This window comes from Moschus berezovskii, chromosome 25 (assembly GCF_049115385.1).
Source record: "Moschus berezovskii isolate FMDL1 chromosome 25, NW_MosBer_1.0, whole genome shotgun sequence".
NCBI classification, from domain to species: Eukaryota; Metazoa; Chordata; class Mammalia; order Artiodactyla; family Moschidae; genus Moschus; species Moschus berezovskii.
The window spans coordinates 1,068,270-1,190,165 of record NC_142484.1 but is presented as its reverse complement, the minus strand read 5'-3'; the positions used below and the strand labels follow the sequence as shown (position 1 = coordinate 1,190,165).

Genomic DNA, 121,896 nt, shown 5'->3' with positions numbered 1-121,896 from the left:
ACCTGCTGCCCGCGCCTAGGACGGGGCGGCGGGTCCGCGCGGGCCGGCCCCCGAGGGCCCTGCAGGCTGGGAGGAAGTGTGGCAGGGGAGTCCGGGTCTTCAGCGGTCTCCAGCCTCCCGGCACCCTCCCCCATCCTCCTCCAGACCCTCCCCTTGGCCCACCTGCAGCCCAGACTGCCCACAGCATCCCCCTGCTGCGGGCCTCTGGGCCACTGCCGCACCCCAGGGCTCAGGGTCACATCTGCTGTCAACGGCCACAGCTGTGTCTCCAGCCAGATTTCATCCTCGGCCTTCAGACCCAGAAAGGACAAGCGGCCGGGTGCCACCTACAGTCTAGCTGGCATCTCAGCTCCCTTCCTTTCCCCTTGCCCACCCCCTCACCCCTCCCTCCCTCCCCTCACTCCACTGCCCTCCAGTAAGCAGCATTGACTGTGGCTCCCACCCCCTGCACCTCTCATCTGGATGGGGTCACCACATCCAGGCCTCCTCCGTGGGCCCCCCCACCTTCCCACCTCCACTGAGCTGCCTGTAAGCACCCTCCTCTGCCAGCCACTGCTTCTCTCTTCCTGGAAGGTGCCCCTGCTCTGGTGCCAATGTGCTCCGTGTTCGTCCAGGGCTCCCCCAACCTCAGGTGCAGTCATGGGCTGAGTCAGTTCAGTGGTGTCTGGCTCTGTGTGACCCATGGACTGTATGCCGGCCAGCCTCCTCCATCCAAGGAATTCTCCAGGCCTCACTCAAATCCCTCCACTGCTGAGCAACCATTCACACTTGTCCTCCTTCATCGGGAGTCTGCCTCTGCCCCCACTGCCCAGCAGGGCCTGGCGCTGAGAGTCCTGATCTCTGCCTTCACTTTCACGTGGCTTTCTCCTGTGTGCCTGAGTGTGTCCAAATATCCCTTGCTTATAAGGACACTAGTCACACTGGATTAGGGCCCACACTCGCAACCTAATCTTAACTAATTTCATTTGCAAAGATCCCATCTGCCAGGGTTAGGGGTGCACCTCCACCACCTCAGTGCAGGGTCACACCAGCTCTGCTGCCCCCCCACCATGGTTTAGTCCATGCAGAGTCTGATTATCGCAGGAAGCCTCACCGTGCCATCACACAGATGATGTCCCTTGATAGACTGCAGAGCCCAGGACTGAGGTACATTCTAGATGCTAAAATAACATACACACATGCCGAAGGGATAGATCTCATGAAAATTTAGGAACTTGCCACAGCTAGGTGACTGCACGTTTGGAGGGGTTCAGTTATCTGGAAATGCCAAGAGTCCCCTCCAACGTGAAGGACAAGATTTTACACCTGAGCACCTCAACACGAGAAGAGCACACATATTTTGATGGGAATATCGATCAGGCAATTGTCTAAACTGGGAGGAACAGCAACAGAAGATCTTCTCAATTAAAATAACTTCAGGGAATTCCCTGCTGGACCAGTGGTTAGGATTCCATGCTTTCATTGCCAAGGGCCTGGATTCAGTTCCTGGAGGGGAGCTAAAATCCTGCAAACCACACAGTGTCGGGGGGGAAAAAAAGTCCAGAAGTAAGAAGAGCAAGACTGTTGTGGAGGCCTCACAGTGTCAGCAGTGAACGCAAATCCTGTCCATCTTTTTCTCTGCCATTATTAGCATGCCTCACGGTCCAAGATGGCTGCAGAAATTCTAGCCATTGTCTTCCTATTACTGGCAGGAACCAGGAGATTGGGCCAGGGTTGGGTGGGATGGAAGGATAAAAAGGATACCCCGCAAGCCACCTAACAACTTCCACTTACATCTCATTGGCCACTCTGTCTACATGGGAAGCTGGGGTAAAGGAGTAGGAGGAAAATGAAGGAACAGATAAAAGGGAAAAAGGAAAGGATATGACATTGGGCAGGTAGCATCATCTCTGATCAGAGTTCACTGAGTGTGCTGAGCTCATTGTGTGCCTGCTCAGTCGTGTCTGACACTCTGCGACCTCATGAACTGTAGCCCACCAGGCTCCTCTAACCACGGGATTTTCCAGGCAAGAGTACTGGAGTGGGTTGCCATTTCCTCCTCCGGGGGATCTTCCTGACCCCGGGATCAAACCTGCTTTCTCCTGTGTCTCCTGCATTGGCAGGCAGATTCTTTACCAGTGAACCGCCTGGGAAGCCTTGAGTGCGCTCAGTTCAGTTCAGCTCAGTTCAGTCGCTCAGTCGTGTCCGACTCTCTGCGACCCCATGAATCACAGCACGCCAGGCCTCCCTGTCCATCACCAACTCCCGGAGTACACTCAAACTCATGTCCACAGAGTCGGTGATGCCATCCAGCCATCTCATTCTCCGTCGTCCCCTTCTCCTCCCGCCCCCAACCTTTCCCAGCATCAGAGTCTTTTCCAGTGAGTCAACTCGTCGCATGAGGTGGCCAAAGTATTGCAGTTTCAGCTTTAGCATCAGTCCCTCCAATGAACATCCAGGATTGATCTCCTTTAGAATGGACTGGTTGGATCTCCTTGCAGTATAAGGGACTCTCAAGAGTCTTCTCCAACACCACAGTTCAAAAGCATCGATTCTTCGGCGATCAGCCTTCTTCACAGTCCAACTCTCACATCCATACATGACCACGGGAAAAACCATTGCCTTGACTAGACGGACCTTGGTTGGCAAAGTAATGTCTCTGCTTTTTAATATACTATCAAGGTTGGTCATAACTTTCCTTCCAAGGAGCAAGCGTCTTTTAATTTCATGGCTGCAATCAGCATCTGCAGTGATTTTGGAGCCCAAAAAAAACAAAGTCTGACACTGTTTCCACTGTTTTTCCATCTATTTCCCATGAAGTGATGGGACCAGATGCCATGATCTTTGTTTTCTGAATGTTGAGCTTCAAACCAACCTTTTCACTCTCCCCTTTCACTTTCATCAAGAGGCTTTTGAGTTCCTCTTCACTTTCTGCCATAAAGGTAGTGTCATCTGCATATCTGAGGTTATTGATATTTCTCCCAACAATCTTGATTCCAGCCTGTGCTTCTTCCAGCCCAGTGTTCCTCATGATGTACTCTGCACATAAGTTAAATAAGCAAGGTGACAATATACAACCTTGACGTACACCTTTTCCTATTTGGAACCAGTCTGTTGTTCCATGTCCAGTTCTAACTGTTGCTTCCTGACCTGCATACAGGTTTCTCAAGAGGCAGGTCAGGTGGTCTGGTATTCCCATCTCTTTCAGAATGTTCCACAGTTTATTGTGATCCACACAGTCAAAGGCTTTGGCATAGTCAATGAAGCAGAAATAGATGTTTTTCTGGAACTCTCTTGCTTTCTCCATGATCCAGCGGATGTTGGCAATTTGATCTCTGGTGCGCTATTCTTATCTAATTAGTAAGAGACCTAAGGGTTTGCCCACTTTGAATGTGCCCCAAACTGAGAAGATTTAGCTGAGGCTGCAGTAAAGCAGTTCTACCACTTGGCACTCATGCCTCGCTAAATCCAGTGGTGCTTGGTGGAGACTGTGGAGCTGTCATGGGTGAACGAAATAGGAGGGCCCCAGGTTTTTGGAGCAAAGCCACATCCTCTTACGAAATAAGTCATGATTCTTTGAGATGCGAGTTTTGACTTGCCACTGGGCTGCACTTCGGACCATACATAAGACCACGGGACACTTCATGACTATGTGATCTGAACGGCCCGTTCAGATTGGGTGACCCAAAGCCATACAGTGGGGTGCACCGAACAGTAAGCCACGATCGGGGGGAAGGCGGTGGGCCTCGAGCACAGGCAAGCTGCCTGAGTAGGAGGGTCACACTCTCGATATGCCGAGTCACAGCTCCCTGCTTTCCCGTCTTCAGCCTCCACCTGTGACCTCAAGATTCTTAGGGCACTGTCATCCACATTCCACAAACAAACCACCTGAGTCACAAGAACGGTAAACAACTTCCCCAGGTCATCCAGCCAGGAAGCGGAAGAGCAGGGTCCCGAAGCCCAGAACACCACAGGGCCATGGGATGGCAGGTCGTGAGGCAGGAAGATGGACAGACCCTTGGGGGGCAGACATCGGGGGTGTGAGGGGACATCAGGGGTGTGAGGGGACATCGGGGGTGTGAGGGGACATCGGGGGTGTGAGGGGACATCTGGGGTGTGAGGGGACATAGGGGGTGTGAGGGGACATCCGGGGTGTGAGGGGACATCTGGGGTGTGAGGGGACATCCGGGGTCAGGGGATTTCGGGTGTGTGAGGGGACATCGGGGTGTGAGGGTACATCTGAGGTGTGAGGGGACATCGGGCGCGTGAGGGGACAGCCGGTGTGAGGGGACAGCCGGGGGTGTGAGGAGACATCGGGGTGTGAGGGGACAGCCGGGGTGTGAGGGGACATAGGGGGTGTGAGGGGACATCCGGGGTATGAGGGGACATCTGGGGTGTGAGGCGACATCCGGGGTCAGGGGATTTCGGGTGTGTGAGGGGACATCGGGGTGTGAGGGTACATCTGAGGTGTGAGGGGACATCGGGCGTGTGAGGGGACAGCCGGGGTGTGAGGGGACATAGGGGGTGTGAGGGGACATCCGGGGTGAGGGGACATTAGGGGTGTGAGGGGACATCCGGGATGAGGGGACATTAGGGGTGTGAGGGGACATCGGGGGTGTGACGGGACATCCGGGGTGTGAGGGGACATGGGGGGGTGAGGGGACATCCGGGGTCAGGGGATTTCGGGTGTGTGAGGGGACATCGGGGTGTGAGGGCACATCCGTGGTGTGAGGGGACATCGGGGTGTGAAAGGACAGCCGGTGTGAGGGGACATCGGGGTGTGAAAGGACAGCCGGTGTGAGGGGACATCGGGGTGTGAAAGGACAGCCGGTGTGAGGGGACATCGGGGTGTGAAAGGACAGCCGGTGTGAGGGGACAGCGGGGAGTGACGCGCATCCCAGGGCTGAAGGCAAAGTCCCTGCGCCTGCTCCTGAGGACCCTGCGGGCGGGGCCGCGGTGGCAGCCGGGACTACCGTTCCCAGCAGGCGGCGCGCGCTGCGCCACTTCCGGCGGCGCCCGCGGCGCGCGTGTGGGAGTGAGCGAGAGAGTGTTTACTTCCGGCCGCCGCCGCCGCGGGCTGAGGGCCGAGCGAGTCGGGCGGCGGGCGCGGCGGGCCCCGCGCAGCCATGGACTGGCTCATGGGGTGAGTCCGGCGGCGGGGCGGGCGGGCCGGGCCGCGGGCGGCACCGGTCGAGGACATCCTACCGGGCGGGCGAGGGGCGTCCGGGGTCGGGCCCGGGGCCGGGGCTCCCCGGAGCGGGTTCGGGAGCGGGCCCGCGTCCGGCCTGCAGTCGCGCTCGCGCGGAGCGCCGCGTCCCGGGAGCCGGACCGGGGCCGGCGACCACCCCTCGCCGCTGGTGGTCGGGCGGCGGGGGAGGCCGGGCCGGGGCTGCTCGCCGGTCGGCGCGGGGAGCTTGCTTCTGCAAGAAGTAGCAGTGATGCCGGCGGGGGGCAGTCCCTTTAAAAGGACGGACCGGAGCGAAACAACCCAAGCCTGCCGGCGTCCGCCGGGCGAGGTCGGCGGGCAGGGTGCTCTCGGCGCTTCCGCGGGCGCCGCCGCAGGGCGGGGTGGGAAGGAAGCATCCGCGCCGGCCCGGGCCGCGCTCTCCCTGCCTCTGCGTGTGTTGCGCTTGCCGGGGGTTAGGTCAACGTGCGGATCGGCACGTCTTCCTCCACAAGTTACTCTGCCTGCCGCGGTCCTTTTTTCTTCCTTTCTTTCCGTTTTTTTTTAACGTTTTGAGGATGGAGAAGGGCAGGCACTTCTCACCCAGTTGGGCGGTCCTTCGTCAGCCTGGCTGTAACGTGCACAGCGCTCCTCTGGAGTCAGGGTAGTTACTCTAGGGCTTCGGGGTGGGAGTGAGGGAGCGCATGCCGAGTTGTTGGCCGGAGTGGGTGGAAGGCTTGTCTGGACACCGAAGTCCTGAAAGGGAGGTGAAAGGTCCCATGTACGTTGCATGTCAGGGTCTATCAGGCCGTTGCTGGCTTGGCGGAATGGAGGGTGCTGGCAGGATAGTCAGCATGGGATGAATGAGACCCTTCCCTGCTGGCAGGTCGGCTGCAGTCTAGTGAGGGAGGAATTGGAAGGCCAAAGACGGGTGTGAGTGTGTCGGGGGGGACCTGGAGCCAGGGCGCAGGGGCCGGGACGGCAGGCGCTGTGGGGCAAGGCAGCTCATCTGGTTTATTGCAGAGGCGGGACTCCCATCCCAGCCTTGCTGCTCAATAGCTGTGTGACTCTGGGTGGTCGCTTCTTCTCCAGACCTGCTTCTTAAAAGTCATCTGTAAAGTGGGAGCCATGGTCCTTGTCACCTGGCACTGTGGAAGGGTTCGCTGAGGTGCCAGAGCAAAGCGTGTAGCACACCACCTGGCATTGGAGGGTGTAAGCAGAGGTTTTCATAGGAGGCCTTTGTGAGCCACAGGCACCGAACTGGAGGGCAGACAGCTACGTTTATTTTGAATGGTGGGCGCTTGCTTTCTGCCTTTATCAGGAGAGATGGTGTTGGAGGCCACGTGGCCTCCTGCAAGTCTGTTTCAGAGGAGTAGAGTACTGATTGGCTGAGTTGAATTCTTAGGCCTTCGTATCAGAGGGACCAGCCTGATGAGCGGGGTTGCCGAGGAGGCAGCTGATCGTGTTCTGTCTGTGTGATTATTCTGTGCTCGTGTCTGTAGGAAACAGGTACTCTGTCCCTGGAAACTGACCAGCAGTCCATTTTGTCTACCTGCCTAAGGTCTGTGCTTTACGGACTTTATCGTTATCATTGTAAATAACCGGAAATTTACCGCAGCTGTTCCTGAGGCCCTTGTCACGGCTGTGCAACCAGGTGGTCATCTGGGCAGGGTCAGCAGAGCACTTACTTCCTCAGGCTCAGTGGCCAGTGCCCGTGTTGGAGGAAGACAGCTTTGAAAGGGACTGTCTTGGAGCTGCTGCCTCTGTGGTCTCTGCGGAGGGAAGGAGCCCTCACTGCCGCCTGGCTATACAGTAGGCAGTTCTAAAGTGACTTAAGCTCTCAAGAGAGAGATTAGGATGGAGTTTGCTTATCTGTGTATGTGTGTCTTTTTAAACTTGGTGGACTGTGTGTCGGATTTGGGGAATCATGAATTTTTTCACACCTCCTTAACTATGAACCCCCTGCTCCTTAAAAAGAAAGTGGAATAGTCTGTCATCAGGTTCTGATCTTGAGAACATGCTTCTAGGTTGGGTGTCCTGGGACACTAGGGCTGGGAGGGCCGAGGTGTCCCCTTGTCCCTCCCACAAGTTTATTGAGCATCTGCTGTGATGTAGGAGGCTGCCGAGGCCCGGACCTCACAGCCACGGGGGACGTGGGCGGTGCAGACCCTGGGCCTCCTGCCCTGGTCCGCCTGCCGCCCCACCGGCCACCTCTCTGAGGGGAGCTGACCAGAGGCGGGTGAGGGCCCGTACCTCACAGCCATGGGGACGTGGGAAGTGCAGACCCTGGGCCTCCCGCCCTGGCCTGCCTGCCGCCCCGCCAGCCGCCTCTCTGAGGGGAGCTGGCCAGAGGCGGGCGAGGGGCCAAGGCCTTTTACATGCTTAGTGGTGGGGCTGCAGCGGGCCGGGTCGCCGCCTGGAAGAACCGAGGAAGTGTTTGTGTGTGTGTGTTACTGTTTGTTGATATTTTTGTTAATTCACACCAGTCACTGTCAACCAGGTTGTTTGGGATAGAGTTTTCATGTTTTTTGTTCTTTTTCTTTGCCTTCATTCATCTTGAGTGACAGAGTGTGGCCGCAAGTGGAGTGGCAGACGGGACGGCCCCTCCTCTTCTGCTCGCTGTCCTGACCACAGGAGCGGCTGACGGACGGCTCTGTGAGCTTGCATCTTCCCCATCACTGCAGGGCCTTGCTGAGTAACACTGGCAGCCTTATCTTCAGCTCTGCCTGCCGTGGGTGAGGAAAGGGAGGCCTGCAGGAAACCTGCTCGGGGAGCTAGAAATGAAGCCAGCATGTTACGACTTGCTGCTGGGCTTTGCTGGGCTCACTTGCAGGAGAGCTTTGTGCCAGGCGGCTCACATCCGCCGTCTTCCTGTGCGTTTCCTCTGCTTGGCGTTGAGCCGGCCATTGAAGTCGCTGCGTGGTAGCTTTGTCCCTCTCCTTTTACGAAAGTAATTTCTAACTTAAAAGGGGCCGTGACTTCTTGTGGGGGTCACCTCTGTGGTCCTTGGCTCTCTCCTTTCTGGACAGCGCCTGACAGGCTGGCACCCTCCTCGCCCAGAGCAGAAGCTGCGTGAGCTGGGCCAGCGAGGAACCCACCCCACACAGCATGGTGGTTAGGGCGCCTTTTCATCCATCCTTCACTGGCAGTGGCGGGCATCTGGGAGTGGTCGATAGCAGCACGGTTTATGTTTTACCCAACAAAGCCACTCCAGAAGCTTCCCGGCAGAGTCTGGGAACACAGGAGAGGAAACACACTCCCTTCACTTCTGCCTGGTGGGGCCCACAGGGTGAAGTTTGCAGGGACCTGCCTGCCAGGGTGGAGCCCGTGCACCCCGCTAGCCCCTGACTGGGGTGGCTCCCAGCCTTGACGTCGGTGCCTCCTGTTCCTCCCTAGAGGCAGAGGAGGCGGGTGAGGTGCAGGGTAGGGCTTCCTGGCTCTCCTGGCCTAAGAAGACCGGCTCCTGGACGGGTCACTTACTCCAGAGGGCGATGGGATTGGCGCTCTCGGGCTGTGCCTAGGGTTTGCTGTGCAGACAGGGCCTTTGGGGCACAGGGGCTCTGCCCACAGGCCTCATGTGCTCGAGTGAAGGGGACCCAGCCCTGTGGTTGCCACCCCGTGGGTGTCTGAACTGGGTGTTGATGACTGTCCCTTGGCAGTTTGCCTCTGGGGAAGATGTTGTGGTGGCTGGCTGTCAAATCCGATCATGAGAACGCCCAGGCTGAACTTCAACAGCCTCATGGAGGTGTAATTTACATACTATAAAGTTTACTTGCATTTGGTGTACAATTAAGTAATTTTTAGTAAAATTACAGAGTAGCGTGACCATCACCACAGTTTGGTTTGGGAACATTGTGGTCACCCCGGAAGACGCCTGGTGATCGGTGGCTCCCTGTCCCCACCCCAGCTGTGGGCGATGACTGCTTTAGGGTCCATGTCTGCACATCTGCCTGCTGGGCTGTTTTGGCAGAGATGGGATGGAGGCACAGCACGTGGTCTTCTGTGGCCCGCTCGCTCAGCTCTGCCGTAGAAGTCCTTCGTGCTGTCACTGGTCTCAGCTGTCCTTTTGTTGCCAAGTGATAATCCGTGGTGTGGAGATTTGTGTGTATAGCCTCTTCATGGAAACCTGGACTCTTCTTGCTTTTTGCTAGTCCTGAGAGATGTTGCTGTGACCTAACCTCTTTCAGCCAGCCGTGAGCCGGACACTTCCCGCCGGGAGACCTCCAGGCCCTGCTGCATTCGTTGTCTGGTGTGGGCCGGGCCCTGAGCCCAGGGTGAGATGGAGAAGGTAGTCTGTGCTGTGTCAGGCTGGCCCGGGGGGCGCCGAGGGCCAGGCAGGTGGCTTGGGAGGGTGCATAGGAGCTTTCCAAGTAGGAGAGAGGGAAGGTCATGTCCCTGGGAGGAGGAATGGCACTTGCGAAGGCACCGAGGCAGGAGCAGCGTGACGCCCGCCTGCCCACCCAGAGCCGCGGAAGGGCGTACGGCGGGTAGGCCTGGGCAGGGTGTACTGACCCTTTCAAGGAGAGCCGCGGTCATGTGGAGTGCTCTCTCTCTCTTTTAAAAAAAGAATATTTATTTTTGACTGCACGGGGTCTCTATTGCTGCATACAGGCTTTCTCTCATTGCACACGGGGTTTTAGTTGCCCTGCGGCCTGTGGGAACTTCCCTGACCAGGGATTGAACCCATGTCCCCTGCATTGGCAGGCGGAGTCTCAACCACTGCACCACCAGGGAGGTTCATGCGGGGCCCTCTTGGAACGAGCCCCATGTGTCTGCACACTTGGTGGTGACACGTCATTTCTCACTTGTCCTGCTTGGAGGGTCTGCAGGGAACCCTTTCATGAAGTGTCCCCAGGGCTGTGCTGCTATGAGAGACTGGCAGACGGGAACCCAGCAGAGCCGTCGGGAGCCCGGTGGGGGCTGGGCAGGACACCCTTCTGCCTGGCAGATGTTCCTGGGGCAGCCGCGGCGCCCTGTCCCAGCCGTTGGCCTTGCTTCTCACCCCTGCCTGCTGGGCTCACCAAGGCCTTGTCTCAGGATGCTGGAAAGCTGGGCGGCACCAGGATGCTGGCTGCTGGACTTGTCTAGCGCTCGTGCTGGCCTGGGAGGTGCCTGCTCAGGTAGGTGCTGGCGGCCGCCTCTGTTGACGTTCTGCCTGTACCAGCTTTTCCCACGCCACCCTTGCTGTGTCCTGGAAACTCGGCTGTACCCAGGCCCACGTGGTTTTGTTGGGGACGGGTTTGCGGGGTCTAAGAGGGAGGCCGGGCCTGGGTGCAGTGCATTGGGTGGAGCACCCTCTGCGCCTGTGTCGAGCACGTCGGCCCCGCGAGCTAGTCTCAGTGACTTCTGTGCGCATCCCCCCAGCAGTGGCCGTGTCCGGAAGAGGCAGCAGTGCGTGCTGTTCCCAGCTGACTTGGCTGGAGGGCCTGCCCTTCTTTGTCTTCCTCCGGTTTGTTTTTCTTTCTGCCCAGCATTTCTCCTGGCCCGGGGCACCCTGGGCCATGTGCAGGGCTCTGCCATGGAGTGGAGCCTGGGGACGGGACTAGAAACAGTCGGAACCACAGGGTAGACTGTGGACACTTAAGACGCGGGGCTGGGCCGTGCGTCTTTCCTTGAGTGGAGCCACGTGCCTTTGGGCCACAGCCACGTTCTCCGCATCGCCTGGTTTTCTTCTCTTTGAAGAAGGCTCCTCGCTGGTGGGAAGAGCGGCTGTGCATGCTTACCTGCAGTGGCCGAGGTTGGTGCCCCCCTGCCGCTGTTGGCAGGGCTCCCCCAGAGGGTGGTGCCACACTGGGAGGTGGAGCGGGGTCCTGTGGGGACTGCGCTGAGCCACTTAGTGGGGGCTCTGGGGGTTCTTTGAAAAGCTGCTGTTTGAGCTAAGAGCTGGGGGATGTGAGTGGGGCTCAGGGCCCAGATGGTTTGGGGTTTGAATCCCGACTGCAGTGTCACAAGATGTCCTGTCTCACTTTCGAGCGCCTCGGTTTTGTTCTCTGAAATGGGTGGAGGATGAACAGTAACCTTCCCAGCGGGTGGTGGGAGGCTGTGCTGCATACCTGTGGAGAAGGCCCTCCGTGCCCTCAGCGGTACCTGTTTCAGCGGGCGGGTGAGGGTTCTGCACGCCAGCCCTCTAGGCCCCCTTGCCACTGTCGCCGCTGCCCCACCCTGCCGTGCTGCTGTGGCGAGCAGCCACCCTGGTCCCAGTGCACATGGCCCCCTTCTGCAGCAGGCCCGGCTCTCAAGGTGACTCAGGCGGGGAGCGAGGGTCCAGGGGCTCTGTGCTCTGCAGGTGCCTGATCCCAGCCCTTGCCGTCCACGCCCTCCATCTGTGACCCTCCCGCCCGGCTGCCCCTGCCAGTGCCCGGTGCTGCTCTGACGCTGACCCTGGGCTGGTGCACCCGGTCCGCTCTCCTCTCCCCCCAGGTGGCAGTGCCGGGTATGGAAGGTGGAGCAGCTGTGGCAGCGTGTCCTTGGGTCCGCGCCCTCCACACTGAGTGTCGCTCTGGGTCGCTCCAGGGGCGCGTGCTGGGGCTGCGGGGCCGCCTGCAGCAGGGCTTTCTGCTGCCTCTGTCCTCACGCCAGCCTACTCGGGTCCCAGGCTTAGCTCCCCTGTCGGTGTGGTCCAGCTCATGGTCATGACTGGCCCCGTGGGTCTGTCCCCCAAGTTCCTGGGGGCGTCTCAGAGGAAGGGCAGAGGAAGTGGTTATCACCTGTCCTACCTGTCTGTTAGTGAAAGAGTTAGTTGCTCAGTTGTGGCCAGCTCTTTGCAACCCCATGGTCTGTCCATCGAATTCTGCAGGCAGGAGTTCGGGAGTGGATAACCATTCCCTTCTCCCAGAGATCTTCCTGAAGGAAATGGCAAACCACTCCAGTATTCATGCCTGGAGAATCTCATGGACAGAGGAGCCTGGCAGGCTGCCATCCATGGGGTTGCAAAGAGTAGTCGGACATGACGGAAGCAGCTTAGCACAGCCATTCCCTTCTCCCAGGGATCTTCCTGACTCAGGGATCGAATCCAGGTCTCTAGGGAAGCCCTCAAGAATACTGGAATGGGTTGCCGTCTCCTCCTCCAGGGCATCTTCCCCACCCAGGGATCCCATCTGAGTCTCTTGCATCTCCTGCACTGCAGGCGGGTTACCACCGAGCCACCCGGGAAGCCGTTTAGTGATGTGCTTCCAAAACAAACAGGCCTCTGGGCAGTGGCAGTTTTCATTACCGGCGGGGGGAGGGGTGCCTCCCCCTTCCTGCCTACCTGTGGGCTGACAGATGTGACCCCAGCTCAGGGCATCTTCCTGTAGGGGCGCCTCTGTTGGACCCTGTGTCCCAGCTGGGGCGTCTCCAGGTGCATGTGGCCTCGTCTGCCCCCACTTCTGGGCTGACTCGGTGGTGTCACCCGGAGGTCCTCCGTGTGGCCATGGGACGGACCTCCTCTGGGAGGAAGGTGTCTGAAGGCATGGGGCACACACCACTCCCGGCCCCCGCTGCCTTGGTTGGTGGGTGTGCACGCTGGGCTCGGCAGCTACGGCTTCCGAGTGGAAGGAAAATGTGGAAACTGGAAAGGGGCTTCCGAGTGGCCGGCCTTCTCCCTCTGGACAGGGCTTGCCGGGTCTCCAGAGCCCTGATCTACGCCTGCTCAGGGACCTTCATGCTTTTCAGTGGTTTGGGTGAGCTCTCCTCGTCAGGCCCTAACAGCTGCCAGGGCCTGGGAGTGGAGGGTGGGGAGCTGGGTGGGGGGACCTGGTCTGTGGCCTTTGTTGTTGTTCCATTGCTGTCGTGTCTGAGTTTGGTGACCCCGTGACCCCAGTATACCAGGCTTTCATCTCCTTGGCTGTCTTCCGGAGTTTGCTCAGACTCCTGTGCTCTGAGTCTGTGATGCCATCCAACTGTCTCATTCTCTGTGTCCAGTCTCTCCTACCCGCAGTCTTTCCAGCATCAGGATCTTTTGCATTGTGTTGGCTCGTCATATCAGGTGGCCAAAGAACTGGAGCTTCAGCTTCAGCATCAGTCCTTCCAGTAAATATTGATGGTTGAGTTCCTTTAGGATTGACTGGTTTGATCTTACAGCCCAAGGGACTCTCAAGAGTCTTTTCCAATACCACAGTTCAAAACCATCAGTTCTTCGGCTCTCAGCCTTCCCTGTGATCCAGCTCTCAAATCCCTATGTGACGACTGGAAAAACCATAGCTTTGACTATACAGATGTTTGTTAGCAACGTGATGTCTTTGCTCTTTAATACACTGTCTAGTTTTCAATGGCAAGCCACTCCAGTACTCTTGCCTAGAAAATCCCATGGATGGAGGAGCCTGGTAGGCTGCAGTCCGTGGGGTCGCTAAGGTTCGGACACGACTGAGCGACTTCACTTTCACTTTTCACTTTCACACATTGGAGAAGGAAATGGCAACCCACTCCAGTGTTCTTGCCTGGAGAATCCCAGGGATGGGGAAGCCTGGTGGGCTTCCGTCTATGGGGTCACACAGAGTCGGACACGACTGAAGTGACTTAGCAGCAGCAGTTTTGTCTGCACAGCATGGCCCTCATAAAATCTTTCATTCCTCATCCCACCTGTAGAAATGGGAGGGAGCCAGTTTCCTTGCCATGCTGGGTGGAGTGTGTGGTTCCACACAGCCCAGAGGCCCCTGGTACAGGGTGGCCCAGGAGGACTGCAGAGGTTGGCATCCTTCTTGTGTCCTCATGTGCCAGGTGCTGGTCAGGACCGGAGGGCTCTCTTGGGGGCGTTGTTGCCCTCTGGAATTTGAGCCTCTGAGCCTCTCAGGAGGGGCTTGAGCTGCTGAGATTCAGGCTCTTTCCTGTGGCCCCGCGTTGATGCCGTGACGGGGCCAGAGACGCTGAGCGGGGCGGCGCCAGCTTGCTCTTCTCCTCTGTGAGCCTGCGCCCGTGTGGGGCCAGGGCTGACTTGCACCCGTTTGTGCCTCTGCAGGGCCTGGGCCCTGGGTCAGGTGAGGGATCCTCCCGATGGCCTTGCCGCAGCCCTGGGAGTGGGCTGCCTGCCAGCGGGGCTCAGCCTGGAGCCATTTCACCATCCAGCTAGGCAGGGCCTGGAGCTGTACCCCGTGAGGGATGCCGCTGGCTCCCGGTGGGCAGGAGTACCGCTGGGCGCAGGCGGGGAAGGTGCTGGTTGGTCTACGTCGGCGGTGGAGGTGGCAGTGGGACGGTTCCCTGGCTGGACTGGGCACGTGGGCCTCTGTTGTCATTCGCGGGCCTGCTCTTTACAGAGCCATCTGGCTTCTTATGACTGAGGTGAGTCCTTGCTATGATGTTGGCCAAAAAGTTCCTTCAGTTTTAAAATACTTGAAACGCAGTTTTAATTTTCACCCAGAACTGTATTGAACCATTTTGTTTCTCTGCCTTCTGCCATTTTTCAGGTAGTGGAACAAAATAACTTCATAATTTCATCTTTCTAAAACTTTTTGTTTTTGAGCAAAGAACTGGTCCAGGAGCCTTTTCACAGTCTACCAGGGAATTGAATTTTTTTCCATTTGCAGGATTTTTAACAACCAGATAAAGGGAAATCTGAAGGTGCAGTGTCTGATGGATACAGAGATGAATCGGAACTTCCCAGCCGAGCTATAACAGGTTTTACCTGGTCAACACAGAAACGTGCGGTCCTTCTGGCCAGCCCAGTATTGTAAGGGGATCTGATCCCAAGTGTTAGAATGAATAGGGTGTTCTTAAAGAGACAGGGAAGAGCAGAGACAGGAACTGGGAGGTGCTAGCTCCCAGCTAAGGGCGCTGTCTCCCCGGCCTGCCCGACTCTTGTGTCTCCCTTGGGCGTGGGCTCTGCTGCCAAGAGGAGAGGGGTGGGGCCATGCGGGAGCTGAGCAGGGAGCCCGAGGGGCAGCTGTGCGTGTGTGTGTCCAGGCCGAGTGGCCGGGGGCAGAGTGTGCATCTGTGGACTGAAGCCCCGGCAGGGCCTAGGGATGGACCAGAGCTGTGTGCCCTGCCCTCTCCTTCCTGCTGTGTGTACACGTCCGTGTGCACACACACACACGTGCGCACACACATACACTCTGTGTTGGGACTGTGCGTGCCACTTAGTTGATTCTGTCGGGAAAGGAATTCCATTCTCGCTGCCCTCACAGAGTGTGGCTCCCAGTCTGGGCCGTATCTGGTCCCTGGGGCCATGGGGAAGACAGCAGGCGCGGGGCACACGGAGAGCCCGGGGCAGTGTGGTCCTCCAGGTGAGCTCGCGCAGTCCCCAGCCCGTCCTGGGTGTTGGGAGCTGCAGCGGGAGGCAGGGCTGAGCTGTCCCGAGGGAGAGACCGTGGACACCTCACTGCCTGCTTCCTGGTCCTCTGTCCTTTGGTCTCTTAGCTTTTGAAGGTGGTGCGTGAACAAAGAAGGACTCAACAGAAGAAAACACAGGCCGTGGCTGCCCTGCCTCTCCCTCATCTCGGTTGCTGCCTGGGCGTGGGATGACTCTCTTGGAGAACCTTCTTGCTGGAAGTGTGGGGCAGTTACCATTGTGAACGTCCTTCCTTCTCCAGCCGGCAGCATGGCGTCCAGGGGCGCACAGGGACAGGGCTGCCCATCTTCCTGAGCATCCCGGCACGGGGTGTGCGCTGGGGGCCGCTGGGGCCACGGCTTTTTCCCAGGACAGGGCTCTGTCCCTCCCCCGAGAGGAGGCGTGCCTCTGGCGGCCGGGGGAGCGTGTGGCCTCCCTTCCGGATGCTCTTCTCTCCCAGAGCACAGGAGCCTTGTTCCCGCGGCCCAGCAGCAGGCGGGCAACTGGCCTCGAGCGTTGGCCTCACAGGCTCTGGTCCCAGGAGGGGGGCTTGCTCCCACCGCCCACCCGTGCTGTCCTCAGGTCAGGTCAGCTCAGGGTCACTCACGGCTGCTCCCTGAGCCCTGGCACCCGATGGGGAGGCTCCAGCCCCAGCCCTGCAGACTGGTTCTGGCTGGGAGGAGCTTTCTGCAAGGCGCTTGCTGTGTGGCAGGTGTTCTCGTGGCCGCGGTCATGGTCACTGGCTTCAGGGACGTGGACGTGCTAATGCCCACCAAATGCTGAAAGTGCCAGGGCATGCGGTGGAGGTCCTGTGGGTCCTGCCTGTCATCACAGGCTGTCCCCGCCCTCCCTGTCCGGCTGCTGCCGCCTTCTGGAAGCAGGACATCAGGCTGGGTCCATGTGGCCCATGCAGAGGCCCGGTCTGGGAGTGCTGTCTGCAGAGTGCCCCCATGTAGCCCTGCGCTCCTGTGACGGAGACCCAGGCCTTTCTCCAGATGTGGGCCTGCAGCAGGGGTTGAAAATGCTTTGTGATGGAAACCCTTGTTTTCAAGTCCATTCTCTTGTTCCTGCTGGAAGGCCTCCTACCTTTTTGGCTGAGGAAGTGCTGGGCTCAGCTGAGTTCTGTTGAGAGCTCTGGCGTCTATAGTTTGTACAGAAATAAATTCGTCCCTTGTTGTGACCTTGCTGGCTTTCGTGCACTTCCTCCCAGGCCAACCAAGCACAGCCAGGTTTAATGATGTGCGATTGTCAGCCCCACCAGGCAGGAAGGACCCGTGAACCCCAGCTCACGCGAGGCCGTGGAGATGTTGGGGCACTGTGTGCTCTGCATTGTTTCTGCTCGTATGCTGCCTTCTCATTGGGCATGTGGGGTAGGTGGGAGCATTGGTGGTTTGCGGGCCCTGAGTCTGAACTGTCGCCAGGAGGACAGCGGGCCCTGGTTCCCAGCAAATGGCCACTCTCTTGTGAGGGGCGCCATGTAAGGGCGCAGCCCGCCACCTGCTGTGGAGCCTGTGGAGCTCACATCCACTCATGTGCCACCCCGGGCCCTGCCCAGCCATCGAACTGGGGTCCGCTGGGCCCACGTGGCCGTCCACACGGTATGGGGGCAGGGGCGTGACAGTACCAGCCCAGGGCCCCCCGCCCCCTGCTCGGCTCCTGACTGGGGACTGAGGCAGGTCCAGCTCCCCTCCCAGATGGAGCCCCCCTGGAGTGCAGGCGTGCTCATGGGACCCGCGTGGACCCTTTCAGGACGGAGCAGCAGGGACCCAACGGGGTCTGCCGTCTGCCTGCTCCTGTGCGCAGGTCTGCCCTGCTCCTGTCAGCACAGCCAGGACCCGGAGGCACAGGGCTGACCCTGCATGTGGTGGTCAGAGGCCCTCTCTCTGCTGCCTCACCACCGGGCTCCAGGCCTCAGTCTGGCCCTGCCGCCTCCCCCTGGGGGCTGTGGCCGCTCGCTGGTCGGAGGACATGTCCCGGCGTCTGTTCTGTCGTGCCTGCAGTGGTGGGTGCGCTGTAGGAACAGGCTCTGCTGCGAGGGCCATGGTGAGCACGTCTCCACAGTGCCCTTGCCCCGCGCCTGCCCAGCAGAGAGGGGAGAGCAGGGCTGGGTGCGTAGCTGTGTTTTCCCAGCATCAGGACACTGGGCCTGCGGGCGTCCCCAGCTTTCTGCTAATTGGCTTAATAGGGGCCACAGGTTCCTCCGGGAGCACAGCAGATGAGAGAGCAGCGGTGATCGCGGGTCCCTCCCGTCCGCCAGGAGCCATTGACAGGAAGCACTATCGTTTTCCACCTCTCGTATTTTTCTCAGAAGTCTGGGTCACTTGGTTTCTAAGGAAAACAATAAAATGTCCCCTCAAATGAGGTTTGGAGGGGTCTGGGCTAGAGACTGCACCCTGGCCTTTGTGAGCCTGTGCTGAAGCAGGCAGGGTCCTGACTGCTTGCACGGCCCACAACCCTGCCCGAGGGACCCGACCCAGGAGTCACTTGTGGGCAGTGTGACCACACCAGGGTCATGACTTCCCTGGGCTCCCTCCAGGCGGGCCCACAGTTCCCTGGGCTGACCCAGCTCCAGGGCTTCAGGCTCTCCTAGACCCCGGCACCCATGGGTGGGTTTAGGGAGCTTATGTCTTTATCCTTGGTTCGCATCTTCCACAAACTAGCAGAGAACTGACCGTGTCGTACTCCTGCCCAGAAGACCTTCTGGACCCCCTTGTCTGAAGGATGGAGTCTTCGTCACCTCCATCCCCACCCACACCCACGGGTGCCCGTTGCACTGAGCCTCTGACGCTGAAAGCCCTGCCTGTGCTTGCGCATCTCCTTGGCTTGGAGAACCTCCTGTCTGCCTGCCTGACTCCTGTGTGACCTCCAGCTTCAGGGCCAGACACAAATGAGGACGAGGGTTGAGCTCCCCAGCCATCTTCTTAAAGGTGCTTGCCCTGTCTGTTAGAGAAATGAAGGGGACTTGCCTGGCAGCCCAGTGGTTGGACTCTGGGCTTCCGCTGAAGGAGCGTGGGACCAGTCCCTGGTTGAGGAACCGAGATCCTGCACACCACGTGGCATGGCCAGAAAAAAAATGAGAAAATGATCCCGTTTCCAATAGCATCGAAAATAATAAAATATTTATGAATAAAGTAAGGAGATGAAAAATCTGTGTGTTGAAAACTATAAGACATCAGTTAAATAAACTGAAGGCATAAAGAATATTCTGTGTTCATGGATTGGAAGAACTAATACGGTTAAATGTGCACACTCTCCAAAGCAACCTAGAGATGCAGTGTAATCACTGTCAAAATTCCAATGGCATTTTTCACAAAAATATAAAAAATGATTGTAGAATTTGTATAGAAACACAGAAGACCCCAAAGCAGTTGTGAAAAAGAACAGAGTTGGAGGTGTCACATGCAGTGATTTGAAACCATGTTACAAAGCCACAGTAATCAACACAGTGTGTACTGGCCTAAAAACAGATGTAGATCAATTGAACTGAACTCACAGCCCGGGGTGGGTGGGGCCGCCATGTGCATGTGGTCAGTCAGTTGACAACAAAGGAGCCAAGAATATACAATGGGCAGAGGACGGTCTCTTTAATAAACGTTACTGAGAAAACTGCATGCACACGCAAAAGAAACTGGACCACTGTCTTGCCACACAAAAATGAACTTAAAGTGGATTAAATATTTGAACCTAACATGTGAAATCAAAAAACTTACAGGAGAAAGCATAGGTATTATGTTGACATCGGTTTTGGTGATGATTTATTTTTTTGCGTTTGACTCCAAAAGGAAAGGCGACAAAAGCAAAACTGAGTGGGGCGACGTTAAATCGGAACCTTGTGCGCAGCCAAGGGGACCTTCAACAGGTGAGAAGACAGCCCAGGGGGTGGGAGAGGGTGTTGGCAAACCGCCCGTCTGACGCAGGGTCACACCCAAAGGAGACCACGGACTGAGCCAAGGGGACCTTCAACAGGTGAGAAGACAGCCCAGGGGTGGGAGAGAGTATTGGCCAACCGCCCGTCTGATGCGGGGTCACATCCAAAAGAGACCTCGGACTGAGGCGCACAAAAGACCAAATAGGCATTTCCCAAAGGAGATACACAGATGGCCAGCAGGCACATGAAGAGATGCTCACCATTGCTAATCATCAGGAAGACGCACGTCAAAACCACACTGAGATATCACTGCCCATCCCCGTCAGAATGGTCATCGTAAAAAAGACGAGAGGTCTCAAGAGTCGGTGCAGGTGTGGAGGAAGGCTTTGTGCAGGTTGGTTTGTTCAGCCACCGTGGAAACCAGTGTGGAGGGTCCTCAGGGACTGAAGATGGAACCAGTGCCTGGTGCCGCAGCCCGCTTTTAGGAGTATGTCTGCGAGAAGTGTTTTCTTGGAGAGAGTTCTGTTTGTCCGTGTAGACGTCTCTACATCCACTGCAGCGCTAGTCGCAGTTGCCAAGTTACGGAAGTGTTTTCAGTGTTGATCGGTGGGCGAACGGATAGGGGAAACGCGGGCCGCGTGTGTGCATACAGAGACCCCTAAGGAGGGGAGAGGCCAGCCGCCTGGGGAGGCGCGGTGCATGTGGCCCCGGCAGAAGGCACGTCCAGACCCCATCAGAGAACAGAGGGACAGGCAGAGCCTGGTTGCGCTGCTCATGGCTGTAGTCGAGGGGCCGTCCACAACGCAAGACCACCCGTTTCTGCTGGCCTCCCGTGAGTGGACACGCACATGCATGGAAATACCCTGAGGGTGATGGCAGACACCCTCGACTCTCAGTGCGCACGCGTGTCGGCTCCAGCCTTCCCGAGATGGGGGCCGAAGCCCTACTCAGGTCGAGGCACAGGGCAGTGTGGACGAAGCAGGGAGGAGAGGTTGCCGCTCCAGGGCCAGAGGCAGAGAGGCTGGGAAACAGGTGACAGGTATGTGAAGGGTGCTCAGTCGCGTCCGACTCTTTGTGACCCCATGGACTGTACAGTCCATGGAATGCTCCAGGCCAGAATACTGGAGTGGGTAGCCTTTCCCTTCTCCAGGGGATCTTCACAACCCCGGGATAGAACGCAGGTCTCCCGCATTGCAGGCAGATTCTTTACCAGCTGAGCCACCAGGGAAGCCCAGGAATACCGGAGTGGGTAGCCTATCCCTTCTTCAACAAGATGGATCTCCATGTAGATGTTGGCTGCGTGAGCGACTCAGCCTGTTTCTTACTGAAGGATTTTGAAAGCAGCCTCTGTTGATGAAAATCAGTAAGATCCTTCCTTTTTGGCTCTGCTGATTCTGGAGCGTTTAGGTTGAAGCTGTGGATAAGAGAAGGCTGCTCCCGCGCTCCTGTCTGCAGGCCCTGCCTCTGCTTTAGGTCACTAGCTGGTGGCATTAGAGCCCCTTGATCTGATTGTGAGGTCAGGGGGCCAGTGTCCACTGGGGTTTCTGGGCAGGCTTTGCTCCAGCACACTTCCTGTCCCAGCAGACCTCACATGACCCCCTGGTGACCCTCCCAGTAGAGACCTGCCACGTGTCCTGGAGGGGCCCGGGCTGTCCCCGCGGCGCCCCCCCGCCCCCCGTCTCCAGAACCTGCTGGACCCAGTGGCAGTTTCTCCCTCCCTCGCGTTCAGCATCTCGTTCTGCGCTGCTTCTCCGCCTGGTGGCCCGCCGCCCAGAAAGGCCCTGCCCGCGTCCCCTGCTCCTGCAGGATCGGCCCCTCCACCCGTCCCTCTGTCAGCACCCCTTGCTGGCGGTCCCGCTGGAGGCAGGCAGGGAGGGCTCGCGTCTGTGAGTCGGTCTCAGGGGCCGGCCTGGGGAGGTGCCCACTGCAGCGTGCACCCCGTCCCCCTGGTGCCACCCCCGGCCTCACGCTGGCACCCAGGAGAGGCCACATGGCCCTCCCCACACAGCAGCCTGCCCTCGACCAGGGCCTGTGCTGAGACAGGTCTGCCTGGCCCTCTGCCTTGGAGAGGAGCTGAGGCTGCCTCTTTGGTGGGTCCCTGTGGTGTGAGCAAGGATCGCGCCTGCAGAGCTTCCTGTGAGCCGCTGGGGTCTGAGGTGTGACAGCAGCTCCTCTGTGAAGGGAACGGGGCAAGTGCTGGGCTCCATGGCAGCTCAGGACGGGGCAGCTTGCTGCCTCCCCTGGCTCAGCCACCCTGGGTGACTGGGGACCTGGGGAGAGGGAACACACCCTCGGCCTCCTGAGAGCTGACAGGCGAGTGAGGCCGGGCCGCTGCGCACCGCCTCTCATTCCAGGTGGCCTCTGGCCCGCGGAGGAGTCTCCTCCTGGGCCGTCCTGGCCCAGGACCTGTTCTCCACGCTCAGAGGAGACGGCGGGAGGCAGTGCCAGTCTCCTGCAGCGGCCACACGCAGGACGAGAGCGCGATCTGCACAGCCTACGTGGCTTCTCTGAGTGCCGGCCAGAGAACCTCCCTTCTCAGAGCTCACAGTCTCGCCTCCCAGGTTGGACTTGGGCTCACACTTCTGTTCACTGTGTGTCTTGTTTTCTCCTCACGGGGTGAGGAGGAGAGAGCAGGTGTGAGCCTTCACCTTTCTGGGGTGTGGACACAGTGACGAAGGCCGCAGGCTGGCCTCAGGGCAGCCTGGAGCCCAGGGGGCTCTGGCCGTGACGCCTATGAAGAGACACTGTCCTGTCAGCCCTTTGGTTACCCCACATTAATATATACAAATCTGGATAAATGCTTGATTCCTTGCCTCTACTTACCAGCTCTCAGAATTAAGTGTTGATTCTGTAATGCCTTCTCCAAGTAACCAAGAAGGTTTAAAGTATATATTTCACTAAGAATTGATGGATTAAAACAGTCTTGGTCTTAGAATCTACTACAGCTCTGATCCTCCTTGATGGTCACTTTGCCCCCATCCATGGCCTCTGGGCGCTTATTCAAGCTGGCTCCAAGCCTTGTGACAATGACTCTGGGGTTTCGGAGAGTGTCCCTGCTCTGCTGTGACAGCAGAGCCCCGGCCGGAGCCCGCCTTTCCTCCGAGGAGCCCTGGTTTCTTGTGGTGGGAATGGCTTGTATGTTGGGTGGCCTGCACTAGCCTTTTAGTTTTGTGCTCTAGAGGTCCCACTTCTGTTATCAGAAGTGACAAAATTGGGCTGTGTTGGCCTCCCCATCCAGGCTCCCCCTCGAAAAGGAGCTGTGTGGGTTGGCCCGGGCTGGCCTGTTCACACTGTCAGACCTCACCGCGTCGGGGTCCACCTGAGCCCAGGTGCCTCCATGCTGGGTGCCTTCCTTGCTTTCCGGGCACCCGTTTTCGGTGGCGGGCTCCCTGGCCTTCAGAAAGCCCCGCGCCTTCCTTGCTGTCTCCACTCTCCGTGCTGCCGCATCGTATACTGGCTGCACCAAGACGTCTCCTGTGATCCCTGTTTGAGGACATCAGCAGGGGGCACTGAGCACCTTCTCTGCCCATGTAGGGAGTCGCGTTGGGGGGACTGGCCTCAGAGCCAGCACAGGTGTCCCCCTGTTGTCCCCTCATCTCTCAGCTTCCTCTTTCTCCACATGAGTATCAGTCTCATTTCCCACCTGCCTGCTCTGCCTGGGGTCGCCGTGGTCACAAAGCTTCCTGACCCGCTGTAGGCCCTGGGTTTGGGGCAGCAGGAGTTTGATCGTCTGTGTGGGACAGGCAGGGTCTCCCTGGGTGAGAGGCTGGGGTCAGGCCTCTGAAGGGCTCCAGGGAGACCCGGGGTGGGGAGCCTGACCCGGAGCAGGGAGCCGGTGCCCCAGCACCATGTCCAGGTGCCAGGGTGCAGAGCAGCCAGCGCCAGGCTTGAAGCTGAGCCGAGGCTCCTGGAGGGAAAGACGGGAGGAAACCAGGTGCAGCAGGAAGGCTCCAGGCGGGCCCGCTCCCTAATTCAAGGTTTTTCTCATCGACCTGTCTTGACTCTTAAACCGCCAAACCCACTGGATCTGGAGAATTGCAGGCCTGGGAAATGCAGGCCCAGTGTCACACTAGAGCCTGAGACGGACACAGAAAGGGAGCCACGGAACCACCAGGTACCCGGGCAGCAAGCTGATAGCGGTACAGGGTGTTGGTGTGTCAGTTCTGTAAGACGTGTTTGGGAAGGGTATTTATTCATTAAGTGGACACTTTGAATAACTGTCTGGAGTAGAACTTGAAAAGCAGCTCTAAAAATAGCAGCCTTCATTTGAAGTTCACGGCCAGCCTGTGGAAACACGGATTCATTGAACACTTGAGGGCAGTACGCTTGGAGAGCGTTTCCCGTTGGCTCTGTTTTTAGGCACAGCTCGGCTTTTCTTAAGACGGCCTCCTCAGCACTGTCGCAGGCCCCGGTGCCTGCCGCACTGTCTGCACCAGGCTCTCGTGTGCCCCCTGCGTGTACAGGAAGGCCCCCCAGCGGACCCCCTCGGCCGGTGGGGCCCAGGCCCTGTGCGGACAGCCGCAGACGGAGGGCCAGAGGCAGCAGCCGCCTGCTCCGGAGGCCTCTGTCCGTGTGCGATCATGACCCCTAGTAAATGCATTCTGTCACGTGACCTGGTGTGCGCGCTCCCTGTGCGCGTGCGCGGTCTGTGCGTCCACCGCGTGCAGTGTCGAGGCGGGGCTGAGAGGCAGCCAGACCCGGCCTTGGAGCCGCTGTTGTTGGGACTGGCCTGGGCCAAGCACAGCCCCGCGTGGGGGTCTCTGGGTGCTGGGCCCTCGAGGCGCCGGGACCCGGGAGGTCCTCCGCAGTCCCTGGCAGCCGCTGTCCGCAGTGAAGGGGGCGGCACGCGTCCCCTGCTTCTCTGGGGCAGTCCCTCCCGCCCCAACCCCGGCCTCTCCTCGCGGGGGCCCCGCACCCCTTCCTCTCTCTGAGCCCCTCCCCGGCCTGGCTGCGCCTTCCCAGACCCCCTCAGAGCTCAGCGCGGAAAAGCCCTTGCTTTTCACATCCTCCACTCTCGGAACCCAGAGCAGTGAGGCTGTGGTGACGAGTAGAAGCAAGACCCCCGGAGAAAGCGAGGTGCTCAGGTGTCTGTGCCCCCGATTGTCTGTCAAGAGCGTCACGTGTCAGTGCGCGAGGGGAGGCTTTTCCCAGATGGAAGTTCCGTCTCACGTCCCTCCTCGGGCCGAGCCTTCCCCGCGCCTGCCAAGAGCTGCAGGGTCTCGGGGGGGCTGCCGTGTGGGATGTCCGGCCCGCGGGGCCGGGCCCTGTCTCCTCAGCCCCTCTCCCGGCCCCGCCCGGGATGCGGTGGCGTGGAGACCGTGGAGGAGAGGGGTGAGCAGCAGCAGGGCGGTCTGTTCTGGCTCCGCACCCCCACGGCCGTGTCACTCGTGTGAGTGTGACCCGGTCTGGGGCGGTCGCTTCCTGGGTGCTGTCGCGAACAGCCCTTCTTGCCGCTTGTTTTCAGGAAACCGCGGCTGGGACACGGGTCCCGTGCCTTCTCTCCCTGGCTGGCTGGGCCCTGCCTTGGCTGCCGCTCTCCATCTTCTCGGTCCTCTGTTTGCTGAGCCGAGCGTCACTCCCCTCACGGTGTTTATTGTCAGTGGGGCAGAGCCTGCTTCGACGTCTTTATTACCTTTTTTCATGAGTCTTCCTCTGTGAACTGCTCCGCAGGGTCTCGGGGTGCCCTTGGGGTTCGCTTGCCCCTTCCTTCAGCCGCGCTCACCATGTCGAGGGACTTCGGGTGGCAGAAGCCGGGCGTCACAGTCAGCTGGCGCGAGACCTTGGAAGCAGCTGGTGCTTGGCGCCTTGTTTGTGCAGCGGGAAGATTTCCTTTTCTTCCCGCAGCCACGCTTGCCAGAGGACCGTCCTTGCCTTCGCCACCTGCGTTCCGCTCCTGTGGAAAATGCTCCCCCGCGTCGTGTATCCCGGGGGAGGGGGGCGGCTGGCCCAGGCCGTGCAGAAGCTCTGCGAGCCGGGAGCTCGCTGGGCCGCCCGGCAGCTGTCCCATGGGGAGGAGGCGCGCTGGGAAGTGCTGGCCGCTCTCCGCTGCAGTCCACCCAGCCCGCTCTGCAGGCCTCTGGGCTGGTCTCGGGGCACCCAGGAGGCGGTTCTCCGGGCAGGGGCTGGGTGGGGAGGCTGGGGAAGCTCTTTCCCGAACTTGCTGGAGGAGGCGGGGAGCTCTGCAGGCTGAAAGCACCGCCTGTGGCTCCTGCATCCATCAGAGGGCGCGCCGGGCACGCCTGACGCCGGAGCCCCGGGGCGGGGCTTCAGATCGCAGCGCGCGCGGGCGGAGCGGTCTCCCTCTGCGGTGGGCCCCGCGTCCACGCAGGCTGATGGGCGCTGCCGCTCCACTGGGTGGACGTGGCACGGGGTGGGCTTGGTGGGAAGGTGGGAGCCTCGGGTTGCGGGGCCTGCACGGGATTCCCGTTCCCACCTGCGTGGGGCGGGGGCAGGGCCTGGGGAGGGGGGGCCTCCCGGCAGCATCAGTGTTTCAGTGTCTGAGTGTCTGAAAGGCGAAGCAGGTGTTTGGTCTCCGACGGCCCCACTGCTGGCCTCCTTCACTGTATCTTGCCGCCCCCCGCCCCCACTGGGATCCTGTTTGAGGGATTCTTGGCAGTTTGTGAGTACCCCTTGCCTGGAAGCACCCCTCAGGTGACGGCCCTCAGGGGCACGTGTCCATCCTGTGCCCCGTGCTCTGGGGAGCCCTGGCCACCACCAGGGGCTGGCTGCAGTGACTGCCTGTGTTTGAGCAGCTAAGGGCCACCAAGGCCAGGGTCTGCGTTTTGCCACTCACTGACCTTCAGTGAAGTTTTTGCCAGCACTTCTTAGAATCCTCATGAAAACAGCAACCCCAGGCAGAGCGCACTGTCCACTGTACCCACTCTGCCATGACGGCCTGAGACCTGGGGCAGGTCATCCAGCATCAGAGACTCTGCCTGTGGCCTCAGCAGAGGGGGCGGGGACCTCTGAGCCACAGAGCCTTCCTCCACGTGGTGTCAGAATTTCGAGGTGGGGCGGTGGCTGGTGGCGGTGTGGTCCTGTGAAGGCACGGTGCCCACGGGGCCATGAGCACAAGGCTCACCAGGGCCCCTTTCTGGGTGGATGTGGGCGCGCCTGCTCCCAGCATGGGCTGCCCTTCCTGTGCAGGCTGCAGCTTGGGTTCCCAGCCGCAGCCTGGCTCCTGCTGGAGAGTCCAGGGGATGGCGGACCTGTGCTCTGTCCTGGCCTCTGGGCACGTCTCCGTGAAGAAACAGGTGTCCATTTGGAGGCCTTGGGCGGGGCCTTGGGTTTAGCCTGCGGCCTTGGAAGGGATGCGGGCAGCCCAGTGACCCTCAGGGTTGGGTCCCAGGGTTCTCTGACAGGTATTTGAGGATGAGGGATGGAGGGAGGGAAGTCGGGCGAGCCTGAGCTGTGCAGGGACACTGATAAGATGCGTTTTCTCTGAGGCCCACCAGCCCCATAGGCAGGGTAGGCCCGCCTTGGTGAATCTGCCTGAACTGGGTGGGAAGCCTTGCCCACAGGCAGGCAGATGAGGGTGTGGGCAGCTTGTGAACACCCCCTGTCTGGAAGCACCTCTCAGGTGAGTGGTAGCTGAGTGGGTGGGGGCTGTCAGGGGAGAGCCCAGGGGCCTCATTGGAAGGGGAGCAGGGGCCCACCCGCCAATGTCCCATCGCATTTGGCCCCTTTGCCTAAAGAGAGCGGACTTTGCACTTGTATGTTGAATCTGCTCCCTCCCCAGCCCCGCTGGAATGAGAGCTGAGGACTCTGGAAAGGCAGAGACAGATGGAAACAAAGGTGGGAGACAGCAGTCAGAAGTTGGAAGGCTGGCTATCAGGGGGAGCGCCCGCACGAGGAGGCGGAAGCCTGCGGAACCTAGTGTGGCTCCCGGGGCTGCGGGGCCTCGAGACCTCGGAGGGGCCGGCTGGAGGTGTGGAGGGGCGCGGGGGCAGCTGGACAGCCGGCCCCCTGCTGCTTGTCTCAAACCCGAGCATCGCTGTCCTGAGAGTGCGAGTCCCTGGGCCGCACCAGGGCCTTCCCCATGCAGATAGAGCCACGAGGACAGGTTCCCCAACCGTCTGTGTCCAGGATCCTGGCACCTGCTGTCCACTCTCCAGGCGGAAGAACGGAGTCTGACCTGCCCGAGAGAAGAGCCCTCCAGACACGACAGTGGGGGTGGTGGACGTGCCCCCTGCTTGGGAGCCAGCTGGTCCCCCAGCTACCTGCCTGAACCAGCCCCCATCCCCCCTCGCCCCCCGCCACGGAGCTGTCAGTGAGCTCTTCAGTGCCCGTCTTCAGTAGGAGTGGGTGGCCAGGGAGCGCCACGTTTCAGGGACTGTGTGAACAAGGAAGGCAGAGACCAAAACCAATAGAAAAAGAGGGAGCAGACTGAACAGACAGATAAGCTGGCACTGTCCTTAGTGTCTTAGAGGCCTGCAGAGCATGGAGGACCCCCCTGGCAAGTGAGGACCAACTGGTAGAGAAAAGGAATGTCCAGAGGATTAACAGGAGTGCTTGGAGGCTGGAGCTGTGATGACAAAGTGAAATCCTGGTAAAGGAAGAGGCGATAAGTTGGGTGTATTTCCCAGCAAGAGAGCAGAACGTCAGGACGGCAGGAGTGAAGACGGCGCATCGGTGCGGGGGGCTCTGAGCCATGGTGGGGTTCCAGAAGAGGTGCTTTTAAGCAACTCAGAAAATTTCTAGAATCACAGGAAGTGAGCTGAGATTGAGTAGGCTCACCCCGTGCCCCACAGAGTGAAAGCTTCTCTGTTCCCAGCAGGAAGCACGAGTGGGACCTTCAGAGCATGGGATAAGGGAAGGATTTCAGAACCCTTCAGAGGGGAGCAGAGCAAAAGTAACCAGGAAGCTGAACAAAATCCAACCCGGAAACTAAACAACAAGGAATTCCGAAGTGGAAGTCACTTCCCAGCACCCCCCCCACCTTGTGCTCCCCCAGCCGTCTTCCTGTGCACTGAGCCTGCGCTAGATGTTGCCCCCGACGCTTTTATTCCAGCGGGGAGGGCGGGCTGGCTTGGCAGGACCCACCTCAGCCTTTTCTTAGGCCGCCTGGGCTCTGTGCCTTCTGGGCTTGGGAAGGCTTGTGGGGGGAAGTGACAGTCCCTGTGCCCGGGGCCAGCACTTCGGGGGGTCAGGAGTGACCTGGGGGCCCCCCCGTAAGCGGCGGCAGCCCAGGAGCCACTCGCTGGGCTCCACCAGCCTTCCCGCCAGGGGGCAGTTGGCTTGGCTTGAACCTCACACGAAGCTGATGGCCTGTCGGGGGCGTTCGTGCTGCTCTCCCGGCCCGAGCCCGTGGGGTGCAGCCTGCCTCCCTGCTCCCGTCTGGGCGTTCTTCCCGCCTGGCCGCCCCCTGCTCCAGCGCCTGGGCGTTTCCGAGCTCCCCCTGGCAGCCAGGCCCAGGGGGGCACTCCGCCCCAACCTGCACATCGTCTTCTCTGCCCTGCTTGGCGGACCGTCCGAGGGTGGGGGCCAACACAGGACGGATGCGGAGGGAGCCCAGCACTCAGCTTCGGGTGGGTGAGGCCAGTGGGGCTCCTGTTTGCCCGGGCTGCGTGAGGTGGGGGAATTTCCTTCTCCCCGTTAGTGTGAGGAACAAGGGCAGCTTCCCAGGAGCCCTGGTGGCCTGGGGCTTCCTCTTCCTCTGGAGAGGGAGCCCAGGGCTGGGAGGAAGGCGGGGTGTGGCCCTTGACCTCCCAGTGACTCACCTGCCGCTCAGCAGCCGCAGGGATGTTTGTGAGGCCCGCCTCTCCCTGCCCAGGGCAGCTGCGCTCCTGCCAGGAGTAGAAATACGCATCCCTGGGTCCCGGGCCTGCCCTCCTGGAGGTGTGAGCGCCCCGGAGCCAGCGGCGGCAGGGTCAGATGTGGACCTGGTTTCGGCTCTGCCTCCGCCTCCTGCACTGTGAGATGGGACGTCAGGTCAGGTGAGCGGGCCTGGAGAGGGGAGCGCCGCGATGGGGCGGGGGGTGGCCTAGGCCTGGGGCTGGCACGACGGTGTCGCCCTGGGCAGTGGAGGCCCGGGAGCTAGTGCGCAGGGCTCCTGGCCATCGAGGTTCCAGCCAGCTTGGGGCGGAGCAGGTCCAGAGCAGGCCAGGCAGTGAGGAGACGCCACGAGAGGTGCAGCTCTTGCCTCCTCCCCACTGGGGGCCGTGGGCTGGGGGCCTCTGGTCACAGGAGGCTGTTTCTCTGCTGGCCGCGAAGCAGTCACCACAGAGGACTCCCACCCACCCGCCTTCCACCCCGCCTCTCCCTGGTGTGTGTACCCTCCCCTTGGCTCCAAGCTGGTTTCTTTGAGTGGATCTCTAGCTTTCCCCTCTTGAGATCCAGCATGGTGAACCCCCCACCCCCACCAGGAGTATCGGCTGTGACATTTAGCCGCGTCCCAGCTCTTCTGATTGAAACCGCAGAAGCCCTGCTTCACTCGCAGGGCCTTGAACAGGGATTCTGTCTACCCGCCAGCCTCGAGCTCACCAGGCTGCTGGCGCCTCTGGATGTGGCCCCAGTGGTGTGGCTGCCGTGGGGGCTGCCCGGGGGCCTGTAGGGGGGACAGGTGGTCTGTTCCCCGAGGGGCTCTGAGGACAGACAGGGCAGGCCTGGGAGGAAAGAGCCTCTGTGCCGCCACTCCGGGCCCTCCAGCCCTTGCCTACTCCCTTTTGTCTTTGAAAACACGGCTGAAGCTCTTCGTGATTGTGAAATAGGTCAGTCAGAGAAGAGGGACTGGAGAAAGTGGTTACAGAGCCTGACACCACATCCAGCCTAGAAAGAAGACGTTCCAGCACAGTTGTCCTCTCTTTCTTTCCTGCGATAAGTGAATAGCTCTTTGCAACATAACGCACGAAGAGAAAGCACCGCAGTTACAAACGCACAGGTGTGTGGGTTTCAGGTTAGCGCCTGCACCCCTCCCGAGCCGTGGAACCGGAAAGGAGCAGGCGCCTGGCCCTGTGGTCCACCCCCACCCCCCGGCCTCTGGCACCTCTTGCCCTTGGGCGCCCTGTGCCTGGAGTCCTCGGCGGGGGGCCCTGTGGGCGGTGGCTTCTTTGGGGCCCTCGGGACTCCCTGCAGGGGCACCAGCGAGAATTCCTGCTTTCCTGTGGGCGTGTGGTGTGTTTGCCTCTGGTCAGCGTGCGGAGGTGTAATTTACATTCCACTGAGTCTAAAGCGTAAGCTTTGTTGAATTTTGACAGATGTGCGTAGCCTCCGACCTCCCGCAAGGCTGATCTAGAACCTTGGACAGCCCTCGCCACACTCTCGGGGCTTAGCACCCACTGAGCTGCCACCAGCCTCAGGTTCCGACTAGAACCCGTCTGGAGGGGACCCTCGAGTGTCCGGTGTGTGGGGTCTGCCCTTGGAGCCCGCTGCAGGGAGGCTCGCCCACCACTGTGGAGAACTGTCCTCTGTCCCCTCGTGAGGCGCAGCCTCGCTCAGAGGCCGGGCTGTCTCCACGCTGCCTCTGTGTTCAGACCAGGATTGCGCTGCCGTGAGCACTCGCACTGTCTCCGTGTGCCCGGCACCTTCGTCTTTCTGCTGAGGGGAGCAGGTGGCTGGGTCCCCGGGGAGGCACTTGTGGCCTGTGGAGGGTCAGGTCTGTGTCTGCACGTGCTGTCTGGCCCTGTCGGCCTCCGTGGTCTGATTCTGGCCATCCTGGTGGGGGTGGGTGCAGCTTCTCTGGGGGAATGTCTGTCACCATCTCCTGCCCATTTTCAGTTGTGTTTTGAGAGTGCTCTGTCTGTTGGGGAGGGAGGTCCTGGATCAGTGCACAATGCTTGTCTTTTCACTCTCTCATGGGGTCTCTTGAGGTGCAGATGTGCTTGCTGTGGATCGTGTCCAGCTCCTCATCGCTGTCCGGGGACCGGGCCCTGGCGGCTCGCTCTGTTACGTGCAGGGACCGAGTGTCGGTTCCTTTTGGCGCATGCCCCTTTCTGCATGCCTGGGGCCAGCCTCCCGAGCAGGTCAAGGGCAGGCAGGCAGGGTGTCCGGGTGATCACGGGCACCTGACTCTGTCTCTGCATCCTTTATTGGAGCTCACTGACTTGATGGACATGAGTTTGAGCAAGCTCCAGGAGTTGATGATGGACAGGGAAGCCTGGCGTGCTGCAGTCCATGGGGTCGCAAAGAGTCCGACACAACTGAGTGACTGAACCAAGCTTACCAGAGCTCAGGAAGGTAGGGGGCGAGGAGAGACCCACCCTGACACCAGCCACAGGCCTGTGGAGGAGGGCCTGTGGTCCTGGAGGGCGACTGCTCCTTCACTGCCCGTTCACAGCACCCTCAGGGGCCAGCAGGGTGGCAGGGGTGGCAGGGAAGGCCTGGGCCAGGGTGGGAAGAAAGGGTGCGGTTGCCCAGCAGGTGCATGCACACAGCGCTTCCCCGTGGAGACACACACGTGCCCCCTGCTCAGCCCTAGAGGAGTCCACGGAGGCTGGACAGTCCAGGTGCTTGTCTTGAAAATAAACATGAGGGTGGCTTCCGGCCTGGAGAACTTCTTTGCCCACTCAGTGGGAGGCGTGTTTATGTATCTTTAAGTAGACGCACGTGACATCTGCCCCGTACGGTGTGGTTAGGGGTTTGTTTCCTGGTGTGCGATGGTCTGAGAGGAGCTCGGAGGTTGGGAGGACTGTCCGGACCCCAAGTTGAGGGCACTCACCGCACAGGGTTCTGGCGCAGAGGCGCCTCTGGTCCAGCTCGCTGTTCCTCTGCCTCCTGGCCCCAGCGGAGGCCTGAGGTCCTCAGACTCAGCTTCCAGCACAGCAGGCTGCTCTCTGTTCTCCTGAAAGTCCACCCGCGGGAGTGGGGGCCTTGAACTCATGGTGGCATCTTGCCTGCTGTCTTACCAAGGAAGCGGGGGAGGTGACTCGTCAGGGGCCCCGAGGCCCTCCTTCATCAGCCTGGGTTAGCCCGCGCCCAGGGCACTTGGGCCAAGCGTGCACATTCTGTGTGCTCACGGATGCCCTTCTGGCAGCAGGGCTTGGGCCCAGCCCCTGGTCGTTGATGGTGAGGGACTCGAGGGCTGTGGGAACAAGGTCCAGGGTGTTGTTTGTGTCCTGAAAGGCCCTCTTGTTGGGGACAGCAGCCCTCGGGGATGGGCTCTGAGCTCTGGGCTCCTGGCAGGGTCCTGGGTATGGGGGTGCAGACACCTGAGCGTGCCTGAACACGGGGCACCTGACTGGGATGGCTTGTGCTCCAGGTCACGAGCGCCCGTGCAAAGGCAGAGGCCCGCCCGCGGTGCTGGCCAGAAGGTGTCCCCGGGCTCCCTGGGCATCACTCGGCTGGCTGGTGCCTGGGAGGCCCATTCACCCATTGCCAGCGGCCGTGTGGGTTGTTCCAGTTTGTGACCTGGCGGGTAGGTTTCTGTGTAGACCTGAGCTCGCTCTCGTCAGGGCGGATTGCCTGGTGGGGTCTGAAAACGCTGGGCTGCCTTCCCTGCCTGCCCTCTTCTGTGCTCGCTGCAGCCTCTGAGTGTGGGCGCCACTTGTGTGTCCAGCCTGGCGGCCGCGTGGCCCCTCAGGCTAACCCTCCTGCTCTGCCTGGAGGGTCCCTTCAGCCCTTGTTCCTGTGTCCTGTGCGGTTTTGCTGTTGAGTTGTGGGAGGAGCTGGGTCTTCCGGGCGGAGGCGGGCTGGTGGCTTGCCTTCCGATGGCCTTGTCGCGGATGCGGCCCCTCCGCTCGCAGCTGGTCCCTCGAGCTCCTGCTGCGGCACCTTCAGTCGTCACCCCTGTGTCTGCAGTGTTCGGGCTGCCCACACCTCCATCCAGGGTACGTTTTGTCTCAGATATTTCAGTTTCTACAAGTTCAGCTGGGATCTTTAAAACACATGTTTTTTAAATCTCCTTGTAACTTGTCCAGGGCTCTCTTGTCTCCGGGTGGGACGCAGGCACAGTGACCCACACCTCTGTCTTCTCACTCTCTCCCTGAGCCCTCTTGGGGTCTTTCTGAGCAATTGATCTGATTCCTAGTGTGGCTCAGATGATAAAGCGTCCGCCTGCAATGCGGGAGACCTGGGTTGACTCCCTGGGTCAGGGAAGATCTCCTGAAGAAGGAAACGGCAACCCACTCCAGTATTCTCGCCTGGAAAATCCCTCGGATGGAGGAGCTGATAGGCTACAGTCCATGGGTTGCAAAGAGTCGGACACGACTGAGCGACTTCCGTTTTCACTGCTGCACGGTTTCCTCCTTTCCTGAGGTTGGTGATTTCTGATTGGACACGAAACGTGGGGGCTTTACCTTGTGTGTGGTTCGTTTTTGTTGTTCAGTCGCTAAGTCGTATCTGAGTCTGACCCCATGGACCGAGGCACGCTGGACTGCTCTGTCCTCCACTGTCTGCCGGAGTTCGCTGAAGTACATGTCCGTTGAGTCAGTGATGCCATCCAACCATCTCGTCCTCTGCCGCCCCCTTCTCCTCCCGCCCTCGACCTCTCCCAGCGTTGGGTCTTTCGCCTTGTTTGGTGCTGGATATCTGTGTATGTCTGCGTTTCTTGGACTCAGGTTGGACATGACTGATTGCTGTCAGTCTTATGCTTCTGTGTTAGTGGGGCTCTGGCCCTCTTTTGCATCTGGCCGGCTCTTCTCAGCACCGGCCCCTGGAGCTCTCTGCCCGTCCCGCTCAGGTTGAGGGGAGGAACCCGTTTGGGGCCCGTGTGAGCCTCAGCCGACCCTCCTGAGTGGGGTGTCCTCCCATAGCCGCTCGTGGACCGTGTGTCCTGGCGGGCTCAGCCGGGGACCCGAGGGCCCACAGCACGTCCGCAGGGCGCTCGGCATCCCTTCCTCCTGGTGCGCTGCCCCTGACCTCTGCACGTTTGGCCTCCCAGACTCACTGCTGGGGCCCCTCAGCGGTGTCCCCTCCCCGCCGAACAGGTCCGAGCAGGCAGGGGCCAGGCACCAACCGCAGGCCCTTGCTGGTCGCCTCCCCGCCGAGGAGCCCGGAGGAGGAGACACTGCCCAGCCGACTCAGTGGCCCGGCTCAGCGCGGCGCCCTCTGTGAGCACCGCGGTAAAGCTCCTCAGCCTGGTAGTTGGTCAAAGGCTTTGTGGCCCTCTGTCCATCCACGTGGCCCTGCTCTGGGAAGCCCCGTCCCCTCTGCTTCTCTGCCCCACGTGTCTGCAGCCCCAGCCTCTGTTCTTGCGTCCGCTGTGGCCGAGACCCTGGGCCCTCCAGCGGGCCGTCGCGACCTCCCCAGGCCTTCTTTGCCATCCAGGGCACCATCCCCTGCGTCGTCCAGCGTCTGAAAGCAGGTGTTTCTTATTTTGTATCCAGGGTGAGGTCATTGATGGTGGAGGGCAAGTCCAGCATCGGTTACTCCCAGTGAAGAAAGCTCTTTAATCCTTTTCCATTAAAAACCAGAAGCCCTTCCTCTCTCGTATCTCCCCTGGCGATGCTGTGGCGTCCCTTCTAGTCTGGACTTCATTTAGGAGCTCCCGTTTCTGGTTCTTACTGTGAGCCTTTCTGTCTGTCTTTTCGGTTCTTTCTTTAATTGGCTTCATTTCTGAGGTTTCCAGATTTGAGTTTACTGAGGTCTGGGTTTCATCTGCTTTATGTGTGTTTTTTTGGGTTGTTTTAATTATTACTCTTCCTTGTTCTTTTCCCTTTTCTTTGGACTTACTTGAAGCTTTGCCCACTTGCTTTACGTGAACCGCATGTTCCTGCACCTTCACCTAGGGATCTGGGCTCTGCTGCCTTCACAGCTGGGGCGCCATGATGGGAGGGTTGCAGACAGGCAGGGCAGAGGTGGGCATGGTCCCCGGGGGCGGACTGGAGGCGGAGGCGGCAGGGTGCCCACACGCCTGCCTCCATGCAGCTGCCGTGTCCGCCGGGTGGGGGCTCAGGCATTGCAGTGAGTGTGCACACCTGTGTCCTCACTGTCAGCCTAGAGCGTCCAGGAAGGGGGCTCCCTGGCGGCAGCGGGATGACCGGGTCAGGGCTTGGTCTTTCATCTGCTCCGATAGAGGGGCCCAGGGCCCCTGAGGAAGTGGCAGTTCTCATCCCATGGCCGGGGAGTTGGAGGCACCCTCTGCTCAGTTGCACCAGCTGGCTGGCAGGCCGCATTCTCCCCACCCAGGGCCGCCACGGCTCAGCTCCTCAGGTGAGCATGGTGCCTGGGTCCTGCCCTGGTCCTCACGTGTGGCCGGGCAGCCAGCCTGCTGCACTGCGTGTGGGGTGGTCCTCCCCGGGGCTTTGCCACAGCACAGAGCTAGCTTGAGCCTGGGTGAATGGTTGGCTTTGTGGGGTGTGGGTGCAGGGCAGAGAGTCTGGCTGAGGCTGCGGTGTGGGGGCCTGGCCACACCGGGGCTGTGCTACTGCTGGACGGGGCTCCTGCTGAGTGCAGGTCAGCCCCGCACTGACAGCAAGCTGGCCCTGTGGTCAGTCAGAGGCTGGAGCCCAGCTGGGGTCGTCCTGTCGGACAGTTGCTTTTCTAGTCCTTGAGGGTCCCGTGTGGGGCCCGTGTGACGAAGGCCTCAGCCACCCCCCCTCAGCCCCTCGGGAGGCCTCGAGCTGCGTCCACACAGGGTCTGCCGCCCTCTGCCTCGTGCCCACTTGGCACATTGTCTTCCCAAGACCATTCGGGCGGAGACACTGCCTGCCTGCCTCCGCGCTCCGCAGGTGCGCAGCCCACCTCTCCCTGCAGCCCTGCCTGCCCAGAGTGGCCCCACCGCATCAGGAGGGCCCCCGACAGGTCCTCTCTGGGGCCACGCCGACCCCGCAGCAGCGGCCTCGCCCCACACAGCGCCTAAGCGGCGCCACTTTGAAAAGCGACTGAGACGTTCCCTCAAGTAACCGGACTTGGCCGGCCCTGCCTGTAAAAGGAGCAGCTGCTGTCCCTGCCCGGCCGGGGCCCGGCCGCCCTCCCCGCCCCACTTGTCCTCATTGGCCAGCATGGCTGGCTCCCGGTCAGGGCTGCGAGGCAGGCAGGGAGCGTCAGGGCCGGGGTGCCTGCTTTCCCAGCCCGCATCTGCGCTGCCCACCATGCTCGGAGACCACAGTGGTCTCCCCGCAGACCGAACTCTGCTCAGCCCGCCCCCCAAGGCCGGGCTCAGCTGCAAGACAGTGCTTCAGGCAGTTGGCAAAGTGCTCAGGTGAGCGTGGTAGGGCCGTGGGCGTAGGAGAGTCCCTTGTCCTGCCCCAGGGCTCTCTGGGGAGGAGTGGCTGTCCCCCGGTCAGGTCTCCATGGCATGCAGACCCTGCCTGGGCTGGGGAGCGGATGGGCCCGGGAGGGAGCAGCTGGGTGTGCTCAGAACTTTGTCTGGAGCAAGGTTCTCCCGAGACTTCAGCCCTTCTTGCTGTCTGTGGGAGGCAGGGAGCCCCCAAAGCGGGCATTCAGCCCAGAGGGGCTGGGTGAGAACAGAGGGCTCCTGAGACCGGCGTCTGCCTGCCGTGAACCGTGCCCACAGCAGACCTGTGTCGTGCCCTCCTGAGCCCCCTGGACCCCGCCTTCCCCACCCCCGGTCCCCGGGCAGGGTGCCCGGAGCCTGTGACGAGCGACCTTGTCCGGAGCCTGCCCTGGCCGTGTCTGCCATGGGGCCTCTTTCCTCACCTCCCTCAGCTGCTCCCCGGAGCCTCCAGCGTTCCACGTGAGAGGTTGGAGCCTCTCCAGAGCCTCTTGTGCGTCAGGGTGGGAGCGTCTGGGTCGGGCATTCAGAAGAGCGTGGGGGGCTGCGGAGCGGGCGTCCCAGGCGGGGGCGTCCGCCCTGTGCTGCGTGCTCTGGGGACCCGGCTCAGCCCCGCGGTGAGGGGACCCCAGACGTGCTGCTGGCAGGGTGGAGCACTGCCCTCCTCTCCTGGGAGCTGCAGTTCAGACGAGACCTGGCCGCCCTCCGTGTGCACGTCTTGTGTTTGCGTGTGATTTGGGTGCCTCACAGCTCTTAAAGCAAACTGTCTTTTGCTCTTCTGATTCTGTCTTTGAGTGTAACCGGGCTATGCAGGCCTCTGGGTGAGGGTCTGGCTGAGGCCCAGCGGTGGCTGCTGCTGACCCCGGGGGAGGGACCCCTGAAGGGCTCTGTGCCCCGCGACCCCGGTTTCTGTGGTCGCCACCCTCCTCCCCCACAGGGCCGCCCCTGGCCACCCCCCACCACGGAGGACTCCGTGGGGTTGCAAGCAGAGGCCCAGAGTGAGCTGCCGTGTAGAGGTGTGGGGTGTGGGCGCGCTGGCAGGGCCCCCTCCAGGACGTTGGCTCCGATCAGGAGCGGTGACGCCCCCATCAGTGTTGGGGGGCTGCTGTGTGCGCCCTGCGTGGGGTGGGGGACCCGGACCCAGAGTGGGTGCCGAGGAGGACAAGGGCAGGGCCGGCCCTCTGAGCCATCTGGGAGAGAGAGGCCGAGGCCTGCCCCAGGGACCAGGAGGACTTCACACAAAGGTGGTGATTCAGCCAGGAGTCAGAAGAGCAGCTTACCTCCCGGGGAGAGAAGTCCTGTGGATGTGAGCTCAGCACGTGGTGCCCCCCTGGAGGCTGTGGTGCCGGGTGGGGCCGATGTGCAAGGACTGGTCTCAGGGGCCTCTGCCGTCTCAGTCTGCCCGGTGCCTTCCCTCTCAGCTGGTCTCCTCTTTGGTGGGGACGCACAGCCTGTGAAAGCCCGCTCTGTTTGGGGTGCTGCCCGCCCGGCCTCTAACCCAGAAGAGAAACGACTTCATGCGTCTTCCCACAGTGTCTGGCCACTGCAGCCCGTGGGGATTTGATGGGGGCTCTGTGGGGGCCTTCCCAGCCTTCTTCCCCCCATGTCCCTGCTCTGGGAAGGGGCTGGTCGCCAGGTCCCGTGAGGACCCATGAGAACATGGCAGGGGCAGGGTGGTCTCCGGTGTCAAGAGTGCAGATTCCCCAGGCCCGCTCGTCAGAACCCGGGGTCTCGGGAAGGTGGGCTCTCCCTGGGCACCTCCTTCCTCGGACCGCCTGCCGCACTGTTCAGTGTGTCCTGGGATTCCCTGTGGGGCCCACCCAGCACTCGGGTTTTTCCTGGAGTCCACGTCCTTGCGTCTGCAGGAGGCTCGTCACCCAGCTCCCCGCCAGCCGTGAGGCTGCACCCAGGCCGCCCGCCTCCATCAGGGCCTCCGCGCGCCCTGCTCCCGCGGCCCCCGGCCCAGGCCGCCCTGAGCCCCCTCCTGGGGAATGCGCTGGCTGCTCTGGCATCTGCCGGCAGGGCTCTGGGGGAGAGGGACGCCACCCCACCTGTGTCCATACTCACAGTCCAGTGCCACCTTGCCGGCTCCAGCCCACCTGGCTCTGTGCCTGAAGGCCCCGGCCCCTCGCCCAGCACTGACGCCTGGAGGGGTTCTTTGTGGTAACACCTGATGCTGCCCGCCACTCTGGGACGTCAGGACCTCGCCACAGGTGTCGTTGTGGTGGCCCTTGGGGAGGCCTTGCCTGGGGCCGAGTTGGCCACGTTGGCTTTGGAAGGAGTTGATGAACTGAGCTGGCGGCAGCAGCACTTGGCACTTGGGGGGCCTCAGCTGGAGGGGGCGTCCAGTGCCTGAGGGCCTGGAGCCGGGTTCTCCCCACTGGCTCCAGGGTCACCGTGTGTTGCTGGAAGCCTGTGCCTGAGGGCTCAGCCTCCTGGCTCCAGGCCTTCCCCTTATGGAACGGACAGCGTGGGGGAAGAGGCACCTGGGTGTGCCCGGCCCCACCAGCCCCCAGCCCTGCCCCAGGCAGGCCCGGCCCTCAGTCCTGCGCCTCTGGCCAGTGGCTGTCCTCGTGGTGGTGTGCGCGTGGGGCGCAGGTGGGCGCGGAGGTACGCAGGGCACGGGGGGAGTGCAGGTGGGCGCGGAGGTGCGCAGGGCACGGGGAGGTGGTGCAGGTGGGCACGGAGGTGCGCAGGGCACGGGGGGGTGGTGCAGGTGGGCGCGGAGGTGCGCAGGGCACGGGGGGGTGGTGCAGGTGGGCGCGGAGGTGCGAGGGGGCGCGGGCGCAGAGAGGGCCGGGCCTTTTTCCCAGCAGTGCCAGAGTCTGGGGCCCAGGGTGCTTCTGCCGGCCCGCTTTGGGAGGGCAGGTGCTGACAGCGGAGTGAGGAAATGGAGCGGCGAGGCCCCTGAGCACGCAGACCGCAGCCCAGGGCCCCCGAGGCCCGTCTCATCAAGCAGAAGCCCAAGTCCTTCGGGGGAGTTCCCCAGGAGCCAGAGACGGAGGGCACCCCCAGCCGGAGGAGCCGACCATCTCCCTGGAAGGGCCGTGTGGGCGCGGGGACACCATGCCCAGGCAGGAGACCTCGGGCAGACCTGTGCGAGGCCTCTGACGCGCCTCCATGGCGCCCCCTCCCTCTGCCTCTTGGCCAGGCCTGGCCGCCCGTGAAGACCCCCAGGGGGAGGCTTCTGAGCTTCCCAGCCCGGGCCCACCTCGCCCCAGCCCTCGCGGGTGATGGTGGCACCTTCCGCCCCCTGCCGCCGCCTCGTGGTGGCCGGCCTCAGCCGGGTGTGCACGCCTGGAGCAGAGGCGAGCGGGTTGTGTCGTCAGGGCCGGGCACACAGCGGGCAGTCGTCGTGGGCAGACACTCAGGGATGGGCAGAGAAGAGGGCCACTGAGGGTCGGAGGCGCACTCTGCGGGCTGGCCCGGGTGACCAGGGCTGTGAACACAGCACCATCCAGGCAAGCGCAGGCTTTCTGCCATGTGGCAGCGGCTCTGGGGCTCAGACCTAGGCTCCAGAAAGCGTTCCACCCACTGATCTCCGCAGCCCCTCTGGGGCTTTGTCCTCTCTGTGCCCCTGGGGGACTGCAGGGCCCCCAGAGGTCCGTGTCCACACTTGTCCCCTGTGTCCCGCAGCCCCCACCCTGGCTCCTGAGGTGCCCCTGCATGTGCCTGTGTGTGTGTGCGGTGTCCGCACCTGGGCCCAGCGCAGGACCTCGTGGCCCCCACCCAGTGCTGGCCGCTGCCGTGCCGCACCCAGAGCCTAAGCACGCGTTGCCTTTTAAGGCAAAGATCTGCTGTGAGAAGCTGAGGGGAAAACATTTCCCTGGCATTCAGGGAGCATTTTTCCTTCCTGTTTCTCTTAAATAAACCACTAGCAACTTTTTAAAACAGAAGAACAAAAAGGGCAAGGTCAGGAGCTGCAGACCTTCCATCCCGTTGTGACCCCTTGACCCCTGTGCCTCGGTGGGGCTGGAGGGGGGCACACAGAATGTCTGGTTGGTGCCCGTGCAGGGCCCACGGCACGTTTCCCCCAGGCGCCCAGGTCCTCCATCTGCCCGCCGCTCTGAGACCAGCCCCAACCCCCGCCACCCAGCCAGGCTGCATCCCCCAGGCCTGAAGCTGTCCCTTAGTGGAGGCCTCACTGAGCATTTGTGCCCTCAGATGCCCCCTACCCCCATCCCAGATGGCCCCTCCTCAAGAGTCCGCAGCTGAGGGCAGTCTTTTCTGGTCGGTGGACTCAGGACAGGCTGATGGACCGGCCGGGATGTTGCCGCTGGAAATTGCAGGGACTCGAGCGAAGGAAGGAGGCAAGTCCCTGCTCTTAGGAACCTCCCCCACCGTCCACGGGAGCCTGACCAGCCTTGAAACGTGGTGGGTGGGAACAGTGTGACCCCATGACTGCCCGGGGGCCCTGCTCTGGACACAGCACACACCGGCTCCCTCTGCCCCAGCCTGTGGCAGACACAGGACTCGGGTCTAGCCCGGCTCGGGCTGGCGTCCCGGCCATGGCTCTGGGCCACTCCGTCGGGCGGTTTCCTCCCTGGGGGATGTGCTGTCCCCTCCGCCTCAGGCCTCGGGGGCAGAGGGGAGGAGGGCCATGGGCCCACCGCCGTCCCCGCGAGGTGGGGCTGGGGCTCCCTCAGCTCCAGGGGCGCTGGCTCTTGGTGCTCAGGGTCCAGAGGACACCTCAAAGCCATATGTCCTGTTATTCAGCAGCAGACTCTTCACGGGTAAGAAAGGCGTTAGTGAGAAGTGGTAGTTTCGTCAAATCTCTGTGACATCTGCTCACGCCGACGTCTGTCTGTGCCTGGAACCACGTGGTGCCCCATAGCGGGCGTGTGGGCAGGGGGGAGCGGGGGGCTGTGGGGACAGCAGGCCTTGGGGCGGCCTGGGGCGCCGGCCCACAGCAGGGCCTCAGCGAGGCAGGCTGCTGGCTCCCACGTGTGGAGGGACGTTGGGCAGGACTCTGTGAGGCTGCGGGCCCGGCCGGTTGGCGCCTATCCCCACGTGCCCCCAGTGGCCCTGCAGTGCGGTTCCAGGCCTGCTGGGGGCCGGGAGAGCTGCGGGGCCATGCTGTCACACGTGGCGGTGGTGAGCTGGCTCGCGTGGCCACTCTCCCATCCTTGGGTGGGTTGTAAGCCCCCGGCTGCCTGGGGTTCCAGGCTTGCGCCCTGACAGGGCAGGGAGGGAGAGGCGCACGGCGGATTCCGCCCACACCTGAGCTGCAGGAGCTGCGGCCCCCAAGGCACCCCCCGGGGCTGGGCCTGCGGCCTCCATGCCTGCCTCCGCGACCCCTGCCTCCCTTCTCTCTGCAGGAAGTCCAAAGCCAAGCCTAACGGGAAGAAGCCCGCCGCCGAGGAGAAGAAGGTGTACCTGGAGCCGGAGTACGCCAAGTCCAGGATCACAGACTTCGGGTTCAAGGAACTGGTGGTGCTGCCCCGGGAGATTGACCTCAACGAGTGGCTGGCCAGCAACAGTGCGTGGGGTGGGGCTGGGGCGGGGTTCCCCAGGGACCCCCAGAGCTGGTGCTCAGCCTCCGGGGACACAAGCGGACTGATGCTGACACAGGAAGGCCACCCCACAGGGCTTTGGGTCCCGCAGAGACGGCGACTCGGCGCAGGTGCTGGCCGCACTGGGGGCCGGACACCAGGGCAAGGGGAGGCAGGGCCGCACCGGGGGCCGGACACCAGGGCAAGGGGAGGCAGGGCCGCACCGGGGGCCGGACACCAGGGCAAGGGGAGGCAGGGCTGCACTGGGGGCCGGACACCAGGGCAAGGGGAGGCAGGGCCGCACCGGGGGCCAGACACCAGGGCAAGGGGAGGCAGGGCCGCACCGGGGTCCGGACACCAGGGCAAGGGGAGGCAGGGCCGGTGGGGGAGGACACCAGGGCAAGGGGAGGCAGGGCCGCACCGGGGGCCGGACAGCAGCGCAAGGGGAGGCAGGGCCGCACCGGGGGCCGGACACCAGCGCAAGGGGGGGCAGGGCCAGCGGGGGAGGACACCAGCGCAAGGGGAGGCAGGGCCGGGGGGGGAGGACACCAGCGCAAGGGGAGGCAGGGCCGGGGGGGGAGGGCTGCGGCCTGGGGGCGGCTCGCCCCACCTGCCAGCCAGGCTCAGTGCTCGGCTCATGGGACGCCCCCGCAGGGCAGTGTGCTGGCTCCCCTCGGAGGGGCAGTCGTCTCCACGAGCTGGTTCTGCCGGCCGCATCAGTGGCATCCCCGACCAGCTGGGGATGATAAGAGCTGGGGTGGGAGGTTTTCTGCCCAGGCCTTCGTGGAGGGCACTTGGTCTCAATGGCCAGGGGCACCCTGCCCAGCTCAGCACCGTGGCCTGTGCCGCCCGCCTGAGGGCAGTGCTGTGCTGAGGCTGTGGTCTCTGGTCTGGTCAGCACCAGCCACCACGCCCAGGGCTTGAGGAGAAGCTCCCGTCCTCTTGGACCCGCAGGACACCGGAGACGAGACGGGCCCCACAGTGTAGTTCTGAGGCTCTGCTTCTCCTTTGCAGCCACGACGTTCTTCCACCACGTGAACCTGCAGTACAGCACCATCTCGGAGTTCTGCACGGGGGAGGCGTGCCAGACCATGGCCGTGTGCAACACGTGAGTGCACGCCCGGCGCGGCCCTGCCCGGGCTCCCTTTCCGAGCCCACTCCCGCAGCGTCCTTGTTGAAGTCTCACCAGGGCTGCTTCTCTGTCCCCAGAGGCCCCAGCATGATGGGGAAACAGGAAGCAGAACCCAGCAAAGGGGGAACCCAGGCAGCATGGGTCCCCCTGGGCACGGGTGCCGGAAGCCAGCCAGGCCCTGACGGGCTGTGTCCTAGGGCAGAGACATTTCCACGGGATGTGCCCGCTTGGCTCCCTGAGACCAGAGACACTTCCCGGCGCTGGTCCCACCGGCTGAGGGCCGACCCGGAGCTCACGCTCTGCGCAGAGGAGGCAGTGCTGGCCCACAGGGCTGGGATGCTTTGGCACCCGCCCCCCCCTGCGGGCCCGGCGGGGCTACTGTCTTCTGGAAACGGGCACCCCGAGGACTCCAGGACACCCCCGCCTCTGCGGCAGCTCTTGAAGCTGTGCGGGTAGGACAGCCACCATGCAGCCCCAGGCTCACCCCCAACCCGGGGGTCAGAAGCCACGGAAGCGGCCGCGGGCAAGAGGCTGCTTGGGCCACGGGGGAGGCGTGGAAGCTCCCCTCTGATGGCTCCCATCAGGGTCATGGCCTGCGTGGCAGGTTGACACGAGCGTGTGCAAGCAGCCGGCCTGCACTAGTGGGCGTGCTGTGCTGCTGCGGGCAGCCCGGCTCAGACCAGGACACGGGGCCCTGCTCTTGCTGAGGCCTCTGAAAGCCCCAGCCCCTCAGAGGGTGAGTGCAGGAGGCAGCTGCTCTCCTCTCCTTACTCAGCCAGCGAGAGCTGCTGATGGCATGCTCCGGTGTCAGTGTCCCCAGAGAGCCACAGCCCAGCCTGGCCCGGAGAGGGTGCAGCAGTGTTGGGTGGGCAGTGCTGGGCACGTGCATGAAGTGAGCCTGGGCTCCTCAGTGTGAGGCGGTGCCCTTTAGAGCAGACGTGGCTGGGCAGCCAGAAGTGGGCAAGGGCAGTGCTGCATCGTCCTGCCTACGGCATGCTCGCAGAAGGTGCCTGGCCCGGCGGTGTCAGAGGGGGCCTGTGGGCTGGCAGATGCGGAAGCCAGGGCCCTTCTGATGCACTGCCTCGCACCCTTCAGGCACCAGAGTGCATGAGAAGAGGCTCCCTGAAGGAGCACAGGATTTGGTGTCGGGCAGACCTGCTGTGTCAAACCTGGAGATCCGGAGATCTTGAGAATTCTGCTGTTGATTCTTCCTGCCTGTGACCCGCTTTACGGGGCTTTTGTAGATTTATGTCAACATTGTTGCTGTTCATTCATTCAGTAATGCACGACTGTCTGCGACCCCATGGACTGCAGCACGCCAGGCCTCCCTGTCCTTCACCATCTCCTGGGGTTGCTCAGACTCATGTCCCTCGAGTCGGTGATGCCATTCAGCCATCTCAGCCTCTGTCATCCCCTTCTCCTCCTGCCTTCAATCTTTCCCAGCATCAGGGTCTTTTCTAAGGAGTCAGTTCTTCACATCAGGTGGCCAAAGGAGTGGAGCTTCAGCATCAGTGAATATTCCAGGACTGATCTCCTTTAGGATGGACTGGTTGGATCTCCTTGCAGTCCAAGGGACTCTTGAGAGTTTTCCAACACCACAGTTCAAAAGCATCAATTCTTTGACGATCAGCTTTCTTCACAGTCCAACTCTCACGTCCATACATGACTACTGGAAAAACCACAGCTTTGACTCAACAGACCTTTGTCGGTAAAGTAATGTCTTTGCTTTTCAATTTGCTGTCTAGGTTGGTCATAGCTTTTCTTTCAAGAAGCACGTGTGTTTTCATTTCATGGCTGCAGTCACCGTCTGCAGTGATTTTGGAGCCAAAAAAATAGTCTGTCACTGTTTCCATTGTTTCCGCATCTCTTTGCCATGAAGTGATGGGACCAGATGCCGTGATCTTAGCTTTTGAATGTTGAGTTTTAAGCCAGGTTTTTCACTCTCCTCTTTCAGCTTCATCAAGAGGCTCTTCAGTTCCTCTTCCCTTTCTGCCATAAGCGTGGTGTCATCTGCGTATCTGAGGTTGTTGATATTTCTCCCTGCAATCGTGATTCCAGCTTGTGCTTCATCTAGCCCGGCATTTTGCACGATGTACTCTGCATATAAGTTAAATAAGCAGGGTGACAACATACAGCCTTGATATACTCCTTTCCCAATTTTGAACCAGTCTGTTGTTCCATGTCCAGTTCTAACTGTTGCTTCTTGGCCTGCATACAGATTTCTCAGGAGGCAGGTCAGGTGGTCTGGTATTCCCATCTCTTTCAGAATTTTCCAGTTTGCTGTGTGATGCACACAGTCAAAGGCTTTGGCATAGTCAATGAAGCAGAAGTAGATGTTTTTCTGAAATTCTCTTGCTTTTTCGATGATGCAGTGGATGTTGGCAGTTTAATCTCTAGTTCCTCTGCCTTTTCTAAATTCAGTTTGAACATCTGGAAGTTCTGGGTTCATGTACTGTTGAAACCTGGCTTGGAGAATTTTGAGCATTACTTTGTTAGTGTGTGAGATGAGTGAAATTGTGCAGTAGTTTGAACATTCTTTGGCATTGCCTTTCTTTGGGATTGGAATGAAAACTGACCTTTTCCAGTCCTGTGGCCACTGCTGAGCTTCCAAATTTGCTGGCATATTGAGTGCAAGACTTTAATAGCATCATTTTAAGGATGTGAAATAGTTCAGCTGGAATTCCATCACCTCTACTGGCTTTGTTTGTAGTGATGCTTCCTAAGGCCCATTTGACTTCGCATTCCAGGATGTCTGGCTCTAGGTGAGTGATCACACCATCGTGGTTATCTGGGTCATTAAGATCTCTTTTAGATGGTTCTTCTGTGTATTTTTGCCACCTCTTCTTAATCTCTTCTGCCTCTGTTAGGTCCACACCATTTCTGTCCTTTATTGTGCCCATCTTTGCATGAAATGTTCCCTTGTATCTCTAATTTTCTTGAAGAGATCTCTAGTCTTTCCTATTCTATTGTTTTCCTCTGTCTCTCTGCACTGATCACATAGGAAGGCTTTCTTATCTCTCCTTGCTATTCTTTGGAACTCTGGATGTATCTTTCTTTTTCTCCTTTGCCTTTCACTTCTTTTCTCAGCTATTTGTAAGGCCTCCTCAGATAACTATTTTGTCTTTTTGCGTTTCTTTTTCTTGGGGATCATAGAAAAGCAAGAGAGTTCCCGAGAAACATCTACTTCTGCTTTGTTGACTACACCAAAGACTTTGACTGTGTGGATCACAATAAACTGTGGAAAATTCTGAAAGAGATGGGAATACCAGACCACCTTACCTGCCTCCTGAGAAATCTATATGCTGGTCAAGAAGCAACAGTTAGAACTGGACATGGAACAACAGACCGTTTCATAATTGGGAAAGGAGTACGTCAAGGCTGTATATTGTCACCCTGCTTATTTAACTTATATGCAGAGTACATCATGCAAAATGCCGGGCTGGATGCAGCACAAGCTGGAATCACGATTGCAGGGAGAAATATCAATAATCTCAGATACGCAACTGAAGAGGCTCTTGAAGTTGAAAGAGGAGAGTGAAAAAGCTGGCTTAAAATTCAACATTCAAAAAACTAAGATCATGGCATCCAGTCCCATCACTTCATGGCAAATAGATGGGGAAACAGTGGAAACAGTGACAGACTATTTTCTTGGGCTCCATAATCACTGCAGATGGTGACTGCACCCATGAGAAGAAAAAGACGCTTGCTCCTTGAAAGAAAAGCTATGACCAACTTAGACAGCATATTGAAAAGCAGAGACATTACTTTGCCGACAAAGGTCTGTCTAGTCAAGGCTATGGTTTTCCCAGTAGTGACGTATAGATGTGAGAGTTCAACCATAAAGCAAGCTGAGCGCCAAAGAGTTGATGCTTTTGAACTGTGGTGTTGGAAAAGACTCTTGAGAGTCCCTTGGACAGCAAGGAGATCCAACCAGTCCATCGTAAAGTAAATCAGTCCTGGAATATTCATTGGAAGGACTGATGCTGACACTAAAGCTCCAATCCTTTGGCCACCCGATGCAAAGAACTGACTCACTGGAAAAGACCCTGATGCTGGGAAAGACTGAAGGCATGAGGAAGAGGGAATGACAGAGGATGAGATGGTTGGATGGCATCACCCACTCGATGGACAGGAGTTTGAGCAAGCTCCGGGAGTCGATGAAGGACAGGGAGGCCTGGCGTGCTGCAGTTCACAGGATTGCAGAGAGTTGGACACGACTGAGGGACTGAACTGAAATTTTGGGGATGGTCTTGATCACTGCCTCCTGTCACAAACCTCCATCCATAGTTCTTCGGGCACTCTGTCTATCAGATATAATCCCTTGAATCTATTTGTCACTTCCACTGTATAATTGTAAGAGATTTGATTTAGGTGATACCTGAATGGTCCAGTGGCGCTCACTACTTTATTCAGTTTAAGTCTGAATTTTGCAATAGGGAGTTCATGATCTGAGGCACAGTCTGCTTCCAGTCTTGTTTTTGCTAACTGTATAGAGTTTCTCCATCTTTGGTTGCAAATCAGTCTGATTTTGGTGTTGACCATCTGGTGATGTCCATGTGTAGACTCGTCTCTTGTGTTGCTGGAAGAGGGTGTTTGCTATGACCAGTGCGTTCTCTTGGGAAAACTTTGTTGGCCTTTGCCTTGCTTCATTTTGCACTCCAAGGCCAAATTTGCCTATTACTCCAGGTATCTCTTGACTTCCTATTTTTGCATTCCTGTCCCCTATAATGGAAAGGACATCATTTTTGGTGTTAGTTCTAGAAGGTCTTGTAGGTCTTCATAGAACTGTTCAACTTCAGCTTCTTCACCATTGCTGGTTGGGGCATATACTTAGATTACTGTGATAGTGAACGGTTTGCCTTGGAAACAAACAGAGATCATTCTGTCGTTTTTGAGATTGTACCCAAGTACTTTATTTTGGACTCTTGTTGACTGTGAGGGCTACTCCATTTCTTCTGAGGGATTCCTGCCCACAGCAGCAGATATAATAATGGTCATCTGAGCTAAACTCAGCCGTTCCAGTCCATCTTAGTTCACTGATTCCTAGAATGTCGACGTTCACTCTTGCCATCTCCTGTTTGACCACTTCCAAATTACCTTGATTCATGGCCCTAACATTCCAGGTTGTATGCAGTATTGTTCTTTACAGCGTCGGACTTTACTTCCATCACTAATCACATCCACAACTGGGTGTTGTTTTCATTTTTTTCCCGTTTCTTCATTCTTTCTGGAATTATTTCTTCACTCTTCTCCAGTAGCATATTGGGCACCTACCGACCGGGGCAGTTCATCTTTCTGTATTGTATCTTTTTGTCTTTTCATACTGTTCATGGAGTTCTCAGGGCAAGAATACTGAAGTGGTTTGCCAGTCCCTTCTCTAGTAGACTACGTTTTGTCAGAAGTCTCCACCGTGACCCGTCTGTCTTGGGTGGCCCCGCGTGGCGTGGCTCACGGTTTCACTGTGTCAGATGAGGCTAATATGCTGTCTAGGTTTGTCATAGTTTCTCTTCCAAGGAGCAAATGCCTTTCTAGGAATCGTTCAAGATCAAGGAATGGAAACTCACATGAATTAGTTTAAAAGGAAACGGGAGGTTTGCCCGAGGTCCACAGAGCTGTGTGCCGTCTGTCACAAGGCCATCAGGTCCACCCAGAGCCCAGAGTGGGGCTGCAGCCCAGGCCGGACACCCTCCTCCACCCTGCTGATGCCTGAAGGACTGGAACCAAAGGGGAGTTTGGAGTCCCAGGAGAAGAGAAGGCAGGCCTGTGCCCGAAACACATATGAAGACCTAACAGCTGAAAACTTACAAATTTGGCCAAGACACAAACCTACAGATTCAGGAAGCCGAATGAGTTTGAAATAGGATAAACCCGATGAGTCCACCATAGACACGTAACTAAGCAAACTGCTGAAAAGAACACGCTGTAACAGCCAGCAGAGCCAGCAGCATCGCCCCTGTAGGGATGTGGTGGAGTGGCTGTGGCCGTCCTTACCTGTCTGGAGGCCAGGAGGAGGCCCCACAACATGGTTAAGGTGCTGAATTGAAACAGCAGTCTCCCAGGAGTTCCACACAACGTCCCTCACAGACAAAGGTAAGATAGGGACAGATGTGAGTGACGGGAAACTTGAGAGAGCGCACGCGCAACGCAGCGAAGGGCGACCCAGAGAGCGCACGCGCAACGCGGTGAAGGAAGCGGCGCTAGGCGGGGCCATGGGGCAGAGGACACGGGGAGACGTGATGACCGTCTCTTCCCTTCAGTTCTTTGAAACGTGTGGTAGGTGAGCAGAAGCCGTAGCTGTCTGACGGGTCTCCAGTGTGTGTCTGCACCACCCCAGCGGTGGCCGGGGGGCGGGCAGAGAGCCCTGTGCGCCGGTCGGCTTTCTGACTCCAGAGGTCCCGGGAAGAGGTCCTGGGCGCCAGGTACAGGATGGAAAGGTTAGGATGTGCTTTGTAATCCTTTGAGCACCCTCTTAAAAAGTTGCCTAAGGGACATAAATCATAATAGATAAAAGGAAATAGTGCAGAAGAAGGCAGGAAACAAGGCGTGTAAAACAAAGGGAGCAAATAGGAAATGGTTGTGAACGTAAATGCACACAGATCCGTCAGCGCAGTTAACGTCAGTGGTGTACGCGTGCTGGTGACGAGACGGAGGCCGTGCGTCCGGGTGTTCAAATGAACTAGCCGCGCAGGGTGTGTGAGAAACTCACTTTAAAGGCAGTGACACTGGAAGGTTGAAAATGAAAAAATGGAAAAAGAGACGCCAACAAAGCATAAGTCAGAAGAAAACTAAAGTGGCTGCGCTCATACCAGACAAAACAGACTTCCAAGTCAAGCAGCACTGACCTTGCATGCATCTGTGCCAAATAGCAGCGCTTTTACACAAAGCAGACGGACAGAACCGAAAGGACAAATACTGTGGTTGCAGATTTCAGCATTCCTCTCTTGGTAACCTATAGACTAGTGGATAGAAAGCCAGCAAGAATCTGGAACTAAATAGCACCATCAGCCAACTGGACTGAGTTGACATTTACTCCACCCTCAGTAGCAAAATCCACATTCCTTTCAGGTGCCCTGGGATTATTCACCAAAAGAGGTCACGTCCTGGCTCACAAAACAGACCTTAGCCAACTAATCAGAGGTGCAGAGTACGGTATCCGACCACAATTAGTTATGTTTGAAATCGGTAACAGGAAAATCTCCAGGCTTTTAGAAACCAACACCCTTTTTTCCTCTTGCTGTGCTGTGTGGCATGTGGACTTAGTTCCCTGATCCAGGCAGACCGAGTACGTCCCCTGCACTGGGCACACAGGCTTAACCAGTGGAATGCCAGGGACGTCCCAAGAAATTAACACACTTTCAGATAATCTGTGGGTCAGAGAGGAAGTCTCCAGGGAAATTAGAAAATGTTACAAACAAATGAGAAGGCAGCATATTTGAACTGCATTTGACATGCAGCTGAAGCGAGGTTTAGAGGAACGTTTAGAGGATTAACTGCTTCTTTTAGAAGAAGAAAGATCTCAGTTCAACCTCAGCTTCCATATGAAGAAACTGGAAACAAAGACACACACGCGTGCATGTGTGTGTTGCCATGTCCACCTCTGCAGCTACAGCCGCCGGGCTATGCCCATGAGACCTTCCAGGCAAGAACACTGGGGTGGGCTGCCATGCCCTCCTCAGGGGATCTTCCTGACCCATGGATCGAACTCGCATCTCCTATATCTTCCTGCATCGCAGATTCTTTACTACTGAGCCACTGGGGAATCCCACAGAAAAGAGCAAAAAACAAAACCCTAAATTGAGCAGAAGAAATGATAAGAACAGAAATCACTGACATGGACTTCTGAAAACAATAGGGAAGATTAACGAAACCAGAAGCCAATTCCTTGAAAAGAGAAGTAAAATTGAGAAAGCTTTAGTAAAACTAACAAAGGTAAAAAGAAAAGATACAGATTATCAATATAAGGAATGAAAGAGGAAATAACTATAAACCCAGCAGAAATTAAGAGGGTAATAAGGAAGCATCAGAAAAATCTCTGCTTATGTAAATTTAACAGTTTACATTAAATGAACTAGTTCCTTGGAAAGCACAAAATATCACGACTGACCCAAGATAGGTGATGCAGTAAGGCAAGAAAAAGGAGTGAGAGTCATTTAAATTGGAGAAAATAAAACCGCATTTGCATGCAGCATGACTGTCTATGTAGAAAGGCCCAGGAGCTCTAGCAAAAAGTTGTATCAATACATTTAGCAAGCTCAGTACACAAAGAAATCAGCCATAGTTTTATACTAGCAGTGTACAACTGGAACCCAAAATTGATAAAGTTCTATCATTTACAGTATCTCCAAAAACAGTGAAATACTTAATGTAGACTCAGGGAAACATGGACATGCTGGAAACTACAAAATGCTGATGAATGAAACCAAAGAAGACCAGCGTAAACGGAGAGACACTGTATTCAGGGATGGGAAGACAGCACTCCAGAAGTATCGGTTTATTTAATGCAACTTCAGTCCAACGCCCAGCAGAGTTTTTATCCATAAATAAGCTGATTCTCGAATGTACATGGAGTAGCAGAATCCTAGAATAGCTACAGTGACTGAAAAAAGAACAGTCAAATCGGTGGAGTCCAACGGTGGTGTTCTAAGAGCTACTATAAAACTGTGGTAATCAACACTGTGGTGCTGGTGAAGGAAGAGACGCAGGTCAGTGCAACAGAGCAGAGTCCAGAAGTGCACCCCCGCAAACATGGCCCCTTGATGTTTGACAGGGATGCATAGTCTCTTCAACTAAAGCTGTTACAAAAACCATTCATCCAAATGTCTCCTTCTGCCAGAGTTGACTTGAAGTAAATGCTGACTCTAAACATAAACCATAAAACTCTCAGAAGAAAACACAGGAGAAACCTTCGTGGTGTAGGGTTGGGCGAAGAGCTCTTGATTGTGACACAAGGTACAGTCCGTTGATGAGGGAGAGTCAGTAAAGCAGACTCCATCAAAATTTAGAACCTTTGTTCTGAGAAAGACACTGTTGAGAGGGAAGACAGACTACAGACGAATCCCATATCCAGGAAAGGACCATTGCCTGGAAGGGATGAAGAGCCCTCACAGCTCACAGTGAGAAATCTGGTTATGACTGGGCAGAGGACTCAGCCCGGTCCCGGGGGACAACCCAGGCAGGGCGGAGGAGCCCCGCGAGAGGTGGGGAGCATGGATTCAGACTCGGCCGAGGGAGCGTCTGTCACCTCCTCGCCACGTGCCAGCACAGATGGAGGGGGTGCCGGTGGGGCGGCCGTTCTGGGGACATCTCGGTGGTGTTTCTGCCATGGACCCGGCTGTCCTGCTCCTGAGAGAAATGGGAACTGGAGCTCATACAGACACCTGCCCAGGAGGGTTTCAGCAGCCTGACCCATAACTGCCCCAAACTGCAGGCCACCTGGATGTCCTGCGGCCAGTGTCCTGATGGACCAGTGCATCCACACAGGAGTCCATCTCAGCAATGAGAAAGGCAGGATGAATGGCAGAGCCCGGCTCGGGACGCCACCTGGAGTTCCCGAGGACACACCACCAGTGTGCGGGGGACTGACCAGCAGGCCAGGGGCCGGGGTGGGAGCTGTGCCCCATCATCTGTCCTCTGTTGGGGTTAAAACCCATCAGGCTGCACATCAAAGCCAGTCAGCTTTACTGTGAGACAGTGCAAAAATAACATGAGACCGAAGAAGAGGGACCCTCTGCTGAAAGCTGCCACAGAGGCAGGGCAGTGGCAGCAGGGCCCTGAGAAGCTGGTCTCTCCGGGTCTGGACCTCATGGAAAGGTCTCCTGGTTTCGAGCTGCAGCGGTTTTTCTGACCCTGGCACTGGTGGCCAGGGGCATTAGCACCAAGCAGGGCTGGGGAATCGCTGGGGTGGTGGGCCCCCCTCTCTGTACCGGCCCTGGGACCTCAGGGGCCGCTGTGAGGGGAGGGACAAGTCACCTGTCTTCTCTCAGCACGTCCTCAGATGGGGCAGGGGCCCGGACAGGGGACAGATGGTCAGCAGGGCCGCCCTGTGGTGGGGAGGGCTCTGGATCCTTGCTGGGTGTCTGCTTCCTGGGGGCCTGCAGGGAGCTCGGCCAGCTTCTCAGGGCTTTGTCTGACCCGCTTCGGGGCCTTGGGGGGTGTGCAGTGCTAGGCTCTGCAGGGCCTGCAGTGCTGGGGCAGCCTGGGCGCAGCGTGGCAGGGAGGCCTCCCTGAGGTGGAAGTGGCTGGCAGGTGTCATCTGCCTTTTGCGGTGGGGAGGCCGGGGCCTGGTACCCAGGGCAGTCAGGGCTGTGTCCCTTGTCCACAGAGAGGTGGCCTTTTTCCTGGTGGCCTTCCCATTTGATGTGGGCTGTGTTCCTGTCTTGCAGCCTGACCCCGACCAGGTGCACAGATGAGCTCACAGGCGAGGCAGGTGGAGAAGAGCCCTGGTTCCTGCTAGAGGAGTGGGGGGCGGGGGGGCAGCAGGGCTGTTCTGAGGTCCCCTGGACCGTGTCTTTTCTTTTGGCCATGAGACATGGAGAGCCTGCTGTCCTGACAGCAGGTCTGGCCAGGTGTTGGGAGTGGGGGGGGGGGGTGCCCTGTGGCTGTCACCCAGGGGTGCTTAGTGAGCTCAGGAAGTCAGGGCAGGGTGCTCAGGGCCAGCCTGGTGTCCTGGCCTGCAATAGAGTGGGATGGTGTCGGGGAAAGCTGTCAGTTCTGAAGCCCAGTAAAGACAGTGAGAAGGGGGCGGGGTGCTCGCAGAGGTCTGTGTGCAGCCCTGCCGTCTGCTGGAGCAGGGTTGGCACCTAGGCCGTAGAAGGGGTGCCCTGTCATCACTCACTGACCCAGGTGGCCTGCGGGCCTCCCCTCCCCGCCGTCGGCTCCGTGCAGCCCTCGGCCTGTCCCAGTCCGCCTGCAGGGGCCCATGTCTGGAGGACGGCAGAACAGCTCTGTTCCGTGAACTAGGGGATGCGCCTGGTCTCAGGGCGGGGCTGGCTGTCCGCATCTCCCAACGCCCTGACCCACCCCCACCTGCCGGAGAAGTCTGTGAGGCACCCAGAGACCGAGGTTCACAGAGGCCCCCTCACCCCACCCGGCCCAGGGCGCAGGTTTGGCCCATATTTGAGCCACCTGTGGGACAAGTGAAAGTGTTGGTCGCTCAGTTATGTTTGACTCTGCGACTATAGCCCGCCAGGCTCCTCTGTCCCTGGGATTCTCCAGGCAAGAGTACAGGCGGGGGTGCCAGGCTCTTCTCTAGGGGATCTTCCCGACCCTGGGATGGAACCCAGATCTCCCGCACTGCAGGCAGATTCTTTACCATCTGGGCCTCCGGGGAAAGGTGGGAAAGCTGTCTGTCACCGTTAACAGGGGGCTGTCCTGGGTAGAGCCCAGCGTGAGCACGGCCCTCTGTCGTGGCCGCCGTCACCACGCGCCTGTCCCCACAGGCAGTACTACTGGCACGACGAGCGGGGCAAGAAGGTGAAGTGCACGGCCCCCCAGTACGTGGACTTCGTCATGAGCTCCGTGCAGAAGCTGGTGACCGACGAGGACGTGTTCCCCACGAAGTACGGTGCGTGCCCCGCCCCGCCCCGCCCCGCCCCCCCAGGCTCCGCGGCCGGGGCACCGAGAGCCCTGGGCGCTGGACCGGCTTCGGCCGGGTCGCTGGCCCCTGGTCCCAGAGGCGCCCGGCCCCGCGGGGAGAGCGCCCACCGTCGGGACCCCTCGCGGCGCTCCGTCACTCGGGTGCTACAGGCGTTCGCGCAGGGAGGCCTGCGGCGGGGGGAGGGGGGCAGACCCCCGATCCGGGCCTGGGGACAGCACCACGGCCTCGCTCCCCCGGGGCCGGGGTGGTGACCCGGCCCTCCCGCAGGCCGCGAGTTCCCCAGCTCCTTCGAGGCCCTGGTGAAGAAGATCTGCAAGTACCTGTTCCACGTGCTGGCGCACATCTACTCGGCGCACTTCAAGGAGACCCTGGCGCTCGAGCTGCACGGACATTTGAACACGCTCTACGTGCACTTCATCCTCTTTGCCCGCGAGTTCAACCTGCTCGACCCCAAAGAGACGGCGGTCATGGACGACCTGACGGAGGCGCTGTGCGGCGGGGACGGGCCGGGCGGGGCGGCGGGCGCACAGAATCATGTCAAGGAGAGGTGAGCCCGGCGGCGCCCGCGCCGAGGGAGCGGCGGCGCGCCGCGCGCGTCCGTGTCTGCGCGCACGGACTGTGGGCGCCCGGACTCTGCCGTCGGCCTGAGAACCTTGGACTCTGCTCGTCCGTGGCGTGGCAGACACCTCCGGGGCTGCCCGTCCGCCCGCGTCTCCCTCTGGGGTCTGACCCTCCGGGTCTTCCGCGCCCACCCCGCCCCCGGCTCGGCCTTGGCCTCTGGGGAGACACGCCTGGGGTAGGGGCCCTTCCCCGCGGCGGGGCCCGCAGGCTTCGCTTCTGCCGCCCTTTGTCTTGGCTCGGGCTGGAATGGCTTTTAGAGACCCCGGCCCGGCTTTCTTCCTCCGCCCGATCTGGACTCTGGCTTAGGGCCGGCAGGAGGGTCAGGGACGCCGGGTGTCTGGAGCTCCGTGAGCTGCAATGTCTCCCTCCGCTGCTCTCACTGCCCAGGAGGGGCCCGGGGCGGCCAGGCTCCGGTGCCCGGGGGGCGGCCTGTGCAGAGCCACGGCCGGGTCAGGAGAGCCTGGCTTCCCTGTGCGGGTGTAATAAAGAGACTTCTCTCAGGTCAGCTCCTGTGTGTGTCCTCAGCGTCTCGGTGCTCCGTGCTCTGGTGGCCTGCCATGCGACCTGCTCCTCACATGGCCCGGGGCAGCGCCCTCCCTTGCAGGCCAGCCCAGGGAGCCCTCACTAATCACAGCTGTGCTGGCTGAGAGCAGGTGCTGCCTCCCTGCTGGGGCTCACCCTGCACTCCCCTGCTGCAAGCGTCCACGGGTTGCCAGGAGCTGGGGGCAGGGCTGTGTTTCGTGGGTCGAGTCCCCAGGGGTTCTGGGCCCTCTGTCTCCCTGTGGTGCGCCCTCTCCATACTGGCAGCAGGGACCCTGCAAGTGGGGGCCACAGTCGACCAGAGGTGGGCATCCTGGCCAGCTGGCATAGAGGCTCTGCTGCAGGGGCCACCTCTGGAATGGGCAGGATCGCTTGGGTGGGTGTAGGATAGCTGGGGGCGGGTGGGGGTCTGGGCAGGGTGGGGTGGTGTGAACAGCCCTGGAGCTGGTCCAGCCCCCTGTGGGCAGAGACGCAGGGCTCCCTCAGGGCCCTGCACCTTCTCTGGGTGCTGACTCCTGTCACGCACCGCCCTGCTACCCCGCCAACCCTGAGTGGCAGTGGTGGGACCCTGGGCCCTAGTCTTGACTCCCAGTTACTGGGGCTCCTATACCCTCCTTGCCAGCCCATGCCCTGCAGGGTCCTGAATTTCCTCCCCTCCTGATGCTCAGCTGACCTCAAACTCAGTTGTGGCCAGCAGGCCCTTCCTCTGCCGCCCTGGCATGTCACCAACCCCCAGGCCTAGCGGGGCCACCTGCTCCCTCCACCTCCCGGAAGGAAGGGCTCCTGGCTGATCACGCTGTGCCCACGCACACGCTGCCAAGAGCTCTGTGCCTCTGGGAGGCCATGGCCCCTCCCAGGCCACCCACCCTGCCCATCCTGCTCACCTCCCCTTTGCCTCCCGGCTCGCTGTGAGCCTTTGGCCTGCAGGCCACACGGGCTGCCCCCTCCTCTTCTGGGTATGGAGCTCTGAAGTAGAGGCCTCAGGATGCAGGGGAACTGGACCATGGCTGACCTGGTGCCCAGGGAGGACCCTCTGGGGGAAGCCTGCTTGCAGGGTCGCCAAATGTCCATGCAGCAGACTTGTGAGCAAGCAACTTGGATGTTGAGCTGAGGAGGCTGCAGCTCAAGTGTCAAAGATGCAGTCTGCTTTCTTTGCTGCTTATAGTAAAATACATGTTGAGAGATTGAGAAAAAGCTAGTAACAAAAGGGATCAAAACACTTGATGGTCAGAGGTCTCAGCCAAGCCCGACTGCAAGAAGACACCAGAGGGAGGAGACTGTCAGGAACTGCGGCCTAGAGAAAAGCCAAGGGTTGCTGGGCAGCCTTTCGCTGGTGACACAGAACGTGGACCAGGGCAGAGATTCTGTCAGTCTTGGAACAGACCTCAGTCGTCCCGGTGGAAGCCAGAAACGGGAAGGATCTCAGGAGGATCTGAGGGAGCCTCTTGTCTTAGGGACTGAACCCCCATGAGGTGCCACGATAGCGCCACGGTTCTTGAGAGCTTCATTCCGTCAGAAACGCTGCCGGCTCAGACGGAAGGGGCAGAAGGTTGAGTGGGAGGCTGTTGGACTCGCAGGTCCCCGGGCAGGACACAGACATGGAGCCTCGGCCGAGGAAGGGGCTCCTCTTCTCTAAAATGAGGGGCTGAAAGGCGCAGGGAGTCCTGGGGGTGGAGCCCGCAGCCACAGAGGGCAACTCCCAGGCCTTGCTGGGCACCGGCCTCACGGGGTGTGCCCGCTGGACTTCGAAATCCGCCTCCTTCATTTTCTCCCTTTCTGGATGGAAACACCTGTACCTGGCCTCTTGTACCTGTTCCACTGTTGGATTTTGGAAGTAGATGACTTCTAGTTTCAAAGGCCCGATATGGAAAGGGACAGTTCCCCAGTATGTGCCGGGACAGTTCATGTTCCGCATCTGGCTATTAACCTGGTTCAGGTGGTTTAGGTGAGGTTTGGGGTTTGACTTGACCCTGGAGTGGGTTGAGACTTCAGGAAAGCTCAGGAAAGAGGTGTGTTTTACATATGAGATGGATGTGGAACTTGCTAGGGAGCAGTCTGTAGTGGGCAGAGAGACACACACTCCCCCAAAAGGAGCCCACCCCCACGTGCCTGGAACCTGCCGGCCTGTTACCTTCCCCAGCAGCGGGGGAAGAGCTGCAGATGGAGTGAAGCTTGCTCACCAGCTGGACTTGGGGGGGAGACTGGGCCGAGTGTGGCCCCTGGGCTCCTCCAGGAGAGGAGGGAGAACCAGCACGACGCGGCCTGAGAAGGACTGGCCTGTGCTCCCGGCTCCAGGAACGCAGGGGCCTCCAGAAGCTGACCGAGGGCACATGCCTGGTGGCTCAGTGGTTAAGAATCGGCTTTCCGCGCAGGGCAGTTCAATCCCTGGTCGGCCCCCGTGCTGTAGGATGACAGCCCACATGCCGCGACTAAAGAGCCTGCATGCCCCAACAGCAGAGACCAGGGCACCCAAGCGTAAATCAACAGATGCTAAAAAAAAAGCTAAGGAAACAGATCTTCCCCCAGGGTCGGCAGAAGTGAGGCCATTTCATTGAGACCCCATTCCTGAACCTCAGAACTTCAGAAGGCAACGTTTGTACGGTTTAAGCCCCTAGCTTTGGACAACACGTTATACCAGCGCCGTGTGTAAGACGGGCCATGGAACTCTTACAGGGTCAAGGGCCAGAGAGGGTCCACGAAGGCACCGCACCCAGGGCCTGACCCCGCGGACAGGCCTGAGCTCAGCATAGACTCTGCAATCCCACCTGCGCCCCGGGGCCGGCACTTGGCTCCCCGCCTTGCTGGGGGGCTGTCTCCGCGGCCCCCCGCCTACGCAGACACTCCGGCTTTGACGTTCACACCGCTTCTCTCTCCTCCCCGCCCTGGCCACCGTCTCTGCGCCCTGCCACCTCCACCCCTGCCAAGCCACACCGGGAGACCAGGCTGGTGGCTGAGGGTGGGGCCGGAGGAGTTGGCGCTGAGCCGCGGGGGGCAGGGGCGGGCCAGGCTCACCCCGCGGCGAGCGCTCTGCTCCGCAGCGCCTCCCGAGGCCGGCCGGTGGGAGCGGGGCCTGCCCGCCGGGACGCGCCTGTCCCAGCGCCAGCGCCACTGTCAGCTGAGCGCCTGGACAGGCCAGGGTGGGCTCCAGGCGGGGCGGAGGGAGGGCTGGGTGCCCGCCCACCGGCTCTGCCCCCAGCAGCGCACAGCGCCCCGCCCAGGGTTACCCTGGGGCCAGCACCCACACCTGGTGGGTCACCAGGCCTGCGACGTCACCCTCTGATCCTTCCTGCTTTCTGCGAGGGCCCACTGAAGTCCCTGCTTCACAGACACACTGCTCAGCGTAAAGCGCTCCGAAGGCATCTGTCTGGCGCGTACTGATGCACTTAAGGGAGTAAATACCTGCACTGGCAGCTTCTGGCTTCGCTCGCTTAGGTTTATTTACAGCCGACAGAGAGCCCGGTGCGGAGGCGGGGCTGCGGGAGGGGGCGCTCCCCCGAGTGCTCTGGCGGGCTCCCACGGAGGGCTGAGGGTCGCTGGTGCTGACTGCGGTGCCCTCCTCGGGGGATGCCAGTCGTGCCCACTGAGGCCGACTCGTCAGAGCGCAGACTCTAAGAGGGCCAAGGGGGAGAGCTGCGGCGGCCTGTGGCGAGTCAGCTTCTTTCGGTGAAGACACGCAGAACTGTGGGGTCAAGAGAGCCTCTGTGGCGGCCGGTCAAGAGCCAGACGGACACGCGCCTCGCCCGGATGTAGCAGGCAAGCCCCCTCTCTCCACCTGGTTCTTAAGCTGAAGTGAAGGGAACACCACGCAGTGCAGGGACAGTAGCAGAACCTGGGCCTGGAGCACCCTCTGGGCGCCGACCTCCTCAGCGGCGGGGCGGTTTCCAGCGCCGCCCCGTGGCCGCAGACCCCCCCACTCCTGCCGTGAGTCCAGGGCCCGCACCGCTGCAGTGGAGCCCCCAAGCTCAGAGCTACACCTGGAAGCCTGGCACCTGCAGCACGGGCAGTGAGCAGGTGGTGAGCGCGTGAGCCTAGGCTGGATCTGCCCGCCCTAGGGCCAGACGGCAGCACCTCCGAACGGCCAGTCAGGCCCTGGAGGCTACTGCCGGCCTCGGGTGGCTGTGGGCCGGGGATCGCGCTGCCTAGCCCCCAGGCCGGTCGCACTGCACTGGTGTGGATGGCTGGGTGCAGAGTCCCCTCCACACGCAGGGAGGTGGCTCCTCGGGCCTCGTGCTCCCCACTGGGGGCCCCGGTCAGGGGCTGCTCTGCGTCCCTCCTCACGGCCTCATGGTGACTCCTGGGTGCCGCCCCCAAGACGTGGGGCTGGGTGACCCGCGGCCCTAGGGAGGTTAGGCCTGTCCTTGGCATTGCAGCGACGGGGCAGTGTTGGGGGGGGGGGCGGCTGCTCGCCAGGGGCTCGTGGTGCCTCCACCCCTGGTGGGGACCACGCTGCCTGCCAGCCCGCTGTCCCAGGGCTGCCCACCCGCCTTGGCCCATCACTCCAGGGCTGGGCCACATGCCCCTCTGCCTCTTCCCGCAGAAGGGAGGGCCTGGGTGAGGTCTCGGAGAGGCAGCAGAGCTGCAGTGGCCGGGCAGGGGCGCACTCGCCGGGTGCCCATCCCCAGCAGACTGCCCTACTGGCATCTGTGCCCGACCTGGCCCAGCCCCCATGCCCCAGGTCCTATCCGGCCGGGCAGACGTCACGCCGTCAACACCTGCTGGCTCGGTCCCAGGCTGTCCCACCTGCCCACCCGCCCGCACGGAGACTGGCGTGGGTGACTTTACGGAAGGAATTTATTGTTCGGAACTAAGTTGCTCACAGTTATTTGATGGGGGTACACGGGGTGGGGCGCGTCCGTTTCTGTGACGTCTGTGTGTCCGAGTACAAAAGAGGAAGGCTAACGAGAGGTATTGCTTTCCGGTCCTGTCTCTGGAGAAGCCCCTCCCACGGGGACCGCGTGGCTTTTGCTGTTACAGGTGTTTCGTTTTTCGTTATGTACTGAGATCCCAGCCTGGGGCGGGGTCAATGGAACAGAAGCATTAAAATGTACCCATGACGGGCGAGCAGGCAGGTGGACGTGACGTTGGACTTGCTGTGGCCCGGGCATGCAACCCCGCCTGCCACCGCGGCCCTCGGGATGCAGGGACTCACTGCCTTTCCCTTCGTCCGTGGTGGGTTTTGTTTTTTTTAAAACTTTTTGTCATTTTAGTTAAAAAAAAGCCTGCAATGCCCCTGCCATCTTGCGTGTTATGTGTAGGGGGCCCACTCGGGCCTTCCCCTGGCCCCACACTCGGACACAAAACCAAGACGCCCCAGGATGGAGTCACATCTCCTCGGGACCGAACCTGGGACAGAGCGAACCACGCCATTCTCTAAGTATATTTATGTGTCTGTAAAGAAAGAACTGAACCCCAAGTCTAGCCCTGCCCCGCGGCCCCCCAACACCCTTCTCCAAAAACAACCAAGAAAAAAAGTTTATAAAAATATCTTGCAGGAATTCTTTAAAGTTTACAGTAGCTTGCCGGCGCTGCACCGGCCGGCTGCCCCCAGCACCCCGACAGCTCTGTCCACGGGGCACCTCGGCCCAAACCCTACCCTGCCCAAGACACACACACACACAGACAGACAGACGGATGGACAGACGGCAGGACGGCGCTGCTGCTGCCCCTTCCCTGAACAGAGAAGAAACTCAATAAGTTAAAACAGCAAATAAATAATACTGATCTCGGCCAGCCTCGGGGCGGGTGGGCACGCTGGGCCCTGGGTCTCTTTCCACCTGCGGCCCCCAGGAAGCTGGGGGTGGGACGCGGCGGGTCAGGTGGGTGGCGCTGAGGTGTCTGGAGGTGGACGAGGAGCAGCGGGGTGGTGGGGGGGTGCGCGCCGGGGAGAGGCCGAGGCGGCCGGGCCAGACGACTGCTTCGCCCCCTCGGGCCCGCCCTGGAGGCCGGCTGGACCCGCCGAGGGTGCTGGTCAGCACGCATCCAGTTGGAGGGCCTGGGTCCTCCTCCCCATGGCCATGCGGAGCTGAAACTGGGCAGAGCTGCCGCGCGGGCGGGCGGGCGGGCGGGCGGCGGGAGGAGAGAGGGCGGGTCTGCGGCAGCTGCCTTCGGTCGGCCGGAGTCCGGCGGCGAGCACGGAGGACGGGCCTCGTGGAGGTGACATGTTAACTTTTCGGGATAATTCCTGGTATCAGAGTGGAGACAGTGGCGTCGTCAGAGACAGGCAGAGAAAGACAGCGAGACAAAGACAGCCCCGGCCCTTCCTTTCCTCCCCGGCTTCACGGCAGTCTGGATGGACAGACGGGCAGGGCCCTGGATCCACCCCGGGCGGGCGGCGGGCCGCGAGGGGAGGGGGCTATGTGTCTGTCTAGGGCTGCTCCCGGCGGGCGGCGGGCAGCCCCGTCCTGGCCGCGTCCTTGCCCGCTGGGTGCTCGGCGTCCCCTCCAGGGCCGGGGCCAGCGGCCGCGGAGTCCCCGAGCGGGCCGTGGGCACTCCGCTTGGCGGGCGTGCTGGGGGCCGCCTGCCCGTTCTTCTCGTCTGAAAAAAGTTGTTTAATTACGTCAAAGAAGTTACTCAATGGGCTGCCTGGGTGCACAGAACAGAAGACAAAAGAAAAACAGAAAAGAGAAAAGGAGGGAAGAGAGAGAACAACAGACGGATGAGCCAGGGCCCGCGAGGGCGTCTGCGCGGGTGCGCGGGGCCGCGGCAGCAAGCGGGGCGGGCGGCCAGCCGGGGGGCTCGAGGCCTCTGGGCGGCGGGCTGGGGCCCAGGTCAGCGGGGACCCTCCTCCTCCGCCAGGCCTCCCGTAACCCTGCGTCCTCAGCGGTGGGAAGACCAGGGCCGGGTGGGGCCCGGGGACTGGAGGCCAGAACCCATGTGTCCGTCACACTCCTCCCGGGAGGCCTGGAGCCCCGCTCCCGGCCAGCGCAGGTGGCACAGCATGGACACAGAGGTCAGCAGCGGACAGACAGATGGATGGATGGGTGGACAGGCATGGAGCTTGGGTGTGGTGAGGGCTGGGGCAGGCAGCCAGAGTGGGGGCCCTGGTCCTGGAGAGACTGTCCCAAGGGAAAAGGAAGGGGCAGCCGTAGGGGCCCAGCCCACCACTGGGGGCCCTGTGCTTCTGGCCCCGGGGCACCTCAGCCCTCCTCCTAAGCCGGGCCCCCACCCGGGCAAGAATGGGCAGGACCCCCATCTCAGCTCCGACGACGGAGCAGCAGGAGCCCTGCCCTGCTCCCTGCGGTAGGCAGAGGGCCTGACCCCAGCCTGCGGCCCAGCTACTGGGGGCCCCCTGACCTTGGGCTGGAGCCCGCAGCTGGGAGCCTTGCTGGCCTTGGGGCCGAGGCGCCCCTTTCTGCTCTGAGCCTTGGAGTCCCTCCTTGGTCTGCCCTGATCTTGGGCCCGGCCTGCGGCCGCTCTGAGGGCTGAGTGAGGGAAGTAGCTGGTGGCAGAGGCTGGGGGCTGGGCACAGCCGGGCGCCGTGGGGACCAGCGCGGCCACCTGTGCGTGTCCAGGCCCCTCAGGTACTCAAGGACCCCAGGACAGCCGGGAGTGGGGGCAGCACCTGCCAGGAACAGGCTGCGGGGCTGCGGGGGTGAGCGATGGGGTGACAGGCTGTGGGGGCCCAGGTGCGCGTGAGGGGTTCTTACCACATTTGGAAAGCCTCCCCGTCATCATTTCCATACAGTTAGTGGTGTCTGGAGCACAGAACGGAGAGAGGGGAGACGTGTGAACACAGCTTCCAGCTCAGGCCTGGAGCCGGGGGCAGCCTCAGGCCAGGCCATGGGTGGGCGGGGCCCTGGCCATGGTGGGCGTGGCCGTGACCAAAGGTGGGCGGGGGTGTGGCCAAGGGGTGGAGCCAACACGGGCGGGCTAGGAGGGCCGGTGCTCAGAGAGGCGCCAGAATGTGGAGTCTGGCGCTCAGCTAGGAGGCGCCCGCCAGAGCCGGGCAGGGCTTGGCTGAGGGCAGCGGAGAGCGGGGCCTCTCTCCTGGGCACTGGGGGGTCATGCCTCGCCCTCCCTCCCCTCTGACTCTGGGCCCAGGGCACACGCTTCGAAGCTGAGAGGTGCAGGCCACTGGCTGGGGTCTGCGCGGGCCACCTCTGAGTCCTCAGCCTACCACTCACTCTTTAACCCGGTGGCTACAAGGCTCCCCTTCGCCCCAGACTCAGGGAGGCACCTTCTTCCCAACCCTCTCCAACCCCTGCTGGGCTGGGCCAGGTGGGCTGGGGGTGGGGAAGGCAGCCAGGTCCTCTAAGGGCCCCTCCCTGGGCTGCGGCAGGGCCCTGCTGGAGTGGCTACCAGGTCTTAGCCTGTTGCCCCAGGGGGACCCCAGCTTCTGCCCCCCTCCCCACATCCAGTGGCTCCAGGAATGAGCTCTCTGGACAAGCAAGTCCAGTATGAGATGGAGGGACCAGGTAAGGGTTGGGGTCCCAGCCTGGACTCCCCAGGTCCAGGACTCCCTGAAGGAAGACAGGGCAGACGGGTTTGGCCCAGAGCTGGCACCCAGCAATCTCCAGGGAGGTGGTTCAGACCCAGAGCTGACGCAGGGGTGGGGCCCTGCAAGCAGGGTCGGTCCACCAGGTTTGCCATTGGGCTGGGGCCTAGTGGGGGGGACACTGGTGGAGAGGGGGCCCCCTAGGGGGGACTCTGCCTGGCCAGGAGCAAAGAGGGCTCATGTCCCTGTCCTGCAGGCAGTTTGCCAGGCCCCCTGCTCAATTCCCCGGACAAGTTGTCCTTCCCCAGCTTCGGCCTCCCCCTGGGAGCGCTGCCTCCTCTCAGGTGGTGGCATTAAAGGCAAAGCCCCCAGGCCAGCCAGCTCCCAGGGCTGGGGGAGTGGGCCCCCTCCGTGGGCCAGAGCCCTCCAGCCCCAGCCCCCCCCAGCGAGGGGCACACGTGACGAGGGAGCGAGGGTGGAGCACGGACAATGGAGTGAGCATGGGGGGACGGGACGGACGGGCCGTGCGGCCTCCAGGGCCCCACACAGAGGCACAGCTGGCTGGCCACGGGCCCCGAGGGGGGCTCTGGGCTGGACCCTGTGCTCCCCAGGCCCCACACGGGCCTTGTGATCAGCTGGCATCTCCCACCACGAACCCGCACCGCACGCCCTCCCTGACACGCCGCTCAGCACTCATGCACGAGCCCCAGGGCTCACCCGTACCCGCGCGGCCACACCCCCTCCCTGCCAGGGCCCAGCCGTGCTGACCCTCAGGATCCCGGGCCTCCAGCGCTGCAGGCCTGGGCAGCGCCGGCCCCTGTGTGCCCCCTTCTAGGCCCCCTGGGAGACCCCTGCTTCACCTGGCCCCCTGTCCTGCCCATCTAGAGGAAGGTGGGTGGCAGACAGCCCCTCACATCAGCCAGAGTGGGTACCAGAGTGGGTACCACCCCCCACCCTGGAGGGTGCTCTGTGGGGGACCCCAAGGGCGCAGGGCCCCGGCAGGACGCTGGTCACTCCGGAGGAGCCCGCTCTCGCTGGCCAGGGGCCGGGCTGCCCCGTGTCCAGCTGCTCAGCTGGGTGCTGGGCCCATGACGCCTGTCCAGGGCCGGGAGGCAGCCACTGGATGTGTGGGTGGGCGCAGGGCGCCCTCCGTGGCAGGCCGGGCTCTCGCAGAGGACCTGCCCCCAGCCCCCTCCCTGCCCCGGCGGTGGGGCCGGACGCCTTACCTGCCAGCGTCAGAGGCTACTCTCGTAGCTGGTGGCTACCTTCTGGCCCTTAAGCCCAGCACCCCAGCTCAGTCCTGGAGCTGGCGGGGGGGATTCTACAGTGGACAAGAGGCGCATTCAGGGCGGCATGCGGCCTACCTCCCTGGCGTGCAGAGACCCGCCGAGCGGGAGCGCCCTGCTCCCTGGGCGCGCGGCTGCGCGCCACAAGGCTCGCAGCGGGGCCGCACCCCATCCCCAGCCCTCGGGCTGCCGAGCTGGGCCCCTCCCTCACCTGACAAGTGCTGGGCAGAGGGCTGCTCGTGTGTGCTCAGCAGCTGGGCCTGAATGGTCTCCACGACCCTCTTGAAGCGGCGGCTCGGGCCTGGGGGAGACAGGGCAGGTGAGCGGCAGGGCCAGCAGGGACCCCCGCGCTGCGGCCTCACGCATCCCCAGCAGCTCACCGGACAGGAGCGTGAACGTGACCGAGTAGATGCCGTTCTCCTTCTGCGCAGCCCCACCCTCGGTGTATGTGATGTCCACCTGGAACTTGACCGGCTTCTGGAACACGGCCGGGCCCCCCGTGGCCTTGTACTCGGCCCGGAAGCTCGTCTGGGAGATGACGCTGTGGCTGAGGCTCGGGATCTGCGGGCGCAGGCGGCGTGAGCGCGGCCTCCCCTCATGGAGCTGCCTGCCCCCCCAGCCCCCAAGCCCCAGCGGCGGGGGCTCTCTGCCTCAGGCAGGTGGACCCCGACAGGGGGCGGAGCCCAACACGGGGCAGAAATCAGGGCCCGAGCAGCGGGAGGGGAGAGGCCAGGCCAGAGCCTGGGCCGTGTGCAGGGGACATGTCCCCCAGGCTCAAGGCCTGGCTCTGCTGGATGCGGGCCTGCGGATCTGGTGGGGCCAAGCAGCCTCTGCATGGAGGGGAGCAGGGCTGCGGGAGGCAGGTGGCGGGCACACAGGACAGGGCGCCAGGCTCCCGGGGACGGTCTCAAGGCCCCAGGCGGATCCCCCAGACCCACAGAGCCCCCTGCCCCGTGACGAGGCCTCAGGCCCCTCCTCAGAGCAGCTGTCCGTCACCCCACCTCAGTAAGGGGTCCCCAGAGGCACCCCCGCACCCAGCCTGGGCCCACCCCAGGGGACACCCGTCTCCCGCCCCCCCTGGTCCCGCCCAGGCCAGGGTCCTGGGGGCAGGGACCTCATGACAAGAGGCTCACCGACAGGAAAGCGTGGACAATGTCGGCTTTGATGGAGCTCAGCGGCTTGTCCTTGATGACCACGAAGATCTGCTCCTCCTTCTCCAGGCTGATGAAGTTCCCAAACCAGGACTTCTTGGCGAGCCTGGGTGCGGGTGGACGGCTGGTCAGCTCAGGGCATGCCAGCTGAGACGAGCGCTGGCCTGTCCGCCCCCCGGGCTGCGGGCAGCTCTATGTCCTAACTGGACCCCTGCCTTGACCCCACCATCTAGACCCTCAGCCCACAGCCTGGACCCCCACCATCCTGAACTGACCTCTGACCCCATTATTCTGACCCTCACCCCACAGCCCCTGCTTGACCCCATCATGGTGACTGTGACCCCATAGCCCTGACCCCCACCATCCTGACCTGATCTTTGACCCCATCCTGACCCTCACCCCACAGCCCATACCTTGACCCCATCACGGTGACCGTGAACCCACAGCCCTGACCCCCACCATCCTGACCTGAACTCTGACCCCATCATCCTGACCCTCACCCCACAGCCCTGACCCCCCCATTCTGACCCTGACCTCTGACCCCCCATCCTGACCCTCACCCCACAGCCCGTGCTTTGACCCCATCACGATGACCGTGACCCCACAGCCCTGACCCCCACCATCCTGACCTGACCTCTGACCCCCATCCCAGCCATAACTGAGACCCCATCTTGACCCCACTATCCTGACCGACTCCCCGCCCTAATCGTCCCTGCATCCTGACCCTGCAGCCCACACGGTGGTCCCGCAGCCACCCCCTCCCGCCTGGGTGTGGGCAGCACCCGCTGAGACCCCCGTCAGGAGGGGAGGAGGGGAAAGTGGGGGGCACCCTGCTCTCGAGCGCACCCCAACTCCAGCCTTGCGTTACACCGCTGCTTGGGGTGATTTGTGGCGCAGCCTCCCTGCAGTCCCCAGGGAGAGGTGCCCGTCGGGGGTTGTGTGGGTGGGCGGGCGGGGGACCCTGTGCAGGTCTGCCCGGGGTGGGGGCTGGGGCCCGGATGCCACCTGCCCTCCCTCTGTGCCCGGGGACTTGTGCCCACCACCCTGCCCAGCTTACTCTCAGAACACGGAGCCCGCTTAGACCCCCGGGGGCCCAGCTGCTACGTGGGGTGGGGCAGGGGCCACCCCAGGAACCCAGGGTGGCAGCGCCCTCTCGCACGAGACCCGCACCTCGTGGGCACCCGGCCTGCCCTGCCCATCACCCTCCATCCCTCTGCCAAGTCCGAGGCCCTCCTCTGGGCCAGGCCACCCCCTCAGCACACACGTCCTGCCTCCCGCATTCAGCCCGTGCAGGCCCCTCCCGCGGTGGACAAGGCTGGGACTCGCTTCTGAGCAGGAGGGCAGCAGGCCTCTCCCCTGAGATCAGGCTCTGAAACATCAGCCTCGCCCTGGCCAGGGGCCTCCACCTCATGTGGACAAACTGACAAGGTCAGACATAGTGGGGACAGACGGACAGGATGCGGAGGCGTGTGGCCAGGAACCTGAATCCTGCGGGTGACCAGCTGAGTCTGGAGGTGGCCGGAGCCCCGGATGGGCCTTGAGGTGACTGTCACTGGCCAACACTGGGGCCTGACCAGAGGCCAGGTGGTGGATGAGCGTTGTCGGGAGCGCCTGCCCGATGCCAGGAGCTCAGCCGGGGACAGGGCCAGGGCTCCACAAGCAGGGGCCCCGCCCAGGCCAGGTTTGCTCGGGTGGCACGGGCAGCGCGGCCGGTGGGGCCGGGCGGGGTCTTCAGCTCGCAGGGCGTTCTCCTGTACGTCTCCCGTTCTCTTGCCCATTTCCGGAGCTGGCCCTGGGGCCCGCGGCAACGCTGCAGAGGCAGGCAGCCTGCCCACGAGGCCGTGTCCACTCATGGGGACAGAGCCAGCCTCTGGGCGTGGCCTCTGAGGCAGAGATGTGGGACCTGCCCTTCCCGGCCCCCGGCAGTCACTGGCCACCTTCGCCTCCTTCCACACACCCTGCTGGCTCTGCAGCCGTCGGCACGTCAGAGTCTGCGGGCCTGAAGCTCAGACGAGGACCAGGAGGCGGCTCTGGAGCCCGCGGTGGGGGCCAGCGCCCCATCCCCCTCGACGGAAAGGCTGAATGACAAGAGCGCTCAGCTGTGTACTTGGTGTCGGGTCTGACAGCAAGCAGCCTGAGGGGCTGGGAAGGACTGTGCAGTTCAGTCTGGGCCCGGCCTGTTGATGAAGGCGTGTTGCCTGATAGTAGCTCTTAAATATGCTGACACGGATGCTGAGCCTCACCCGCTGGGGGAAGGCTCTGAGAGCAAAGGCTGGGCCTCCTGGAGGAGACGGGGCTCGTGGGTCCGAGACGAGGCGTGGGCCTGGTTCCCGCCTGTGGAGCTGAGAGTCTGGGCCATCGTGCAGGCTGAGTGTGAATGCCACGCACACATGATGGACCGAGGCTGCAATCACGTGGACGGGACATCTCCAGGCGGGCGACCACAATCTCACAAGGAGCGGGTGCCAGGGATGCCCCTGCCCCCAGGGCCACCCGTCTGCTCCCGTCAGCCACACCCACTGGGTGGGGGCAGGTGCCAGCCAGGGCCCTTGGCAGTGGGACCAGGCCTCCAGGACTCGAGAGTGGGTGCGAGAGGCTGCGGGCCGCCTGCACTGTGCTGTCCGCTGCTCTGGGTAGGCTTTTTTTTTTTAAGCTTTTCTGAAAAGCCTGACACTTAAGTTACAAACGTGGTTGCCAGAGCTTCCGATGACGACAGGAAATCCTGACCGAAGGGACACCAACGGGGGTCCCAGAGACCCCGAGACCCTGCACCTGGGGCTGGAAGCCCTCTGGCTCCACCCCAGCGCTGTGTCCACAGGCCCCACGTGGGGTCTTGATGCTGTGGTAATGGAGCTTCTGCTGCAGTGAGGTCACGGCGACCCTGCCCACGGCCACCCCGCAGGTCTCGTTCACATGGTGAAGGGAGAAGAGGCTGGGGCCTCTCGGGGGTCTGGGCCACAGACATGGGGACTTGTGTCCAGACGTCCAGCGCAGCACTGCCTTCCTGTTGCCTCAAAGCTGTGCTTCACAGAGGCCCTTCCTACAGGCACCTCACAGCTGGCCCCCAGGGCCTTGGGGCCCACCAACTTCCCCGCGTGGAGCCCACAGCTCGCAGCAGGAGTGGACGGTCATTCTGAGGCGTGGCTGTGCCGTCCCTGCCACCCGCACACCCGGCCACCCCAGCTGTGGCTTCAGGGCAGACCTGGGCAGGGCTGCCAGGCCCCTCACCCACCCTGGCACTCAAGGTGGAGATGCGGGCGGCCCCAGTGCCTTAGTGACCCCAGCCTGACACCCAGGGTCCATCCCAGATGCCCACACACTCCACGTCCAGGCAGTGGGAAGGAGCCGCCAGCGCACACTCGAGCTCGAGCAGGGCCACTTACTCTGGGGACGACTCCGGGGTCAGGTTGGACATCTCCTCGGGCGTCGGAACTGCACGCGGAAGGACAGGAAGAGAGCTCGGTGACGCCCCGCCCCGCCCCGCCCCCAGCAGGGCCGCTGGCTCAGGGAGCTGTCCGGTCTCCTGGTGCTGAAACCAGGCTTTGCCTTCTCTGGCCTGCAAAGGGCCCTGCTGTCTCGGGGAGGTGGCCCCGCCCCCCATGCCCTGCCCCTTGACACGGTGCAGCTGGTGTGCTCTGCTGGCCAGGATGGACAGAACCCCCGCCCCCCACCCCCCAAGCTCCCCTCCCCGCCCCCCTGCTCTGCCTGGCAATTCTCACCTTGAAGTTTCCGTCGGTGGAAGCGGGGTGACCCCAAAAAGCTGTTCTTGATGGAGTTGAGCCGCGTCCTCCAGGGCACCCCTCCCACACTGGGGCTGGACGGCGGCGTGGGGTTGGGAGTGCCGGCCGGGCTCTCCTTGGGCGTGTGCACAGGCGTCCCCTTAGGGGTAGGGAGGGGACTGCCCCTCGGAGAGGGGTGAGGGGTCACCTGTATGGTGGGGACAGATTTGGTGTTCGGTTCAGTCCCGGGGGGTGGGAGCCGGGCAGGCGACGGCAGAGTGGGTGGGCCCGGGGGCAGGGCCGGCTGGGGGCTAAGACTCCCTGGGACAAGGGGCTGGGCCTGGGCGCCAGCCGGGAGTGGGTTGGACTTGGTGCCCTGCAGCGGCTTGTCGGTCAGCTTGGCCTTGCTCGGCAAGGTCTGGGTCTTGGGGTTGGGCCGCAGGGCGGCCTGTGGAGGGAGGAAGTGTCCGGGCCGGGAAGCACTCTGGCAAGCTTCAGGCTCCGCGGAGGTGGCCGGAGGGCAGGCCACAGAGAGGAGCTCGGGGGGTGGGGGAGGCAGGACAAACTTTCTAATAGGCTACAGGGCAGGTGGGAGCCGCAGGGGAGAGCAGGGGCCCCCCAGAGCCCAGCGCATGCCCCGCCCCCACATGCCCCGCCCCCACAAGTACACACAGCACCGGGAGGACCCCAAGGCAGGAGGGGGGAGCAGGCAGGTGGGGGCAGCATTCGCCACAAGAGAACATGACACACAAGAAAACAAAACAGAAAACGCGCCGTTAGCTGAGCAGCCAGAGCCCCATGGCAGCAGGCGGGGTGGGGGTCTGCCCGATGCCCCCCGCCCTGGGGGTGCCCTGGTGGGCGGGGTCACTCACCCGGGGGCTGCTGAGTGGGCTGGTGGACAGGCCCGAAGACGCGCCGCTGATGGACCTGGACCTGGGAACACAGGAGTGCAGGGTGGCTCGTACGGGGGCGGGTGGGCCCGCAGAGAGCCCCGCGGTGGCCCCGGCCCAGCGCATGCCTGGCAGTGCTCAGGGCAGGCCTGCCGTCCCCACTCGCCTCGCACCAGCCCCAGGAGGGTCCGGGCCCGTGGGGGCAATCGGAGCCCCGTGGTGCAGCCAGTGGCCTGGGGGCTGTTCTTCCCCCCAATGCAAAAGCTGCCCCACATCCAAGGCCCAAAGCCCCAGGCCCGGAGGACAGAGAGGGGCCCTCAGCAAGACTCTTGAGCCTGGTGAGCAGAGGGACAGGGGAGGTGAGACTCCCAGGGTCCCCTCTCCACGCGCCCGCTGACCCAAGCCCAGCTGAACCTCCAGGCTGAGCTGTCACAGACCCAAAGTCCTGCCCTCCGCCGACCGCCTCACCCCCTGGCGCCTGGGCACCAGCCCAGCCCCTCCATGCCCACGACCCACCCGTGTGGCCCAGAGCGGCCCACCACCACTCCCTCGCTCGCACGGCGCCTGTGACGGCCGTCAGCAGAGACATGGACTCTGTTCACCCCAACCCCATGTGGCCTGCAGACCTGGCCTGGGCACAACCACAGAGCGGTCACTGGCCCAGCAAAGACCACTGTGGCCACTGCCCCCTTGGGGCAGGGACCGGACACCTCTTGGGGCAGGGCCAGGCCTGCGGGGCCTTGCTCCACCACCCACGTGGCCTCGAGGGAAAGGAGACACCCGCTCACCCCTGGGCGCCGGCACCGGCCATCCTTAGAGGAAGGAAACCGGAGGGGTCGAGGCAGCCACGGGAGAGAAGAGGATAGAACAGAGTGAAGGGCGGCCACACCACCCGCCTGGCCACAGTACCCACGCCGCGGCCAGCCCCTGGGCCTCGGGGAGGAGCCGGGCCCCCGCTGGCCAGGCCCCCAGCACCCCTGGGCTGGAGCCCCATAGCGACGACCCTCCGACTCCCCCCCACCTGACGCAGCCATGGAGCCGGCACCTTGCCCTCGGCAGCCCCAGCCCAGTCCGCCTGCGTCCGCTGGGCCGGCCCAAAGCCCTCAGACGTGAGAATGGAGCAGGGGCTGGTGGTCCCGGCGAGGGCCCACCCCGCAAGGTGGCCGGCAGGGGCAGCAGCCGCGAGCTTGCCGCTCGGCACAAAGAAAGCAGAGAAGCAGCAGCAGAGAGACGGGGCCGCGTCCACGCCCTGCTGTCTAACCCTGGAAGCTGAGCTGCAGGAAGGACACACCAGCGTGGAGCAGCCGGGGTGGGAGGGGGCACGGAGGGGGAGCCGGGGGTGCCCGGGGCAAGCGAGGCCCCGCCATGGGCGCTGCTGGGCAGCAGGCCCTGCAGGCGGGGCACCAGGGGACTGGAGGGCTGGGCGGCGTGCAGGGCCTCCTGGGACCCGCACAGCCCCTGCCCCTTCCTGGGGAGCCTGCAGCGCCCGGGGCGGCCACCTCCACCCTGGTCCGTGTGGACAGCCGGGCGGCCCCCGGACACAGGCCAGTGTGGAGTGGGGAGGGGAGCCAAGCAGGCCCAGAGGCCCGCTGACCACAGCCAAGGGCAGCCCAGAGCCTGAGGCAGGCAGAGCCCGGGTCTCCTGGCCCTCCTGAAGGGCCGCGTTCCTCCTCCTGGGCGTCAGCCTCAGCTGACCGGCCCTCCCCCCCGGCTTGCGGGAAGGCTCCCTCGCCAGATGGGGTAGGCCACCCGAGGCCCAGCCCTGCCCCCAGGCCCGCCGCTGTCTGTGGGGCTGGGGCGGGGGATGGGGGCAGGGTGTATACCTGTCTTCTTTGCTGAATTGGGGGTGGGCTTCAGCGATATCCAGGCTTTTACTGAACATTGCTTTACTACAGCGGGAACAAAGTGAGAAAACAGAGTTACTGCCGCGGCCCTGCCAGGTGGTCCAGGAGGCCGGCCCTCCACACCTCCGAGCTGGTCACAGCCCGCTGGCTGAGGCCAGGTGCACAGGAGGGCTGGGCAGGCGGGAGCAGCACACCCGGCGGCCTGATGGGCAGGGCGGCCTTGGAGAACACCTGGCACCGCCCAGAGGTGTGGCCTGTCACCTGGACAAGGGGCCAAGCCATGGGAGAAGCAGCCTCTGAGATGGAGCAGAAAGTGCGGGGGGCGGGGAGGGTCAGCTTTCCAGTGACCCCTGGGATGACTGACCCGACCCCGCCCCAGCCCCCACCCACCGCCCCTGAGGAACGCGGGCCTGGAAGGCAGAGCAGAAGCCAGGACGGCCGAAGGGGGGATGTGCGGGGCGGGGAGGAGGCTGGCGAGCCCCCAGCCTGCCCGCAACTGTGGAGCCAGAAGCCAGCACAAGGCTCGGAAAGGACAGCGCCTCCAGGAGAGGTGCCCCGACAAGCAAGACCTTCCACCTGTTCCTCCCTGCCCCCAACCCCGGGGCAGGACCCTGCGGGCGGTGAACCACGGTGACCGGCAGACCTGGAGAGGGCCCCAGAGGCTGAGACCCCAGAGGGTGGGGGCTGGGACTGCCGGGGCGGGGGCCGTGGCCAGTGGGTCGGTGGCCTGTTTAATCCTGACGGTGGCCCACAGCCTGCAGTTTCTCAGAGGCCAGCGCCGAGCACCCAGCTAACCGGTGTGGCCGGGGCTCCCACAGTGAGACCTCTCACGGAGCTCCCGCCCCCAGGGCCTCCTTGAGGGCTGAAGGCCCTGCCTGGGCAGGGAGGCTTGGTCTCGCCCAGCACTGGGGAGCACCAGAGGCTCTGCAGGGCCCCGATGCCCGCCCCTCCTCGGGGGCCCAGACCCCCCCACCCCAAGATTCCACATCCCTGACCCCTGCCTGGCCACAGCTGACCCAAACGCGGGCTCAGCATCAATCGGGGTTAAGCCTCCTGGGCTGCGGCTCTCAACACAGATGACCTCCACCCAGCCCTGCCCAGTCCAATCCACTCCAGCCCAGCTCTGTCCAGGATGGCCTCACCCAACCCAGCCTGACCCAGGCCAACCAAGCAAAGCCCTGCCCCGCTCAGCCCAGCCCAGCCCAGTCTGCTCAGAGTTCAGCCCAGATCACCTTATTCCAGCTCAGTCCAGCCCAGCCCAGCCCAGCTCAGCTCAGCCAGCCAGCCCAGTCCAGCTCTTCACAGCCCTGCCCAACCCGGCCCACTGCAGTCCAAGCAGGCCCCGTACCCCGACACCTCCCCAGGCACAGCTCAGCCCAGTGCCACGAAACAGCCTTAGCCCAGCCCCAGGGCCTGGGTGCAGAGAGGAACCAGGCCCAGTCTAGCGCCGCCTGGCCGGGGCGGCAGGAGGTACGCACCTCTGGCCGTGCTGGGCCATCTCCAGGGCCCGGCGTGCGGGCACCGGGGAGCCGCCGTCCGTCACGCTCAGCACCTCCATGGACTTCCGCTCAGGCCGCCGCTTGCCATGCCGGTTGAGCATCGGCGAGTCCACGCGCTTCCGGGGCGGGTCTGCGTGCAGAGCGGGGTCAGGGCCCGGCAGCCCACAGGGGCGGCGCGCGCCGGCCCCCAGGACCCCATACCTATCTCGTTCCTGGGCGGCAGGTCCTCGTCCTCGTGGCTCGGGTACCTTTCCTTCCGGTCCAGGAGGAGGAAATAGATCATCTTTTCCTGGTTCTCCCTGCAGAGGGCAAGAGGCGCCGGAAGCGTGGGTGGGGGTCCCCGGAGGGCGGCGCCCCCGCCCCCAGGCAGGCCCCTAGACGCACTCCTCGGACAGCAGGTCCTGCAGCAGCTTGTTGCGGTCCCGGAAGCAGCCAAGCGAGTGCATGCTGTCCAGCACGTCCGGGTCGATGTCCTCCAGGCTGGGCAGGGAGCGGATCTGCACCTTGCGAGGGACAGGCTGCTCCGGCTCCGGCTCGTTCTTGCCTCCTCTGCGGGGACAGGGCCCGGTCACTCCCTCCGGCAGCAGCCGAGGCTCCTCGCCCGCTCCCCAGCCCTGGGCCTGAGTCCTGCTGCTCTCCCTGCGCCCGGCCCCTGCACATCTCGTGCGTCCTGCCTGTGCCCAGCGCGGGCCGGCCAGGATCCCCGAGAGCTAGCCGGGGGCCATATACCTAGCACTGGAGGCAGGCCTGCGCTGGGCCGGGCCCTCCCCCCGCTGTCCCTAGCGGGCCCTCCGGGCCACAGAGGCAGGCAAAGCGGGCGATGAGGGCAGGAAAAGCTACTTACATATACCATATGTGTTTCTGAATGTGCTCTAGCTACAAGGAAAGAGAAACAGGGAGTTAGTACGAGGAAGGAGCCGAGGCCGCGTTAGGAGGCGAGAGGGGCAGGAGCGGAGGGGCGGGGCTGGAGGCCGAGCGCGGAGCGAGCCAGACGGCGGGAGGCGGGGGCGACAGATGTGGAGCCGGGGGCGGGAGGGAGCGCGGGGGCGGCCGCGGCTCACGGAGGGGGCCCATCCCAGATGCCTGGCTAGCGCCCTGAGCCTACCTACCCACGGGGGAGAGGACAGGCCTCCCCGGAGACGGCGGGGAGGTAGGGGGAGCGGGGCTGCAAGCAGGGGGAGGGCGCTGCGGGGTTAGCAGCAGGAGCCCCCCAGGGCTCAGGGCGGGGCGGAGGGAGGGGAGCAGGGGGCAGCGGGGCGAGGGCCGAGCGGAGGCTGGGCGCAGGAGAGCAGGAGGCGCTCCGCCCCGACGGGGGCGCGCTGGGCCTCTTTCAGAGCGGGGGACCCCAAACCTTGGTCCCCCCAGACCCTGGCTCCCCCCACCCCCGCCCCGGAGCGGGTCCGGGAGAACCGCGCTCGGGGCCCTGCCCGGGCGCACGCACCGTGAGGCGCCGCGCCGCGTCCACCTCGATCATGCCGCGCAGCAGGCTCTGGCAGTCGGGCGGGATGAAGTGCGGCATGTGGAAGACGCCGCGCTTCACCTTCTCCAGCAGCTGCCGCAGGTTGTCGTCGTCGAAGGGCAGCGCACCCTGCCGGCGGCGCGGGGTTAGGGCGGGCGGACCCACGGGGCGGGGACTGGGGGGACGGAGGGCGTAGGGAGGTGATGGGGGGTCGGGGGCGCGGGGAGCCTCACCACCAGCAGCGCGAACAGAATCACGCCGCAGCTCCACACGTCTGCCTTGCGGCCGTCGTATTTCTCCCCCTGCGGACAGTCCTGGGGTTGGTGGGGGCGCAGGGCCGTAATTCTTGCGGGGACGGAGGGTCCGGGAAGCGCTGGCCCCGGGGGCGGCGCCTCGGCCAGGCGGCCAGGCCCCGACCTGGGGGTCTGCGACCACCGGGGCAGGGAGGCCCCTTGGCTGGGCAGGGGCTGGGGTGGGGTGGCTACTTACCCGGATCACCTCCGGACAGGCATAGTGGGGCGACCTGAAGGCAAAAGCCGAAGTCAGGGCAGGAGGCTCACAACGCACCGTGCCCCAGCCATCCCACCCCGGAGACTTCTGGGCTGCCCCCCAGAAAGGCAGCAGGTGGAGACAGAGCGGGGTGATCCCGCTCCATGCCTCCAGACTCTGCCTGGCATGGACGCCCTACTAGGGGGTCCCAGGGCTTTGGTGCCAATTCTCCCACAACCTCATACCCTCTGCATGCTCCCGGGAGCCAGGGACCCAAGGAGTCGGCGGGCAGAGACAGGACCACGGGACACGCCTTATCCCTGCCCCGGCAGCCCCACGGGGGAGCCGGGCCCCTGCCTCCAGCCCAGGCCGCGGGGCCACCTGGTGGGGCAGCCATGGGGCTAGGCTGCGGTCACCGTCCTGGCCCATGTAGAACCGGAGGCCGGCTCGGGGCTCAGCTCACCCACAGCTGGTCTCTAGCAGGCTGTCGCCAACCTGCAGCGACGCCATGCCGAAGTCTGCGATCCGGATGTTATTCTTCTCGTCCAGCAGAAGGTTTTCTGGTTTCAGATCCCTGTGGCTGGAAGTAAGGCGGGATTGAGGCTGACCGCGGCAGGAGTCCCCGGCCCTAAAACCCCGCCCTCACAGCAGGAGACCAATGGCAGCGCAGCCCGCTGATGTCACCAGCGGCCAATCGGAAGTATCCCTCGGGCCGATGGCTGCAGGCTGGCAGGATGGGCGGACAGGACTGCTAGCGATGAGCACGCTCTGCTTTACTTCTTAGAGTCTCTCCCCTTTCCTGCTTCCCCCACCACACCTCACACCTGCTCTGGACCCTTCCCCTACCACACCTGCTCAGGGCCAGCACCAACCTGGGGCCCCCAGACCAAGGACACCCTGGCCCCCAGGCCTCTGAAAGCACCAAGGAGATTTGGGTGGGCACCTGGCAGAAAGCTTTCTAATGCCCCGAGGGGGTCAGCAGGGATATGTCTGATCCAGTGCGGGGTGGGGGGAGTGCAAGAGGCGGGGAGGTACACCTGCAGGGACGGGGGCTGTTTGGTAGGGAACAGGGTGCCTGCACAGAGACCCACCCAGTCCCTCCTAAAGGAGATCAGTCTTGAATATTCACTGGAAAGATGAATCATGAAGCTGAAGCTCCAGTACTTTGGCCACCTGATGGGAAGAACTGACTCACTGGAAAAGACCCTGATGCTGGGAAAGGTTAAGGGCAGGAGAAGGGGACGACAGAGGATGAGATGGCTGGATGGCATCACCGACTCAATGGATATGAGTTTGAGTAAGCTCTGGGAGTTGGTGATGGACAGGGAGGCCTGGCATGTTGCAGTCCATGGGGTCGCCAAGAGTCGGACACAACTGAGCGACTGAACTGAACTGGGGTGCCTGAAGGGGCAGGGGGGCAGCTGGTGGGGGCGGGGTGCCTGGTGGGCGGGGACACACCATATGGAGTGGCTGTGGCAGAAGTCCAGCGCAGAGATGATCTGGCGGAAGAACTTCCGGGCCTCTTTGGGGGTCAGCCTCCCCTTCTTGACCAGGTAGTCAAAGAGCTCTCCACCAGACACATGTTCTAGCACCAGGTATCTGCAGGGGCAGGCAGGCGATGGGTGGGCCAGGGCACCGCTGTCCAGAGGCAGTGGACCACCACCTGGTCCCAGTACCGTCCTTCACCAAGCCCCAGCACTGCCCCTCAACAGGTGGGCGCCTGCCCACTCCCCTCCTGGCAGGCCCAGGAAGCAGGCCCACACTAAGCCTCAAGACCAGAGGGGCACTGAGGTAGCTGACCCTCTCGTGAGCCTGAGGTTTGGTCCTTCCAGGCCCTTCCTGGGCTCCTGGATGAGCGAGGACATATCAGATGCTCAGGCCCTGAGGGAGTCAGGGGCTAGCAGGGCAGACCTCAAAAGGGACGGGTTGGGGCAGGGCACAGCTGGTCTGGGAAGATGTGCGGCAGGGCCTGAGTGGGAGGAGGGGCCAGAGTGGGGGAGGGGCCTGGGTGGATGTCCAAATGGCAGGTAGTGACTGCCCCCAACTTGGCTTAACACAGCTGGATGGTGTAGGCGGGGAACCCCATGGCCCTCTAAATGGAGAAGTGGGCTGTGTCCGAGCTGAGCCTCGCTGGGGTGGAGCCTGAGGGGCTGGTTTCTGGGGTGGGGTGGGCGGTGGTCCTCAGGGGAGCTGGGACTCAGGCTGAGCACAGACCCTGAGGAACCCCTGGTGGGAGCCGGGCAGGGGTGGTTCTGCTGGTCTGAGGGGGCTTGGGGACGGAGGGGGTGACAGGGGCTGTGCAGTGTGACCAGGGCGGGCAGGGACGGCAGTGTGGCCCTGGGGGTGTTGGCATCAGGAGCTGGGCTTACAGAAATGGAGGGGCCAGTGGGGGGTGACAGCCTGTGTGTTCTGTGGTGAGGAGGAGTTGGGGGAGGAAGGGACTGGGACACAGGGTGGGGACCCAGTGGGATGTCAGCGGGGAGAGGGGTGGTTCCCGGGGCCCGCCCTGTTCCTGAGAGTTCGGCCAGGCGGTGCCCCCAGCTCAGGGGCAGAGGCCCTGCCTAAGCTCCCACCTCCAGGCTCCCGGCCCACCCTGGCACCCTGGGAGGGCGCTGGGCCCAGCAGCATCCTGTCCCGTCACCCAGCCTGTCTTGACTGTGTCCCCCACCTGGCCTGCCAACCCTGGCCCCTCCCTGCTTCTAGTCCATCCTGGGGGGCCTCCTAGGAGCCCCACTCTCTGCCCAGCAGCCCCATAAGTATCAGAACAGAAAGACAAGTGACTGTTTCCTCTGTGAAGACGTGGGCAAGACCTGCCGAGCACCCACCCGCACCCCAGGCTCACGGGCCGGCATCGAGACAGGAGCAGGTGGGTCCCCAGTCAGGCCAATGGGGGTGATATAGACAGAAGGGGAGACCCATGGGTCGTGCCCCTCATCGTGGTCCTGATGGCAGCTCCTCGATCACCAGTGTCGAGGGCCCAGGACCACCCCCACCTCCCTCAGCCCCCAGGCCTGTAGTGCGGGGGCCCTGTTTTTCCTGGACCCCATGGGGGCGGCTTGTCACACCGTCTGCCACTAAACACTCTGAGGGGGCTGCTGGTGGGGCGCTGGGCCCCCTACTCCCCAAGGGCTGCCCAGGACAGAGCCACCCGGGCTGGCCGGCCTGCGTGCATCAGGGCGCAGTCAGGGCCGGGCTGGAGGCCCCGAGGAGCCCCTGGAGCAACGGGCCTGAGGGAGCGGTGCCAGACGGACTTCCTGTCTGCACCCCCTCGCTCCGCCGCTGTCCCAAGGAGGGCGCGGGCTCTGCCTCCAGCCACGCCCACGGCAGCGATAGAGCCGACGCCCCCTCGGTGACCCTGTGAGCGGGCGGCTCCACTCTGGGTGCCCTCGCTGAAGCCACTCGCGGGAGGGTGCACGTTCGCGGGCTGCCCACGCAGGGAGAGGTCCGCCGGCCTCGGTGGTGACAGGTCAGCCACGCTCAGGCAGCCGGACAGCAGGCCGTGGCGACAGTGCAGCCAGCCAGCCTGGGGGTCCCCATGCCCGTGAGGAGCACGTGGAGGCTGCGGCGGCTGCGCGAGGGTCACCGGGCAGGAGAAAGCGCCTGGATAGCCCCGCCCCCGGAGGCCCCGCCCCCGGAGGCCCCGCCCCGCTCTCCGCACAAGGAGGCCCCGCCCCGCTCTCCGCACACAGGAGGCCCCGCCCCGCTCTCCGCCCCCAGCAATACCTACAAATATTTTTTGTTTTCATAGACGTCGTGCAGCTTGAGGACGTGGGGGTGCTCGATCAGCTTCAGGATCGCGATCTCCCGCTCCACCTGCGGGGGCCGCCGTCACTGGGGGCTCCCCAGGGGTCTCCCTGCCCCCCAGCTCTGCCCAGTTCGTGTGCCCCAGCCGTGCCTGGTCCCTGCCTCCCCCCGCCCCGGTTGCGCCCCGTCCCTGCCAGTCCACCCCCGGGTCCCCTTCCGTGAGCTCCCGGCTCCCACCCGGGTATCTTGGAGCACCCTGAACTTCGTGCCCCCGACCCACACGGTCACCAGCTGCAGGGCCCCCGCCCGCCCCCTCACCTTCATCAGTACAGACTCGCTGAGTTTCTCCCGGTTGACGATCTTGACGGCCACCTTCTGGCACGTGACACAGTGGATCCCCAGTTTCACCAGGCCTGGGGAGACAGCAGGTCTTAGACCCCGTCCAGCCGGGCTGCGGCTCGCACCCTGCCCTTGGGGCCCCTCACTCAGCCCCTGAGGCCCTGGGCTCCTGCCCCACCTGGAAAGTCCTGAGCCAGACCCCAGGAGCTCTCTGCCCCCACTCCTCAGGCACCGGCCAGAGGCTGCCCCCAGCACAGTCCCTGCCCCACGCCACACCGCAGTCTCGGCCTCCTCCAGCCTGGCCTCAGGCCGGCCCTCACTCCCCGCCAGTGACACCTAGAGTCCCTCCCCAGACGTCAGCTGGAAGCCCATCCCCTCAGTGGGGAGGAGGGTGACAGCCATTCCCACACTCCCAACCCCCACGCTGGGCCTCACCGACCCTGCACCACTACCCATCACCCTCCTCCTGGCCTGAGAACCTCTGGACAGAAGGGCCCTGGGCACCCCTCACCCCACGGCACCGGTGCAGGTACGGGGTCCCTCCCTGGGCAGGGCGCTGCCAATGCACCTCTGCTGTCACCAGCATGCTGCAGGGACCCTCAGTCCTGCTCGCTGCCTCCCGGTCACGTGGGCACCTGCCCCCCTCCAACCCCGTGGAGATTCACTGGCAGAGCCGCTGGCAGCCTCTCTCCCTCCCTCCCCAGGATGGTTCCTGGCCTCCTGTGCTCTCTGTGGCCTCAGACCCAGACACCCATTCCCCAATGGGCACAGAGGTGACCACCAGAGCTGGAACTGCCTCCAGCACGTGGGAGCCCAGAGGCAGCCCCGGGGGAGATGCCGGGCTCCCAGCACTGCAGCCCGTGCTTGGCCTGGGCAGACGCCCATCTCAATTCATGCTCTGCTGCTGCTCTAACTGTGACCTCGATGCGGCTCGTGGCTCCAACCAGCTGGCTGTGCACTTGCCCCTTTGGATGCCGCTACGGGGCAGCTCTCAGAAAACTGCAAAGCCCTTTTGCTTGGAAAACAAACCTTTTGCCACATGCAGCTTCCCCTAAGGGGCATGCGTCTCTATTTGGGGTGGTTTCATGAACACTCACACCTTTCCAGCAGCTCGCGTCCTCCTCCTCGCCCACTGCCCCCTCCCCGCCAACCCCCTGCAGCCTTGCCCATGGGCAGCGAGCTTGCGGGTGGCTGGGAGGTGATCCGTGCTCCCCAGAGGCAGGTGGGCCAGACGAGGGCGGGGGACCAGGCCTGGTGGAAGCCCTGAGCCTGCCCTTCTTCAGCTCAGGGAAAGACGGAGTCCCCGCGGGAGCTGGGACTGTGGCTGTGGCTCCTGGGGCTCTCACCAGCTGCCTTTGATCCTAGCCTGTGATTCAGGTCAGAGGACAGCAGAGTGAGTGGGCCCCAGGGAGCAGGGGCTTCAGTGGTGTCTGCGATTCAAAGGTGAGCCCAGGGCCTCCACGCCTCCAGGACAGCACCTGGGCCTGGCACAGACCCCTCGCCCAGACAAGGCGGACAGGCCTCAAGGAGCTGCAGCCACGGTGGCCCGGCTGTTCTCAGGGACATGAGCCCCTCTGAGACCCAGGGCAGATGTGGGACAAACTGCAGACAGAACAGGCAAGGGTTCCCGGGGAGCCACCGGCGGCCCTACTGCCGAGCCTCACACCCTGCACAGGGGCCTGGCACACCAGTGCACACACATACCCCTAACATGCGTGTCCTCAGGAGGCAGGACTCAGAGACACGTGGGGAACAAAGGAACATGAACTTCACCTCAATGGCAGCCTGGGGGGCAACACCGGTGGCTCCAGAAGTGGGGCGTGAGGTGGCCGACCCCCAACCCTGATAATCACAGCAGGCAGTCTGCTGATGGCGCACCGGGGCCATGAGACACGGACACACAAAGAGAGGCCGGGAGGACCGAGAACCCAGCAGACAAGGGGCCCGGGACTCGCCCCAGGCAGGCAGGGAGCTGCTCTGGGCCCAGGCGCAGCGGGCTGCCCTGAGCCATGCCCTAGAACTCTGGCAGCTTCCTCCCTGCCTTCCTCTTCTCCCGCTTGTTGCCTCTGTCCCCAAAAGTAGGCTGTGCACGGATTCCTACACACCCTGCAAAGCCCAGCACAGAGGTGCCCCTGTCAGGTGGAGCTTCTGGGCCTCCCAGGGTCTGCCGGTCTCCTGCAGCCCCAGGGCCCTCTGGGTTTGGGTTTCAAGCAGCCCCACAACTTCCCTGGAGGAAGGGAGGGCCTGTGAGGGAAGCCTAGGACCGCCCTGATTACCAGCCCTCCAACAGCTCAGGCTCATTTTCCAATTGTGACTTAATCTCTAATTATTGTCTTTACAGCAAATTCGGGCACAGGCAAGAGAAGAAAAGTATACAGTGTCACAGATAATTGCTGGAGAAACTGGCAGTCCTGCTCTGGCGGCAGGCGCCCAGGGCTGCAGGGAGGGCTCCTCAGGGTCGACCCGAGAACCCTGGGCCCAGCCACGGGTTCCCCGCTGTAGCCCAGCAGGCACCTGCGTACGTGTGTATGGACACGGTGGGCAGGCTTCCTGAGCACAGCCTGGGGAGTCCAGGGACCCAGGGGCCGCCGGCTGAGTGCAGACTCCCTCACGCACGCCCAGGTGCCGACCACAGGAACCTTCCTCACCCGGACGGCCCAGCCTCCCAGGCAGCTCTGCCCTGCCCTCAGCCACTGGGCCCGCGGGCCTGGAGGCAGTCACAGGCCCGGCTCCCGCCCCCAGCTACTGGAGGAAGGATGGCAGAGCCTTGGGGACCTGGGAGCGGGGGAGCAGGAGGGCGGAGGCGTGCGGCTCAGGCTGCGACCCTGGGGCCTCAGACCTGCAGGGCGGGGGCTGGAGGGTCTGAGGGGTCGGAGGCCGGGTGGGGTGTTCCAGAGCAGACGCCTCACCCAGGCCCTCTGGTCACCTTTGAGACCCCTCTTCTTCTTGGTCATGGTCCTTTGGAAAAGATCCTGTTGGAGGGCTCAGCAACGCGGGGACCGCCACCGTGGAGGACAGAATGGAGCGCAGGAACCTCCGTCCCGCGGGGAGCCCCAGACTCCACTGCCCAGAGACTGCCCGGGGCTGGACAAGGTCTGGACAGGCGGTGCTGCCGCGCCTGAGAGGGACGGGGCCTCTGCACCTGGGCCCAGCCCTGTGGCCCCACAGGGCAGCTGAAGCCGAAGGAAGAGGGGGCAGCAGGACTTCTGGGGCTCCCTCCCTACAGATATGGCGGGGGACGCTCCCCAGACTGCACCCCAGCCTCCAGCACTGTTTCCCCCCTTCCCTGAGCAATAAGCCTCTGCAGGCCTGGCCAGGCAGGCACCGGGCTCCCCTCACCGAGTTCTCGGGGTGCCCAGCCGAGGTGGGCTGCCCTCGGCCCCCAGCCCCCGCGGGCGGGCAGCGCAGCTCAGCTCCCCAGGCAATCCATCCCTCCGTCCTGCGTCCTGAGCTCAGGGCCACCTGAGGCCCCCCAGCCGTTCACCTCCACTCCACCCCGGAGACCCCTCCTGCGGCTTCTACCATGTGCCCCCCAAAAGAGGGTGAACGCTCATGAAAGGGTGGGAGTCAGCTTGTCTCCCAGAGGCTCTGGGGGAGGGGGAGGGGGAGGGGGAGGGCCCCAGCCCCGAGTTGGCACTGCTGATCTAAGTCACTCTGCACCTGGGGAGCACGTGGGGTGGGGCGGACAGGAACCCAAGGCGCTGCTGGGCTGCTCCGGCCGCTGTCCGTGGTGTCCGGACACCCAGCTTGGTCTGACAACCCCAGGTCTTTGAGGGATAGGACACACCCGTTCCTGTGAAGCCCCCGTCAGTGTGCCCAGACCGGCCTCCCTGTGCTGGGGGCTCCGGCCCGGGTGACCAGGCTGAGCGGGAGTGGGCACAGGACTCACCAGAGCCCAGCACCAGGCACCCGAGGGCCCCTCCCCTCAGCCATCCGCAGAGCCAGGAGGAGGGAAGGGCAGCCTGGACCCCCCCAGAGCCCTTCTCGGTGCCTCAGGAGACACCAGCGTCCTGCTGCTGATGCTCACGGGACCACCCAAAGGTCGCTGACCCTGGGGTGGGTGGCCGGCCCTCTCCATGACCATCACTGCGCCGCTGGACCGTGTGGTCAGCTCCACGGAGCCACAGGCACAGCTGATGGCGACCCAGTTTCCGCCGCCTCTGCACACCTCGCCGTGGGGGTGTGGGGACGCTGCCTTCCCGGGGTGCACAGCCCACCGCCGCTCCCGCGGGGCTCTCCTGGACGAGGGCGGGGGATGCCACTCCACACTGGCTCGTGGGGAAATGAGTCAGCACAGCTGGCCACCTTGAGCCCGCCCTGCCTCCCAGCCCAGCTTCTCACAACGGCTCCAGGGAGCTTGGAGGGCAGTGGGGGCAGGCACGGCTTGTTACTGTAACTGAGAAGGGGCAGGACAGGGCTGAGTCCCCGCTCTGGGAGGGGACACCTCTGGCGTACTGCTGAGAGCCTGCGGGCTGCCCAGGACCATCCCTGGGACCAGAGCTTCCCAGGCCCTGCACCCAAGCCCAGCCCAGTGGCTTCTCTGAGGTCCTGCCACCGTGGGGGTCTCAGCTGCTCCTGCAGCTTCCTGGCTCTGCCCTGGCCACACCCCCACCCCCCCTCCAAGCACTGGCCCAGAGACCCCAGCCCGCGCTCCCGGGGGCTCACACGTGCCCTCCTGATGGAGAGAGGGCGGGTGGCTGTGGCGGCAGAACTCAGGAAGGAACCCGAGGCCCACAGAGGAGCCTGTGCCAACAGATGCCCCAGGGGGCAGCCAAAGGAGGGCACAGGACCAGGACGGGCCTGAGGGGCGCCCCAAGAAACTGCGCCCAAGGAAAAGCCCCTCTCCCAGCTCCCCAGACTCCACCGGGCAGCAGTGATGAGGGAGGAGGCACAGGCCAGCTGGAGGAGCACACGTGTATACACCTGCCTCCTCAGTGCGCTGCTGTCCACTCACCTCGGCAGAATGCAGCCCCACAAGGACCCCAGGGACCCCCAGGGCAACATGGTCCTCCCCAGGGACCCCCAGGGCAGTGCGGTCCTCCCCAGGGACCCCCAGGGCAGTGCGGTCCTCCTCAGGCTGCACCAGGGCTGGTCTGTGTAGCCAGTGGGATGTGGCAGAATGGACGGCCTCCTTTCTCCAAGGTCAGATGCTAACGAGAGGTCAGCTTCCTTTGGGATCCTGGGAGTCACTGCGTGAAGGAGCCTGCTGCCCTGTCTCAAGGCGATGCTCCGCGGAGACACACACTGACCTGTCTCTTCCCCTGACACAGCCCCCTCGAGGGTCTGCCTGGGTGGGTGGGGGGTCCTGAGGGTGGGCAGGAGGCCACCCCACTAGCGTGAGGGTTAACCCCTCGTGCCCACCTGGCTTTCCTCCTACCCCCCTACCCGCGGGTGCCGGCTGTGGGTGAGGAGCCCTTCCAGGAAGGGCATCGGCTCCTCATCCTGCAGGACGAGTGCTCCGGGCGGCAGCTGAGCAGCTCCTGCTGGGGGGCAGGGATCCGCCTGGGGCTCCAAAGCCAGGTGCATTGGGGTCGAACAGCGGCCCATGTCCCAGTGCCTGGACCCCACGCGTAAGCCTATGTGGGAAACTGGCCTTTGCAGAGCACTTAAATCACAGATCTCAGGAGGAATCGCCCTGCGTGTAGGACAAGTGGGCCTCAAGTCCAACGACAAGGTTCTCAAAAAAGAGAAGCAGATGGAGACTGGACAGAGGCGGGAGTGGTCAGCGGACAAGGCGGCAGAGGCCACGGTGCTGCTTCCAGAAGAGCCACAGGCCACCGGGACAAGGGGCCTGGGCCCATCCTCCCTCAGCAGGTCAGAGAGCCACCTGCAGACTTCCGACCCTTGGAGCTGAGAACAAGACTTGCTGTAGCGAGCAGATATGCGGCAGTGTGTGCGGCCCAGAGGGCTGTGCGCGGGGCCTTCAGCTCACACGGCATTCACCCTGTCTCCTCTCATCACAACCTCCTGGTACATTTCAGAAGGGTTTCCCTTCATTCCAGAGGATGCTACGCAAGCACAGGCTTCCCTGGTGGTTCAGACAGTAAAGAATTCACCTGCAGTGCAGGAGACCTCAGTTCGATCCCTGGGTCGGGAAGTTCCCCTGGAGAAAGGAATGGCCACCCACTCCAGTATCCTTGCCTGGAGGACTCCATGGACAGAGGAGCCTGGCTGGCTACAGTTCCTGGGGTCACATAGTTGGACATGACGGAGAGGCTGCCACTTTCACTCTTCTATGTTGGCACGTGTCTTCAAGTCACTCACTGTTAGGTGGGCCCCTCCCCACACCCACCCAAACGCAGCAGAGGCCTTGTGTGTTTGAAGGAGTTCCCAAGAGTTCTCAGCACTCGCGGGGGCTTGAGACGTAAGGACAGGTTTGGGGAGGGGAGTGAGGGTCTGCAACTCCACAAAAGCCAACACCGGCTCCCTTCCTCACCCTGCCTGCAGCGGGCACAGCGCTGGGGAAGGCACCTCGTGGGCTGCAGACCCGGCCACCCTGTGCACAGCTGAGACCCAGGAGCAGCAGCCTGGGCAGTGGTCAGGCCTGGATGCAGCCACCCGCTCCAGCCACATCACCACTGGGTCAGAACTAAGGCTCCTCCGTATGTTCCACTTGAATCCTGACCCTTGCAACAGCCCCTCCCTTCCTCAGAAGGGGAAACGAGACTAGGGCAGGCCTGCGGAGCTCCAAGGCCCACTGACTGCCACTTCCTGAGGGGTCAGGAGAAGCGGCCCCACGCCGGCCAGCCCTGAAGGTGGGCCTCCCCATCGCCCCCTCAGGACAGGCTTGGGGAGTCGCAGGTGTGCTGGGCAAACAGACAGGGGCAGGACAGAGATGCTGCAGCGAATACCTGCCCCCTCCCCGGGGCTGCGGAGGGGCGGGCAGCGAGCTGAGCGCCCGAAGTCCCTTTCAGCACCACGGACAGGAGCCGGCGCGGGGCAGTAGGAGGGGCCCGCCCGCCCAGGGAGCTGGCGGGCGCCAGAGCCAGCTGTCGGCTCCAAAGCGCCCCCTCTTCTCTGGGCTGAGCAGGCGGCCCCCCGCACCACACCCCCGACTGTGACCTCTAAGCTCAGACACCCCCAACACTAGCCCCAACCTCAGGAGATGCCCCCCACCAGCGGAGTCCTGGTGCCTGGATGCCGGGCCCCATCCACACCCCCACAGGGCTTCCCACAGCCCGAAGGGCCCTCAGAGTCCAGGAGTCCACTCTGCAGGAGTCCCCACCCTCGGGGCGGGGGCAGGGCCCAGACTGGGCCGGTGGGGGATGGGACTCCAGGGCCCAGGGGGTCCTGGGGGAGGGACCCTCCCTCCTGGGGGTTCCTCTTCGCTCCCTCCAAGCCTGAGGGAGACTGTGCTGGGGCAGGGCCCACGGTGCTCCGGGCTGGTGCAGGGGGAGCTGGGGGGTCGCAGGGAAGCCAAGCCTCACCACCCCTTGCGGCTGTTCCGCCCACTTGCCCCCACCTGCCGGCAGCCCTGCAGCCCGCTGCCCAGCACCCTCTCCAAGTGACTTCCCTTCGCACCTGCCCACCCGGGGCCCATGCTCGGCTGGGGAAGTTCTGGGGCTTCAGGAGACAGAGACCTGATGAACTATCGAAGAAAGGACACAGAGCCCTGTCCTCCGGGGGTCAGCAGCGCGCCGAGTTCCATCGGCATCCCTGGCCGCGGCCCCAGTCAGTCCCTCGGCCTGGACTCGAGGACGGGCCCAGGAGGACGTCCGGGGGCGCCCTGAGCAGCCGCCCCTCTTCTGCGCTCCCTGGCGGTCCAGGACCGCCTCCCTGGCGGCTTCAGTCTGCTCCTCCAGGCGCAGCGCGGGGAGAGCGGAGAGCTGGGCCTGGGGGCACCCCCAGCGCCCCAGGCGCCCGCTTCAAACAGGCCGCCACCCGCGCGCAAAGCCGGGGCGCACGCAGACCCGCGGCCTCGGCCTCATCAGCGCGCGCCCGGCGCTTCCCGCGGCCGCCCCTTTCCCGCCCCGGCCGAGCCCCCGCCGCTTCCCTCGCACTCTCCCCCGGGGGCCGAGCTCCCCAAGCCTCCCCTCCTCCTCGGGCTGGTGGGGACGCCCGCATCGCGCGCCATCCGCCCCGGGGCGCCCAGGCTTCCGGGCCCCCCGCGACACCGCCACACGCCGCCCGCGCTCCCCCGGGGCTGGACTCGGCCGGGGGCGCGCCGCGAGGCTCGCTCTCAATATAGACTCCGCGGCTTCCTTCGCCCGCCAGCGCCAGGCAGGCGGGAGACGGCTGTTCACGCTCGGAAAGGAACCTCTCAAATTAATTAAGCCCTGAAATATTTCACACAGCACTGCAGCCGCCTCTGCAGGGCTCCCTGCCTGCCACCCCCCACAGCACCCAAACACCAGAGGAGGTTACCGGAGGCTCAGCGGGGCAGCCCTCGACCCAAGGGAGGGAGGAGACAGGGTCTGCTCCCCACCCGCCCTCAGGAGCCCTGCCCGTCTCTGTGGCCATCCTGCGCCCCTTACGTGGCCCCCTTCCTGCTGGGACCTGAAGGCCCTCCCGGGCTGGGCCAGCGGTGGGCACAGAGCTGTGGTCAGAGCCCCCATCCTCTCCTGGGGGGCTTGACTGCCCTTCCCCCACCCCACCCCAAGCTCCTGCTCAGGCTTTGTGGTCAGGGCCCCCATCCTGAGGGCGCTTGCCTGCCCTCCCCCCAACACCCCCCAGGCTCCCGCTCAGCTCCGGGCCCAGTAGGAAGGTGCTGAGACGCCTGGGATGAAGGCTCAGTTGCCAGGGCCCAGCAGAGGGCTGAGGGAGGGGCTGCAGTGACCCTGGGGACACAGACTCTCCTCCCCAAGAGACACTCAGCCCAGGTTCCCCAGGTCAAAGCTGAGAAGGGGCGGGAGAGGCTGGGTACCCGTTGGGAGTGAAGGGGGTGCCAAGCACCTAGGCCTCTGGCTCAGCAGCTGGGAGACACTGCCCCCACCACAGGCTGGTGTGGGCTTTGGAGGCAGCCAGGAATAGGTGCACCCTCTGTGGCCGCGAGGTGCCCGGAGGCGTTTCCCAAGCAGGCCACAGCGAGGCGCGCTTGCAAAAGCAGCGCCATTGACAACAATGAATCAGGAGAGGAAGCAAGAGGGGGGACCGGCCCAGAGGACTCTGCCGGCCCAGGTGACAGAGCAGCAGAGCCGGGTGAGGCTCTGGGGCAGGGGGCCCGGGATGCTGGGGGGACCTGGGAGGACGTCGGCTGGGGGTCAGCACCAGGAGAGGCTGCCAGGGTCCTGCCAGCCAGACAGGTCCGGGTCACTTGTGTTTGCCTCCTGCTGACCCCACCCCACGGATTATGAGAGGGAACCTGGTGGCGGAAAGGAAATCTCAAAACCAGAAACCTCTGGAAAGAGGAAGGCAGGTAACGGGGGCCGGGCAGGGGCTGGGCCTGCCAGCCTCTGGGTGGGGTGCCCGAGAGAGGCTGCAGGTGCCAGCGCCAGCTGGGCCTGGGATGGAGCTGCAGCAGCAGACGGGCACAGCCGGGGGGACAGCCCAGGTCAGCATCCCACTCCTCCCAAGGCCAAGTGTGCAACACGGCTGGGGTCACAGCCCAGGACCCCAGGGGCCAGGAAGCGCCTGCTCGTCCTCGTCCTGGCAGGCCGAACAGCCGGGCCCTGCCCTCAGCACGCCCCCACCAGACACTGCACACTGAACTCGGGGCAGGGGACGCCCCAGGAGAGGCCCAGGCAACCAACCATTCCTGATTCTCCCACAGATGGTAAACGGCCAGGCACACACCAGAGGACGTCTGAGAAACCAACAGCACTGGCTCGGCGGAAACAGACAGCTTTACGTTGTTTAACTGTTTGTTGCACTGACTTCCCAGGATTTAAAAAGTTGCTACACCTATAAAACGAGAAATCCCCGAAAAGGATGAAGTCGCAAGAAGGAGCTCCAAGATATAGCAGTAAGAGCTAGAGAAACAAGCTGCTGAAATAAAGACTAAAGCATGAGAAGATGCCCAACAAGACGGAGCAAAAACCGAAAGAAAGGCTGAAACGCAAAGAGACGGTCAGCCCAGCATGAGACCCCAAGGGGGCAGCTGAGTGGGCAGAGCTGATGCCCGGGGCAGGGGTTCTGCCAGAGCAAAAGGCCCCCGGTCCGCCCGTCCACTGCCTACATCCGGGCACGGCCTCTCCAGGGTGAGGCCACGGAAGCTTGCTGCACTCGTTCACTCGACAAGTACGCACTGGGCTTCTCCAGGGACAGGCATTCAAACAAGCGACAAAAGAAGAGGCATCCACCGTGGGGCCTAACACCTCGAGACACCTGGCTAGAGCCGGACAGAGAGTCACTGAAGTGGCCACTCAGTCCTGACCCAGAGAAAGCCCGACGGGGGAAAGGTGAGCCTTCCTGGGGGACCCACTGATCTGAATAAATGATGCCTGGCGCACAACAAAGACGATGGCACACACCGAAGCAGGAAAAGTGACCTGACCCTCCAGAGGAAAAACAGCCAACGCAGCAGGCTGCCGCTGGCCCAAGCGGCAAGATTCTCTGAAAAGGACTTTGCAATAATATTACAAAATATCTTTTTAATTAGAGAAAAGATGCACAAAAAGAATTCATTGAATGGACCACAGAGCAGACTGGACAGAACAGAAGAAAGGACTGCTGAAATCTAAGACAGGTCGACGCAGAGCGTCCAAGCTGAAGAACGGAGCGCCGAAGGATGAAAACAGTCTGGCCCTCGTGGGCTCCCTGCGAGGGTCTCCCCACGAACGGGAACACCTGCTCCAGAGCCACCTCTAAAGAAACAATTAAAGGGAGTAGCCAAAACACTAACTAAAAGAGGAAAGAAAGTGGAATAATTTTTAAAAATACCTGTTGACACCAAAAAAGGCAGGAAAGGACGAAAAGTGTACAGAGAACAGACAGACAGACAGCAGACGTAAAGCAGAGCGTGTCAGTAATTACACAAAATGCAAATGATCTGAACACTCAGACTAGGAGAGACTCCGATCGGGGAAAGGGACACCCAGGCTGAAAGCGAGGGAGGGCAAAGGTGCAGCAGGCCCCGAGTGCGGGGAGCACAAGGCCCCTGGGGTGACCGTCTGCCGGCGAGGACGGCCAAGCTGATGGGGCACTCCAGCTCTCAGCGGGCAGAATCAGAGGGTCCGCAGAAGTGGAATGGGAGGACGGAACAAAAGGGCAAACGCGGGGTCTCCCGGGTGAGGGAAGCCGTCCACCTGAGGCCCACGCTGGGATGGGGCAGGCCTGCCAAGTGACCACGGACTCGGTGCCATGAGGGTCGGGCAGTCAGCTCCAGGAGCAGAGGGAAAAGACTGGCTTCAAGGAGCGTAACACCTCCAAGGAGCTCTGATGCAAAGAAAAAGGCAGGAGAGCCACACAGGCACCTGGTTCCGTTAGCACTTGAGGGCCAGAGCTCACGGGGGAGCCGGAGTGTGCAGAGGGGGCACCTCCCGGGCCGCCTCTCCTGGGAAGTCACCTGCCAGGAGGGCATGCCAGACCAGAAGGAAGCCACCGTCCCACCCAGAGGGGTCCTGGGAACCCCAACCCCAAGGAGGAGGCCCCTTGGAGACACACAGCAGTCCAGGGCAGGACAGGGCTTCCCCGGGAGAAAGGAACCCGACCGACTGGGCGGCCTCCCCGGAAACCCGTGTGACGAGCTCACAGTAAACACTGCGGGGAAAAAGAGAGGCAACGGCGCGGACAGGAAACCCAGAGGACTCCTCAAGGAAGCCTGGAGAGACGTCCCCGGCTGTCCAGCGGTTACACAGCCAGACGGGGCCTACAGGACGGACGCTGTCTGCAGGAAGCTCCAGCCTGGCCTTGGGGAGGACATGGCTAGGGCAGGGGGCACAGGGTGGGCTGAGGAGCCTTCACCCCGTGAAGTTGGGCCCCTCCCCAGACGCAGCGGGACACGGTGGACCAGAGGGGCCGTGGCCCCAGGACCCGCTGGGGCTCAATCTCGCCGGGCGGTGACGCTGCTGCGCTCAGCCAGCCCGTCTCCCACCCCAGGGCCGGGGACATAGCCAGGCTCACTGTGCAGCCGCAGCACCCCCACCCCACTGTGCCTGCCGACCCAGGCTCCTGGGGTGTCCAGGTGGGGGCAGCGGCCCGAGAGGAGGTGGGGAGGGCGGAGCGGCAAGACACCCGCAGGGGCGCTCGTGTCTACAACCTTCCTGGGAACTGGGCTGTGCTGGGGGCCAGGGCCCCCACCCCTCCCTGGAGGCTCCCAGCTGCTCTCCAGATCCCCAGCCTCCTCACACAAAGCCCTCCGCCTCCTCTTTCCTGCCAGACCACCATCTGTTGCCATGACGACGCTGGGAACAGACAGGCAGGGGCACCGAGCCCCCCCCCCCCACCTCCCGCTCACTTCAGCTGGGCCCTGGGCTCACAGCAAGCCGCTGGCCGCAGCCCCCACAGGCCTCAGGGACCCCTGCCCCCAGCCCCAGCAGCACCTGCCTCCTGCACAAAAGGTGAGGCAGAGCCCCCTCCCCTGCCCGCTCCCCACCCCCGCCACAGTGCCAGCCTGCCTGTGCTGGGGGTGGCTGGTGACCTGCCTGGTCCCTGACCCACCTGCCCTGCTGCGCCCCCAACCGTGAGGCCCCGGCCTGCGGCCAGCCCCACCCAAGGAGCACCCCCAGGAGACCAGCCTGCCCCTGCCCCTACCCTGGGACAGCTCTGGGAGCCCCGGCGCCCCGCAGGAAGGGCCGGGCAAGAGGTGCCCCAGGTCAACTCGAGCGGAGCAGGGGGACCCCGGAGAAGAGCAGCCAGCACACGCAGAGGCCGTGGCCGGTGAGGACACGCGGCCGTCACGGTGATGAGAAGGCACACGGCCACGGACGGCTCTCACGCCTCTGCCGGGCAGACACGCGACAGCCACCCTTACCGCAGGGCCCCGGCTCAGAGAGGCTCCGTGACCGGCCTGGAGTCGCCCAGGCTGAGACAGTGCGGAGTGGAGAGTTTTCCTTCCCTTGTGTTGGCTAAGCCCGACTTGCTGCCCCGTCTCAGCGGCCCTGGGGAGGAGTCAGTGACTCGCGGACTTAAAAGTGCCAGAGCGTTTCCACCTGGCTGCTGGGGCCAGCCGACCACCTCCCCAAGGTGTCCAGGCCTGTCACCCCTGCCCCAAGTAGCCTGCTCATGGCGCATGGCCCGCCCTCCCTGGGATTTCCCGTGAAGCGCGTCGCTGGGAGACACACAACCAGAAGTGACTCAGGCAGGAAGGAGGCCTGGTGAACCCGGCCCTCCTACCCGACGAGCCCTTTTAGAATCGGAGTCTGCCAGTGCTGGCTGCTTCCCGGAGCCAAGGAGGAGACCAGCAATTCCCAGGAAAAAACATCAGCGTCCGACACACCCAGGCAGGAACCGAGGCTGGACCGGAGCCAGACAGACCCGTGCGCAGACCTGGGCCCCGAGACGCTCCAGGTGCAGCCCCAGCCCCCAGGCCCGACCCAGGAGCCGGCAGCTGGGAGCCAGGCAGCTGGGAGCCAGGCAGGGCTGCAGGCAGAGCTGGGGGCCCTCCCCGTCTGCCTGGCTGCCCTGTGGGTCTGGGAGGCGGAAGCGGGAGGGAGCAGGGACAGTCTGGGGCTGCAGCACGACGCCCCCACCCCTGTGGTCACCATATTCCCCCCAGGTCCTTCCAAAGGCCACTGCCCCGGCACCCGTCCACCTGGGCATGTCCAGGACCCCCACACAGCAGGGACCCACTCGGGGCTGCGGAAGGAAGCGCTCACAGCAGGCAGAGCGGGGTCTGCAGGCAGGGTCAGGGCTGGGGAGGCCCCGGTGCCCCCACCCCAGGCTGACAGGAGACGTGAGAGGGCCAGGGGGTGGGGGCTGCCTTCCGGGGTTCAGGGCCCAGCCGACAGGCCACCCTCTCTCCAGAGATGCTGCCCCCAGCTCAGCAGCAGGAGGTTGCCAAAGCAATGAGAGGGGCGGCCCCCCACTCCCTCCCCGTCCTCCTCCGCGTCCCCGTCCCCCCTGCCACCTCTCTGTGCCCCAGGAGCCCTGGAACCAGGGCAGAGGGTGGACGCTCCTCCCCAGCCTAGGTCCCCTGGTCGATACCCAGAGTGAGGGCATCACAGCCCCGCGTCCAGGCTGAGGCTTCCCCAAATGCAGCAGGCCCCCCGGACCCCCTCAGCCACGCCACCGAAAGCCCACCCGCCCAGCCAGCATCTCTGCGGGGAATCCACCTACCGCACACTCAGCACCCCCCGCTCGGAGGACCCCTCCTCCTGCCCTGGGCTCCTCGGGGGCCGTGGCCACTGGGCAGCCCCAGAGGGACTGCGGCCCTGTCTGGGGGGCACAAGCTCTGTGGAGCCATTAGCTCTGGGGTGTGCATAACCCAGCGGTGGTCCACAGCCAGCTAGGCCCCCTCCCGGTCCAGACCCCGCACCCACTCGCGCAGGGAAGCCCTCCCAGGCAGCCAGGGAGAGGGCTCCGCTTCCAACGGTGGCAGATGACCACGTGAGGTTTTTATTAACTGCTTTATCAACTCAACACTGTAAAATTAGCCCAATGAAACATTCTGATTGAATTCAGCAACTGTTCAGTAATTCAATCTGGTAAATTGTTTTTTTTCTCCCCCCCAAGCTGGTGCCCTAGTTTCAGAAGCCTTAGGACTGGGGGCTGATGCCGGGGTTGCCGGCCAGGCGTCTGTAAGAAGGCGGGTGACTGGCCTGAGAGGACCAGGGAGAGGCGGGCAGAGGCTGGCAGGGAGCGAGCGGCAGAGGGTGCAGCCGCCTGAGAACAAGCTGTGAGGAGCCCGCGTCCGAGGAGATGGGCCACCAGGGGCCGGGGCCTCACCCGCCGTGCGGGCGCTGGGGTGATGGGAGGCCCCGCCGGCTGCAGCACCCTGGCCGGCAGCTGTCCAGGCCCCGGGGATGCCGGGCGGCAGAGGGACAGAGCCGAGCTGACAGGCAGGGTCAGTGACCTGCGGCCTGGCGCAAGAGGGGAGGGCAGGGGTCCCCAGCAGAGGCCCTGGCAGGGCTTCAGCAGCAGACCCGGCCCCCCAACCCCTGGGGCCCCAGGGAGTTGACAGGGTGGCGACGCGGCTGGGGACGTCTGTCCCGGGAGACCCACGGGAGGGCTGCCGGCCACCGGGCACACAGACAGACGCACCCACAGCCTCCCTGGCGGCAGGTGCGGCCCACGTGATGGGCCAGGCGTGCAGGGCCCTCCGGCTCGGAGCCAGCCCAGACCCACTCAGAGCTGAGCCAGGGACGGAAAGGAGCCCGGGGCCTCCCCCAGCCCCTACCCCTTGGGGCTGGACTGCGGGTGACCCTCCAGCCCTGCCTGCACCCAGCTCCCGACACAGAACGCAGGGAAGCTTTGTACAGGGCAGGCTCCTCCTGTCTGCCGGCCGGCCTGTGCTCAAGCAGAGGAAGGCACGGCGCGCTCACTTGTGGCCGCCAGCCGGCGCCCAGCACGCCTAGCAGGGCCACCGGGTCGGCCTGGGAAGCCACACAGGCGCCTGCGGCCCAGAGGGTGGGGCAGGGGCGCGGCTGCGGGGCAGACAAGCCCTCCGGTCAGTGGCCAGGAACTCCTGCCCCTCTGAGGGAACGGAGCCAGGGCCACAGGACCACTCTGCCGGGTCAAACGTGGACTGTGCTTTTAAAAAACCCTCATTCACGTTTAAAAAAAACTATTTGCTGACTTGGTTTTCCCAACCGCAAGACAGGCCTTGTGTCCTACCCTCCCCAGGGCCAAGAAGCCTCTGTCCCCAGCCCACCTGTGGGTTGGAGGGCTGGAAGCCCCATCCTAGACTCATCCCAGGAGACCAGTTGTCTGACCCCTGCTCAGGGGTCCCAGGCAGGACAGGAAGGCAGCTGCAGGCAGGCCTGGGGCCTGGTTTTCACCTCTGTACCTGCCCTATCTGTGGAGCCTTGAGACCACATGTTGGGGGTGCCTGATCTGGGGGAATCAGGGGCTGAGGCGGCTGCCGGCCAGTGCTGGGCATGAGACGAACGGCAAGGCACTGGGCAAGCTCCCTGCCCGGGCCCCTCAGACAGACCTACACACTGCCTGCGGTACCAGCAGGAAATGAGAAGCGCCTGTGGCCCGAGCCCCAGCCCTGCCCAGCCAGGGTCAGGTGTCAGGAGCGTGCGCCTGTCCCCGGAAGGGCGCCTGAGGGTGTAACCGCCAGCGTGGGGTAAGAATAGAAGCTGCTCAGCGGTCAGCAGGCAGCTCCCCTGAAGGACTAAGGGAAGGAGAGAGGCAGGGAGCGCCCGCCCATACGGGCCCCCTGCGCGTCCACGGGGTCCAGGCAGCTCCTGCCCAGAGTTGCCCAGGCCGTGGAGCCTGGCGGGATGCCCACCCCTCCACCTCCTGCCTGTGGGGCTGGCACTTGGGGAGCAAATGGAACGGCCAGGCAACAGGACCTGCCCGCAGATGGCACAAACGGGCACGAGGTCTCAGGACGGGAGCCCAGCCCTGTGGGGACGCTGCAGGGCGGCCCCGCCAGATGTGCCGGCCCCGTGACCTGCTCAGTGTCTCCTGGACCTCTGCCCAGACCCCTGATCCCTGACCCAGGCAGCAGGGCCTGGCCCGTGTGCCACCCCCCGCACACCCCAGGGATAGGCAGGCGAGGCGCTGGGTTCACGCACAGCTCCCCGCAGGCCCGCGGGCTGCAGGCCTTGCTCCTGGGGGCCTGGACCCAACACCTCAGGAGGCAGAGGCACACTGTCCTGCCAGCACAGGGTCCCCGGGCTCTCGCCCTGCCAGCCCCCACCTGCCCGGGCCCCTGAGCCGGAGAAGAGAGGGGGCGCGGTACCCCAATGTCTCCATCAACACCCGCCCTGAGTCTGCCCGGGCTCACAGCCCCCACAAGCCCACGCTGTTCCTGGGGCTGCCCCGCAGCACAGGCCGCTTGGCAGCCCAGAGCAGAGGCACCCCCTGGGGATAGGAGCCAGTCCGTGGTGCCCCGGGCTCGGCAAGACTCACCCAGGTAGGGAATCCCCGAGGCCCAGAAAGGAACCGCAGGGCCGCCAGGACAGCACCTGCGCCGTGAGCCGATGCCCACCCGCCCAGAGTCTGCCCAGGGCCCGACGGGCGCGCACGGGGTCCTCTCCTCCCCAGGGCCCACTGGGGGCTCTTGGCAGAGGTGGGAGGGCAGCCACGGCCCCAGGCCCAGCCAGAGCAGATGGGTCCAGGAGCCACTGTCCCTGAACCATGGCTGCCTGTCCAGTCTCTGCCCAGGTCAGGACTGCCCCCAGCAGAGCCCAGCCTGCTTCACCCAGATGCCCCAATGTGTCCAACGGCCAGAGACCACCGCCTCCTACAGCAGCATCAGGAGGGCTGCCAACCAGGCCTTGGTCACCACAGTACCCCTCGCTCACCACCTGGCACCACGGGGCTGCCACCTTCCGGGCGTAGGAGGAGCAGTAAGTCTGCGAGATCGGGGCCCTGGTCACCTCTGCAGGTCCACAGCCCTGACTGACCCCAGGCTCATACCCCAGCCCTCGCCCGGACGCGGCCAGCGGCCCAACTGCGCTGTCCCACCAGCCTGGATACTGATAGGGCATCACCAGGGTCACCCCAACAGGGAGGGGGCCCCACAGCCCCTGTTGCAGACGCCAGGGCAGCACACAGGTGCCCAGAGGAGGGCATGCCCTGCAGAATCGGTGGCAGGAAGCAGGGCCTGAGTCGAGGCCCAACAGCCAGCCAACCCCAAAGGTGGGCTGCAGGACAGGGGTCTTGGCACCCCTCCAGCAGAGGGACGGGAGGGCATGGGCGGCACCAGGGCAGCAGCCGGCTCTCATGGACACTGAGACACCACATGCCCAACAGGGCCAGCAGCAAAGCGGACCGTGCATCTAGGAACGTGGCCCATAGACCCTGGGCCCCTGGGCGTCAGGTGGAGGGGCCCCTACAGCTCCCAGGAAGCGCCCGGCACCTGCCTCCCAGTTGGCACAGCCGACACCCACCCACAGATGCCCTCGGCTGCCCCGTGGCATCTGCTGGAGGAGGTCCTATCTGTGCCACTTTATAATTAGTCACAAATCCCCCGGGATTGGGATTTAGAGCCAGCAAACCTCCAATCTGAGAGGAGCTCTCGCCTGGAGAGATAAGCCAGCGTCTGACCCTTCCCATCCACCAGCCCAGCCCCCACCCCACACACAGGGACACTCCCTCCGCCCCAAGGCCTCAGTCCATCCCAAACACTGCCTGTCCCTGGCCTCCCCACCAGCCTAGCACAGGACGGTGTTTAGTGGGGGTTGCAACTGGGGACCCTCGCTTCCCGAGTCCAGGCCCCAGGCCTGGGGAGGGGGTTGCAGGCACAGCCTCTGAGGCTGGAGGACCCTCCCTGTATGTGCAGGGAGCTTGGCCGATCTGCCCGAGGCTGAGCCAGTGGAGGGTAACACCTGCCCTTCACACCCACCACACCCCTGTCCCCCCAGGTAGGGGATCAAGCAGGCAAACCCCAGACTCAGAGGGTTGGTGCAGAGCCCGGCCCATAGCTGTTTACCCCCGACACCCCGGCCACCTCAAGGCCACCCCTGGTGTCCCAGCGTTCTGAAGGAACGCCTGCATTTCACGCACCCTTGGGTCACAAGACCCTCGAGATAAGGTGATCCATGAGGGAGCCAGAGCCTCTCACGGCATGCCCACACCTCCCTGGGGAACCCAGGTAGTGTGGGGAACCCGCAGCCTACAGAGCCCAGGGACAGGCGGGTGAGGGCTCCCAGGGAGGCACCTTGAGTCGACAGGAGACCAGAGAAGGTGCTGCAGCCCTGGAAGGTGAACAGCACTCGCTTGCAGGGACCGTGCCCTCCCCTCGCCTGGCTGGTCAGCAGCAGCCCCAGAAGAAATGGCCACTAGCTCCTTCTGCCCAGGGAGGGGACTGGGGGCCAGGGTCTCCCCTAGGAGCACACCCAGCAGCTCCCACCTGCCCCTCCTCAGCACAGGACCAGTTCCACACCGGGAGGCCAGGTGTGGGAACTCACCAAAGACCCCTGGGCCTGTCTACAGGCCTGCTCACAGCTGCAGGGAACGTGGGAGGACAATCTGCTAATGGCAGCCTCCCTCCTGCAGCGCCAGGAAGCTGCGGACTTCAGCACTGCCACGCTGGACAGCTCCGCCCGCAGGCCGCCCGGGGCGAGGGCCTGGCGCCAGGTACGCCCAGCCTTATCCCTGCAAGCCCTGGAGGAGGCTGCGGCAGAGACAGGCACCACCCAGGGCCTGCACTGCCCTCCCTGAAGACTCAGAGGAGCAAGTGTGAGGGGTGGGGGTCCCACAGGCAGCTGGCCCTGGGGCTGTCCTTGACCATCCTGAGCCTGAAGAGCAGTTCTCCCAGGTCACTGGGGCCCCCAGCTCTGTGCAGAAGCAGGTGCCCCCGGCGTGAGCCCCACCACATGGGGAGCACGTGCCCCGGGGTCGAGCAGCCCCAACGCCAGGCAGGAAACCCCAGACCCAGACAGTGCGAGGGGTCCAGGCTCGGGGGCTCCCAAGTGAGGTCACGTGTTGCAGCCACAGGCCAGATGCGGTGGCAGAGGCGACCCAGGAGGAGGAGCTGGAGGCAAGGGCTGGGGGTGGGCAAGGCCGAGGCTACCCCACGGGAGCACGGCCACCTTCGCGTGACGTCTGTCCGCCCCCCAGTGACAGGGCCACCGCAGCCTGCAGGCAGAGCCAGGACCCAACGTGACAGAAGGACACGGGGCGCCCGCCCGCCCAAAGCTGTCCAAGCTTTCCAGGATGGGCTCCCTCGGCCTCCCGCCCCCGTGTGAGGTCCCCGCTCCATGCCTGCTCCTTACCTACACCCCCAAGGGCTGCAGCAGCTCGGGGCCACCACCTTCCACCGCCTCCGGCTCACTTGCTGCGGGACAGAACTGACCGCGGGAGCTCCTCACGGAGCAGCCCACGGGGCCCGCACCCGTGTGCACAGTGAGCAGGGCAGCCTGGGTGGGCCCACTGCCCCCAGGCAGGGCCAGGCCCGCGTCTCGCCTGCCGGCACCAACGGCCATCACAGCAGGACTGGGGCGGGAATGAGGGCGGCCAGACCTACAGGGGCCGCGCCGGGAGACCAGAGGGACTCGGCCTCCAGGAAGCAGTCCTTACCCAGCAAACCCACATCTGACGGGGCTTCTGCCAGCTTTGGAAATCAGTGTGGACTTCTCAGGATGCTAAGCGTATAGTACTTTTTAAAGAGGATCTTTTAGACCCAGCCCTGAAACATTCACAGTTTAACAACAATGTCCTGGGAGTAGGCTGAGGCAAACTGGCCCTGGGACTGTGTTGCCAGGCTGGGTGGGCTCTCAGGGCCCGGGGGGCTCCTTTCTTTACTGCCATCTCTGGAAATGCCCCGTATGCGGCTGGTCCCCACAGCAGCCCAGGAATGTGGCCCACCCCACGCCCACCGGCGGGCCCCTGGAACAAAGGCATCTGCCGGCCAGGTGGCGGGAGGCTGGGCACGAGAGGTCAGCTGGGGAGGGGGTATGGGGGGGCAGGCCGCGCCCAGAGTGCCGTGCGCCACGAGAAGGCACAAGACAGCCCCCTCAGCCCAGGCTGCATTCCCCTGGGGGCCCTCGGCCTGGCCCAGCTGGCCGCTTCGCCACAATCCCCATCCTCTCTGCCCACTCGCTGCCCCCAAACCAGCGCTGCACAGAAACACGGCTGCTGAGAGGAGAAGCAGACGCGACGCCATCTGTCCCATCCTGGTGCTGCCTCCCCCCGGCCTCCCGGCCCAGGCCATGCATTCGGTCCAGGGGTGACCACGGCTGCCAGCCCCCTGCCTGGTCCCAAGCAGGAGCCTTCCCTCAAGGCACACCACCCCTCCCAACCCGGGGGCTGGGATGGGAAACGGAGGTCTGGAGACGCGTGACTTTCCCACAGCACAGCCTGGGCTGGGGGCCCTGCCCCACGGGCTCTGCACCCAGGCTGACCACAAAGACCCCGGACAAGAGACCCCAGATGCTCTGTGCCTTCTGGCTGGCTCCCAGGGGTGCCACCATGGGCCCGGGATGGGGTGCCCTGTCCAGCTCCTTCCCGGCTCCACAGGGCTGGCCGAGGGACTCCTTCTGAACAGCAGTGTAAGACTCAGCCCCTCAAACACACCAAGCTCCCCACCCCGAAGGGCAGGGGCTGGTGAGCTCCACGCGCAGCCCTCTCCAGGGGCTTTGGGCCCCGGGTCCCCACAACTGCCTGCCCAGCACCTGCCCCGCTCCCCGCAGGGAGGGAACAGGCTCCCAAGGCTGCCCGGCTCCGTTGCAGGCCCTCCTGGACAACAGGCTGGGGGGAATCCGCTGGGAGCGGCAGAGCCTGTGCTCCCACGTGGGCAGGGCTCCTCACGGCCTCTGCAGACCTGGGCTCCCATGGCCCTGCCTGCCTGTGCCCTGGCCTCCAGCTGGCACCAGAGTCAATACCTGAGGAAGCTGGACCTTCGGGCCCAACGCACTGCTGGACCCGGCTCAGGGGCAACTAGGAGCAGGGAGCAGTGGCCTTGGGGCTGCCGCCCCGCCCCGGGGCTACTCTGGCCTCATGGCCTGCAGTCCAGGCCAAAGCCAGCCATCGGGAAGGACCGTCGGGGGGACCCACTGGGTACCCGGGGGCCAACCCCTCCACCAGGCGCCGCCTCCTCGGCGCCGACCTTCCAGCTCCTCAGCCGAGCCGGCGGCTGCCAGCAGCTCTGGAGTCACCCGGGGGCACCGCGGCCAAGCCTCCCCCCAGAGAAGCCACATTCCTGGCCAAGTAGCCTCCCGCCACCCCCAAGAACCGCCCACGGCCTGACTGTCCCCAGTGCTGGCCACGTCACGCAGGCCAGGCGGGCCTCCCAGCTCTGCCCTGGGGTGAGGAGGGCCAGCTCTGGGCCTGGCTGAGCTCAAGGGGCAGCAGAGGCCTGGGTGCCCTGTCCTCCCCCAGAACCCAGTCCAGAATCACGGGGCCTGGCTGGGGGCAGGGCCCGAACCCCATGTGGACAAGGACCTGCCGGCCCCTGGGAGCGCCCTGTCCTTGCAGGCCAGCACCCCGGCAGGGGGTGTCCCAGGACACCACATTGGCGCTGGGCACGCACTGGCTTCAGGGGCCCCAATCCAACCCAGGGCACAGGGAAGAAACTGGGGCCCTGCGGGGTGAAAGCAGAGTGGCTGGGAAGAAAGCCTGGAAGAGGAGGGCCGTTTTCTCGGCCCGCGGGGGGCTCCCAGCTGCCCGGCTCTGGAACACTGGCCCCTCAGAGGCTGCAGAACAAGGCCGGGGCCGCCTCTCAGGGCCCAGCCCGGACAATCCCCACTTTGTCCCCGTGGCCTCAGCCCCAGCCCAGCCTCCGCCTTGTCCCGAGTCCGAGGCAGCTGGCCTGGCAGTCCTACTTGGGGGCCAGCAGCCCCGCCTGGGGCGGCGCCTCGGGCAGGCCATGGGCAGCTCCGACAACCCCAGCCGGGACCTGGGCGCTGGGCTTGCAGAGGGCCATGCTGGGCCCACCACCCAGGCCTCGGCCGGCCTGAGGAGGACGGGGCACAGGCCGGGCCTGGCACTGGGGAGGGCTCCCCTGCAGGGCTTGTCCGGAGGCGCCAGCCCACTCCGTGTCCGAGAACTTCTTGCAGAGTCCAGGGCAACACCAGGGACCACCCACAGGTGCGGGGGGTCCTTCCCCTCCCCCGAGACCCTTGATGGGCCCTGGAAGGTGCTGGCCCGCGTGCGTCCGGCGCTGAAACCGACCACTGGGCCTCACGGAGGCCGTGGGGGGGCCTAGGGCTCAGAGCACCTCGAGTGCCAGAGCCAGGGATCATCCCTGGCTGAGCCTCCAGACTGTGGACACAGAACCACCCAACAAGGAACAAGGTGCCCACGAGGGCCTGGGGGCCTGGCTGCACGGTGGGGGAGGCCAGGCCCACAGCGGCACCCCTGGGCCACAGGCAGGCCCCGTGACCCATGCGGCCGCAGGTCCTGAGGGGCCCTGCTCCAAGCCGCCTGGGGGGGGACTGGGCAGGAAGAGACATTGTGAGCAGACGGCCGGAGGGCCTCCACCTCTGCCCGGCCCTCGGGTGCCCACTGGCCTCCACCTCTGCGGGCACCGCCCGGCCCTCGGGTGCCCACTGGCCTCCACCTCTGCGGGCACCGCCCGGCCCTCGGGTGCCCACTGGCCTCCACCTCTGCGGGCACTGCCCGGCCCTCTGGGTGTGCCCACTGGCCTCCACCTCTGCGGGCACCACCCGGCCCTCGGGTGCCCACTGGCCTCCACCTCTGCGGGCACCGCCCGGCCCTTGGGTGCCCACTGGCCTCCACCTCTGCGGGCACTGCCCGGCCCTCTGCGTGCCCACTGGCCTCCACCTCTGCGGGCACTGCCCAGCCCTCTGGGTGTGCCCACTGGCCTCCACCTCTGCGGGCACTGCCCGGCCCTCGGGTGCCCACTGGCCTCCACCTCTGCGGGCACTGCCCGGCCCTCTGGTGCCCACTGGCCTCGAAAGTGCTCTCCAAACCGGAGCACGAGGAGGCCACCAGGTCCCCAGACACTCCTGGTGCGCAGCAGCCACAGACTCCCCCTGGGCCCACGGACACAGCAGCACGGCCCACCTAAGCCATCCGTGCACGGGCTCTGACCCCGGAGGACCCACCCGCTCTGGGCACACAGAAGACGCTGGCAGCGAGCGGGGTGCACGGGCAGGCAGAGAAGATGCGGCCGGGGCTGCTGCCCGGCCTCTCAAGATACCAGACTCCCCCCAACCCCCGACACCTGCAGGCCCAGAGACCTCCCCACAGACAGGCACCTGCAGTGAAAACCAGGGGAAGCAGCAGCCAGAGAAAAGTGCGGGTGGCCAGTCAGGACCTGGCGTCTCCTGGCCGAACCCTCGCCACCCCACCAACAGCGGTCGAGGTTGGATGGGACGGGCCAGGGCGGGGGAGCCAGCCCCAGGGGTCCCAGTGCACACATGTCCCCAACACGCACAGCCAAGTTTGCCGGTTACCGGCGAGGCTCGGAGAGGCCCTGGCCACCGTCCAGCAGTCCGGAGCTGAGTCTGAGATCCTCCACTCCCCTGCCCGGAGCACAGTCAAGACAGCTGCCTGTCCTGTGGGGGTTCCCCCCAGAGCCCCAAGTGAGGATCTGCCTCAGGGCCATGGCCAGTGTTGGCCTGGCTGCTTCCAGAAGAGCCAGGCCTGGCCCTGTCCACAAGCCACTCCTGGACAGACGGCTCCAGAGATGATGCCTGGCACACATCGACAGAGGCGGGATTCCATACTACACTGGGGGTCGCTGGGCCCCATGCCCCCCGGAAACCCCACACAGACGAGCCCCGGCTGGAGCGGCACCGGGTGGCACCCAGCTCTGCCAGGGCAGGTCAGGCCTCTGCCCCCCACGACGTCTGTGCAGAACCTGGCACCACAGCCAGTGATGAACCCAGAGGTGTTCAGAGCCACAGCAGACTGTGTTGGGCCGGGGACACTCTCAGACCAGGGTCCTAGGGCTCGGTCCACGCAGGACCCTCCCATCCCTTCGGGAAAAGGCCTGCCCTGAGGGGAAACCATCACCCCAAGGACCCCGCGCAGAGCTGCCCTCTGTGCACAAGCACGGCCCCCCCAGGGCCGGCTCTGTGCCTAGGCAGGGGGCTTCCTGGGGGAGGGTCTGTGCCTCAGGAGGATGGCTGAGTGGTGTCTGTCCCAGCATCACTGATGGGGCACCAAGCCTTTCCAACCCTCCCAGGGAGGCAGGGGCATAGGTGTGGGCTCCCCACTGACCCCCAGCTCTGCCCACAGCTCCTCGAGGACAGGGTGCTAATGTCTAACCAGGGTGCCGTGAGCATCGTGGGCTTTCCCACGCCTGCTGGGAGTCACTGTCCTGGACCAAGTTAGGTTCTGAGCCCGCTCCCTGCTTACAGAGTGGGTTAGATGGACTGGATCTGGCCTGAGGCACACAGCGGGAAGGCTCCGGACCCACAGCAAAGGGCGACGTGGCCTGCCAACTGCACTGACCATCCGACAGGACAGGCGATCCACGTGCAGCCAGTGGAGGCCCACCCTACCCAGCCTGCTCTGTCCACCCACACGGGGACACCCACTGCTCCGGGCCTCAGCCCCCATGGCACCCCAGGCTGGTTCCTGGGCCAGCCCCTCCCTGACCACCCCTGGGGCCGACAGGCTGTGGCCACTGGCTGGCTGCACAGCTGCCTCCCTCTGCTCAGCCTCCTGAAATGGACATAGCCCTGCACACCGCCCTGCCCGTCTCCACCTCTGCCTGCCCCCACCCCCGGTACTGAGCCATGGGTCACCCCAGGGTCTGCAAACCCTCCCTCCAGCTCACCTGTCTCTCCTGCTCACACCTGCCTCTTCCCAGCTCACCTGTTTCCCTCCAGCTCACACCTGTCTCTCTTCCCAGCTCACCTGAATCTCCCTCGCTCACCTGCCCCATCCCATCCCAGGAGTCCTCTCCATCCTGCCTGCTGCCAGCACCCACGTTAATTCTCCCAGGAGTCCCTCAAGAGCCTGGAGGGGTTCTCCCCACCAGCACGCCCACCACCCTGCAAGCCCGTCCAGGGGCAGCAGGGTGGCCCCTCAATCTCCTCTTCTCTATTTAGCTGGATGGACCACTCACCAGAGAGCCCGTCTCACCCCCATCTCCTCCCCGCTGGAGGAGAAGTTTCCAAGGGCGGACTCCACCTCCTCCCATGGACCCCGGGGTCCTCCTGGCCAACGGGCACTGAGTCCCCCACCCTGGGTCTGCTGCGCCCTGGGGGGGAGGTGTGCTGCTCGCTTCCTGATGGGGCTGGGGGAGTGAAGATGGCGCAGCCCCTCCCGGCCTCCTCAGTCCCTGCTGGACCCTCTGGGGGTGCCTCCCCGCCGCCCCCAGCTGAAGAAGCCTCTCCTGGACAAGCGAGTGGACTCCACCCTGCAGAGCGACACCCGCCCCAGCGGGCCTGGAAGGCCCTGTCCCCCGACCGACCAGAAACCATGGTGCAGCCAGGGTGAAGACCCTCGCCAGGCTGCCTACAGAGATAATGCCAGGCCATTAAGGACAGCTGTGCGGAGATGACGTCCTGACCACCTGGCCAGCCCTGACAGGGAGGCCCAACACTGCAGGAGTCATGGACTCCCTCCCCGAGCCCAATACCAACCAAGCAAAACAGAACCACTCGTGGCTACAGAGACGCAACGGAAGTGTGACCTGGACCCTGCCAGCCACCAGAGGGGCATCCAGCCAGACGGAGGAGGTGGATCTGTCCACACCTGCCCTCCACATCTGCAGTGTCCCCCACCCCACATCTGATTCCCCAAAGGCAGTGTCTCAGGGGAGAGCGGTGGGCCCGTCTCCCAACAGGACCCCCCCCCCCGGGACACGGGGCCAGAGTGGCCGGATCAGCCACCACACATGGCCCACCACTACTGACGTCTACCCTCAGCTCCCCTTTACAGAACCTTGGCAGAGGGTGGGCCACGCAGGGGGAAGTTGGAGGTGTCCATGAGAGGAGGGGGCCTGGGCTGGACCCCCCACCCCCTGCACCCTGGGCCTGGGGGGACCACACGGCTCAGGGGGAGCTGCTCCCCCGCAGCACACTGTTCCCCGAGGGCTCCTGGCAGGAAGCCTGGCCCCCAGATAAGGTCAGGCAGTTATCTTGGGGGTGAAGGGACAGGCCTGGGAAGTCACAGCTTTCTGGGCATTTACTGCCAAAGAGCAGCCTGCAGGCCAAGTGAGCAGGCATGGTGGACGCAGGCTACGAGGCTCCGCGTCCACCAAACTCTAGGTGACCCTGCCAAAGAAGGGTCAGAGACGGGCCAACAGAGAGCCAGCGCTCCAGCCATCAGGGTCTTGACGGGCGGCTCTGAGCGCTCAGTGAGGCCAGGAGGAGCAGGGGACAGACAGACCCCCAGAGGGGCAGAGGGGTCTCAACCAGAGAGCGGATCCCACTCCGAGACAGGGGCCCAAGGAGCTGCTTCTGAACATCGCAGGGCCTGCTGCTCACATACCACACACATCTTTTTGTGTTCATTACTGTTAATTACAGTAGAAACCTCCTGTAATTAACTGTACGACAGAATAACTCAATGAAGAGTACGGAGACCAGCCCTGCCCGCGGAGACACGCTGCTGTATGATTCACTGCTGTCATCACTTACTGGCCGATGCTTCCTTATAATAACATTTTATTGGTAGGATAATTAGATTATTTCACTGCCTCCTGCATTCTGCTGCCCCATGCCCCTCCCCCATCGAGGATTTCACCAACCACCACTGTTTCTCCCAGGAAACATGCGTATTTTGAACTCAGTTGAACACGGGCTGTCTGCCACCTCCTCCTTGAACCCAGGCCCCCACTTCCAATGCTGCTGCACTAGAGCCCGGGGCCCCAAGTGCCTCGGCAGTTGGCAGGAGCGAGGGCTATCCACCCAGGAGGAGAGGAAGAGCACCCACCTCCCCCGCCCAGGCACCCCCTCCTGGCCTCAGTTACATCACAGCCCCCCCCCACCCCCACCCAGTCCTGAGCTTGGCCCACTTTCCTCCCATCTCCAGGCTCCGCCTCTGGGCCACCCTGGGGGGCTTGGGGAGGGCCGGCAGCGTCCCAGGCTGGAGAGGCTCCCTCCTGGACCCCCAGCCTGCCGCACCCTCCTCCGAGGTCCAAGGAACTTCCCAGGGAGACAGGGGAAGGAGGCAGTGCCAATCGGACCTCTGGGCCAGGAGAGAGGCCCATCCCGGGGCAAGAAGAAAATGGCTGAGCGCAGCCTCTCACAAAGCAGATGGGGAACTGGCCGCCGACTGGGTCTAACCCAACTGCCAGAAAGACCGCCGGCCAGGAGCAGCCGGTGAGCCCCCTCCTCCCCCGGGCCGGGGGTCCTCTCGGCTGCCTGTGTGGGATCCCGGGCTGGGCTCTGCGCTCGGGCCCGTCAGCCGCCTCCCTCTCCCTCCCCCGGGGGAGCGCAGTGTCGCAGACGTTTCGAGCCGAGGCGGGGAGGAGAGAGAGGCGCTGTCCAGCCCCGTGAGTGGCCCGGGCGCTCTCCCACTCCTACCGTGAGGGAGGGCCCGGCCTGGCCGGAGCGGCCGGTCCCCGCAGGACGCGCGCGGCGACCTCCCCGCGCGCCGGCCGCCGGGGTTGGGGTCGCGGCCGGGGTCGCGCGGCCCGGGACGCAGCTGCTCGGGCAGCACGCCGATTAGCGCGGCCGCGGCAGACGGCAGATGGGCGCCCGCCCGGCCCCCTCCTCCCGCGGCACAATGGGCCGGGCCGCTCGGGCTCACAATGCGGCCGGGCCGAGGAGCGCTGGCCGGGCCCCGGCGCCGCCGCTCGCGCCGCGTGTCCTTGGGCCGCGCCCGGCCGACCGCAACCGCGCGGCCTGCGGGGCTCGGCCGCGGGCCTGGGCGCCCGGCCTCCTATTGTTCGCGGCTCCGGGCCGGAGCCGCGGGCCCGGCCTGCGGCGCCCAGCTCGCGGCGGCCTCCTTCCCCGGCCCCCGCGCGCTGCGCTCGGGCGGCGGGCCCGCGCGCCCCCGGCCCTCGCGGTCCCCTGGCTCCCGCGGGGCCCATCGGCGCCCCCGGCCCTCCGGCCCCGCCGCGGGCCGGCCTCCCGGCCCCGGCCGGCGCGCACGCACCTGTCTGCCCCTTGCCCAGCGTCTTCTCCAGCCGGTAGGGCCCCACATACTGCGCGTGCTGCGCCCCGCCGCCGTCCTTCCCCGTCGATGTCATCGCTCCCGGGCCCGGCGCCGGCGAGGTGGGCGCCCCGGGCGGGCGCGCGGGCGGGCGGCGGCAGGGAGGGGCCGCGTCCGCGCGAGTCCGTCCGTCCGTCGGCTGGGCCGGGTCGGCGGCGCCCGGCGGGCCGCGCTCGCTCCGAGACCCCGCGCCTCCCCCGCGCCGCCGCCCCCCGCGCCTGCGCCCGCTCAGCTACGGCCGGCGCGCGCTGCCTCCGCCTGTGCGAGAGGACCGGGCGGGCGGGGGCACAAGGCTGCCGCCGCCGCCGCCGCCGCCGCCGCCGAGGCCCGAGCCCCGCGCCCCGCGCCCCCCGCGCACGCCCGTCCGTCCGTCCGCGGCCGTGCAGCCGAGCCGAGCCGAGCCCGCACGAGCGCAGCCCGACGCAGCGGCGGCCGCGAGTGGCTCCCGCGGCGGCCAATCAGCGGCGCCGGCCAATCAGCGGCCTCCTCTGCCGGCCCCGCCCCCGCCCCGTCCGCCAGGCCGAGGCGGGCGCTCCCGGGAGCTCGTCTCCGGGAGGCGAGGCCCGGGCGGTGTCCGGGCGGGGCCGGGGCGAGGCCGGGGCGGGGGCGGGGCTTGCGCCTCTCGGGCCCCTGCCCACGGCCCACCGTCCCCAAGCCCCCGGCCCCGCCCAGGGTGCGAGCTGCGGATGCCCGGCGGCTCGCCTTTAAAGCGCATCCCAGGACCAGGCAGGAGGCAGGCCCTGGGATGGACGGTCTGCGACCCCGGCTCCCGGCGCAGTCCCTGCTGGGCGCGACCACCAGGGTGGAAAGGCGTTACTAGCCCCTCCGCACCCCCCTCGCGGGGGCTGCGGCGCTGCGTGGCGCGTGGCCCAGCCGTGACCTTGCGCGCCCGGAGGCAGTGCCCGGGACACTGCGCTCCTCCGCTTCGTTTTCTCGGGTACACGACGGTGACCAGCACAGCGGAGTCAAGAACTCATCCAAGGCCACACAGCAGGCCTTTGTGCTGGCCCACCCTGCAGAGGGCAGCCTGACCTGGGGGGCCCCGTGTTTCTTGCGGAAAACACACGTGCTGCCTGAGCCAGGGCCGCAGAGGCGGTGGGGGGGGTGCGTGGCGGGGGGAGAAGAGAGGTGAGGGCCAGGAGCAGGGAGCGCCGACCCTGCAGGTGCGGGCCCCGCACCCTCTGAGCGGCTGGGTGCACTGCTGTGGCTCCGATCTGCCGCCAAGTCCTGGGTGGCCACGTTTCTCTGGCACGTTTTCTGCGGGCTCCGGGGCCTCAGCCCCAGCCCGCACTCCAGTCAGGGTAATGCCCTGCTCCGGCCCAGCCTGTGGGGAGGGCTCTGTCAGCTCAGGGAACCCACAGATCGCCCCAGCACCAGCCCTGGGAGGGCCGGCTTGCGTTTTTCTCCCCACTCTCCAGTCAGGAAAGGGAGACAGCCCTCCAAACCCCAGCCCTCCACCCTTGCAGGTCCCCCCTTGCTTCCTGCTTGTTTCTTAAAAGGTTGCAGACTGAGTCTTCAGGTGGCAGGTGCTGGGTTCTCCAAAGGTGTGCAGGGCCTCACCCCACAAAACAGACTGCTGCAGACAGCTCCAGGCTTGGGGGGTGGGCACAGGTTTAAATGGATATACGGAAAGTTTGGGACTTTGGCAGGAGGTTCCAGGGACTGAAGGCACAGCAGGAGTCATCAGGTAAGGGTGGGCAAGATTCGGGCTTGGGCTGTAGGCCGACAGAGTAGGCTGGCATGCCCAGGCATCTGCAGGAGGGGCACCTGCCAGGCAAGAGACATACCCTGTGGCCTCCCTGCCTTCCTCTGCCGGAGCCGTGCCTGCCACGGCTCCCCTGGTTTCCCTGCAGGACTTAGCAGACACGTCCTTCTCGTGCCCTCAGCAGCACTGGCCAGCTAACCACTCTTATCTGGATACTCTTGGGCTAAAGCACCTGGTTTTCAAGATTGCCACCCCCCACCCACACTGTGCCCTGTGCTCCTGGGTTTTGCCTCTCTGGCCAGCTCTCAGTCTTCTGAGTCCGTGCAGCCCACACCCATCATCATTTCTCAGGGCTTCATGGGGGGCCCCTCTGCGTGCCTCTCCATGTTCTCCATGTCCGCTTCTAGAGCGATCCTGAAGCACCCTTGCCAGCTCCGCCCTCACTCCAGGGCCACAGGCAGCCTCCTTCCTGCACCTTTCCTGGTATTGGTTGCACAGAGTCTCAACCCAGCACAGAGCCGTCTTTGTGCATGGCCCCTCATGGCCAGGCTTCCATCTGCCTGGCCCAGTGCTGGCCTCGATGCAGAGAAAGTCCAGGTGGGAGGCCTTGCTGGAGGATCTCCGCAAACCTTTAAAGGAGAAGTAACGCGGTCACTGCAGAGTGCTTTCAGAACACAGAGGAGAGGGGACTCTTGTGAGACCAGATCCAGAGAAGCCATGACATGAAACGGAAATTTATGTCCAGTGCCCCACATGAGGCCTGACAAAAGTACTTAACAGAGTATTAAAAGACGAATACAAGGCTTCTCTGGTGGCTCAGTGGTAAAGAATCCACCTACCAGTGCAGGAGACATAGGTTTGATCCCTGATCCTGGAAGATCCTCGGAGCGACTGAATCCCTGTGCCACAACTTCCGAGCCTGTGCTCTCGAGGCCAGGAGCTGTGACTACTGAGCCCATGCGATGCAAATACTAAAGCCTGAGCGCTCCAGAGCCTGTGGTCCGCAGCAAGAGAAGCCGCAGTGAAAAGCCCACGTACCACAACTAGAGAAAGCCCGCATGCAGCAACGAAGACCCCGCACGGCCAAAAACAAATGATTTTTTTTTTACAAAAGGACAACACAGATGACCAAGCGGGGCTAATTCCAAGAATGTAAGTTACAATAACGTTTCAGAATTGGCAGATGTAGTTCACAATGTGAGTGGTCTGAAGCAGAAAACCACAAAATCATTTCAATAAATGCAAAACAGTTAAGGCATTTGGCAAAATTCAACACCCATTTATGGTTTAAACACATACACACACGTCAGTAAACTAGGACTAAAAGGAGCTCCTTCAACTGACAAGGGCTTCCCTGGTGGCTCAGCGGGTAAAAAATCCGCCTGCAACGCGGGAGACCCCGGTTTGATCCCTGGGTTGGGAAGATCCCCTGGAGAAGGGAATGGCTACCCTCTCCAGTATTCTGGCCTGGAGAATTCCATGGACTGTATAGTCCATGGGGTCACAAAGAGCCAGACGCGACTAAGCAACTTCAACCGATAAAGGGGATCTAGAAAGGGGATCTAGAATAACCCAGGAGAAGGCAATGGCAAGCCACTCCAGTACTCTTGCCTGGAAAATCCCATGGATGGAGGAGCCTGGTAGGCTGCAGTCCGTGGGGTCGCTAAGGGTCGGACACGACTGAGCGACTTCACTTTCACTTTTCACTTTCACACATTGGAGAGGGAAATGGCAACCCACTCCAGTGTTCTTGCCTGGAGAATCCCAGGGACGGGGGAGCCTGGTGGGCTTCCGTCTATGGGGTCACACAGAGTCGGACACGACTGAAGTGACTTAGCAGCAGCAGCAGCAGCAGAATAACCCAGAGACATTACACTTGATGGTGAAAGCCCGAGTGGGGATGAGGCAAAAACATCCGCCGTCGCCAGGTGGCGCTAGTGGTAAAGAGCCCGCCCGCCAGTGCCGGGGACTTAAGAGGCGTGGGCTCCATCCCTGAGTGGGGAACATCGCTGGGAGGAGGGCATGGCAACCCTCTCCACTGTCCTTACCTGGAGAACCCCATGGACAGAGAGGCCTGGTGGGCTACAGTCCATAGGGTCGAAAAGAGTCAGACACGACTGAAGAGACTTAGCACACACGCATCACCACTTTACTAGAGCACCTAGCCAATGTAATAAGGCAAGGAAAAAAATGTTTTTATATAACTGGAAAGGGAAAATTGAAACAGTCTTGACCCACAGATGACATTTTTGTCTGTAGATTAAACTACATGATACCCCTAGAACTAACAAGTGAGTTTGGCAAAGTCACAGGATAAAAAGGCAAAATATAACAATCCTGTCTCTGTGTCCTAACAGTGGACAATGAGAAGTTGAAGTTGTCAGAACAATATAACTTATAAACAGAATAAAAACCCACGAATTAGAGAAAGTGTAAGAACAATACAATTTATAAATAGAATTTTTAAAACCATGAATTATTTAGAGGTAAATTTAACAGAGTATGTGTGAGACATGTACCCAAAAAACTATAAAATATCACTGAGAGATCTAAGAAGGCTTAAATACATGCAGAGTCATGCCGTGTTTGTTACCAAACCAACCCTGGATCCACTCACGCAACATGCAGCAAAGCCAATCTACTGACCCTGGGTTGTGATGAAGAAAAGTGCGTTGTATTGTAAGGTCAACCAAGGAGAGTGGGCAGCTCAGCTCATGCTCGAAAGGCACAAACTCCCCCACAGCTTTCAGGGAAGGGATTTTATAGACAGTGTGGGGGGGGGGTCACAGGGTGTGCACAATTCTCTGAGGGGTTGCTGGTGAAGTGTCGGGAATCTCAATCATCAACCATCCAGTTCCAGCCAGTCTGGGGTCTCCATGCTGGTGGTCAGCTTGCAGTTAACTTCTTCCACCTGCGTATCAACTTGAGGACATAGCTCAGAGTGTTTCCCGTAGCCATGGAGGAGGAACCTTGGCTTTGACCCTCATTATTTTTTCTTGCTTGACTCCTTGCCTTTGTTTCTGCATTTTCTCTCTTCTCTGATTAAATTTGCTCTTCAGAACTCAGGGGAGGCCTCGGAGACTGAAGCCTTCCTACATACAAGAGTTGTGGGACCCAGAGGGAGTCTGTGCCTGAAGACCCCACAGGGTGCAGCTCAGTTTCCTGGTCATGGGTTCCAAGACTGTATTGTTAAGGTGCTGATGCTTCCCCATATTGATCTGCAGGTTCAATGCAATTTCCAGCAAAACCACCCAGATTTTAAAAAGACTTTGACAAGATGATTCTGAAATTTATAAAGAGATACAAAGGACGAAGGAAATTCCAAACAATGATAAAGAAGAAGGAAGTTGAGAGACTTATACTATCTGATTCCAAGTCTTATAAAGCTATAGCAGGTAAGACAGAACAGTGCTGGCTTAAAGATAGACAGATAAATCAAGGGACGAGTCTAGAGTTTAGAACTCAATCCTTGCATTTATGACAAGAGGTTTTCAACAAAGGTGCAGAGGTCATCTAACAGAGGAAAGATACTCATTTCAGCAGAAGGTACTGAAATAATTAAACATCATATGTTAATAAAGAAACTTGGGGCTTCCCTGGTTGTCCAGTGGTTAAGAATCTGCCCTGCAGTGCAAGGGACGCCAGTTCAATCCCTGGTCCGGGAAGATCCCATATGTCTTGGGGCAACTAAGCCCATGTGGTGCAACTCCTGGGCCCAGGCGCTGCGAGGGCAGCAAAAATAAACAGACCAATTAGATTTTTAAAAGAACCTCAAAGCTCACTCACTGTTGTTGATACAAATATCAACTAGACTAAGGCCTACTTGTATTAGCAACAGCACAGATATAAATGTAAGAATTATAAACATAAAACTGCTAAAAGAAAACACAGGAAAACGATGTTTCTGTCCTTGAGTTTATGTGAAGATTTTTCTAGATAAAATACGAAAAGCACAAACCATACAATTTTTTAAATGATAAATTGGACCTCGTCAAAATTAAAAATATTTGTGCTCAAAAAAAACACAACACTGTAAAGAAGATGAAAAGCCACAAATTGGGAGAAAATATTTGCAAAACGCATCCCCAGTAACAGATTCGCGTTCTGAGCACACAAAGAACAGTTGCAACTCAATAAGAAGACAACTTGATTTAAAAATCGAGCAAAACAGGACTTCCCTGGTGACACAGTGGATAAGAAGCCAACTGTCAATGGAGGGGACATGGGTTTTGGTCCCTGGCCTGGAAAGATTCCACGTGCCACGGAGCAGCTAAGCCCATGTGCCACAACCACTGAGCCCGCCTGCTGCAACCGCTGAAGCCTGCATGCTGCGGGGCCCACGAGCTGCAATCGACCGGCCCCTATGTTGCAACTACTGAAGCCAGAGCACCCTAGAGCCCGCAAACCGCAACTGCTGTTACGCCCACGTGCCTGGAGCCTGCACTCCGCAACCAGAGAAACCGCTGCAATCGCAATGCAGAGGAGTCCCCGCTCGCCCCAACCAGAGAGAAGCCCACGCAGCAACGAAGGCCCAGCCTACGCAAATAAAATAAAAGTTTAAGACTGGGCAAGACATTTCAACCAAGAAGAGCAAAGGATGGCAAATAAGCACATGGGGAAAAATGGCCAGTGATTGGTCACGTGATCCAGGAAAGGTAGAGCCGCACCACAGGCCTATTGGAGCGACTGAAACTCCTGGTGCTGACAACGAACACCTCCTACTGGACAGAGTTCCGAGCACCTGGAGCTCATCTGGCTGCTGACGGGGATGCAGACCGCTGGCCACTTTGGAAATCAGTTTGGCCATTTCTTATAAAGTTCAACATACACTTACCACGCAATCCAACAATCCCACTCATAGGTATTTTCCCAAGTGAGCAAAAACTCAGTCCGCTTGAACCAGCACGCCAATGTTCATAGCAGCTTTGTTTTTTGTTTTAATTTATAAAGTTTTATTTTAGGCTGTGAAGAACCAGAAGCGTTGCTACTTGAACACATCATGGTTTAGATTATTATACATGACAGTTGTACTGAAACTAGAGGCTTCTCCAAGTCACAGACTATCTGCGACGGATTTCTTGTTTTAATGAATTTTCATTGGCATGTAGGTGCTTTACAGCGTTGTCTTAGCTTCTCTCGCACAGCAGAGTGAGCCGTGTACATATTGGAGGCTGTTGCTGTTTGTGACCCCCTGCACTGCAGCCCGCCAGGCTCCTCTGTTCATGGGCATCTCAGGCAAGAATACTGGGGTGGGTTGTCATTTTCTCCTGCAGTCCAGGGATTGAAACCAAGTCTCCGGCATTGGCTGGCAAATTTTTTACCACTGAGCCACTTGGGAACCCTCATATATATGAATGTGTGTGTATATATGTTTTTATATGTATATTCCCTCTTTTTTGGATTTCCTTCCCATTAGGTGCCCACAGAGCAGTTTTCCTGAGCTATTTATACAGTAGGTCACAGCAGCTTTATTTATAATGGCCAAAAATGGAAGCAACCCAAATATCCTCCAGTGAGTGGCAGGATGGGTAGGCCGGGGTCCATCCCCATGGTGGACACCTGCTGGACACCTGCCCCACCGTAAATGGGACTGTGGCAAATGCCTGCCTTGACTCAGATGAATGGCAAACACGTCACACCAAGAATCTGGGCTCAAGAGGCACAGAGTGATGTCACGTATCACATTCTAGACATGATGTGACGTGTGACATTCTAGAAGAGGCAAGACTGCGGCTACAGAACGCACACTGGGGCTGCCAGGTGAGGGGCGGGGGTAGGAAGTCGCCGGCAGAGGGAACACTGGGAGGGATGGACATGCTCTAGGGCCCTGTTGTGGTGATGCAACTCATCGAGTTATACATGTAACAGTTAATTTTATTGCATGTGAACTTCACTTGGCTAAAGCTGACCGGCACAAATGGGATCCACCCAAGGAGCTGAGGGCCAGGTGGGGAGAGAAAGCGTGTGTCCTCTGCCCGTTTTCAGTGTTCCCTGGCTGTGGGCAGGTGAGTGGCAGAGGGCTTCCTGGAGGAGGCGGGCTTGAGCTGCCTGAGGACCCGAGTGCAGAGTGGAAGACAAGGATGCCCGGCTGCCGCTGGGTCTTCCCACGTCTGCTGCATGGGGTCAGGGCGGATATTGTGGGTTCACAGTGCCCACAGCCCACGCACAGGCCCTCAGGAGGACGATCCGGAAAGAGCAGGCTTGGTCACTCAGCTCCATGAGAGGCAGAGGGCAGTGCACCAGCCGTGGCAGGAGGGCAGGCTATGGGGCTCAGGCCACAGCAGCTCCCCTAGGATGGGGTCCAGGGGCCACGTGGGGCGTCTGGCTGGCCGTGACTGCAGCAGAGGGTCTCTCGCCTGCCCACTGTCCTGCCCATTGCATCCCCAGGGACAGAGGCTCCAGCTCCATGGCGCCAGCACTTGCTTCTTGAGGCCAAGTGCAGATGGACTCATCTTTCACTCATTCCACGTGGCCTGAGGCTCATGGCCACAGGGATTAAAGACGGGGTGGCAGCCCCTGGACAGAGTCACACAAATAGATAATTACAAGACCTAGTGGCTCAAGTGAGCTGGGGAGACGCTCACAGCCCTGAGTCACCAAGTCACCCCCATGGAGGTATGTGATGCTGGGTGTGAGTGAAGCCCCCAGGGAGGGTGTGCAGCTCTGAAGACAGGCCAGAGGCATCCGGCGAGATGGGACCCTGGGCGGGCCTGTGAAGACAGAGGATGGGGAGCAGTGGACCCAGGACGGGGGGCCGGGACGGAGGGGGCGGAGGGCAGGTGGGACCGTGTGTCCTCAGGCTCTGTGGGGAAGGTGATGCTCCCGGGAGTCTTAATTACCAAGGAGCGTGTGCTCATGGAGAGCATTTCGACACAGGCGTCATGCTGCCTTTGTTAAATGTATTCTTAAGTATTTTATTCTTGATGACGTTATTGTGTTCTCATAATTTCATTTTCAGATTGCTCTTGCTAATTTATAGAGACGCACATGACTCTGGCACTGCCTCTTGTAAATCTGCCAACCTTACTAGTTCTGGTAGCTTTTAGTGGATTCCTTAACGTTCCTTACATTCAAGCTCAGGCTGTCTGCATACAAAGACACCTTTACTCCTTCTTTTCTGACCTGGATGCCTTTATTTCTTTTTCTTGCCTTACTACCCTGTCCCAAACCTCCTGGAGAGTGTTGCATACCAGTGGAGGTGAGCAGACACCCGTGTCTTGTTCCTGGCGTCAGGAGGAAAGCTAGTCTTCTGTTGTAAACATGCTGTGAGCTGTGGGTTTTTCCTAAATACCCTTTATCAAGTGAAGGAAGTTCACTTCAATTCCTAATTTGTTAAATGTTTTTATCATGCAAGGGTGTTGCTGCTGCTGCTAAGTCACTTCAGTCATGTCCGACTCTGTGCGACCCCATAGACGGCAGCCCACAGGCTCCCCCGTCCCTGGGATTCTCCAGGCAAGAACACTGGAGTGGGTTGCCATTTCCTTCTCCAATGTGTGAAAGTGAAAAGTGAAAGTGAAGTCGCTCAGTCATGTCCCACTCTTAGCAACCCCACCGACTGCAGCCTACTTACATTTGGTCAAATGCTTTTTCTAAGTCTGTTGAGGTGGTGTGACTTTCTAAAATCCAGTTGATGTGATGTATGACATTAATTCGGAGAAGGCAATGGCAAGCCACTCCAGTACTCTTGCCTAGAAAATCCCATGGATGGAGGAGCCTGGTGGGCTGCAGTCCGTGGGGTCGCTAAGGGTCGGACACGACTGAGCGACTTCACTTTCACTTTTCACTTTCACACATTGGAGAAGGAAATGGCAACCCACTCCAGTGTTCTTGCCTGGAGAATCCCAGGGACGGGGGAGCCTGGTGGGCTGCCATCTGTGGGGTTACACAGAGTCGGACACGACTGAAGTGACTTAGCAGCAGCAGCAGCATGACATGAATTGATTTTCAAACACCAAACCAACCTTTCATTCCTATGATCAATACCACTTGGTCATGGTACAGAGTGTCGATGGATTCACTCTGCTAACATTTCGTTGAGGATTTTTGTGTCTATATTTGTAGGGCATACTGGTCGGAAGCTTTCTTTACTTGTGGTGTCTATATCTGGCTTTGCTATCAGGGTGGTTCTGGCCTCGTAGGATGAGTTGGGAAGTGTTCTGCCCTCTTCTTGGAAGGGTTTGTGAAGGATTAGAATTAATTCTTCATTAGTGTTTGGTCAGATTCATCAGAGAAGCCATCTGGGCAAGGGTTTGTCCTTGTGGGAATCTAAATTATTAATTCTATCTCTTTCCTTGTGATTAGTCTATTTGGATTTTCCATTTCTTTTGGAGTTAGTTTTGGTTGTTTGTATCTTTCCAGGAACACGCCCGTCTCCCCTAAGTTGTCTGGTTAGTTGAAGCACACGTGTATTCACTTGAGTCCTCTGTCTGGGTCTCCCCTCGGCCTCTGAGGGGCTGAGACCGGAAACTCAGGTCCTGTCTCCCCTCTGCTCGTACCTTCCATGGCTCCCTGACCCCCCAAGCCTCCTCTCCCACCAGCTGGCCCACCTCACCCTGGCTCCTCGCTGGGTACCTTGGCACCAGGCACGCTTGTCCTCACCGCCTGGAAGGGCCTGCACGTTCTTCATCAAGTGTCAGAGGATTGGTTTGCCAGGATGGCTGTAACAAGCCCCACAAACAGGCCGGTTTAAACAGCACCGTCTCCAGCCCTGGAGCTGGAATCCCAGACCCCGGTGTGGACCGGGCTGGGCCTCCTGAGGCCTCTCTACTGGGCGAGCAGACGGCAGGTCTCCTCCCATGTCTTCACAGGGTCGTCCCTCTGAGTGTGTCCGTGTAAGGACCCTGGTCCTGGGGGATTAGGGCCCACTCTAGTGACCTCACTTTACCTTGTTGTTTAGTTGCTAAGTTATGTCCAACTCTAGTGAGCCCGTGGCCTGTAGCCCATTTTGCCTTGATCACCTCTTTAGACTCCCAGCTCCAAACACAGCTGCACTCTGAGGTTCCAGGGCTTAAACAAGGGAATCAGGGGAACAGGATTCAGCCCATGACCTTCAGTTCTCCCTGAGGCCCAACATGGCCTCGCCTCTAGAAACAGGCAAATTTCCTTCCAAAAACTCCACGTCCCTCTCCCCTGCTCACCCATCCCCTGCTCACATCCCCCCTACTTACCCCTCCCCTCCTCACCCCTCTCTCCTGCTCACCCCTCCCCTGCTCACCCCTCTCCCCTCCTCACCCCTCTCCCCTGCTTACCCCTCTCCCCTGCTCACCCCAACCCCTGCTCACCCCTCCCCTGCTCACCCCAACCCCTGTTCACCCCTCCCCTGCTCACCCCAACCCCTGCTCACCCCTCCCCTGCTCACCCCAACCCCTGCTCACCCCTCCCCTGCTCACCCCTCCCCTGCTCATCCATCTCCCCTGCTCACTGCTCCCCTGCTCATCATTTCCTTTTCCACGGCAGGTATCACCTTCTGAGGTCCATTCTGCATTACCTTTGGCCCATCTCCTGCTGTGGAACTCAGCCCTATGAGGCAGGGTCCTTGTTTTGTTTCTGGATGAATCTTGGGAGCCAGAGCCCTGCCTGGCACAAGGTTGGTGCTCAGCCCACGAACCGCTTCCCTCCCTACAGGTCCCCGTTTAGCATGAGATCCAGGGGCTGCAGCAGGTGCGGGCATCGTAACGGTGAGCGTTAGCCAGGGTCTCCTGGGGACAGAAGCCGCAGATCTGTGCATCCTCTCTGTCTCTCTCTAATCTCCTTCCCGTCTCTCTCCCTGTAATGACGGGGAGAGAGCTGGAGACCCCAGGAGCAGGTGGTATGGTTCCAGTCTGAAGGCAGGAGCAGACTGATGTCCCAGCTCACATAGTCGGTCAGGAGGGATTCTCTCTTACCTGGGGAGGCTCAGCCTTCTGGGCTATTCAGACCTTCAGTTGATTGGATGAGGCCCACCCACCATTGGAAGAACCATCTGCTTTACAGAGTCCACCAATTCAGATGTTCCTCTTATGCAGACACACCAAGACTCTTTAGACATGTATATATTCAAGTTTGTTAATTGGATGGTAATTACTTTACGATATTGTGTTGGTTTCTGCCAAACAGCGACAAGAATGAGCCGTAGGCATACCTCTGTCACCTCCCTCTTGAACCTCCCTCCCACCCCACCTCTCTAGGTCGTCACAGAGCACTGGGCTTGAGCTCCCTGCGTCACACGGTGACTCCCCACAGGCTGCCCTTCCTCCGTACAGTGATGTTCTGTGTATGTTTGAGCGCTGCTCTCTCAACGCACCGCACCCTCTCCTTCCCTCACTGTGGCCACAGGTCTGTCCTTTCTGTCTGTCTCTCCTTTGCTGCCTGGCAAACAGGCCCATCAGTACCATCTGTCTAGATTCCACAAATATGTATTAATACACGGTACTTGCTTTTCTCTTTCTGAATAGTAGGCTCTAGGTTCATCCACCTCATTAGAACTCACTCAAACACCCAGACTCTTGTTTGACCAAATGTCTGGGCCCCCAGTGGCCCAAATGAGTTGACATGTAAAATCCACGGTCACACTGTGTCTTCACTTACAAACAAGGACGCTGGTCTGGCCCATCTGCACTCATGTGTTTGACCTGCCTCTCTGATCACTTTCCTGCAGCCAGTTTCCCAGCAGAGGGCAGTCAGGAGACTGGCTGCTGCGTTTCATACGCCTTCTCTCCACCCCTCCCACACACGGCCCTCGCTCTAGCACAGGCGTGACGGTTTCCTGGGCTCTCCTGCTCACCCCCCGTCCTTTGAACGTTCGGGAGCCACCTTCGTCCGTCTGCCCCCACGAAACGGGGTCGTGTGTTGACACCTGGCAGCCACCCTCTCCACTCGCAGGACGGTTCCGGTCACTGGCGAGGCCAGAGGTTTTCTCTCCTGCCTCTGGTCACCATTTGCATTTTTCTTTTGTGAATGACTTCTTCATGTGTTTGCCTGCTTTTCTTTCGAGGTGCTCAGCTTCGCCTCACCGATTTGCAAGAACCCTTCGGTGCTGAAGACATTAGCATTCCCCGGCACGCTTGCCGCAAATATTTTTTCCAGGCTCGTTCTTTGACTCCCC

General features: G+C 62.3%; 2 protein-coding genes and 1 long non-coding RNA gene across 18 annotated transcripts; 2 read left to right on the top strand and 1 right to left on the bottom strand.

Annotated features, from left to right (window-relative positions):
* Positions 1–4,987: 4,987 nt before the first annotated feature.
* On the top strand, positions 4,988–55,707 carry MOB2 (MOB kinase activator 2). 2 transcript variants are annotated; one of them, XM_055415201.2, is made up of 5 exons: positions 4,988–5,122; positions 41,680–41,840; positions 42,868–42,961; positions 54,424–54,548; positions 54,849–55,707. In XM_055415201.2, exons 1-5 carry the CDS (start codon positions 5,106–5,108, stop codon positions 55,130–55,132), a joined length of 681 nt encoding a protein of 226 aa, XP_055271176.1. In that variant the 5' UTR covers positions 4,988–5,105; the 3' UTR covers positions 55,133–55,707. The 2 variants fall into 2 exon arrangements, with proteins under 2 accessions (XP_055271176.1, XP_055271174.2); XM_055415199.2 differs by lacking the exon at positions 4,988–5,122 and adding an exon at positions 36,204–36,328.
* Positions 12,862–32,420, top strand: LOC148773839 (uncharacterized). The gene is made up of 3 exons (XR_016036418.1): positions 12,862–29,186; positions 29,961–30,130; positions 30,447–32,420. It is a non-coding gene; the product is annotated as an uncharacterized LOC148773839 (long non-coding RNA).
* A 4,812-nt stretch (positions 55,708–60,519) lies between the features above and the next one.
* BRSK2 (BR serine/threonine kinase 2) lies at positions 60,520–109,183 on the bottom strand. 15 transcript variants are annotated; one of them, XR_008684354.2, is made up of 22 exons: positions 109,052–109,183; positions 80,576–80,670; positions 80,241–80,326; positions 77,972–78,112; positions 76,977–77,093; positions 76,514–76,547; positions 76,258–76,326; positions 76,007–76,153; positions 75,410–75,441; positions 74,950–75,114; positions 74,767–74,864; positions 74,545–74,695; positions 73,046–73,111; positions 71,205–71,265; positions 70,333–70,909; positions 69,997–70,045; positions 66,596–66,719; positions 65,843–66,023; positions 65,674–65,763; positions 65,403–65,497; positions 63,389–63,436; positions 60,520–61,923 (listed from the first exon to the last, which is right to left on the bottom strand). XR_008684354.2 is itself a non-coding variant. In XM_055415170.2 (21 exons), the coding sequence occupies exons 1-21, from the start codon at positions 109,143–109,145 to the stop codon at positions 62,107–62,109; spliced, it is 2,595 nt and encodes an 864-aa protein (XP_055271145.2). In that variant the 5' UTR covers positions 109,146–109,183; the 3' UTR covers positions 60,520–62,106. The 15 variants fall into 15 exon arrangements, 13 of the variants coding, with proteins under 13 accessions (XP_055271145.2, XP_055271148.2, XP_088688315.1 ...); XR_008684353.2 differs by lacking the exon at positions 60,520–61,923 and adding an exon at positions 62,249–62,276; XM_055415170.2 differs by lacking the exon at positions 65,403–65,497 and having other exon boundaries at positions 60,520–62,276.
* Positions 109,184–121,896: the final 12,713 nt, after the last annotated feature.

What these genes read in the sequence shown, in the direction of transcription:
- BRSK2 (XM_055415170.2), bottom strand. Translation starts at nt 109,145, where the DNA reads ATGACATCGACGGGGAAGGACGGCGGCGGGGCGCAGCACGCGCAGTAT. An exon ending in CCTGTCCGGAGGTGATCCGG is followed by an intron (nt 76,327 to 76,513) that starts GTAAGTAGCCAC and finishes GACTGTCCGCAG; the next exon opens with GGGGAGAAATACGACGGCCG. An exon ending in ATGGCCCAGCACGGCCAGAG is followed by an intron (nt 73,112 to 74,544) that starts GTGCGTACCTCC and finishes TTCCCGCTGTAG; the next exon opens with TAAAGCAATGTTCAGTAAAA.
- MOB2 (XM_055415199.2), top strand. Translation starts at nt 36,219, where the DNA reads ATGCTCGGAGACCACAGTGGTCTCCCCGCAGACCGAACTCTGCTCAGC. An exon ending in GCAGTTGGCAAAGTGCTCAG is followed by an intron (nt 36,329 to 41,679) that starts GTGAGCGTGGTA and finishes TTCTCTCTGCAG; the next exon opens with GAAGTCCAAAGCCAAGCCTA. An exon ending in CGTGTTCCCCACGAAGTACG is followed by an intron (nt 54,549 to 54,848) that starts GTGCGTGCCCCG and finishes GCCCTCCCGCAG; the next exon opens with GCCGCGAGTTCCCCAGCTCC.